At 40.4% G+C, this 144,179-nt stretch overlaps 1 protein-coding gene across 6 annotated transcripts; it reads left to right on the top strand.

Moving 5' to 3' along the window:
• The first annotated feature begins 26,041 nt into the window (after positions 1–26,041).
• On the top strand, positions 26,042–94,011 carry CD86 (CD86 molecule). 6 transcript variants are annotated; one of them, XM_055393548.2, is made up of 7 exons: positions 26,042–26,176; positions 64,149–64,198; positions 76,987–77,343; positions 79,272–79,577; positions 82,507–82,656; positions 89,957–90,002; positions 92,169–94,011. In XM_055393548.2, the coding sequence occupies exons 1-7, from the start codon at positions 26,163–26,165 to the stop codon at positions 92,263–92,265; spliced, it is 1,020 nt and encodes a 339-aa protein (XP_055249523.1). In that variant the 5' UTR covers positions 26,042–26,162; the 3' UTR covers positions 92,266–94,011. The 6 variants fall into 6 exon arrangements, with proteins under 6 accessions (XP_055249523.1, XP_088693629.1, XP_088693639.1 ...); XM_088837503.1 differs by having other exon boundaries at positions 77,008–77,343; XM_088837505.1 differs by lacking the exon at positions 26,042–26,176 and adding an exon at positions 47,202–47,388 and having other exon boundaries at positions 92,174–94,011.
• Positions 94,012–144,179: the final 50,168 nt, after the last annotated feature.

Here is a 144,179-nt window from a genome sequence, read left to right on the forward strand (position 1 = left end):
AGCAGAATACAATGTGAGTGAGGGATTCTCCCCACCACCTCCCAGGTACCCTGTACATGCTCCCAGGAACACTGTGTGTGTTTTGCTCTTTGTGACCCTGAAGGATTTGTGTGTCTCCTGGCTTAGAGAATTGTTCTAGGGAAATTTTCAATTCCACTCTAAAAACATATGAGCCCTCTTCTTCTTAAACCTACCTCGCTTAGCTCTTGCTTTGGTATTAAGGTCATTTTGATACTCATTGAAGTCAGCATTTCTCCATATTTATTCCATGGAACAGAAGTTCCATGGAATGTTAATAAATAGTATATGGGGGGAAAGGGCTCTTTGATCAACTATATTTAAGAAATGCTGGATTAAGCTAAATGAAACATTTTTTTCAGGACCCGTCAAACCCTTAGGGTTGCTACTACACATTTGAACATCCAAGGGAATATGTCACACAGTATTTCCCAGCATTGTTCAACCATAAAACCTTTTTTCTCATATATATCTTAGGACAGATGTCCCATGGACTGTGTTTTGGGAAAGCCTGATGGTCTAATCCAAACATAAGTGGGGGATACATAGGAATGTATGTATATCCATAGGAATAACAAAAAAAAAAAAACACCTTTAACAAAAGTTATGCCAAATGCAGTAGAATTAGAAAATTTCCTTGTTCTCTCTTGGGAATCACTTGGTCAACTGAACATCTATCTCCATTGCTTCCCTTGGAGTGAACACTTAAGTTAACTTTATATGATCCTTGGTCTACTATGGTGTATCTTTTTTTCTTCACCACTTGTTAAATATTATGTACCAAGTAATGTCCTAAGTGCTTTACATGGATTATCTCATTAAATTCTCACAATAACTGTATGAAATAGAAACTTATTATTAATCCCATTTTACAGATGTGGAAGCTGAGATACAAAGAAGTAACTTGCCCAAGGTGACAAAGCTGGTTAAGTGGTGGAATTTTGAGTTTCAGTGAGGCAGTCTGATTCCAGACCTTGTGATCTTAGCTATTATACCACCATACACTCTCTCTTACTTTTGTCTCAGTGTGTATAGTTGACTCTATGTGGAAAGAATAGTTTCTTTCCACTTAAATTATTTAGCTCCAAATAAAAATTCTATTCCACTGCCATGAGCTCTCCTGGGCCAATGATTTTGCCACCATGTGCCACTCATTCAATAAAGATTAGATAAGAGTATATGTTTGTCTCAGAACAATAAATAGTTCTTTCATGGCTAGATATAGAAATAACAAATCACTTGACCTGCTGATAGTGACTGAGACAAAAGTGTCCTCATCTGCAAAATAATAATAACTACTATTTATTAAACACTTACATTGTGCTAGGCAGTATTCTAAGCACTTTTCATTTTAACTTCAATAATTCTTTCAACTATACTATGTGGCAAAGACTATCATTGTCCCCACTTTATAGCTGAGAAACTTGAGGCACAAAGATACAATTATTTACCTAGGATATATCATCTCAGTAACAGAGCTGAGATGCAAACTTACACAACCTATCTTCAGAGCTGCTGCTGCTGCTAAGTCACCTCAGTCGTGTCCGACTCTGTGTGACCCCATAGACGGAAGCCCACCAGGCTCCCCCGTCCCTGGGATTCTCCAGGCAAGAACACACACACCCTTAATTACTACTCTAGCCATACTGTGCTTCTTTGTGTCCAGGCTCTAAAACAAAATACTGAGCTTATGATCCCACCATGTATAAATGTACTTTTGAGTTGAAACTGTATCCATGACTATTCTGAATACTGAGTCCATATGTGCATATGCCTCTGTGTTTGAAAATATTGTCGTATTTATATATCTATGTGCATATTTATTAAGAAAAGAGAAAAGAAAAGAACATGTAAACAAAAATTATGCTTCAGACAGTTAAAGCTAAAGGATGGCAAGAAAAGAAAGTTGCTAACTAATGTTGTACCATTTGGAGTGTGTCATTCATTTTATATGCCAAGCATATAGCATAGCACCTAACATATAGGTAGTGCTCAATAAATATTTGTTGAGCTGTTGATCCATAGTTTCTGGAGGATGTGACATGTAATCTGGGTTTGAAAACAAATAAAATTTTGCCAGAGTAATCCAAGCAGAGGAATTAGCATGTCAAGAATCATGGGACCAGGAAATAGCATAGCTTAATTATAAGCACTTGAGTTCTGCTAGACTATAAAACAAGGTGGGGGAGTGTAGGAAAGTATGTTAGAGAGCTAGCCAGGGTAAATAAAAGGCCTTGCATGACCAGCTGGAGAACTAAGACTTCATGTAATAGACACTGGGAAGACAGTGAAGGGTTTCAAGCTGGGAGAGTCATGATCAGACTTTCTAAAGTTTATCTTTAGGAAGAAACTTGGCAGCAGTAAAAAGAACGGTAGGTGAAAATTGAGCTGAAAGGCAGGGAGACCAGTTATGAAACTGTTACTATAGTCAATGAGGGCTTAAACCAGTCATTAGTGTTGGGAATGGAGAGGAGAGAATACTTTGGCAAATATTTAGAATATAGAATTGACAAAATTGCTAATAAATTAGATGTGGAAATTGAGAGAAGAATGTTTCTGACTGTTGAGCCTAGGTGGACAGTGATGCCTTTAAAGAACATAGATATATAGAAAATTTTGAGTCACTTCAGACACATTGCACCCTAGAGAATAGTCGACCATCCAAATGAAACTCCTGTGGATGGTTGGACATCTTTATTAAGTGTGATTGATTAGATGAAGTTACTAGAAGCTGCATACCTGTATAGGGAGGTCTGGGCTAGTAGAGACTGAGAAATCTTCTGGATTAGTGGGATATAACAAGGCAGTTTATCTTGGAGTAGGACTAAAAGCAGGATGTGGTACAATCTAGTGAAAGGAGTTTGAGAACAAATAACATTTATTATTACCACTCCTATTCAACATTTTACAGGATATTTAAACTAGTATGGAGCTTCCTTGGTGGCTCAGCGGTAGAGAATCTGCCAGCAATGCAGGAGACGCGAGGTAGATCCCTGAGTTGGGAAGATCCCCTGGAAGAGAGCACAGCAACCCACTCCAGTATTCTTGCCTAGAGAATCCCATGGACAGAGGAGCCCATAAGGTCACAAAGAGTCAGACACGACTGAAGCAACTGAGTATGCATGCATGCATAACTAGTATAGTGAGAAAATAAAAAGTAAAAGCCTGAAAATGAAGAATAACGATGTTGTTATTCACAGTTTTATGATTATCTGCACAGAACATTGAAGAGATTTGTAAATTATTTATAAGGACTAGCAAGAAATGTTGCTGGAAACAAGGTCAATATATTCATGTCACTTGTGCTTGTACAACCAGCAACATCCATTTGGAAAATATGACTTTAAGATATATATTTGAGGGCTTCCCTGGTGACTCAGTGATAAAGAATCTGCCTGCCAATGTAGGAGACATGGGTTCGATGCTGGTTTGGGAAGATCTCACATGCCTCGGAGCAACTAAACCCATACGCTGCAACTATTGAGCCCGGGAGCTGCAACTACTGAGCCCACATGCCACAACTACTGAAGCCTGAATGCCCTAGAGCCCGTGTTCTGCAACAAAACGAGCCACTGCAATGAGAAGACCTTGCAAATCCCATACACATTAGAGGAAATCTGACTTAGTATTCTTAGTATTCTGACTTAGTCCTTCATTGGAAGGACTGATGTTGAAGCTGAAACTCCAATAGTTTGGCCACCTGATGCGAAGAACTGACTCACTTGAAAAGACCCTGATGCTGGGAAAGATTGAAGGTGGGAGGAGAAGGGGACTACAGAGGATGAGATGGTTGAATGGCATCACTGACTCAATGGACATGAATTTAAGTAAACTCCGGGAGTTGGTGATGGACAGGGAGGCCTGGCGTGCTGCAGTCCATGGGGTCGCAAAGAGTCGGACACGACTGAGTGACTGAACTGAACTGACATAGTATTATACATATTAAAAGATGCTCAACTTAATAAGTAATCAAAAATTAGAAATTTAAAACAACAACAAATTGGTTAAAATGTAAGTCTAAACCTACCAAGTATTGGTAAAGATGTGAGAAGTGTAAATTGGTTTAACTATTTCGGAGAACAATTTGACAAAGCCTCATAAAGTTAAAGATACACATATCCTAGGATCTTGTGATTCCCCTCTAGGTCTCCACTCCATAGATATTCTAACTCTTGTGCACACATGTGCAAGGGTGTTCACTGCAAAGCAATTTGTGCAAAACTTGGAAACAACTTTCTACTGGATGGAAATAATAATATGGGGCTTATAAATGGAGTGAGATAATATGCCACTGTTAAAATTAATTAACTAGATCTATACAACAGATGATGGAGAAGGCAATGGCAAGCCACTCCAGTACTCTTGCCTAGAAAATCCCATGGATGGAAGAGCCTGGTAGGCTGCAGTCTGTGGGGTTGCTAAGGGTCGGACACGACTGAGCGACTTCACTTTCACTTTCCTCTTTCACACATTTGAGAAGGAAATGGCAACCCACTCCAATGTTCTTGCCTGGAGAATCCCAGGGACTGGGGAGCCGGGTGGGTTTCCATCTATGGGGTCACACAGAGTCAGACACGACTGAAGTGACTTAGCAGCAGCATACCACAGATGAACATTAAAAATATAATGCTATATAAATAAAGATGTTGCAAGATACTTCTCTGTCAAATATTAAGACACAAAACAATATCATGCAGTGTTATGGAAGATTCATTTATATGTAGAACAAAGTATAAAAACATTCAGGGGAATGGGATTCACCACTGTTAGGGTGTTGTTATTCCTGAGAGGGAGGGAGGAGAGAAATGGAAGGGACTTTAGCTGAATCTGTGATGTTTTATTTTCTTAAATATCTGAAACAAATATACTAAAAGTGTAAAATCAGTTACATTTAGGAGATATAAGTGGTACCAGTTATATTATTTTTTATAACTGGTATTGTAAGAGTTATTTACTTTTAAGACAAAAAAAGAGAGTGAACACTGGATGTAGAATCAGACCAAGTGTTGTGTAATGACATTTCCACTGGCATTCAGTGTTACTCTATGTAAGTCACTTTGGGCATAGAGGTTTTTATCTATTAAATGGGAAACTGCAGAAGATAACCTTCTTGGTCCTTCCCACCTCTGGCATTCTGCAGTTCCAAGGTGAGAAGAAGCCAGATTAGGAGATGTCAGGGTCCCTTGACTGGACAGAGAAATACAGAGCCAACACATCTCTAAGAATTACCTCCTTCAGAGAAGGGTCCTGCCAGGCTCTGCCAATTCTGAGCAGAGGGATAGACTCCATGTTCTGCCAAAGCATGAAACTCATTCTTTAATCACACTTGTCATTGAAAGGTCTAAGAATCTGGTTCTCTCAATATTTTCTTCTAAGGAGAGGAGAAGGGTTCTGCATTCCTGAGACTGGAGCCATAGAGAAGAGGTCCATGTTCTCAGGTCATAGCAACTGCGGCAGAAAGCCCACAGTTTTGCTACCATGAGAGGGATTTTTTTTTAATCTCTAATGTTTCTTTCTCTTTTGTCAAGGCCCGGTTTGCTGTGTAAACTCAGAGCTCCTCTGAGAAAATGAACTCAGTCCATGCACATCTCTGTAAAGCTCAAGAGTCAGAATATCCAGTTCTTTGCAGCACACTCCAGACTCTGATTCAATAGTCTATGGGGGAGACCCAGGAAACAGTTTTTTTTTTTTTTTTTTAAAGTTCCCAGGTGGTTCTAATGTGCAGCCAGAGTTAAGAAGTTAATTGAAGGGTGAGCTAGATCAGAGAATGCCCCATATATTTGCTACCAATCAGGGTATTCCCCAGGGCAGTCCCTAAATGAAACACTTTCCAACACATCTCCCATCTCAGCTTCTCTTTAGTAACTTGCTTTGCCACCGCCTCAAGTGACAGAATAGGAGTCTCTACTTCAAAAGCCATGGTCCTGAGATGTGTAACTTTCCCCCTTTTATGGCTTCTCCATCAGGGCAGCACCGTAGCTTCAAATGGCAGCGAATCTCAGGTCATTACCACTAAGTAATAGCTCTAAACAATTATAACAGTAGTAATACATGCTCTCTAAGCTTGTTTCTTTATTTGTAGCAAAAGCTAGTTAAACTAGATCAGTAGTTTTTAAACTGTGTTCTGAGAAACTATTCTGTGAAATATCTAAGGGGTTGCCTCTGCCTGATAGTAGGGTATGCAAAATCAGTGGATCAAATGACCCAAAAGTTCTCTTCCAGAATCAACATTCAGTTCAGTTCAGTCGCTCACTCGTGTCCGACTCTTTGCGACCCCATGAATCACAGCACGCCAGGCCTCCCTGTCCATCACCAACTCCCGTAGTTCACGCAAATTCATGTCCATTGAGTCGGTGATGCCATCCAGCCATCTCATTCTCTGTCGTCCCCTTCTCCTCCCGCCCCCAACCTTTCCCAGCATCAGAGTCTTTTCCAGTGAGTAACTCTTCGCATGAGGTGACCAAAGTATTGCAGTTTCAGCTTCAACATCAGTCCTTCCAATGAACACCCAGGACTGGTCTCCTTTAGGGTGGACTGGCTGGATCTCCTTGCAGTCCAAGGGACTCTCAAGAGTCTTCTCCAACACCACAGTTCAAAAGCATCAGTTCTTCAGCGATCAGCTTTCTTCACAGTCCAACTCTCACATCCATACATGACCATGGGAAAAACCATAGCCTTGACTAGACAGACATTTGTTGGCAAAGTGATGTCTCTGCTTTTTAATATGCTGTCTAGGTTGGTCATAACTTTCCTTCCAAGGAGTAAGCGTCTTTTAATTTCATGACTGCAATCAGCATCTGCAGTGATTTTGGAGCCCAAAAAAATGAAGTCTGACACTGTTTCCACTATTTCCCCATCTATTTCCCAAGAAGTGATGGGACCAGATGCCATGATCTTAGTTTTCTGAATGTTGAGTTTTTAAGTTAACTTTTTCACTCTCCTCTTTCACTTTCATCAAGAGGCTTTTTAGTTCCTCTTCACTTGCTGCCATAAGGGTGGTGTCATCTGCATATCTGAGGTTATTGATAATTCTCCAATCTTGATTCCAGCTTGTGCTTCTTCCAGCCCAGCAATTCTCATGATGTACTCTGCATATAAGTTAAATAAGCAGGGTGACAATAGACAGCCTTGACGTACTCCTTTTCCTCTTTGGAACCAGTCCGTTGTTCCATGTCCAGTTCTAACTGTTGCTTCCTGACCTGCATACAGGTTTCTCAAGAGGCAGGTCAGGTGGTCTGATATTCCCATCTCTTTCAGAATTTTCCACAGTTTATTGTGATCCACAAAGTCAAAGGCTTTGGCATAGTCCATAAAGCAGAAATAGATGTTTTTCTGGAACTCTCTTGCTTTCTCCATGATCCAGCGGATGTTGGCAATTTGACCTCTGGTTCCTCTGCCTTTTCTAAAACTAGTTTGAACATCTGGAAGTTCACAGTTCACATATCGCTGAAGCCTGATTTGGAGAATTTTGAGCATGACTTCACTAGCGTATGAGATGAGTGCAATTGTGCAGTAGTTTGAGCATTCTTTGGCATTGCCTTTCTTTGGGATTGGAATGAAAACTGACCTTTTCCAGTCCTGTGGCCACTGCTGACTTTTCCAAATTTGCTGGCATATTGAGTGCAGCACTTTCACAACATCATCTTTCAGGATTTGAAATAGCTCAATCAACATTCAACTATTCTAAATTCTACAAGAATAGATTTACGATACTATCAAAGGCCTGTGTAATCCATATATTTGAGGCCAACTGAATATCATATTTACCATCCCTGGTCTAAAGCAGATATTACAAACTAGCTACTTGCAAGCCAAATTTAGCACAAAGACTTGTATTGGTTTTGCCTGAAGAGTATTTTTATTTTTCCTTTCTTAGTAGCTTTTAGAATTTTTCAAATTTAGAGTATAAAACAATTCTGAAATATGCACAAATAAAAGGTGTATCACTCAATGAAATATCACACTATAAACACACCTTTGCAACCACTATTCTGGGTAAGTTATAGATCAGTTAATACCATCAAGAAGGTCCTCCTCATTACCCCTCTTAGTCATTCCCTCCTTGCTCTTCTCCAGAGGTAATCACCATCTTGACTTCTTCCACTGTATTCTGGTTTTGCCTCTTTTAATGTTTATATAAAGGAAATAATAGTACAGGTTTTTTTGAGTTTGTCTTTTTGGCTTAATATTAGTGAGCAAAAAGTTAGCAAGTAAAAGGATTAGTGAGATTCTTCTATGGTTTTGTATGTATCTATAATTTATTAATCTGTAATTTACTACTTTTCATTTCTGAATAGTTTCCCATTGTTAGAATATACCACAATTTATTTATCCATTATATTGTTGGTAGATATTTTGTTTATTTTTACAATTTGGCTATTATGAATAATGATGGTATGAAATACTTATAAATGTTTTGGAGTCCATCAGTTCAGTTCAGTTCAGTTGCTCAGTTGTGTCCGACTTTTTGCAATCCCATGAATCACAGCACGCCAGGCCTCCCTGTCTATCACCAACTCCCGGAGTTCACTCAGACTCATGTCCATCGAGTCGGTGATGCCATCCAGCCATCCCATTCTCTGTTGTCCCCTTCTCTACCTGTCCCCAATCCCTTCCAGCATCAGAGTCTTTTCCAGTGAGTCAACTCCTCGCACAAGGTGGCCAAAGTATTGGAGCTTCAGTTTTAGCATCAGTCCTTCCAATGAACACCCAGGACTGGTCTCCTTTAGAATGGACTGGTTGGATCTCCTTGCAGTCCAAGGGACTCTCAAGAGTCTTCTCCAACACCACAGTTCAAAAGCATCAATTCTTCGGCGATCAGCTTTCTTCACAGTCCAACTCTCACATCCATACATGACCACTGGAAAAACCATAGCTTTGACTAGATGGACCTTGGTTGGCAAAGTGATATCTCTGCTTTTTAATATGCTATCTAGGCTGGTCATAACTTTCCTTCCAAGGAGTAAGCGTCTTTTAATTTCATGGCTACAATCAGCATCCACAGTGATTTTGGAGCCCAAAAAAATAAAGTCTGACACTGTTTCCACTGTTTTCCCATCTATTTCCCATGAAGTGATGGGACCAAATGCCATGATCTTAGTTTTCTGAATGTTGAGCTTCAAGCCAACTTTTTCACTCTCCTCTTTCACTTTCATCAAGTTCCTCTTGTTTCATCAAGTTTCATTTAGTTCCTCTTCACTATCTGCCATAAGGATGGTGTCATCTACATATCTGAGGTTATTGATATTTCTCCCGCTGTCTTGATTCCTGCTTATGCTTCTTCCAGCCCAGCATTCCTCATGATGTACTCTGCATGTAAGTTAAATAAGCAGGGTGACAATAGACAGCCTTGACGTACTCCTTTTCCTATTTGGAACCAGTCCATTGTTCCATGTCCAGTTCTAACTGTTGCTTCCTGACCTGCATACAGGTTTCTCAAGAGGCAGGTCAGGTGGTCTGATATTCCCATCTCTTTCAGAATTTTCCACAGTTTATTGTGATCCACAAAGTCAAAGGCTTTGGCATAGTCAATGAAGCAGAAATAGATGTTTTTCTGGAACTCTCTTGCTTTCTCCATGATCCAGCGGATGTTGGCAATTTGACCTCTGGTTCCTCTGCCTTTTCTAAAACCAGATTGAACATCTGGAAGTTCACAGTTCACGTATTGCTGAAGCCTGGCTTGGAGAATTTTGAGCATGACTTTACTAGCTATACACCAACCCATATTTGCTTCTGTGTTTCAGGGTCAAAGGATCAGGTTATAGGGTATGTGTGGTGATTTTATTTTATAATTTGTTTTTTAAATTAGATGATAATTACTTTACAATATTGTGATGGTTTCTGCCTTATATCAACATGAATCAGCATTAGGCATATATATGTCCCCTCTCTCTTGTACCCCCTTTCTACCTCCCTCCCCATCCCACCCCTCTCAGTTGTCACAGAGCACTGGCTTTGGATCGCTGAGTCATACCCCAAAATCCCACTGGCTATTTTACATAAGGTAATGTATGTGTCAGTGCTACTCTCTCATATGACCCCACCCTTTCCTACCCACAACTGTGTCCAAAATGTCTGTGTATCCTTTGCTGCCATGCAAATAGAATCATCAGTACTTTCTTTCTAGATGCCACATATATGCATTAATATATGATATTTGTCTTTCTCTTTCTGACATACTTCATTCTGTATAATAGGCTCTTAGGTTCATCCGCCTCTTTAGAAACTACTCAAAATTCTTTTTTGAAAGAAATTCCTTTTTGTAGCAAAGTAATATTCCATTGTGTATATGTACAACTTCCTTTTTCATTCATCTGCCAATGGACATCAAGGTTGCTTCTGTGTACTAGCTATCATAAATAGTGCTACAGTGAACACTGGTGGTACGTGTGTCTTTTTCGGTTCTGGTTTCCTCAGGGTATATGCCCCATAGTGGGATTGCTGGATCATATGGTAGCTTTATTCCTAGTTTTTTAAGGAAACTCCATACTATTCTCCATAGTGGCTGTATCAATTTGTATTCCCATCAACAGTGTAATAGGTTCCCTTTTCTGTGTGATGATTTTAATATATGTCCATGAAGTCTTTGACCCTCCTGTATTCAAAAGGGGGAGCCTAAATTCATGACCCTCAAGTATAGACTGGACTCAGTAACTCACTTCTAATGAATAAAAGAACAGAAGTGACACTGTGTTACCTCTGAGACTAGGTCCTAAAAGGCGTTACGGTTTCTTCCTTGTCTCCTCGGGGGAAACCAGTTGCAATATTATGAAGATATTCAGGGAGTCCTATGGAGAGGCCCAAGCACTGAGGAAGCAAGGCTTCCTGCCAATGGATGTGTGAGTGAGCTATCCTGGGGAAGAAATTTTCTAGCAGCAGTCAAGTCTTCAGAAGAGCTGATATCTTAACTAAACTCTGAGAGACCCTAAGCCCAAAATTCTAAAGCTAAACTACTATCAAATTCCTGACCCACAGAAAGAATAAGAGAATATATATTATTTAAAGTTACTAAAAGAGTATTGTTATTATGCAACAATAGATTACGAGTAGAATAAGCATGTGTTCAATCTTCATAGAAAACGTCAAAGATTTTTTCCAAATTTACCCACATACCCAGATAGCGTATGAAAGTTTTCATTGTTCCACATCCATGGCAATATTTGGAACCGATGGTCTTTTCAAGTATAACTCTATAGGTGGATGTGTGATGGTATTGCCTGTGGTTTAATTTGCATTCCTTAATGAGTAATGAAACTGAACACTCTCTCATATGTTTATTGGCCTTTTGGATATCTTATTTTTGGCTTTAGTGGAATCTTATGCTTATTTTTCTATCACTTTCTTGATATTTAGGAGTTTCTTCTGTGTCTGGGGTATAGTCCTTTTTGTGGTTAAAAATGTCTTCTCCTAATTTTTGACTTGCCATTTTGCTCTCTTAATGATATTATTTGATGAACAAATATTTTTTAATGTTTTTATTTATTTATTATATAAAAATTTGTAAATCTTTTTCTTTAATGTGCTTAAGATTCTAGTATTTTATTTAAGAAATACTTGCCTTCCCTAGGTTCATGAAGATATTCTCCTCTGTTGCCTCCTAGAAGGATTATATTTTGGTTTTTACTTTTAAGTCTATCATACACATAGAATTAAGGTGTGAATTAGACAGGGGGTGGAAAGGTGAGATAAATTTTATCTTTTCTCGTGTGAATATCCAATTGACAAAGCCCAGTCACTGAAAATTAATTTCTTTCTCCACTGCTCAGCAGTGTCAACATTTAAAAAAATCAAGTATTGATACGTGTGTGTATCTGATTCTGGATTCTCTATTCTCTTCCACTGGTCTATTTGTCTATATTTGTGCCTGTACCGCATTCTTTAATCAGAACTTTATAAAAAGTCCTGATATCTGCTACAGCAAGTCTTTCTACATCATTTTTTCTCCAAGACTGACTAGACTATTCTTAGCTCTTTGCATTTCCACATATATTTTAGAATCAATGTGATAATTTCCAGAAAAAAAAACCTGCTAGGATATTAATTGGGATTGCCTTTCATCAATAGGTCAATTTGGGAAATTTAACGTTTTGTTTTTTGAGCCCTCTAATATCTCCATTTATTTTTATATTTTCAATTTCTCTTAATAATTCCTTTAGGGTTTTTTTTTTTTCTTGGTAGAAATGCCATACATCTTTGTGAGGTTTATTTCTATTGACATTGTTTGATGGCAAACTGTATCATTAAAAAAATTTATTTTCTATTATTTGTGGTTGGTATATAGAAGTTAAGTTGATTTTGTATACTAACCTTGTATTCAGCAAACTTGTATATCTGGTCATATTTGTTGAGCCCAGAAATTGTACGTGAAAAATTATAGAGATTAATTTTAGTTTCAACTCAGAAGATGTAGAAAGTTATAAGCAGACTTCTTCCCACCCTAACAATAAGAAAATGATGCATAAACTGCAAACTAATGAAGACTCTTGAATTCTTAGAATTGCCATGATAGGGCAAAAAGGGAACCCAAACTTTAGGGAGAGACAAACTCCTACACAGAAAAACAGAATCTGATTACCTGGGGTGTGCATGTGTGCTCAGTTGCTAAGTTGTGTCCAACTCTTTATGACCCCATGGACTACAGCACTCCGGGCTCCTCTGTCCTTGGGATTTCCCAAGCAAGAATACTGGAGTGGGTTGCCATTTCCTCCTCCAGGAATCTTCCAGACCCAGGGATTGAACCTGCATGTCCTGGGTCTCCTGCATTGGCAGGCAGATTTACTACCACTGAGCCATCCAGGAAGCTGATTACCTGGGGTCGAGGTCTTCAGATGCCTCATGTCAACAAGAATCAGCAGGAAAATTGTAATAAGTTGCTCAAGACTGAGTGCAGGTTGGTGTGATACAGTGAAGCCCCTGGGAGTTATCTTCTTGCAGGGTTTTTCTGTAAGAACATCACCAGCAGCTCACAAGGAAAACTGGAGAAAATCTTGAGGAAATTTTCCTCACAGGAATGAGTGAATGATGGGGATTAGAAATTGCTGCCAAAACTCTGCCCAAACCCATTTATCTTATCTCCCTTAGGGAACAAAACGCTTAATCTGCAGGGATAGTGGAAACAAAAACTGTGTCTGTGAGGCAGCACTGGTGGAAGCCCATTGCCACTGGGGAGAAGAAAACAGAAAAACCATGTTTACCCCTCGGAAAAATTCAAGAGTAGGTTCTAGCCCAGCTCTAGATTTGAAGGTGGGATGGGAACACTAGTGAAAGCCCATGAGGTTCACAATGTCTGACTAAAACTGAAACAATGAGAACATCAGAGAAATCTGCCTTCCTCATACCCCTCCTTTGTAACCACTCTGATAAGCACCAAGTAAAATAAGAATATAGCTAGGAAAATTGCCTTAAAGATTTACTGAGCATGGCCCCACCCATCAGAACAAAACCCAGTTTCCCCCTCAGTCAGTCTCTCCCATCAGGAAGCTTCTGTAAGCCTCTTATCCTTCTCCATCAGAGAGCATTCAGACTAAAAACCACCATCACAGAAAATTAACCAATCTAATCCCATGGTCCACAGCCTTGTCTAACTCAATGAAACAATGAGACATGCCGTATAGGGCAACCCAAGATGGATGGGTCATGGTGGGGAAGGGAATGGCAAACCACTTCAATATTCTTGCAAAATACTGACAAAATGTGGTCAACTGGACAATATACATGTGCAGAGTACATCATGAGGAATGCTGGGCTGGAGGAAGCACAAGCTGGAATCAAGATTGCTGGGAGAAATATCAATAACCTCAGATATGCAGATGACACCACCCTTATGGCAGAAAGGGAAGAGGAACTCAAAAGTGTCTTGATGAAAGTGAAAGAGGAGAGTGAAAAGGTTGGCTTGAAGCTCAACATTCAGAAAACAAAGATCATGGCATCTGGTCCCATCACTTCATGGGAAATAGATGGAAAAACATTGGAAACAGTGTCAGACTTTATTTTTTTGGGCTCCAAAATCACTGTGGATGCTGATTGCATCCATGAAATTAAAAGACGCTTACTCCTTGGAAGGAAAGTTATGACCAACCTTGATAGTATATTAAAAAGCAGAGACATTACTTCGCCAACCAAGGTCCGTCTAGTCAAGGCTATGGTTTTTCCCGTGGTCATGTATGGATGTGAGAGTTGGACTGTGAAGAAAGCTGATCGCCGAAGAATCAATGCTTTTGAACTGTGGTGTTGGAGAAGACTCTTGAGAGTCCCTTGTACTGCAAGGAGATCCAACCAGTCCATTCTAGAGGAGATCAATCCTGGGTGTTCATTGGAAGGACTGATGCTAAAGCTGAAACTCCAATACTTTGGCTACCTCATGCGACGAGTTGACTCACTGGAAAAGATTCTGATGCTGGGAAAGGTTGGGGGCAGGAGGAGAAGGGGACGACAGAGAATGAGATGGCTGGATGGCATCACCGACTCGATGGACATGAGTTTGAGTGAACTCCGGGAGTTGGTGATGGACAGGGAGGCCTGGCATGCTGTGATTCATGGGGTCGCGGAGAGTCGGACACGACTGAGTGACTGAACTGAACTGAACTGAAATGTGGTCAACTGGAGAAGGGACAAAATGTGGTCAACTGGAGAAGGTATTGGCAAACCACTTCATTTTCTTGCCTTGAGAACCCCATGAATAGTATGAAAAGGCAAAATGATATGACACTGAAAGATGAACTCCCCAGGTTGGTAGGTGCCCAATATGCTACTGGAGAGCAATGAAGAAATAACTCCAAAAAAAATGAAGAGATGGAGCCAAAGCAAAAACAACACCCAGTTGTGAATGTGACTGGTGATGGAAGCAAAGTCCGATGCTGTAAAGAGCAATATTACATAGGAACCTGGAATGTTAGGTCCATGAATCAAGGCAAATTGGAAGTGGTCAAACAGGAGATGGCAAGAGTGAATGTCAATGTTTAAGGAATCGGCTAACTAAAATGGACTGGAATGGGTGAATTTAACTCAGACGACCATTATATCTACTACTGCGGGCAAGAATCCCTTAGGAGAAATGGAGTGGCTATCATAGTAAACAAAAGAGTCTGAAAAGCAGTACTTGGATGCAATCTCAAAAACGACAGAATGATCTCTGTTCGTTTCCAAGGCAAAGTATTCAATATCATGGTAATCCAAGTCTATGCCCCAGCCAGTTATGCTGAAGAAGCTGAAGTTGAACAGTTCTCTGAAGACCTACAAGACCTGTTAGAACTAACACCCAAAAGAAATGTCCTTTTCATTATAGGGGACTGGAATGCAAAAGTAGGAAGTCAAGAAACACCTGGAGGTAACAGGCAAATTTGGCCTTAGAGTACAGAATAAAACAGGATAAAGACTAATAGTGTTTTGCCAAGAGAATTTTGCCAAGAGATTGTTTTGCACTGGTCATAGCAAACATCCTCTTCCAACAATACAAGAGAAGACTCTACACATGGACATCACCAGATGGTCAACACTGAAATCAGATTGATTATATTCTTTGCAGTCAAAGATGGAGACGCTCTATACAGTCAGCAAAAGCAAGACCGGGAGCTGACTGTGGCTCAGATCATGAACTCCTTATTGCCAAATTCAGACTTAAAGAAAGTAGAGAAAACCACTAGACCATTCAGGTATGACCTAAATCAAATCCCTTATGATTATACAGTGGAAGTGAGAAATAGATTTAAGGGACTAGATCTGACAGACAGAGTGCCTGAAGAACTATGGACAGAGGTTTGTGACATTGTACAGGAGACAGGGAGCAAGACCATCCCCAAGAAAAAGAAATGTGAAAAAGCAAAATGGCTGTCTGAGGAGGGCTTAAAAATAGCTGAGAAAAGAAGAAAAGCGAAAAGCAAAGGAGAAAAGGAAAGATATACCCATTTGAATGCAGAGTTCCAAAGAATAGCAAGGAGAGATAAGAAAGCCTTCCTCAGCGATCAGTGCAAAGAAATAGAGGAAAACAATAGAACGGGAAAGACTAGAGATCTCTTCAAAAAAAATTAGAGATACCAAGGGAACATGTCATGCAAAGATGGGCTCAATAAAGGACAGAAATGGTAAGGACTTAACAGAAGCAGAAGATATTAAGAAGAGGTGACAGGAATATACAGAAGAACTATACAAAAAAGATCTTCACAACCCAGATAATCATGATGTGATCACTCACCTAGAGCCAGACATCCTGGAATGTGAAGTCAAATGAGCCTTAGGAAGCTTCACTACAAACAAAGCTAGTGGAGGTGATAGAATTCCAGTTGAGCTATTTCAAATCCTGAAAGATGATGCTGTGAAAGTGCTGCACTCAATATGCCAGCAAATTTGGAAAACTCAGTAGGGGCCACAGGACTGGAAAAGGTCAGTTTTCATTCCAATCCCAAAGAAAGGCAATTCTAAAGAATGCTCATACTACCGCACAATTGCATTCATCTCACATGCTAGCAAAGTAATGCTCAAAATTCTTCAAGCCATCAGCAATATGTGAACCATGAACTTCCAGATGTTCAATCTGGCTTTAGGAAAAGCAAAAGAACCAGAGATCAAACTGTCAGCATCTGCTGGATCATCAAAAAGCAAAAGAGCTCTAGAGAAACATGTATTTTTGCTTTATGGACTATGCCAAGGACTTTGACTGTGTGGATCACAATAAACTGTGGAAAATTCTGAAAGAGATGGGAATATCGGACTACCTGACCTGCCTCTTGAGAAACCTATATGCAGATCAGGAAGCAACTGTTAGAACTGAACATGGAACAGCAGTCTATTTCCAAATAGGAAAAGGAGTACGTCAAGGCTGTATATTGTCTCCCTGCTTATTTAACTTATATGCAGAGTACATCTGAGAAATGCTGGGCTGGAGGAAGCACAGGGTGGAATCAAGATTGCCAGAAGAAATATCAAGAACCTCAGATATGCAGATGAAACACCCTTATGGAAGAAAGTGAAGAAGAATTAAAGAGCCTCTTGATGAAAGCGAAAGAGGAGAGTGAAAAAGTTGGCTTAAAGCTCAACATTCAGAAAACAAGGATCATGGCACCTGGTTCCATCACTTCACGGCAAATAGATGGAGAAACAGTGGAAACAGTGACAGACTTTATTTTTGGGGCTCCAAAATCACTGCAGATGCTGATTGCAGTCATGAAATTAAAAGACGCTTACTCCTTGGAAGAAAAGTTGTGACCAACCTAGATAGGATATTAAAAAGTGGAGACATTACTTTGCCAACAAAGGTCCATCTAGTCAAGACGATGGTGTTTCCAGTAGTCATGTATGGATGTGAGAATTGGACTATAAAGAAAACTGAGCACTGAAGAACTGATGCTTTTGAACTGTGGTGTTGGAGCAGACTCTTGAGAGTCCCTTGGACTGCAAGGAGATTCGGTCAGTCCATCCTAAAGGAAATCAGTCCTGAATATTCATTGGAAGTTGAAGCTAAAACTCCAATACTTTGGAGACCTGATGCGAAGAACTGACTCATTGGAAAAGACCCTGATGCTGGGAAAGATTGAAGGCGGGAGAAGGGGACAACAGAGGATAAGATGATTGGATGGCATCACCAACTCAATGGGCATGAGTTTGAGTAAACTCCGGGAGTTGGTGATGGACAAGGAGGCCTGGCATGCTGCAGTCCATGGGGTAGCGAAGAGTTGGACATGACTGAGTGACTGAACTGAACTGATAGCTAGGAGAACTGCAAAAGCCAGATTCTTCCTGGGGAGCAGTTCAAAGGGAAGACTCAAAACAGAATGAGTTAAAACCATGTGTTGAACAGACATGTGAAGAAACACCCTGGTGTTGGTTGTGTGGGCCCACACAAGGTGTCATTAGAGAAATCTGAAGCCTATGGTACCCTGAGGTGAGCCATATCAACAACAAACCTCAAACCCAACTCAACTCCAGACAAAATCAACACAAACTCCCACATGGCTAAGGACCTAGCAGAAGGAAGGCATGTTTATCTCTAAGCACAAAACATATTTACCTCAGCATCTATTATTTTGTATAAAACATCTGATTTTAAACAAAAAATTATGAGGCTATCCTAGTTGACTCAGGCTGTTATAACAAAATTCCTTAGACTGGGTAGCTTAAGCAGAAATTTATTTCTCACAGTTTTGGCATCTGGAAAGTCCAAGATCAACATGGTTGGTATTTGTATTTGCTAGGCTATCATAACAAAATGTCACAGACTGGGTGACTTAAGCAACAGAAATTAATTTCTCACAGTTCTGAAGGTTCCAAGTTGAAGATCAAGGTGTGGTAGGGTTGGCTTCCTCTGAGGCATCTCCTCGTGGCTGGCAGATGGCCAGCCTCTTGCCATCTGGTCACATGGTCATCACTTTGTCCATGGCTGTCACCCATGGTGTCTCTTTTTGTATCCAAATGTTCCTTTCCTATAAGGATATCAGTCAGATTGGATTAGGAACCCTCTTAACAGCCTCATTTAAAGACCATATCTTCAAATATAGTCACATTCCATGTACTTGGGGTTAGAATTTCAACATATAACTCTGGAGGGGAACAGTTCAGTCTATACCAATATTCAAAGTGCTGACAACCAAGAGCAGAGAGAAAATCTTAAGAATAGGGGGAAAAAATGTTCCTACAGAAGAACAGGGATAAGAATTATAGCAGACTTAGGACTCCTCTGGCAGTCCAGTGATTAAGACTCCATGCTCCCACTGCAGAGAGATTAGATGGAAAAACAGTGGAAACAGTGTCAGACTTTATTTTTGGGGGCTCAAAAATCACTGCAGATGCTGATTGCAGCCAGGAAATTAAAAGACACTTACTACTTGGAAGGAAAGTTATGACCAACCTTGATAGTATATTAAAAAGCAGAGACATTACTTTGCCAACAAAGGTCCATCTAGTCAAGGCTATGGTTTTTCCTGTGGTCATGTATGGATGTGAGAGTTGGATTGTGAAGAAAGCTGATCGCCGAAGAATTAATGCTTTTGAACTGTGGTGTTGGAGAAGACTCTTGAGAGTTCCTTGTACTGCAAGGAGATCCAACCAGTCCATTCTAAAGGAGATCAATCCTGGGTGTTCATTGGAAGGACTGATGCTGAAGCTGAAACTGCAATACTTTGGCCACCTCATGCAATGAGTTGACTCACTGGAAAAGACTCTGATGCTGGGAAAGACGGGAGGCAGGAGGAGAAGGGGACGACCGAGAATGAGATGGCTGGATGGCATCACTGACTCTGTGGACATGAGTTTGAGTGAACTCTGTGAGTTGGTGATGGACAGGTAGGCCTGGCGTGCTGTGATTCATGGGGTCGCGGAGAGTCGGACACGACTGAGCGACTGAACTGAACTGAACTGAAGGGAACTAAGATCCCACATACCACATGACACAGCCAGGAAAAAAAAAAGAATTACAGTAGATTTTTTTCTCCCTCTGAAACCTGAAACCAAGTAGGAACACAATGGAGTGACATGTTTATAGTGCTGAAAGACCATTTGCAGCAATATAGATGGACCCAATCTTGTCATATTGAGTGAAGTAAGTCAGATGGACAAAGACAAATATCACTTGATATCACTTAAACGTGGAAGTTAAAAAAAAAAGGCTACAAATAAACTTATCTACAAAACAGAATAAAGTTACAGATGTAGAAAATAAACTTACAGTTACACGGGGTAGGGTTGGGGGAAGGATAAATTGGAAGATTGGGATTGACATATACACACTACTATGTATAAAATAGATACTTAATAAGGACCTACTGAACAGCATGGGGAACTCTACTCAATACTCTATAATGGCCTTACGAAGGAAATGAATATTAGAAAGAGTGGATAAATGTATAACAGATTCACTTTGCTGCACACCTGAAAGTAACATAATATTGTAAATGAACTATCACCCCAATAAAAAAAAATTAATAAAAAATAAAGTGCTGAAAAGAAAAAAAAACACAATTGTCAATTCCAATTCTTTTTATTTTCTTGGGTAGGGGCACTCGATTTGTGGGATCATATTTCCCTGTCCAGGGATTGAACCCATGCCCTTGGCAGTGAGAGCACAGAGTCTTAACCACTGGATCACCAGGGAATTCCCTCCAGTTCTTCACTCAGCAAAAATAGTCTTCAGAAATGATGGAGAAATACCATTTCAGATAAATGTTGATAAAATTCATCCCCAAGAAATGTGAAAAAATCAGTCATTTAGGTGAAGGAATATGTATTGGTCAGAAATTAATAGGCTTACCTCAGAGATACTGCTGATTTGATTCCAAATCACTTCAACAAAGTGAGTCACACAATTTTTTTGGTTTCCGAGTGCATATAAAGGTTATGTTTACACTATATTGTAACTTATTAATTGTTCATTAGTATAATGCCTAAAAAATGAATATACCGTAATTAAAAAATATTTTTTGCTGAAAAATGGTAACCGTTATCTGACAACTCTGGGTTGCTGCAGACCTTCATTTTGTAAAATATGAAGCATCTGCAAAGTGTAATAAAGCAAAGTGCAATAAAAGGAGATATGAATGTATACTCAAAAAAGTTAATGAAATAATGAATAAATAAAAGAAAATAAAATCTTTTTCTTAGATTTAAATGTGCTAAAAAATAACTGATTGTACAAAGCAAAATAATAACAATGTACTGTGTTTGAAGAATGGGTAAAAGCAAAATAGATGACAAAAATAGCACAATTTTAAAATTTACTGCTAAGTTCTTAAAGATTTAAAGGAGAACTTCTTTTCTTTCTTAATATGGACATTAATTGCTGTCAACTACCTTCTAAGAACTACATTTTCTGCATATCATGAATTTTGGTAATTTGTGTTTTCATTTTTGTCTGTCTCGAGATTCTTTTGGATTCCTTTTTAAAATTCCTTCTTTGACCCTTTGGTTGCTTCTGATTTTAGTAATTTGGATCTTCTATGTTCTTAATCCAATTAGCTGAAGGCTTGTCAATTTTTTTATCATTTAAAAAGTACAACATTTATATTTCATTGATTTCTCTATTTTTTCCATTCTCTTTTCCATTTATTTCTGTCCTAATTGCTATTATTTCCTTCCTTCTGCTAACTTTTGGTTTAGTGTGTTCTTTTTCTAGTTACTTAAATTGCAAAGTTTCTGGTTCCTTATGTTGTCAATTTGAGATCCTTGTTTTTTGACATCAGTGTTTACAGTTATAAATATTCACCTTAGTCCTAGTTTTCACTGTATTCCATAAGTTTTGATGTGTTTTGTTTTCATTCATCTCTAAGGTTTTCTAATATCCCTTGGGATTTCCCCTTTGGTCTACTGATTGCTTAAAAATATGTTGCTTAATTTCTACAAATATGTGAACTTTTAGTTTTGATTCTGTTACTGATCTCTAACATTATTCCATTGTGGTCTGAGAACATATTTTATATTATATCTATCTCTTAAAGTTCATTGAAAGTGAATTTGAGGCCTAACTTATAGTCTATCCTAGAAAATATCTTGTGTTAATGAGAAGATCCATGCTGTTGTTGTTGGGTAAATGTTATATGTATGTTCTTCAGATCTAGTAGGCTTATATTACTGTTCTTTATTTCCTTGCTTGTCTTCTGTTTGGTTGTTCTACCCATCATGGAGAGTGGCTAATGAAGTCTTCAACTATCAGTAATTATTGATGAGACTTACTTTTGTCATTTTGCTTTTTGTCTTCTATGTGCCTTATAGATTTTTTTGTCCTTCTTTTCCTACCCTATTGTCTCCTTTTGTGTTTAGTTGTATTTTCTTTTTTGTAGTGTGAAATGCTCAAATTTCTTTCTTATATCTTTTCATATATATTATATAACTATATATAGCTATATATATATAACCACCAAACTTTGTGGTTACCTTGGGGACTGTATTTAACCATCCTAAAACTGTAGCATTCTATTTTGAATTATACTTGCTTAACTTTAATAAACAAAATTTTGCTCCTTTATAGCTCTGTCACCACCCCTTTCAGTTGTTGACATCGCAAAATTACATCTTTATTCATTGTGTGCCCCTAAATACAAACTAATAAGTCTTTTAAATGCATTAATATCTTGTTTTAGCATCTTTTTATGATTAGTAGTTGCATGGTATATATTTTTCGATTTTTTAATTTTCAACATTTCTGTGAGGTATTTTTTGATGTATATCTTTACGCTAATTTTTTAATATTCTACTTTTTAAATAAGAGTGCATTCTGTTTTATTCATTTTGAAAAAATGCATTAACCTCTCGAACTATATAACAACAAAACATTGAGTTACAAATCAAAGTTCTAATGATACTAGCTTTTAGAATTGCCAGTTTATTAAACTTTACTGAGATCTTTATTTCTTTGTACAACTTTGAGTTACTTCTAGTTTGTTTTTATTTTACCCTGCAGGACTCCCTTGAGCATTTCTTGTGGAGAAAATAAAGTAGTAAACAACCCTTTCAGTTTTTGTTTACTTGGGAATGACTTAATTTCTCACTTACATTTGAAGGACAGTTTTTCCATATATGGGGTTGTTGGTTGATAGGTTTTTCTTTTTTCTTTTAGTGCTTTGAATATATTGGCCCATGGCCTTCTGGCCTCCAAAGTTTCTAAAAAGTATTAATATTATGGTGATAATCTTATAAAGGACCCTAAAGGGGCTTCCCTGATGGCTCAGAAGGTAAAGAATCTGCCTGAAATGCAGGAGACCCAGGTTCGATCCCTTAGTCGGGAAGATCTCCTACAGAAGGGAATGGTTACCCACTCCAGTATTCTGGGCCTGGAGCATTCCATGGACAGAGGAATCTGGCGGGCTACAGCCCAAGGGGTCACAAAGTGTCAGGCATGACTGAGTCACTAATACTTTGTATATGACAAGTCTTTCTCACCTGATGCTTTGAAGGTTCTCTGGTGCTTCCCTGGTGGCTCAGTGGTAAAGAATTCACCTACCAATGCAGGAGACGTGAATTCAATCCCTGATCTGGGATCCCACATGCCTGGGAGCAACTAAGCCCATGAGCCACAAATATTGAGCCTGTGCTCTTGAGTCTGAAGACACTTAAATGCCTAGAGCCCATGCTCAGCAACAAGAAAAGCACTGCTATGAGAAGCCTACACATCACACCTGGAGAGCAGTCCTGCTCTCCACAACCAGAGAAAAGCCCTCTCTAGCAGGGCCAAAAATAAATAAATAAATTCTCCAGAAATTTGATTATATGTCTCAGGATAGGTTTCTTTGAGTTCATCTTACTTGGAGTTTGTTGAACTGCTTGAATATTTATATTTAAGTCTTTCATGAAATTTCTGAAGTGTTCTTCCCCTTTCTCCCTCTCTTCTCCTTCTAGACGCCCACAATGAATATGTTGATTAATGTCAGGGTGTTCCATGACTAACCTAGACTCTAATAATCTTTCTTCATCTTTCTTTTTTTCTGTTTCTCAATATCGATAATTTTTTTTGTCTCATCTTTAAGTTCATTGACTTTCTTCTGCCTACTCAAATTTTCTTTTGACTCCTAGTGAATTTTAAAATATCAGTTATTGTACTTTTCAGCTCTACAATTTTTTTGGTTTCTCTTTAGGTTTTGTAACTCTTTTACCAACACTTTCATTGTGTTCATACATCATTTTACTGATTTTCTCTACATCCTGTTTTAGTTCTTTGAGCATCTTTAAGACAGTGGTTTTAAAGTCTTTGTCTAGTAGATGTGCCATAAAGTCTTTAAGAGCAGTTTCTGTTGATTTGTTTGTTTTCTTTTAATACTTTATATTTCTTTATATACATTGGATATGATTTTTTTTTTTACTGAAAACTGGACATTTGAATCTAATAACGTACTAACCCTGGAGATCAGATTATCTCCCTTTCACATTGTTTACTTTTTGTCTCTGTGCTAAGGATCAGACTGAAGTATAAAGTTAAGGTTCTCACAGGTCTTTTGTGAATCTTTGCCTTTCACAATTTCCCCATATATGCAGTTGCTTTTGAATTTCCTAGTCATTAACGTCTGACTCCAAAAAGGGGAAAAAGAGAAAAATGAAGGAAGAGAAAGGGGACCAATCCTTTAAATCCTCTGTAGGCCATTTCAGCTGGAAGGGGAGGTGCAACAAAATGGTTTCTTATCTCTTTTCTGTGCTTGTGTATCAGAAGCAGCAATCAGGGATCAGAACATAAACCCCAGATATTTGGAGTATAGGGCCTTGTTTTCGTCCATTCTGACTCATGCAAGCTATGTGCAAGCAGCTCCAGGAACTGTGCACAGTTGCCTGCAGTGGAGCTGGGAATGGCAGATGAGTATCTGCTTCTGTGCCAACAGCTGAAATTTTATAGAAATTAACCACAGTTTACAGTCCAAACCTTCCCTTGAAAATTGAGAGACCTCAATAGACTGCAGAGTCCAGAATAGTTACATCAGACAAAGTCTGCCTTTGCAATTGTTGTCTCAGTAATGAGAGAGATTCCTGGTGCTTCTTACTCTGCCATCTTCCCAAAATCTTATCACCCATTACTTTCAAACTTCTGTAAAAATACAGGTAATCTATCTCTAATGATTTTTTCTTAACATTCTAATCTTCTAAACTAATTTACAACAGTTATTTTTAGTGTTATCTCTATATGTTTTACTGACTTTCAAGCTCACTTAAGCTTTCTTTCCTTAACCATAGCTTTTCCATTCTTAGACTTTCAATTTTAATTCATTTTTAACTATTCTTGAATACATATTTAAATTATTTATTTAGGAAGGTAATCTTAGTGGTAGTGTTTTTATTGCAGCAGTTTTTCCCTTTGGTAATATGTTCCTATAGACCTCACATTTAACCGCCGTCTTATCTGGGTAGAGAACAATACCTCAAAATTTATGTCTATTATTCTGTGGTTTTCTGACATTTAGTGTTGATTAAGAGGCCAAACTGGTTTAGCTGTCTCTGCATTCATCCCACTTGAATTTCTTTCATTTTTTTAGTTTTCCTTATTTTTGGAATTTAAAATGTTCATGGTGATTTCTTAAAATCATTTTCTTAAAAATATTTTTGACAGTCTGTTTTGCCATACATTGACATGAATACAATAATGTAAACTAAATATCCTCCAATTAAAATAAATAAATTTTAAAAAATATTTTTGGCAGTCTGAACCCCTTTGATTTCCTTAATTGTGTCTTGTGCATGCTAAGTTGCTTTAAGGTGTGTCCAGCTCTTTGCGATCCTATGGACTGTAGCCTGGCAGGCTCCACTGTCCATGGGATTCTCCTGGCAAGAATACTAGAGTGAATTGCCATGCCCTCCTCCAGAGAATCTTCCTGACCTAGGGACTGAACCCACTTCTCTTATGTTTCCTGCATTGGTAGGCAGGCTCTTTATCACCAGTATCAATTGGGAAGCCTGAATCAGCTGTATGAATATATATATCCCCTCCCTCCTTCCCCTCCCCCCAACCCACCCAACTAGTCATCACAGAGCACATCTTTTAATTTTAGGATACTGCTTTTTTTTCAGGTCTCTATTTCAGGATCCTTTCTTTGACCAATTTAATCTTTGGCTATAATAGGAGTGACATAATAAAAGTGGTGGGTTTTGTTTGCCTTCCTTGGTTGTGCAGATCTTACATGAGAACATCCCCTTGTCCCTGAAGTCCAGGGAAATCTTCTGTCATCTTGGTGGTAGAAATCACAAGGGGAGGCTACTCACTTCCAATATGCATCCATACTAAATCATACTTTTTATTGTCTTACCATAATCTATAGGACATTCTTTTATTCCATCTTATAAATGTAGAGGTTTTTTCCCCCCTCTTGTTAATTATGTTAATTTTTAGGTTTTTTGAGGGAGTTTCAAGAGGGGAGATTTTTTATTAATCTCATCTTAATGCCATGTTTGGAACTCCAACCACTGAATTATTATTTTTTAAATACATTTAGACCTAGGTGAAAACACTCAAATGCAAGAAAAGGGTTAAATTTCTTCCACAAGTGTTGGCAAAATCTGCAGAAAAAAGAGGAACAGCCTTTAATACAGAAAGTTACAGATTATGCAGTCATTGAGGAGGAAGGCTTTCATGGGTGTAGGAGGGGTTGCTCCTCCTGCCACTGTAAAGCGGACTAGCACAGACAGACAGACGGACAGGCAAGCGCAGTCCATTCCCAGAAGAAACCCCAACAGCAGAAATAGCGAAAATGCGTTTCAAATGGTGAGTGATCATTTTTGTTCTTTGAAAGGCAGTTATGAATTAGGTGGCCTCAGTGTCAGGCTGAGGTTGAGGATGGTGCTGTCTTCTGTCCTTCCTGCCCAAGAATGCTAATTATGTGTTAAGGGCATATTTATGTGGCAGGAAAACTTGGGAGAAATCTCCATCTATGCTATGGAAGGTTAGCTAAAGTCTTGAAGGCATTCGTCCCTTCTTGCTCTGCCACTCTAAGTTGATCCCATACCTCCAAGGCAGGGGAGATTTTAAAAAATTCCTACCGAAGACATTTGACTATTAATTAAAGATGTGAATTACTGGGCATATCAATGTTTATCGGTTGTTAGGGGTTTTTTACATGATCTAATTTTTTAGATTTGCTTTTTAAATATTTAAATATTGTAGTTATTGATTTCACGAATCAGGAAGCTTTTAAAGGTCTGTACAGGTATAATAAATGTCAGGGAGTAAATTCAGTGGACACCAAGTTCAGTTTGGCCTGGGGGTGGGGAATGAGATAGAGACGGTAGAAGAAAGGCCAAGAAAAAGGAAGAGGAATAAGAGGTAAAGAAGAAAATACAGAATCCAGATAGCGAGTCACAAACAGGCCATGGGAGATTCTGAGCAGGGCGAGGTAGCAGAAGGAGGTAGAATAATTCAATTTGCTACCGGGTATTAAATATGCATGATATACTCAAAGTTTACTGCCATTTCACTATATTTTAATCTTTGCTATGACTCTCAGACAGATGATATCATCATTGTGTTTTATAGATGAGAAAACTGTGGCTTAAAGAAGCTAAATTATTAACTAGAGATCACGATGGTCAGAAGGAGTAAAGCTGAGATCTTTCTTTCCGTTTTGCCCTGCACCACAAGGTTTCTCCAAGCCCTGGCAGGCCCCCACGGCAGTAACTTACTGGAAGAAGTCACACATACCCTTCTCTTGGATGGTGGCAGCTGGGGTCACTGGTTATTATTATTCTTTGAAAATCTACCTAACCCTCATCTACCCAGTGCTTACTGGTTTGGTAGATAGCTCTTCTGCTTTTATTTCAGAAGATTAGGATTTAAGTCCCAAGTAAAGACTTTTTTCCCTCCAGTGAAATTATTGCCCATATAAGAAGTAAGCAATTTCAGAATTTACAGTTTTTGTGGAACCATAGAAGTGATACCCCTTAATTATGCTGCAGATGTGTATAGAATCAAAGGCCACTGTGTACATTGTTGTTGTTAAGATCCTCTTTGTTTCACAGTGCTTGAAAATTGATCATGAGCAGGAAATTTTAAAATATAAATGGCCAATACCGTTTAGTCCCATCTGAAATAAAAGAAATGCAAATTAAGAGTGAAATGACATTTTTCTTTTAGCAAAGTGGCAAATATTTTGAAAAGCAAGTGAGAATCCTATGCGTTTCTAAGGAGGGAGGAACATTTATACCCTTGTTACTTGATGATAATACAATCTTTCTAGATGATAATCTAGTAATACATACCAAAAGCTCTGAAAATATATATGCCTATTAACCAAGTAGTTCAACTTTTAGGAATTTATTGTAAGGATTCAAGCATATTTTTCTTGCCATTGTTTCTCATAGGGAAAATCTTAGAAATAACTTAAATGTCTAAACATAAGTAGTTGGTTAATTATGGAATATCCATAATGAAATACCATGCAATCATTAAAAACTTCTAATATAGAACAATTCTTCATCTGTTTCACTTACAGAAAATTAAAAACAAAAAACCCAGAAAGTACACTGCTACTACTTTTAAACATGATACCTATATACACACACTGTTAGTCAGAAATACAGATGATTTCTATTTTCTACTTTGTGCTTTTGAATTTGGATCACATCTGCAGGCAGAAAAATAAAGCTAGACATTTAAGAAAACATAACCAATAGCTGGCTTCTTTCAGAAAAGCAGCCAGCTGTCCAGTACATGATCACTCATAATTTATGGAGTTTCCTTGTTAGGGCTTGGGTCATTTCTGATTAACTTTTTTGTTTCTTGACTGTCTCTTAACTCCTCAAAAACATACTCTCTCTACCAATAAATCACTAGATCCTGATAAGCCTGTTTTCATAAAATATTCTATATGGAAGAGATCAGAATGCTCATTTCCTTATTTTGCAAATGGATAGTATGGCTCTGGGGAGAGCTGCATGGTGAAAGGAAGAACAGTGCAGAGGTTAAGTGGCCACACTTAGGAACCAAAGTGCTGGGGCTTCTGTGCCTGACTCTTTCACTTTCTAGGTGTGTGACTTTGGACAAGTTGCTTAACAATAGAAATTCTTTAGGGTTTTACTGTGTAATGGGGATAATTGTGGTAAGTGTGAGATTTTAATGAGATAATCCATGTAAGGTCCTAAGTACCTCAGAACCTTGCTGTGAAAAGTACTCAGTGATTATTAATATTGTTTATTACTATTACAGTTAGGATTAAGAAATAGAAGGGATGTCATTTGTCCAAGATGATACAGCTACTTGATGTCAATGCTAGGATTAGAACTCAGGAAGACTTTTGTCCAGCCTGAGTGTCCAATCTGCTCTGAGCCTCTCAGGGCAACCCTAGGCTGGGCTCCCAGGGGAGCTGACATGAAACAGGCAGAGTCCAAGGACAAGTCCAGCCACTTCTAGAGAATGATTCTGATCACAGCAGGAAGTCCAAAGCTGGAAAGGAGGATGACGGTAAAGCAGCTGAGACCTGAGTTAGATGCAGAGATGAAGCCAGGAGCAAAGAGCTATTGCAGGAGAGCAAAGATGGCTCAGAGACCCTCCTGAGGCTTTTATAGGCCACAAGCTGTGGTCTTCATGGGGAGTCTACATAACTTAAACAAACCGGCCCCCCCAAGGTTGGGGTGATCAAACAGACAGATGGGGTGTGTGGAATTGCAGATATATTGCAAGAAGATGCCTGACAGAGAGTTCTCATAGAGGATGAGGTGGACCCTGGGAGGGAACAGAACAAAGACACCTCCCTGCCCCCACCCCGCAAGCCCAGGCATCCATTGTGATTATCCCAAAGTCACAGCCTACATTTGAAGAACCATAAACAAGCAAAAATACCATAAAATTTTTTTTTTAATTCCACGGGCAGCAGAATGCATAACTGATTCGAGGTAACAAGGAAATCATTTAGGAAACTATTAGACTAATAGGACTATAGGAAACTAATTCAAGGAGAGGTGTTGAGAACATGAGACCAGGGCAGTTATGGTGGGATCAGAGAGGAGAGGACCCATTTGGGAGATATTTACAAACTAGAATTGCAGAATTTGTTTTTTGACAGATACGGAGCTTGAAAGGAGAGATCTAAGTATATAGTGGCATCCTTCCCAAAATGAGGATGGGTTTGGGCCAGGGGGAAAGAGGACAGAAATTTAATTCATTTTTTAACATGCTGAATTTGAGATCTCTTGGAGCAGCTAATGGTGATGTCCAAGCAGACAAGCGGATATACAGGTGTAAAATTCAAGAAAGAGGTATGGGCTGCAGAAAACATTAAAGGTCTTCAGCATCAGTTAGTTCAGTTCAGTTCAGTCACTCAGTCATGTCTGACTCTTTGCGACCCAATGAATCACAGCACGCCAGGCCTCCCTGTCCATCACTGACTTCCGGAGTTCACTCAAACTCACCTCCATCAAGTTGGTGATGCCATCCAGCCATCTCATTCTCTGTCGTCCCCTTCTCCTCCCGCCCTCAATCCCTCCCAGCATCAGAGTCTTTTCCAGTGAGTCAACTTGTCGCATGAGGTGGCCAAAGTATTGGAGCTTCAGCTTCAGCATCAGTCCTTCCAATGAACACCCAGGATAGACCTCCTTTAGAATGGACTGGTTGGATCTCCTCAAGAGTCTTCTCCAGCACCACAGTTCAAAAGCATCAATTCTTCGGCAATCAGCTTTCTTCACAGTCCAACTCTCACATCCATACATGACCACTAGAAAAACCATAGCCTTGACTAGATGGACCTTGGTTGGCAAAGTAATGTCTCTGCTTTTTAATATGCTATCTAGGCTGGTCATAACTTTCCTTCCAAGGAGTAAGTGTCTTTTAATTTCATGGCTGCAATCAGCATCCACAGTGATCTTGGAGCCCAAAAAAATAAAGTCTGACACTGTTTCCACTGTTTCCCCATCTATTTCCCATGAAGTGATGGACCAGATGCCATGATCTTAGTTTTCTGAATGTTTAGCTTCAAGCCAACTTTTTCACTCTCCTCTTTCACCTTCATCAAGAGGCTTTTTAGTTCCTCTTCACTTTCTGCCATAAGGGTGGTATCATCTGCATATCTGAGGTTATTGATATTTCTCCCGGCAATCTTGATTCCAGCTTGTGCTTCTTCCAGCCCAGCGTTCCTCATGATGTACTCTATACTTCAGTTAAAAAAAAAAAGAGAGAGAGAGAAGGACATAGCCACAGAAAGACAAAGTATATTTACTGAATTTCTATACTGAGCACCTGAGATACAGAAAAAGTGATTCTAGGGACTAAGGGTTAAGGGTTGATTGTGTCCCCTCAAAATTTGTACACTCTTAAATTTCTTTCCAGAAAAATCATAGCCATTCACAATCTCACAATCAGTAGTATATGAAAGTACCATTCTTCTTAATGGGACCTCAGGATGTAACTGTATTTAGAGATAGAGCCTCTGCAGAGATAATCAAGCTAAAGTGAGGTCATTAGGGTGGGCCCTAATCCAAGATGACTCATATGCTTAACAATAAGAGGAAATTTAGACACAGAATCAGGCATAGAGGGAAGACAACGTAAAGAAACCCGGAGAAGATAGCCACGTACCAAGAAGAGAGGCCTTGTAACAGATCTTTCCCTTACAACCCTCAGAAGGAATCGGCACTGCTGATAACTTCATTTTGGATTTCCAGCTTCCAGAACTGAGACAATAAATTTCTGTTTAAGCCACTCAGTACTTTGTTACTACATCCCTAACAATCTAATCCATTTGGTGGGTGTAAATAATCCTTTGGTGAGAGTGCAGAGAGCCAGAGAAAGAAACCATGAAAAAGTATTTCAGAGAGGTGAGGGAGAAGGAAACGGTAACCCACTCCAGTATTCTTGCCTGGAGAATCCCATGGACGGAGAAGCCTGGTAGGCTACAGTCCACAGGATCGCATAGAGTCGGACACGACTGAGCGATGGAACAGAACGGAACGGAGGGAGGAACCAAAAAAAGGATTAGGTCACCTAAGCTAAAGGAGAAAAATATTCCACAATGAAGAGGGTAGTCACAGTGTTAATTCTGCAGAAAGGTGAAGTAGGAGAATGACTGAAAATATCAGTCCAGAGGTCTGCGGTGACCTTTGCGGAGCACTCAGCTAAGTAGAATGGTAGGTCTTAGGGAGCTGAGAAGAGAGACAGCAGATAGACCACTCCTACAAAACACTGAGTGATAAAAAGGGACCTCTTCACCAAACCAAACTCATCTGTGCTGCCCGTAAAGAGCCACATGGAGACACCTTGGAGTCAGTCAGACAGACCTGGTATCTCCTCTGCTTTTTCCAGCTGTCATTTTACATGTTGGATTTTTGGTACTAACACAGATTACATTCTCTTTCATTAAGTCCTAAGAAATGTGTTATTTAAAGCTTCCCAGAGATGAAATCTATGATGAATCTGATGTTGTAAAGGGGATGTTGTAAGCCCGTGGTGAATTTGATGATGTAAAGGAAAAGACAAGCCTGAGTGGAATTTGGGGTATCACTCATAATGTATGTCAATAAGCAGGAAAAAAAGCATAGTAGAATTGGAATGGGGAAGTACTGAAGCATTTTCTTAGAAAGCTTTAAAGTCAAAATGAGCCTAAAATTTGCTTTCTGTAGCCTCAGGATATTTTTTGCCAAGCAACCCAAATATCACACTTCTTTATTATTGAGGGTCAAATTCATCAGGTTTGACTTTACTAAAGATCTAATAAAAATGTGTTAGATGAGCATTTAATGAAATAAATAAATTAGTCAGTACCAGACAGGAAATAATCATGGGGTAAAACCTGAAATAATAAGAACACAAAAGGAAAACCTAGATCATCACCTCCATCTTACGACTATTTTCAACCAACTAAACAATAGATCTTGATCAAGAACCTGATAGTTTTAAGGTAGCATGGAGGGTATAGAACAAAAAGCTGACACATAATTTTTATAGTGTAACTGGGAATAGAAAACAAAATTATGAAGTGACAAAAGCAATCCAATGTAGTTAATAATTAAGTGATTTTAAAATATATAAATAACAAAAATGTTCATTTTTAGTAAAAATTGAAGAAGTGCCAATTCAAACATCAATGAGGTATTTTCATTTATCAGATTAAATAGTAAACAAATAATCCAATTAGAAAATGGGTAAAAGATATAAAGACATTTCCTCAAAGAAGATATACAGATGACAAATATGCACATGAAAAGACATTCAACGTCATTATCCATTATGGGAATGAAAATCAAAACCTCATTGAGATATTACTACACACCCGACTTGATGGACATGAGTTTGAGTGAACTCCGGGAGTTGGTGATGGACAGGGAGGCCTGGCGTGCTGTGATTCATGGGGTCGCAAAGAGTCGGACACGACTGAACAACTGAACTGAACTGAACTAAAATAAAAAATAATGGTAACACCAAATACTGGCAGGATGTAGAGAAACTAGATCACTCAGATATTGCTATTGGGACTGTAAAAATAGTCCAGCTCCTCTGAAAGCAGTTTGGCAATTTCTTACAAAACTAAGGATACATTTATCATATAACACAGCAATTGCATTGTTGGGCATTTATCCTGGAGAAATGAAAACCTATGTTCACACAAAAAACAGTACGTGAATATTCATACCAGCTTTATTCCTAATAGTCAAAAACTCGGGGGAAAATGTCCTTCCGTGGATGAAGGATTAAACAAACTGAATCATACATGTACCATGGAATACTACCCTGCAATAAAAGGAATGAACCACTGATACACACACAAACTTGAATAACTCTCCAGGGAATAAAACTAAGCGAAAATGGTGATCCCAAAATGTTACTGTGTGATTCCATTTATGTGACATTCTTGAAATAACAGAATCACAGACAGAACAGTTGGTGGTTGCCATGGCTCTGGGTGGTGGGGAAAGGAAGAGGCATGTGTGGCTGCAGAGAGGTAACACCAGGGAGTTTTATGGTGATGGACCAGTTCAGTATCCTGATAATGGCAATTGTTGCATGAATCTACGTGTGTGAGAAAATGGCAGAGAACTACTACATACACACACACAAGGATTACACGTGAAACCAAAAACCGGTGAAGGCTGAATAGGCTCTGTGGATTAAACAGATGTAAGTCTCCTGATTTTGCCATTGCACTAGTATTATGTAAACCAATACCACTGAAGGAAACTGGGGCAAAGATGCAGGGCCTCCCTATACTCTTTTTTCCAACTGCCTTTGAATCTTTGTTTCAAAATAAAAAGTTTAAAATGTAATTTTAAAAGACACAAAATATTCATCTTCACTAAGTATCAAGGAAAATGACAGTGAAACACCAATGAGATATTTTCATTTATCAGATTAACAATTTATGTTTTATTAGGGGGTCAGGGCGGAGAAGGCAATGGCAAGCCACTCCAGTACCTAGAAAATCCCATGGAGGAGGAACCTGGTAGGCTGCAGTCCGTGGGGTCGATAAGGGTTGGACACGACTGAGCGACTTCACTTTCACTTTTCACTTTCACACATTGGAGAAGGAAATGGCAACCCACTCCAGTGTTCTTGCCTAGAGAATCCCAGGGACGGAGGAGCCTGGTGGGCTTCTGTCTACGGGGTCACACAGAGTCGGACATTACTGAAGTGAATTAGCAGCAGCAGCAGCAGCAGCAGGGGGTCAGGGTAAAAATGCTCAGTGTATATATGAAAAACGGTACTGTCATATACCACTGATTGTGGGATTGTGAATGGCTATAAATTTTCTGGAATTTAAGACTATATCAAAAGCCTTAAAAAAGCATATACAGGCAAACTTGACCACTGCCTGTTTCTCTGTTCTTAGTAATTTTTTCTACTTCATTCAGTACCTTTATGCCAGGCAGAGTGCCACACATTAGAAGTATACCAAAGATGAGTATACATTATTTCTGCCCTCAAAGAGTTCAGCTTAGTGGTATAAATATCAAATATGATGACATTTTTATAAGAGTGACATGTGGGAGGAAACCCCAGAAGCACAAAAGTGGCTGTTTTCCCTTTGTCTGTAGTTCTGTGTCTTGGATAAATGCTTGGATTTTGAGTCAGTTGGGCTGGTGTCAAATAAGTTAATAAGTAATTTTGTACTTATTAGCAGTGTCACCTTGGGGAAGCCATCCAGTTTCCTGAACTTTAGCACCTTCATCTGAAAAATAAGGTAAAATTGGTACTTACCAATGGTATGAGGGTTATAAGCATTTATAAAGGATGTAAAGTCTTGTGAAAATGAAATATTTGAGGCTTCACATTCTTTTCTTTAAAATTTATTATTTTATTTGAAAATTAATAAATAAATAAATTAAAATTTATTATTTTATTTGAAATGAAGTCTTTAGTTTCTTTGGCTCTGCCTTTTCTGATTGAATTCTAGCAAATGAATTCTTACTTATAACTCAGAAGTTGCTATAATAGACCTCCTAATTACAGATGAGAGAAGGCCAGGCTCAATGCAAGTGAATAAAGTGAAAGCCAAAAAAAAAAAAAAAACCCACCTAAAATATATAAGTGTAAGTTAGGCTTAATAAATGTTCATAGTTGTAAGAAAATAAAGTTAAAAAAAGAAAAACAAGCTGAAACCCATTTAGCAGAATTTTCACACATTCATGTAAAATTATCCCTTTACATACTACTTAGGTATCGATCTGAGGGGCTCATTCAGTTGTGGGGGGCTTTAGGAAAAACAGTTGCTTAGATTAAAGGAACTTTGGGGCAGGTTACTTATTTCTCTAAGTCTCAGCTAATTCATTAGAAAGTTTAACAGTTTCCATTTTTCAGAGGAAAAGGATGAAGTGAGCTAGTGCAGGAATATGAAATGTGTGGCTCAGAACAGGGACAGTGATAGCTGTGATGGCTGGGACAGGGCTAGGAACGTATGTAAGGTGTTGTCCCTGGATCCTTACGATAACCATGTGAGCTGAGTATTATTTCCCCCATTGAAAACAAAATGAGGAAATTGAGGTTTAGAGAGGTTTAGTAAGTCACTCAACATTACAAAATTAGTAAGGGGCAGAGTAGAGAGAGACTTACTCAAAAAGTGCCAAACCACACCAAAAAAGTACGCTGACACCTGGCATTCTAACGATGGTCACATAGCATTATCAGCTAGAAATTACAAAAGATTCAATTCTATATCTCACCGACATCTTGAGGTCACCAGCTGTGTGACCTAACTAAGTTAGCAAGTGGCCTAACTTTTCTGAAATGGTTTCCTCTTTTGTAAACTTTGTATGTTTGCTGTGCAGATTAAATGAAGTGACAGACTTGAAGTACTTAGCAGAGTACCTATCTCATAAGCAATCAGCTAACAGATGTTAGCTTTAAGGACATTTATTGGACCTGTTCCTTTGCTAAGCAGTGGGAAAGCAAAGGGGAAAGGGCCTCATGGGTCTTGCTAAGTAAGAAGTGTGATAACTATCCATGAGGAACAGGGAGTAAGTCTTTAAAGCAAGGACATTTCATAATCAGATTGTTCTTGATGAAAGATAATGGTAGGGTAAAGCAGAGGACCCCAACCTCTGGGATCTAATAATGCCTGACGATCTGAGACAGAGCTAATGTAATAAAAAAGAAATAAAGCACACAATAAATGTAATGTGCTTGAATCATCCTGAAACCATCCCCCAACCCTGGTCCGTGGAAAAATTGTCTTCCATGAAATCAGTCCCTGGTGCCAAAAAGGTTGGGGAGCACTGGGGTAAAGCATAGTGAGAAGGAATCAGCTTGGAGTCTGTTGCAATAGTCCTGATGAGTGGTGACCAAGATCCTAACATGGGCCGCCAATGAATTGGAAGTGGGTGGTGAGGAAGGGGAAGTGAGGGGGTCACTTAAACTTACGTGTGAAATCCAAGTTATGAAAATGGCTTGGTCCTGTCTTACCACAGTCATCCCAAAGGACCAAAACAAAAACACAGAAAACCTCTTTTAAAAATAATCTCTTTTGTTTGTATGCAAATAGGCCATGCATAGTGAAAATGCAACTCAAGCATGATGACAAATACAATATTTTGTCTTCAATCCATGAGACATGAAGATGGAACTGGTTTACAAGTGCTATCCTTCTTAAAAATCCCAACTCCTCACATTAAAACTGTAGCTAACCAGTGCAAGTCTTATTTGAAATTGTTTTTAGTCTTAAACCAGATGTGTGGGAATCTATTTGGGGCACTTTTCAAAAAAAACTTTATTCACATTGCTGAAGAGTAGGAAGAGCAACATCGTGTTTTACTGGAAAATTTCTTTTAGGTACCAACACATCTGTGTGGTAGAGGACCTTTAGAATTTTCCAGATAAAGGTGTGTGAAGGGAACTGCAAAAATTACACTTCTTTGGTTCTGCACTACCAACTTGAAAACTGCAAATCCAAGTTGACAAATGCATATTTTAAAGGTTCACAGAAGTCTTCTGTGCTTTGCTTTTGGTTACAGAGATGACACAGGGAAGTGAGCCTTTGGGTAATGCAGTGCCCCCTCCCTCAACCCTGTTGTGAAATGGAAGCTTTAAAAAATCCAGTGGTTTGTTTTTTTTTATATAACAAGCTTAGTCATATTAGCTGTGCTCTGTATGCCCCAGTCTAGTTTATTTTACTTTGTAGTGCACATTTTATTTATACTCATATATAAATATTTTGCATAAAAAGGTGCTTTCACAGATCTTTGTGCTTCCCTAAAGTTGAAATCTTCTGCCGTTTGTTAAAATGTGTTAGTTTTGTTATGTTTATATTCTCTTCTCTGCACCCATAGGAAAAAATATATGGAAGTAACTCTTCTAGCAAATTTTACATTTTAGAATATTACCTCATTTTATTTCTTCTAACTGAGGTTATAAAGGAAAAGACAAATGTCAAATGATTTGTCATTTCACAAACTGTTGAGAAAGAAACAACAGTTTCTCAGAATGTGTAAGCACCTATTCTTCAGCAAGGGGCCACTTTAAATTCAGAGATCATAATCTTCTGAATTGAAGTTCAATATTCCAGGTAATGCTAAGATTGGAAGGATATCAGTTTGGAATCAGATATTCATTTTGTTAGATTCTGAAAAATGCCATCACCAATATTGGCAGTTTATTGTATCAATCTTTTAACTTGCCACTGTATAGATTTTATTCCTTTTGGAAAGATTTTATGTAGTTTTGTTATTTGTTAACTAATAGGCCATCTTTTATGTAAGCTATCAGAGGAAGCCCTGAGATTGTAAGATTGTATTGTAATAAACCTGAATAGCTAAAGTACAGAATTACTGAATTAGTTAAGGATCACTGAGTCTACCCCTCCTTCAAGTGAGCTCTCTCAACTGGGGCCATCCATGATTAATAGTGATGCAGACACTGTAACTACTTAAAATATGAAGTATCTCTCAGATAGCGTATCCTTAAGATGGAAGGCCTGGGGAAAATTTTCCTAATTGTGGCCTACATGATCTAGTTAGAAGCTATTTCATGTTCTTAAGATGTTATCTGATCATTAGGGCATCATATGTAACTGAAGTTGTTTATGTTGAAAATCACCTTCTGGCAAGTACCCTAACAATACTGGGGCTTCCCAGGTGGCGCTAGTGGTAAAGAAACTGCCTGCCAATGCAGGAGACGTAAGAGAGTTGGGTTCAATACCTGGGTTGGGAAGATCCCCTGGAGGAGGGCATTACAACCCACTCCAGTATTCCTGCCTGGAGAATCCTGTGGACAGAGGAACCTGGAGGGATACAGTCCATAGTGTCGCAAGGAGTTGGACATGACTGAAGCAACTTAGCACGCACGCGCCTTGACATCATTAGACTGTGCAGGTCTCCTGCAGGATATGGGAGGGCAGGGACCCTTGGCTTTTGCTCACCTTGGATCCCAGGGCTAGCCCAAGGCCTGCACTCAATCAAGACTGGTTAAGCATTTGTTGATGAATGAAGGCAAATTAAAAAGTAGGAATTCTAACTCCATCTGTGGATTTTAAAGAATTATTGGAAAATGGGAAATGTTAACTGAGATACAAAGATGGGTGGGAACACAGGTGAAACATAAAATGTGCATGTTTGGCTGCCACTGGAGTCTATAGTCACTGCCAGTCCCCATGGATGCTCTGGCAGCAGCCCTGATGCTCTGCCCAGTCCTTCCAGGAGGTGTGTGTACACACAGCAGGCAGGCAGGTAGGGAGGACTGTTCTGGGTTTTATCTTGCTGCTTCTAACCCTGGTCTCTGTCCACCAAGTGAGTTGTGAATTCCTCGGTTCTCTTAAACTGCAGTTATTCTGTGACTTCACCTTGTTTCCGACCTGCAGTCCAGTTCCCAGCTAGTCGCTAGGACCTGTCCCCCAGGGAAGGGCCTTGTTCCACAGAGACAAATATCGCCACTCCTCACACTGCAGACATCTCACTTCTCAGAAACTCCCGATTTCTGGGTGTGTTGAAGCCTATCCCCATCCCATCTGCCCTGTCTCCACCAGACCACAGATCGCTCTCAGATCCTGAGTATGGGATGGTTGGTTCCTCACATGCCAGGGTTGTTGTACCCAATTCCATAATCCTCCCCTTCCTCACTCACCCCAGACCAACAAAGAAAAGCTCATCTGAAGCTCACCCCCATCTCTGGTACAACAGACCTTCTTTCTCTAAAATGGATGTATCCTGACACCCTTTTGACTATTTTTTTTTTTTCCCTTAACCTGCTTTTCAGTATGTGCTAATGTAATCTTTAATACAAAGAAACATATTTTGCTGCTGAAGTTAGGGTATGTTTTGTTAAGCCACCACGTGATTTTGAGAGAAAGTGCCCACAAGAATCTTTCGCATTCACTTGATAGAATCTTGCAAATAACCACTGGTGCCCCTTGCCTTTCTGACTTCTTAGAGGACATCTAGGCAAAAGCGTATCATACATCCTAGTTTTGGTGTTCAGAAGTTGATCAAACACAAGAAACAATACACATGGCCTCTTTCTTAGCACCATGAGTGATAGGTGTGAATCTGCATCCTGAGAAAGTGAATAAAGGAGGGGCCTCTAGAGAAACCAAAGAAGCCTAAGAAGGGAGGGGAGCCGTGTTAGAGGCTGTAAGGGTGAGGGTCTCACCTACCTTGTCAACCCTCTTGCAGGACATAAAAATACTGAGGCTGCAGAATTTCGGTTTGGAGAAAAATGCTCAACAATACTTAACTATATAAAATTTATTTCAAGTATAAGTCAAGATTGCATCCCCCCAAAGAAAAAAGAAACTTATTTTATTTCTAAGATTGTTCCTCCAGAAACATGGAACTGAAAGCTATTTTTAATTGATCTGGCCCTTAGAAAACAATGGGGGCTTTTCCTTTAATTTACCCAAGGAACTGACATAAAAATCTACAGTTTCACACCAGAAAGATGAAAAAAAAAATGTCAAAATAGAAGGCAGAAATACAAAACTGGAGATTTTCCACTGCAGCATTTTATGTGTGGCAACTGATTACAAGTGTGCAACACGGAGAAGTGAACCTTTGGACTGTGAAATTGATGCTAATTTCTTACTCACTAGTCTAGAAGCCCTCTAAAATGTCACAACATTCATTTGGTTGCTTTACCAGGAATCAGTGTATGTGGTTAGTACGTCTGTGTGTTTAATTAATAGATTTTATTTTTAAAATAGTTTTAGATTTACAGAAAAATTAAGCAGATAATACAGAGAATTCCCATATGACCACTGTTTTGTAGACTGTTTCCCCTATTATTACCATCTTGCATTAGTGCGGTATATCTGTTACAATTAATGAACCAGTATTGATATATTATTATCTGAAGTCCATACCTTAAGTCTCCCCCTTTATGTTCTATGAATTTTGATGAATTTCTAATAGGGGTTTCCGTGGCGGCTCAGATGGTAAAGAATCTTTCTGCAATGCAGGAGACTTGGGTTCAATGCCAAGGTCAGGAAGATCCCTGGAGAAGGGAATGGTTACCCATTCCAGTATTCTTACCTGGGAAATCCCACGGACAGAGGAGCCTGGCAGACAACTTCATGTCTGCAAAGAGTTGAACATAACTGAGCAACTAATACTTTCTATCATCATTCTTTTCTATGCTTTGTCTCCCTCTTTGTGTTCTATGAATTTTGACAAATTTATAGTAACCTATATCTGCCACTATAGTATCACACGGAGCAGTTTCTCTGCCCTCAAAATCCCCTGTGCTCCACCTGTTCACCCTCCTCACGGACACTGGCAACCCCTGATCTTCATACTGTCTCTCACGGTTTTGTGTTTTCTAGGTCATCTAGCCAGAATCATACAGTATAGAGTCTCTTCAAACTGTCTTCTTTCATCAAAAAATATGCATTTAAAGTTCTTCCCTGTCTTTTTGTGGCTTGATAGTTCATGTTTTAATCACTGAATAATATCTCATTGTATGGATTTATCACAGTTTGCTTATCCATACACTTATTAAAGGGCATTTTAGTTGCTTCTGGTTTGAGGCAATAATGAGTAAAGCTGCTGTAAATATTTGTGTGTTGGTTTTTGGTGTAGCTGGCGTGCTGTGATTCATGGGGTCGCAAAGAGTCGGACACGACTGAGCGACTGAACTGAAGAACTGAAGTTTTCAGTTCATCAGGTAAATACCTAGGAGCATGACTGCTGGGTCATATGGTAGGTTTAACTGTTACGTTTTATAAGAAACTGTTTCAAAGCACCTTTCATTCCCACCAGCCATGAATGAGAGTTCCTGTTGCCCCATGTTCTCATCAGACTGGGCACTGTCATTTTGGTGAATTTTAACCATTCTAACACTTTCACACATTGGAGAAGGAAATGGCAACCCACTCCAGTGTTCTTGCCTGGAGAATCCCAGGGACGGGGGAGCCTGGTGGGCTTCCGTCTATGGGGTCACACAGAGTCAGACACGACTGAAGTGACTTAGCAGCAGCAGCAGCAGCAGCAACAGGTATGTAGTTAGTAGCTCATTGTTGTTTTAATCAACAATTCCCTAATGATATATGAAACTGAGCATCCTTTCATATGCTTATTTGCCGTCAGTATATCCTTGATGACTTTTGTATGATCTGATCTTTCGCCATTTTTAAATTGAGTTGATTTCTTATATTTGAGGTTTAAGAGTTCTTGGTATACTTTAGATACCAGCCCTTTATCAGATTTGTGTTTTACAAATGTTTTCTTCTAGTCTGTGTCTTGTCTTTTCTTTCTCTTGCGGTCAGGGTGTTTATGCCTTAAGTAGGGAGGATTCTAAAAAGACAATTTTACAACAGCAGTAAGACATAAATTTCATAGCAAGTGTTTTATGCTCTCTCTCTCAGGTGGTGTTAGGGAACCTGTCTGTGAACCCAGCAGAATTTCATTAAAAGTAGAGTCAAACGTTGGGATGGCTAACTCTCCTGCATCATTAGAGGTTGTGCAGCAAGGCTGGCAATAAGAATAGGACCCAACCCTGGGCTGCAGAGGTTCTAAATAAAGAACAATTCAGAAACTGTGTTTACAGTTCAATCCCGGGCCCCCATGCATGGATTACATTACACATAGGGTATGAAGATCTGTCCATGAGTCCAAGTGTGTAAGACATCATCACTTTTCTTATTTTTTAATCCCACCTGCGAGCCCCCACTCTGACAGTTAGACAAGTTAGTCAGTCAGTTCAGTCACTCAGTTGTGTCTGACTCTTTGCAACGCTATGGACTGTAGCACCAGGCTTCCCTGTCCATCACCAATTCCCAGAGCTTACTCAAACTCATGTCCATCGAGTCAGTGATGCCATCCAACCATCTCATCATCCCCTTCTCCCTCCTGCCTTCAATTTTCCAAGCATCAGGGTCTTTTCAAATGAGTCAGTTCTTCGTATTGGGCGGCCAAAGTATTGGAGTTTCAGCTTCAACATCAGTCCTTCCAATGAATATTCAGGACTAATTTCCTTCCAGATTGATCATACAGGGGTGTCCTCCCCTGCTTGTGGCCCAGGCAGAATTCAGAAGCTTACCTGGTGCCTAAAGAGTGGTGGAAGTCCTGCTCTGTACTGGTTGCTATCAGCTTCCCTCTTCTCCAGCCCACAGTGGTCTGTGAAGTCTGGCAGCTCTCTGCCCCCACTCCACAGTGGGGAATGAGGTCATTCACTGAGGGTGGGTCTCCTGCATGAACCATCTCCCCTGAGGTTGCTGTGCCTTTGGGGGCAGTGTGTGGGTTGCTTGCATCCCACTATGCACAGGCCCCACACACCTCTGCCCTTCTCTCCCTTCCTTTTGCATCTCAAAAGCACTCTCTGTCTTGTCTCTCACCTTCTAGGGCACCTACATTGTCTTTTCCAGGGGCTTTCACAAAAGTCCAAAAGTGCCTTTGACTTTAGGTCTCTTCTGCTTTCTCCTCTGTAAAAAATCTCTGTGTCAAGGAAGCCCAGAAAACAAACACTAATTAACATTTCAATAAATTATGCCTCTACAATTATTTGTGGAAACTATTTGGCTAGTATCAGAACCACCACCACCACCACCTGGAATGCTTTTAGAGTGCCTCCTGACCCCTGGCCACAGAAAGCCATATGTATAAAACAACGAATACAACTGGAACTGGAAAATTCAGCTAAGTGTTTGGATGTTTCCGAATGCCACAGGTTTCTAACTTTGCCTCCCAGAGTAGACCTTAACTACATGGTCCCAAAGGAACATCTCTTGAGCAAAGCTGGGCAAGGACATGGGGAAGGGGTCCATTTCCTCCACTTAGCCACTATCTATAAGCCACTCCCCTCCTGCTGCTTTCCCGGTAGCCATGGCCTCCTCAGACCTAAGGACATCTGGGAGGGAGGCAGTAGAGGAAGCAGCCCCACACAGAAGGCAGATTTCTGAGGTTACCAGCAACTTCCTCCTCATTAACACAAGGAACTGATCTTCATTTTGCTTGACCTCTACTCAGCATTTGAAACTGCTGACCACCATCACTGTTGAGCCCTCTGTATCCTTGGCTCTGATGAGCCTTGGTGAGGCCTCCTTATAAGATTTTCAAGTGGCACGGGCTTGGAAGGATGGCTAATTAACAATGGATGAAACATGTGGGATTCAAAGTAATTTTGATTGGCTGAACACTGGCCCCAAATACTGATACACAAACAAGATGGGACCAGAGTGTGGTGATCTGACTTGACATGTGAAAAAAAAGTCATGGTTGGCCAACCTCCCAGTGGAAATGTATACAGACTAATTTGATCTCTGACCCATTTACAAAAGTGATCTTGTCATTGCCTGTCTCATTCTGTGAGCAAAAAGATAGTTGACAAACTCAGGGAGATGGGTGCCAGAGTGACAGCCACTGAGTTGATCAGGGTGCAAGTGTGAGTGTATGCTAAGTCGCTTCAGCTCTGTCTGACTCTTTATGACCCTATGGACTGTAGCCCACCAGGCTCCTCTGTCCATGGGATTCTTTAGGCAAAAATACTGGAGTGGGTTGCCATGCCCTCCTCCTGGGGATCTTCCTGACCCAGGGATCCAACCTGCATCTCTCATATCTCCTGCATTGGCAGGCAGGTTCTTTACCACTAGCCCCACCTAGGAAGCCCCAGTTGATTATGGTTCTGGAGAACAAATCATACGAGGAACAGCTGATTATATTTAGTTGCAAGAAAAGACTATTAAGGAAATTTATAATATTTGCTTTAGAAGGCAATGGCAAGCCATTCCAGTACTCTTGCCTAGAAAATCCCATGGATGGAGGAGCCTGGTAGGCTGCAGTCCCTGGGGTCACTACAAGTCAGACATGACTGAGCGACTTCACTTTCACTTTTCACTTTCACACATTGGAGAAGGAAATGGCAACCCACTCCAGTGTTCTTGCCTGGAGAATCCCAGGGACGGGGGAGAGCCTGGTGGGCTTCCGTCTATGGGGTCACACAGAGTCGGACACGACTGAAGTGACTTAGCAGCAGCAGCATAGATACATATATTCTGGTAGTTTTAGAAAACATGACAGGGACAGGTAGATTGTATTTCTGGGAGTGAGGAGTGAAAGGTGGATAGTGGGATTATTATGAAGAAGGCTTTTCTCTTAGAACTGTCTCATCAGATAGTGAGTTTTCCAACATTAGTGAAAAAGCAAAGACTCGACCTCCATCTATCAGAGATGATATCAAGGGGATTCCTTGCTTGAGTAAGAGACTGGAATGACTTCTGAGGTCTTAATGCTTTTGAACTGTGGTATTGGAGAAGACTCTTGAGAGTCCCTTGGACTGCAAGGAGATCCAACCAGTCCATTCTAAAGGAGGTCAGTCTTGGGTGTTCATTGGAAGGACTGATGCTAAAGCTGAAGCTCCAATACTCTGGTCACTTCATGTGAAGAGTTGACTCACTGGAAAAGACTCTGATGCTGGGAGGGATTGGGGGCAGGAGGAGAAGGGGACGACAGAGAATGAGATGGCTGGATGCCATCACCGACTCGATGGACGTGAGTTTGAGTGAACTCTGTGAGTTGGTGATGGACAGGGAGGCCTGGCGTGCTGTGATTCATGGGGTCGCAGAGTCGGACACAACTGAGTGACTGAACTGAACTGACTGAAACAACTCTGCATCTCTAAGTCATGGAGTAGAAGAATTCCATGACACTGTATTGTCCTTTATTTCTGCTGCCTGCCTCATCTCCCTATACTTCTATGTTACAGCTTTGGAGGAGGCTGGTGTAAGCAAGAACTAAAGTAAGCAGATGAAAGAAAGGATATGGAAAACAGAAAATGAAAAGAAAAACAAAACTTTTTTTTTTAAAGGGAACTACTACATGCCACAATCTGTGCTAGGTACTATGTGTATAATTATGTCATCCTATCTGACCCTCACAGTGAGATTAGAAGATATTTTGCATTACTTCTGTGAGGAAACTAAGATTCACAGAAGTTAAGTCACTTCCCTCAGAACACACAGCTATTAACTATAGGAGGTGGCATTTGAACACACATATCTTTGATTCCAAAGTCTAGTGTGACTTGTTATTTTTACTTATCCTTTATTTATGGCAAATGATACTGCTTTAAAATTTTTTTAATATTGACATAAGGATTCCTTTTTAAACAAATTTACTTAAAGTAAGTTAAGAGAAAAAAATTATACAAAAAATAATACAGATTTTGCATGGATTTGAAGTGAGACTAGTAGCCAGAATGACTGAAGTTTGGGAAATATTATTCCAAATGTTTTGATAGTAGGACTTTCCAATTTAGTCAGTCTTATATTTTGATTGCTGAGTACAAGGAAGAGAAGAAAATTTGAAAACTCATATTCATGGAATATGAATTAATTTGCTGTGCTCTGATAGGTGGGGTAATTTCATGTGTTACAATAAGGAAACCAAATAGACCCTTTCAAATTAAAAACCAAATGATTGTAAAATCCAGAGGAAAACCCCAGGTGAGGCCTATTCGAATAAAGGATGAAGTTTCCAAGGTATGTACATAAAGTGGCTGAGGGGAAGTAACGTGAGTGAGGGCCCAGGACCCACACAGGTTTTGAGAGGCCACAGTGGAAGGTGAAGGGGTTTACAACCTGCTTGGGGGAAGAATGATCATCCTTCCAGTGACGGAAGGAAGATCTTAGTGGAAAGGTCAAAGTGAGGATTGGAAAGTCCAAAAAGAAGATGGGAAAGCAGTGAAGACTAAATAGCAGCAGAGTATGCTATGTGCCAGGTTATTTACATGCAAGACCTCGTTTGTTTTTCGCAACAACACAGCAAGGAAGCTATTACTAGTCACAATTCATAGATGAGAAGACTGAGCTGGGAGATATTCTATAATTTGCCCAGGGTCCAGTGGATCAAGCCAAGATTTGACCTTGGACTGACCATCAGTGATAAAACCGGTGCTACTTCCCCTGGACCTCCTCCACCCAGACAACATCAAGCAGTTTTCACTTTGTCACTTTCAACGTCTCTAGCCTCATGGCACCACCAGTCTCTAAGAGAAGGGGGAGCCCTGCTCAGAGGCAGGCTGTCTCTCCTCTGGACTCTAATGCTGCAGATGAAGAGGCACATAATTGCCCCCAAATTGAGCAGAGGGTGTTGTAAGGCCTGATAAGGTCAGAAAAAAGAAGCCATGTGCTGGGCAGGATTATATATGTGAAGCCTGTTTCTGCCTAAGCACTGAGTTTGGAAAGATCTACATGGAATTCACATACCTTTTATACTTCTTCTTGTGACTCTTCCCCAGACTCAATAGTACCATCCACTAGGACTTCCCTGGTTGTCCAGTGGTTAAGACTCTGGGTTCCCAATGCAGGGGGCATGGGTTCGATCCCTGGTTGGGAAGCTAAGATCCCACCTGCCACCTGGTGTGGCCAAAACAAAGAGTACCATCCACTTCCAGGAATAGTGAACCAAGGTAATAGAGATATTCTAGGCGAGGACAACCAGGATTAGATTAAGATAATCTGAAAATAGGGACTCTGTGTGTTCATTGACTGCTAGCAGGATTCATGGCATGGTATTCAGTGAGTGATTTGGGGCAAGGTGACAGGTGAAGCACCAGCTGTCTCTGAGCTCTCTGGTTGAGGGCTGTCTCCTGCAGCCCTGCTCAGCCAGACACAGCATCTGGCATGTGGCTGCCCAGTAAAACGTTTGCTGAACTGAGCTGATTCTTTTTACCTATGGACCTCTGTGATCTGTCAGGGAAGGTGTCTTTGCCATGTTTGTGGTTGGGCTGTCTTCGGGGGGTTTCCTCAGGGCTTTACAGTCACTAGCTCTCAGGAGTGTGTTTGTAGTCATTCTCATCAGTGGAAATGCCCACCTGCCAGCAGAAGTTATCTGGAACCAGAGAGAACACTGCCCCTGTCTGTGGTGTTATTTCTCTCTAGTCAGTTCCCCTTTCTGCATTTGAGATCTGGCCTCAGCCCTGAACATTGTTTCTCTCTCTACAAGGAGTGTTAGGAGGCATGGGGAGCTCACAAAGGCTCCTCTTCATTTATTCTTGATCCCTTGCTTCTGTGTTCCCTGGGAATGCCACTGGGCTTATGCCTCTGGTCTCTTGGAGCTGCAGTGGATGGGCACTTGTGACAGGTATGTTCTCATAAGGCTCGTGTGCCTGGGGGAGTGTGGTGTGGGGTCAGGCTGCATCTGGGGCAGATGTTCAAAGTTGGGGCTGACAACCAGCAAGGGAGTGGGTAAGAAGGGGTGAGGGGTATGTGATTAAATCCTTTGACCATCAGGCTCTGTTCCTGGACTGTCTACATTGGAGGTGGGACATGACAAAAATGTGTCTCTTCCAGTCGGATCCCTTTGTCTGCTTTGATGAGCTGAGAGACATAACAGGCAGGAAATAGAAGGCACCACTTACCAAACAACTGGCAGCCACTCCTGGCCTTGCAGTGCTAGGGCCTCCAAGCAGCTATGCTCCAGGAGAAGCTATCCAAGCATGCTGGCCCTTCCCGAGCCCCTTGTGCCAGTGGAAAGTCCAGAGGCCGGGGACCAAACTTACACACTCTGAAACAGCCTCCGCTCTCCTGTTTGGTCTTTCCCTCCTTCTGTCCAGAAACCTTTGCCTATTTCTTCTTCCCATCCAAGTGCCCCATCCCAATATCAGCCCCTCCTGGCACCAGAGCGATAGTTTATTTGGAAAGAAGTAGTCCTGGGTCAAAAAGAGCCCAGGCAGTGGTTTATCGTGTTCTGTATACCATGAACTTATTTGCATTTGCAAATAGCCTTAAAATAGTGCCTCCACTAATAGTTATTGAAGGTTCTGGAGAGACAGGTGAAAATAATTTCTGACCAAGGGAACTTCCCACTCCTCAAATTGTAAGAACTGAGGAGTCGACCTGTTCCTCCCAACCTCAGTCTTGGGACTCAGGCTCTGGATTAAAATATCTAATTATATGCACAAGTTCAGAGTGTGATATTTTCTGTTTGCTGTTACAGATATTACTATTTACATGAGCTATCCTGTGTATAATGAAAGCTTTTATAAAGCTCTGCTCATTCACGTGCCCTAAATATATCTTTTGAATCCTTACTATGTCTCAGGTCCTGGGTTTCTAACAAGGAGAATAAAAAGACATGGCCCCTGTTCTCTTGAAGCTTCTAGCCTAACAGGAAACCAGTACCAATTAAATAGTCACACTGAAAATGACTATGTAGCAATAATGCTCTGAAGAGACGAACTGGTTTTGTGATTGTGCTCACGGCTGAGAACTATGTTTTTAGCTTGATATTTTGGTTACTACAATATTCCAAGATAACAGATGTCCCCTCATAATGGAGGTGAGGACTGGATTTCATGGAATTGAGGCTAGAGTGGGGAGTGGAGAGAACTTGAAAGGTGAAAAGACAGGCTAAGCTAGATTCCTTAGAAGAAATTCAAGGTTCAAATACCATGTTTCAAAAATCAGATAGAGGTAGGAGTTGAGATTAGGGGTCTCTGGGCCAGGAGATGGAAGCTATAAGGACATAGAACAAGACAAGTATGTCTGAAACAAATGAGGAGGTGGTGGGGAAGTTTCTGGAGTCATTCAGGGTGCAAGTAAGTATGGATACTTCACCTTTCGTGGTCAGGCAAGGAAGGACAGGGCCCTAGACTGAACACCTAACCCTTTGTTAGACCCCTGTCGTCATCTCTAATCAATGCAGAGGCTTTCTGAGCTGCCCATCATAGTTTACTTTGGCTGGGTTTGGTAGAGAAATGCCATTTTGAATATACGTAGACAAAGAAAATTGTATCCAGCACTTGCCATCTCCCAGTCAAGATGGGAGAGGTCCCATTCCCTGTTCTGCTTCCTTTCATGAGTATGATTTCTTTCCAAGTTCCATTTCCTAGAGGAATTAAACTTAACTCTTAACAGCTAAAAACAAAAGACATTTCTTCTTTCCAGCTAGCATTTGCATTTTAATAGGGGCTTTCAAAAATGCCTTTACCCAAGGAATGAGTAATTTGGGAATTCCAAGCATCAGGGTAGGGCTAGCATGTGGAATGGGGGAGAAGGGGATGTCCCTCAGACTGTGCCCTTGAAACACTGGTTTTCTCTTTTTAACCATGATTCTGGTTCTGAGAGAGCAGGAAGGGGCTTCCTTAGGGGGCCAGAATTGGCATGACTGCCTTTTGGTAAGTTCTGTGGGTCTTATTCATGGCAGGCAGAGCCCTTGACTGGATGTGCACAGACTCAGAGAGAGGAACTTGAAAAAATTTTGCATGGTGCTTACCCATAAGAACTTTTTGGCAAAAGGGGGAAAATGGTTTCCAAAACCATTGATAAATAAAAAAAAACAGTATTTCTTGACTCAGAAAGGTCCGATTCTGCATATGACTAGAAAAACTGGGTATCTGTCTTGTACACAGACTTGCTGTTGGGGGATGGGAAAGGATAATTACTATTGCCATCTTATGTTCCTTCTTCTGGGCAAGTGAGGGGAATGGACTCTTAGTTTTAATGCTTTAGTTACGTACAATATTGGGAAATGAAGAAAAGCATCCCCCTGCTCCTCATGAACCTACTTAGACATTTCTTCTCTGTACCTATCCCTCTTTGTACCTGTATGGAAACACTGTGCTCCCAAATGGGTGAGGAAGATGACAGTTAATGAATGAAAGTAGTGTTAGGTAAGAAAATTCTCCACCAATGAGGACCCAAAGGGATTTGCTCTAAGAAGAGACTGGAAACCAAGTCAGACATATGATCCAGCCTCAGCGAGGAGATGTGGCTGGTGAGGGAGCTCGAGGAAAGCAAAGCTGAGGATGGGTGATGTGTATCAGTACCAGTCATCTCCCATGTCCATCAGACACCAGAAAATGTTCACATTTTCATCAAGGCATTACTCAGGCCCATCTCTTTCCTGTCATGCCTGCTTCCCCTAAGTTTGTTCAGCCTCTCCATCTCAAGTCTATAAGCTTTTAATATTGGCTTTCTTGATCACTCTCACATCAGCCCTCAATGCCACCTTCAGACCACTGACAGGCTTATTTTCTTTAAACTTTCATTATATAACTCTTTTGCTCCCACACTATTAATCCCAAACTCCCAATTTCTATCAAAACAAATATAAATTCCTTATCTGACTTTCTAGGCCATGTTCAGCTATCCTTTTCTTATACGTGTGTGTATCTCAAGAATATGGCTGAAATACGTATTCAGTTAAACTCAATCAAACATTTGAAAGGAGTTCATCAGGAGGCAGTCGTTCCCTGAGCCACATTAACTGAATGTTTAGGATAGTACTTCTGCAGGAATCTATTTGAAGGGCTGTCCAGGGAAGAATTTTTGGAAGCCTGCCAAGCCTTTCAAGGACAGAGGCAGATGACCACCACATCAAGTTCTGGACAATCAATAACTTGCTAATATGAAAGGAAGATGGATGTTCTCTGAGAAAGATTCTCTTACACAATGGCCTAGGCTGGCAGCTCTCTGGAGTGGGAGGATCAGACTGAGCGGGCTGGGAGCATGGAGTAGAAGCCTCATCTGCTCTAACTGAATTTGACTTTCTCAAGAAAGCACTAACATTCCTAGCTCACTCTGTTCCTATCACCAGGGTACAGTTCTGAGAGCAAAACTGACCTACTTTTAAGTCCCAGGTTAGATATCACCATCTTCACCCCACCCTTCTGGACCATAGGATTACTTGCTGTTCTCTATCTCTTTTGAAACCTTGAACCACTTGTCAACTCAGAAGGTCCTCCACAGACCTGGGATCCTTTAAACGTACCATACTCTGTGTGTGTGTGTGTGTGTGTGTGTGTGTTAAGTCGCTTCAGTCATGTCTGACTCTCTGCAATCCTATGGACTATGGTCTGCCAGGCTCCTCTGTCCATGAGATTCTCCAGGCAAGAATACTGGAGTGGGTTGCCATGCCCAGGAGATCTTCCCAACCAAAGGATCGCACTTGAGTCTGTTATGTCTCCTGTGTTGGCAAGTGGATTCTTTACCACAAGTGCCACCTGGGAAGACCACCATACTCTGTGTGCTGTGCTGAATCACTTCAGTTGTGTCTGACTCTTTGTGACTATATACTATGCTAAAACTTGGAGGAATGAAATTGGGTGGGGGTAGGGAAAAGTGATGTGTCCAGATTTTCTCCCTGGAAAGGTGGGTGTGTCCAGGTTTTCTCCCTTATTTTCCCTCCTTTCTGGGAATGTAATGAGCAGCTTCAGTTCAGTTCAGTCACTCAGTCGTGTCCGACTCTCCGCGACCCCATGAATCACAGCACACCAGGCCACCCTGTCCATCACCAACTCCCGGAGTACACTCAAACTCATGTCCACAGAGTCGGTGATGCCATCCAGCCATCTCATTCTCCGTCGTCCCCTTCTCCTCCCGCCCCCAACCTTTCCCAGCATCAGAGTCTTTTCCAGTGAGTCAACTCGTCGCATGAGGTGGCCAAAGTATTGCAGTTTCAGCCTTAGCATCAGTCCCTCCAATGAACATCCAGGATTGATCTCCTTTAGAATAGACTGGTTGGATCTCCTTGCAGTATAAGGGACTCTCAAGAGTCTTCTCCAACACCACAGTTCAAAAGCATTGATTCTTCGACGATCAGCTTTCTTCACAGTCCAACTCTCACATCCATACATGAGCAGCTTCAAGGAAAACTTAAAAGTTATGCAGTTCAACCACCCACTCAATTCAAGAATCTCTGTTAAAATGTCTCCTTTGCATTATTACTCTACTTTTGCCTGAGCAGTTCTGGTGATGAGGAGCTCATTATCTCACAACAAAGTCCAGTCCTTGGTTGTAGCACTCTATTCAAAGTTCTTCATCACCTGAAGCTGAGATCTGGCTCCCTGTATCTTTCAGTATTGGAACTACTGTCCCTTTAACAACAGTGCAAGTGTCTTCCTGTGGGAGGGCCCTTAAATATTTGCAGACCGCTTTGGGCACTTGCAGGTTTCTCTGCTTCAAGTTAGTTACCCCCAGGCCTTTCGATTGTTCCTCATTTGACATACTTTCATTATTCCCTGGTGAATCCCTTGATAAATTCTAACTTGCCATGGTCATTCAAGTATAACAGACCTCACTGAATGTCATACCACAAATGATGTGGTCTGATTAGCACAGAGCATGGTGACCACATTCCACACTAACAGCGGATTAACTTTTGGTTAGCCTTGCCACGCTACCGTCTGTATGATTTTTATATTTACTGCAGATAAGCTCTTCTCTATTATCTACTTATTCTACTTCACTTAAGTGTAGATCTTTATGTGTACCCTGAGATGTAGCATGCTAGTATCAGACTCTCTTTTCAGCTGACCAACTGACCAATAGCTATCTGGCTTATTCTTGTGCACATTTTTATGTACATCTGCACATTTGAAAGCAGAAGTATGACTTCTGTGCTTTCATTCATAGTTTTACTAAACATGTAAAAATGAGAAAGTAAAAAACAGAGAGCCCCACAGTACCCACCTAGTATCAGCCTATTAAACAAGAATGATTCCTGATACTCAGTTGTTGAGTGAATGAATCAATCAATACCTTGTTCTCATCCCCTATATTTAATCCACCACCATATCCTGTTGGTTATAATCCTAAATTCTGCTTGGACCTATCCATTTCTATCTATTTTTGCCACCACAACCTACAACAAAAAGCCATCTTCTTTCACTTAAATGACTACAGTAGCCAACTGATTGGTCTGGTGCCTTCTGCCCTGGCTTCTCTACTATCCATCTGCTACACAGTAGGCAGTCATCTTCAAAATGCAAACCTGATTATGTCACTCCTCTGCTATTCATGTTGCCCTCAGAATAAAGAGCAAGATCTTTAACTGACCCATAAGATAAGCGTGGTCTGGCCCTTGCTGACCTCTTCAATCTTGTCCTCTGCCCCTCTATCCACATCAACCTTCTCTCATGTGCCCTCAGTGCCTTTGCACATGCTAGTCCCATTGCCTAGCATTTTCCAAGTCACTCCACCAACCTTCACTTACTTAGCACCTATTCAATCTGTTCTGCTTCCCTGTTGATGCATCAGAAACTGCCCCAAAACTTAGCAGCTTAGAACAATGAATATTTTACTCTTTCTCATAATACATGAGTCAGAAGTTTTGGCAGCCTTCTGAGTGATTTTTCTGGTCCTCATGGCATCAACTTGGTCACTTAGCTGATGAATGGGCTAGTCTAGATGTATACTATCTAATTCAGTAGCCCCTAGCCACATGCACCTATTGATTACTTAAAATGTAGTACCTATTGATTACTTGAAATGTAGCTCATCTTAAATGAGATGTGTTGTAAGTATAAAATACCCACGTGATTCTGAAGATTTAGTACAGGAAAAATAATGTAAAATAGTCATTAATAATTTTTATATTGATCACATATTGAAATAATATTTTAGATATTAGATTAGATAAAATATCTTATTGAAATTAATTTCACCTGTTTCTTTTTAAATGTTTTAATGTGGCTACCAGACATTTTAAAATTACATATTTGGCTTTCATTATATTTCTATTGGATAGTGCTGATCTAGAACAAGGGTCAGTAATTTTTTTTTTCTATAAAAGGCCAGATAGAAAATATTTTCAGCTTTGCAAGCCATATGATCTCTGTCACAGCTTCTCAACTCTATCACTGCAGTACAAAAAATAGTCAAGGACAATAATTAAAGTAGTGATTATAGCTGCATTTCAACAAAACTTTATTCGTAAAAATAGGTGGTGTCTGATTTGGTCTTCAGGCTGCAGTTTGCTGACTTCTGATTTAAAGGATTCAGGATTTTATTCACATGTTTGGTGGCTTGGCAGAAATGGCTGGAAGGCTGGTTTCAGCTGGGACTGTTGACCCAAACACCTACACATTGCATTTCCATGATGGTGGTCTCAGTAGTGGGACATCTTGGATAGTGGCTCTGAGCCCCACATTCCAAGAAAGACAGATGCTGCAAGGCTTCTTTTGACCTACCCTCAGAAGTCCTAAACATCCCTTCTAGTGCACTCTATTGGTCAAACAAATCTCTAAGGCCAGCCCAGACTCAAGGAGAGGAAATTAGAGGTAACAAAGGGGTAGGAGGGAGGAGTAGCAAAGAATATGTGTCCATCTTTAATTTATCACATCATTCTTCAAATCTCAGTTTAGACTAGACCTATTATGGGCCCTCCAAGCACCATGAAGCTCTCCTCTGTAGCACTTGTCATCATTGTAATTTTATATTTATTTGTATGATCATCATCCTGCTCATCTACTAACCTATAAGCAACTATAGGAAGAGGAGTCCTTTCTGGTTTTGCTCATCACTCTATTCCCAGCACCTCGCACAAGGCCTGGCTCCAAAAATATTTGTTAAATGAATGAACAACCTTGGGGCACAGCCAAGTATCTGTATGAATGTGTATTCCCACATTTCTCCACTGCTCTCAAGCATATCATGAGACAACCTGTCAGAAGTTAAAATTCAGATACTGTCAATTCCCAGCAAACTTCTTATTTTGCAGTTCAGAAACTTTGTGAAACAGGAAATAAGCCTACCCTATTCCTCCAAGGACCTCCAGGTAATCATAGCTGTTCTAAGGGCAGAGCTTCAGGTTCTGTTGCCCTGAGAATTGATTGAAACAGTGTGTCACCCTGAGGCCAGTCAAGGCTCTGGGTGGCTGATCCTGCTCCTGGCCTTCACTGTCTTGTCACTCAGCTGGCAGTGCCCATCCAGCATGTTTGCTTGGCCAGTCACAGTACAAGCTGGCAGAAAACAAAGGACTGGCGTCTGAACTTGGGCTGAGGCCAACCTAGTCCTCCCTCCATGGAAATTATGGCATCTTTTGCTTTGTTTGGAGCAAGGACTCTCATCTGTGCTGGGAGGAAATGAATGAGTCCACCTTCCATGCTGGCCTGGAGCTTGAATGGTAGCTATTTGTGGACACTCTGTTTTTCTTTTTAGCTCTGGGTTAAGGATCAAGGCCTGCACATCTTTACACTCTCTCACAACCTCTAGAACAAGCCTGATACTGAGTAAATTCACTACAGGTTTGCATGAGACTGTCTCCATGAACAACCTTCGTTAGACACCAGAAAACCTATCAGCATTTTTCCTGGTGCCCTGATCACCACTAATATTCTAGACAAAGCAGTGAAATAGGGAACTTTTTTTGTTGCCTCCCAACTTCTGCCTTGGAATCTTTCTCTCACTTCCTGAACCATCATATGTGTACTCCCCTGTCCCACCCCGTGACTGGCCAACACCACCTCACCATATCTGTGTACTGCCTTTCGCCTAAACTAGATCCCACATCCTCCTGCAGACTTGAGACAAAAAAGAGCTCTTCTTAATCCCCTTTGTTCTGTCCCAATGCACGTAGTTCCCAGAACTCTTCTAGGTGAGGCTTAGCTGAAACACAGTAACATGTGTCTGGAGGTCAGTCCAGGCCAGCAAACTCATTACCTGTCCAGGGCTGGGGCTGAGAGAAGCATTCTCTGCCTGGCACATAATAGGTGCCCAAGCAATATGTGTGGACTGAATGCAGCTCAGGACAGAAACTTCCCTGATATACAGGGACACTGTGGTCCATCCTACATCTAGCCCAGCCTGTCTCCCTGACTGTCACACTCTGATTCTAGGAGCTGCCATCACACCTAGCCCCAGGGATGTGCTGTTCACTTGTTACCCTGAGAATGGGTAGAATTGAAATCTTTTTTCCTTGCTCCTAAAGCACACTTGGGGCTTCCCTGGTGGCTCAGTGGTAAAGAATCTGCCTGCCAGTACAAGAGATTCAGGTTCGATCCCCAGTTCAAGAAGATGGAGAAAGGAATGACAGCCCACTCCAGTATTCTTGCCTGGAGAATCCCATAGACAGAGGAGCCTGGCAGGCTACCGTCCATGGAGTCACAAAAGAGTTGGACACGACTGAGTGACTAAGCAATAACAACAGCACATCTGAAACCAACTGGAACTTTTAAAGGAACTATACAAAAGTTGAAAAGAACACAATGAGTGATGGATGGAAACTAAATTTCTAGTGGCGAGCAAACTGTGGTGTATATGGAAATGGAAATATAATGTCGTATGAAGTGGAAATATAATGTAAACATGAAAAAAATGTTATAAACCAATGTTATCTCAGTAAAATTGAAGAAGAATGCAGGGAAGAAACTCCATTTCTTTACCTGCAACATGGGGAAAGATAATCTCACCTTGCTGAGAGGAATAATACTTGGTCATTGAGTTGAGTCTCACTCACATTCTATGATGGCCAGGTATGTAAAGTGAGAGAAAGTAGTGTCTGATGCGTGCTTTTCTTTAGTTTTGAAGGTGAACCTCCAGCTAAATAGAACATTGAAACTCGTTCTAGGTTTTTGACCAGTTCACCCACCTACAGACTTTATTCTGCTCACAACTGACAGAAATATCCTCACAGAGAATCTCCCCTGTAAATTCTTAGGTTCTTTCCTCTCCCAATCCCCTTTCTGCTCTCTCCCTCCAAAAGCTAGAGTTTCTACTTCTCAGGCCCTCTGGAGAATGTCATGACTCGTAGTTGTGGTTAAGAGTTCACTGCACAGGGAGCAGTGACATTTCTACTCTACCTCATAGCCAGTGACATTGAAGAAAACTGGCCCCTCACACACACTCCATGGCTAGAGATGAGAGAAATTTTTCACATGTATAAAAGAGTATATTTTTATACATTTATACTGTATAAAAGAGTATCATCACACTCAAGTGTTTTAGCCCTATATTTTTTTTCTTTTTTATTTTTTTTATTTTACATTATTGTATTGGTTTTGCCATACATTGACATGAATCTGCCCTGGAGGGCCTCTGGTAAACCATGTGTCTAAAGTGTTGTTCAGGATGCTGTGCAGTCTCTAAGTTAATGTTAGGGAAGTTTGCTAGGAATATCACTGCTGGGGCAGGATTTCAGGACAAACATGATCTCTCTCCCCCCAAATCCTTAAAAGGCTTTGATAGAAGTGTGTTAGGCTTAGGCTTATTCTCTATTCTGTTAGGCTTATTCTGCATAGTTTGAAAGAATGATACCAGTATCAATGAGAGGAAGTTAAGGAGAGGCAGCTTCTCACCCAGGAGAAGACAGATATTCCAAATAGAGAAGCAAAAAATAATTTTGATGTCCTTCTCAGACCCAGTGCTCCTCCCCACTGAATGAACTACAGGGACCATCTGTCCAGGATTTCCCAGGACCATACAGATTTCATGTGATTATTTGAATTAAAGGTGATTCATTAAATTTATACCAAAGTATAATTTTGATGGTGTGTCCTGTCTAACACATCACCCAGGGAGAAAAAAAAAAAACTTTGATTACATCAAGCATACTGATACTTGGTTTGCAAACAGTGTGAGAGTTTTATACTAGGTAGGAGTTCAGACTCACAGGGTTCACAGTCCTCAGAATCTATGATAAATAGGATATTGGTAGTGATTGAGGATGATGAAGTGCACAAGAATCAAATAGAGAACTCCTTTACCTTATGATCCACCAATCCCACTCCTGGGTATATATCCAAAGAAAACTCTAATTCAGAAAGATACATGTACCCAGTGTTCATAGCAGCACTACTTCCATAGCCAAGACATGGAAGCAATGTTCAACAGAGGAGTGGATAAAGAACATGTAGTATATATATACAGTGGAATATTACTCAGCCATAAAAAAAAGAATGAAATCATTCCATCTGTAGCAGCATGGATAGACCTAGAGATTATCATACTAAATGAAGTAACTCAGACATGGAAAAGACAAATATCATATGCTATTACTTACATATGGAATCTTAATGATACAAATGAACTTATTTATAAAATGGAAACAGACAGATATAAAAAACAAATTTATGGTTACCAAAGGAAAAAGAGGGGAAGGGATAAATTAGGAGTCTAGGATTAACAGATACAAAACTTATATATATAAAATCAACAGCAAGGTCCTACTGTAAATCACAGGGAACTATATTCAGTATCTTGTATTAAACTATAATGGAAAATAATCTGAAAAAGAATATATATATAACTAAATCATTTTGATGTATACCAGAAATTAACACATTATGTATCAACTATACTTCAATTTTTAAAAAAGAGAACTCTTTTTCCAGATTGTACCACTGACTGGTGTCAGCTTTGGCCCAACAGATAGTGCCCGAGTTCTGAAACGTATTAAAATCACTGGGAGGAAGGCAGAACAATTGGGAGAGAGCGTGAGGTGCACAGATTGGACACGTACTATGTGCTTTGGCAACTGAATATATTTGTAACTCACTATCACAAAACACAAATTTTCTAATTGTTCACTGCTGCTGCTGCTAAGTTGCTTGTAGTGTCCAACTCTGTGCAACCCCATAGATGGCAGCCTACCAGGCTCCCCGTTCCTGGGATTCTCCAGGCAAGAACACTGGAGCAGGTTGCCATTTTCTTCTCTAATGCATGAAAGTGAAAGTGAAGTCCCTCAGTTGTGTCTGATTCCTAGCAACCCCATGGACTGCAGCCTATCAGGCTCCTCCATCCATGGGATTTTTCAGGCAAGAGTACTGGAGTGGGGTGCCATTGCCTTCTCCAAACTGTTCACTAATTAGCACTAATTTTTTAAATATAAAAGAGCTCCACAAATCAATAAGAAAAAAAAAGGCCAGTGATCCAAATTAATAATAGGCAAAAGAAATGTATAGATATAGAATAGGAAATATTATCTCTTATACATTTGAAATGATACTCATACACAAAATAAAAGAAATTCATTTTAAAATTATAGTGAGAAATACATCACACCCTTTAGGATGGGTACTAAAGAAAAGAACTACAGAAAATGACAAGTGTTGTCAAGAATGTGGAGAATTGGAATTCTTGTGCACAGTTAATGAGAATGTAAATGGTATAGCCATGGAGAAACAATACGGCAGTTCCCTCAAAAATTAAAAATAGAATTACCATATGATCCAGTAATTCCACTTTAGAGTATATACCCAAAAGAAATGATAGCAATGTCATGAAGAGATACTTGTACACTCATGATCATAGCATAATTCATAGCAGCCAAAAAGAGGAAGCAACTCAGATGTCCATCAACAGTTGAATGGGTAAACAAAATGTTGCATTTACATACAAAAGGATATTATTTTTCACTTTCACACATTGGAGAAGGAAATGGCAACCCACTCCAGTGTTCTTGCCTGGAGAATCCCAGGGATGGGGGAGCCTGGTGGGCTTCCGTCTATGGGGTCACACAGAGTCGGACACGACTGAAGTGACTTAGCAGCAGCAGTAGCAGTAGCAGTAGCAGCAGGATATTATTCAGCCTTAAAGAGGAAGGAAATTCTGACACATGCTACAAAATGCTTGAATACATTATGCTAAGTGAAATAAGCCAGACACAAAAAGACAAACATTGCATGAGTCTACTTATACGAGGTGCCTAAAGTAGTCAAAGTAATGTCTCTGCTTTTTAATATACTATCAAGGTTGGTCATAACTTTCCTTCCAAGGAGTAAGCGTCTTTTAATTTCATGGCTGCAATCAGCATCTGCAGTGATTTTGGAGCCCAAAAAAATAAAGTCTAACACTGTTTCCACTGTTACCCCATCTATTTCCCATGAAGTGACGGGACCAGATGCCATGATCTTCGTTTCTGAATGTTGAGCTTCAAGCCAAACTTTTCACTCTCCTCTTGATGCTGGGAAAGGTTGGGGGCGGGAGGAGAAGGAGACGACAGAGAATGAGATGGCTGGATGGCATCACCGACTCTGTGGACATGAGTTTGAGTGAACTCCGGGAGTTGATGATGGACAGGGAGGCCTGGCGTGCTGTGGTTCATGGGGTTGTGGAGAGTCGGACACGACTGAGCGATTGAACTGAACTGAACTGACTTAAAGTAGTCAAATCCATGGAGATAGAAGGTAGAATGATGCTTTTCAGGGACAGAAGGAGTGGAGGAGTGTGTGGAATTAGTGTATAATGGGTACAGAATTTCAGTTTTGCAAGATGAAAGGAGTTCTGGATATGGGTGGTAGTGATGGTAACAAATGTAAATATGTTTAATATTACTGTACACTTTAGAAATGAGTAAGATGGTAAATTTTAAGTTATGTATATTTCATGACAACAAAAAAGGAATTTTTAAAAAATTACAATGAGATGTCATTTTAACCTTCCCTATTGGTAAAAATCAAAGTTAAAAAGCAGAGACATTACTTTGCTGATAAAGGTCCATCTAGTCAAGGCTATGGTTTTTCCAGTGGTCATGTATGGATGTGAGAGTTGGACTATAAAGAAAACTGACCACCAAAGAATTGATGCTTTTGAACTGTGGTGTTGGAGAAGACTCTAGAGAGCTCCTTGGACTGCAAGGAGATCCAACCAGTCAATCCTAAAGGAAATCAGTCCTGAATATTCATTGGAAGGAATGATGCTGAAGCTGAAACTCCAAAACTTTGGCCACCTGATGTGAAGAACTGACTCATTGGAAAAGACCCTGATACTGAGAAAGATTGAAGGCAGGAGAAGGGGACGACAGAGGATGAGATGGTTGGATGGCATCACCGACCCAATGGACATGAGTTTGAGCAAGCTCTGGGAGTGGGTGATGAACAGGAAAGCCTGGTGTGCTGCAGTCCATGGGGTCACAAAGAATCAGACACGACTGAGCAACTGAACTGAACTGATTGGTAAAGATTACGAATTAGAAATCTTTGTTGGCAAAATCTATATGAAAATAAGGACACTCATGCTGTGATTTTTTTGGTGGAAGCATAAGCATCTAGTTTTAGGGGAGAAGAATTTTTCAATATGTGTGAAGATTAAAATTGAAGTTGCGCCATATGATCCAGCAATTGCACTCCTGGGCATACACACTAAGGAAACCAGAATTGAAAGAGACACATGTACTCAAATGTTCATTGCAGCACTGTTTATAATAGCCAGGACATGGAAGCAACCTAGATGTCCATCACCATATGAATGGATAAGAAAGCTTTGGTACATATACACAATGGAGTATTACTCAGCCATTAAAAAGAATGCATTTGAATCAGTTCTAACGAGGTGGATGAAACTGGAGCCTATTATACAGAGTGAAGTAAGCCAGAAAGAAAAACACCAATACAGTATACTAACACATATATATGGAATTTAGAAAGATGCAAATGATAACCCTGTATATGAGATAGCAAAAGAGACACAGATGTATAGAACAGTCTTTGGGACTCTGTGAGAGAGGGTGAGGGTGGGATGATTTGGGAGAATGGCAGTGAAACATGTATATTATCATATGTGAAACGAATCACCAGTTCAGGGTCGATGCATGTTACAGGATGCTCGGGCCTGGTGTGCAGGGATGACTCAGCGGTAGGATAAGGGGAGGAGGGAGGTGGGAGGGGGGTTCAGGAAGGGGAACTCATGTACACCTGGGGCGGATTCATGTCAATGTATGGCAAAACCAACCAATATAATATTGTAAAATAATTAGCCTCCAATAAAAATTTTTTTAAAAAGTGGGGGAAAAAAATTGAAGTTGCTTTTTAACTTTTTGGTCAAACCATTCTGCTCCTAGGAAGATAACTTACTCTCACATATATGAATTGGCATATGATCAAGGCTCTTCATTGCAGCAGAAGATTGGAAAAACCCAAATGTCTAGTGATAGGGGCTGGTAAAGTAAATTATTGCCATCTGATAGAAAGTACCAGAATAATATGCAACTGTTAGAATGAGGATACCCAGTATGTGTGGACACAGAAAAATCTCCAAGGCAGTGGTTAGTGTGCAAAACTGCATTATAGTGTGCTAATATTTGTGTTTTATAATAAAATGAAAAAAATGGGTCTCAGTTCTCATTTCACTTTGCCTCAAATAACTGCAAGTAGAGGCAAGAGACTGCTAACATGTAAGAGTGGTCACTCCACTTATTGCTATGGGGAGAAATCAAACTGCTAGGGGGCAAGGTTGGCAGGGAGTTGCTTTCCACTCTTTATTGCCCTTATATTTCAAATGTAGTACTATGAGCAGGTATGATCTATTAAAATTTTTTATTTTATTAAAAAAGAAGTTACAGTCCAGAAGGAAAGAAACATAACAAATACTTTCAGCCTAAAGTCATGCACTGAGTGCTAGGGGAAAGGGAAGGAAGGGTGTGTAGCATAACCCACAGGCATCAAGGATGGCTTCTAGACAAATCACCCTCAGGGAAGAAATGTCTGCTATTGGATCAGGAATAGTTGCATACTTTCACCTGAGCATTGGTTTATTTTTATTTCATGGACAGATCTGGATATTGATTCACCAATTAGATTTTCCTTTTCACTTTAAAAAGTTAACAGGCCAAACTTGTGACCCATACCATACAAAGTGGGCAGATTTCTATGGTAAGCATTTAGCTTTGGAATTGTACTTGACTCCGTTTTGTATTCCTGCATTTGGTTTGCTTTTCCCGTTTGTAATGTTGGTCATATTCCCTATTCTATGCTTCCCTGTAAGCCACTCTACAGCCTTTTTGGTCTAAGTTGGGGTAAATGGGTGAATGAAGAAAGATGGGGGGCAGGAAAAGAAGAGAGAGCATGAAGGTTATAGAGTAATGCCTATCGTTTTCCTTGGCTCCATCACATAGATTAAGCAAACACTCTAGTACTGGAAAATCCCATGGATAGAGGAGCCTGGTGGGCTACAGACTGTGGGGTTGCAAAGAGTCCGACACGACTGAGCGACTTCCCTTTCACTTTCCTTAAGGAGCCCACTGCATCACTATCATCTGTGAGTTTGTGAGTCATGGATTTCACTCAATCTACTAAATCTAATCTCTGTGGAAAAGGCCCAGGAATCGGCTTTAACATACCCTCCAGATAATTTTTATGCACATTAATGTTTGAAAAACCACAGGGAAGCCAAAGAAAAATTGATTTCTAAACATGAAAGTGAAAGTTGCTCAGTCATATATGACTCTTTGAGACCCCATGGACTTATACAGTACATGGAATTCTCCAGGTCAAAATACTGGAATGGGTAAACTTTCCCTCTCCAGGGGATCTTCCTAACCCAGGGATAAAACCCAGGTCTCCTGCATTGCAGGCGATTCTTTACCAGCTGAGCCACCAGGGAAGCCCAAGAACACTGGAGTCGGTAGCCTATCCCTTCTCCAGAGGATCTTCCTGACCCAGGAATTGAACCAAGGTCTCCTGTATTGAGGCAGATTCTTTACCAACTGAGCTACCAGGGAAGCCATAAATACTTTCTATTTGCCCCACCATACCCATTTATTGGTCAAGATAATAACGCTGCCGTTGTAGTTTTAGTTGCTCAGTTGTATCTGACTCTTTGCAACCCCTGGACTGTTGCTCACTAGGCTCCTCTTTCACCATGGGATTTCCCAGGCAAGAATACTGGAATGGGTTGCCATTTCTTTCTCAGCTACTGCAGTAAACAACTCCCAAAATTTCATTAACTTAACACACCAAAATTTTATGTTTTGCTCACATCACAGTCCAATATAGATCACTGTGGGGTGTTAAGAGCTGTTTTATTAATTTGCTCAGCCAATCAGCTTCTTTCATGGTGAGGCTTTACCATCTTCTGGTCGTTTGGACTCCTCTGGATCCTCTGCATCAAAGAAGGCAGGGGATGGAAGCAAGAGAGAGGCTTTAGCACTGTGGAACCTGGAAGTAGCGCCTGTCTTTTCTGCTCACAATTCCACTGGTCAAAACCCAGTCACATGGCCTACTTGTGTGGGGGTGGGGGCTGGGTATGTTTGTAGGGTTAGGAGAAAAAGAAAATGGCTTTGATGAACACACTGTATCATCTTTGCCCCACCCATGGGCCGAAGTGAATTTCAAACTCCACTTTGTCACATTTTGGTTTTCGGTTTCGTTTTCTAATCGAGTTTTATCTTCTCTGTTTTAACTCTAGCACCATGGGACTGCAAAACACTCTCATTGTGATGGCCCTCCTGCTCTCTGGTAAGCACACTTTTGGTTTTATAAAGTCCTAGAATCCTCTTACTGTCTCCCCATGAACCTGAACTGCAAGCTGGGGCTTGAGACTTGATGGGTTTTATTCACTTTCTATTCCACATACACAAGACCACAAGCCAAAAAGACTTTCATGGAGAAGAAGGAAGCATCACAATTGAGAACAGGTATCTCAGCTGATGGCGGGTCCAACCTGAGATGGAGCCCACGCCTTCTGCCATCTCACACCTGTGGTTCTAGATGCACAGAGGAGAGCAGACTGGACTGTCCAGCAGTGCCCAGGGAGCTAGGGGAAGGTCCCTATTCTGACGTGCCTGAAGCTTAATTCTTTTGCTCCTCTGTTCCCCTTGCTGGCATTCTGACACTTTTAGGAAATGACAAACTGGCTTCTAAGAGTCACCAGCTACCAGCCATCACTGGTTTTCTTCTTCTCAACCTTCCCTCTCCCACCACCTCCTTCCCCCTGTCCTTCCCCCTTCCCCCTGTCCTTCCCCCAGGCTTGCACCCATAGAACATAGTTGGCACTGATTACTGGGAGGATCAAGGTACACAGCCCTGATTAAATGCCCTTCAGCTAATCATATCAGCTGATTTACCATCAAGCTAAGGGGCTAAGCTTCAGGGCTTCTCACCTGCACAACTCTTTCCAAGCCACTCCAAGACCTCAGGAGGAGCCCTAACAGTGTGGTCATGGGTCTTAGGTCTTAGTAAAGTTTTCATTAGTAAGATAATTTAACCACAATAAGTTTAGACCACTGTCTGTTTCCACTGTGACTTTTTGACTTGTCTCTCTGTCACATTCTCCCCCTGTTGAGCAGTGTTGCAGTGGCCATGGGCATTTTGTTTTGTGTTCTGTATTCTTTTTCTTAAAGAGCTCTTCTCCACTGAAAATAAATTTTAGAAGTGTCAGGCCTCAGAAAACTCAGACCTTCCCTGTTTGCTGCTTTCTCTGAGTTTAGTTTCATCAGTAAACTGGGGCTGGCTAAGGTTCCTGCCACCCATCTTGGGACTGGGTGCCCTTGGTTTCTCCTGACCCTTCCCCTTCCTGCTGTTTGTCTTCCCCACACCCTCCGCACTGAGAAGGAAGCGTCCTGGTCCTGGTGTGGGGCAGGCAGGGAGGGATAACCCACCTGCTGTTTGGCTGCAGCAGAGCACAGGCTGCCCCTAAGTAACTAGACTGGCCATGAGCTCACCTCCTCCCAGTGGTCACACATAAGGCCCTTGGCCACTGACCTCATCCCTGCTGTGGTTGACAAAGAGTCAGGCTACGAGGGAAAGATTCTCCCTCAGATCGGTGCTGGCTGGGACAGGCTTTGGGGGATGTGCTTTCTGCTTAGCACCCTGGAGCTAGCTGTGTCTGTGCTATAGACATGTTACCTGATCTACAGATGGGCTAACTGATCGCTGACTTAGGTCATCATACTAGCTTTCACCTCCCAGGACCAATACGATTTGCTATTTTAACTCTTGGGAAGGTAGAAGTTATGTGTGAGCAGGCACAGAGAGAAAGGGGTTGAAGCAAAGCTTTGGAGAACATTATCCAGCAAGAACCTCTTCCTATCCCACTTCTAATTTTTTTTTATTTGACAAGCACACAGATGTATTGTTTACACAAACTTTGTGCCAGGTACTGTTCTAGGCATTTTATAGATATTAACTCATTTAAACATCATCATAACTCTGCTTTAGGCCTTGTTATGATTCCCTATTTTACAAATGTACAAACTAACGCCCAGAGAGATTAAGTAATTTGCTTGAGACAACACTGCTAATAAGTGGCAGAGCTTGAATTCATACCCAGCAGTATAGATGCAGCATCTGTTCACTTTGCCTTGACATGATGCTACTTCTCCTAACTCTTGCTAGGGAACTCTCCGTAGTAGTAGGATTTGTCCCTTGGGCACCCAAACAGGTTTGATAGATCATGTGGCTTGTGCCTCAGTCAAGTTCACAATTTTCCCATCAAATACATCCTCCAAGTCCCCTGCAGTCAATACCTTAGCTGTCCCTACAGCTTGGGCCCTGGTCTTTCTCATACAATGACCAGCCCAGGTCTTATGACTTGGGAGAGAAAAAAGAAAAATGGCCTGAAAACAAATTTTCAGAAAAGTCTGAATTGAGATATCATTCACCCCTTCTTCCTCTAAACTTTCTGACTCTGCTCATGGAAAGTGAAAATAAAACTGAGAAACCTTACCAAAACTGAGTCCAGGTGTCACTTTTGCCCTTGCTTTGAGTTTGAAACTGCTTGGACACTTCCTAACTTCTGAAAAGAGTTATCAATACTGAAATTTTAAAAATAACCCCCCCAAATGGAAGTCGTTTAAGCTTTATGGTGATGAGAGAATAGTGGTTATATTTTTGGCAGTACAAATTTAAAGTGGGATAGAAGACAGTGACACTTGATTAGAAGATAACATGGCCAGTACTTCGCACAGGATTAAAAATAGCAACAACAACAAAACAGATTTCATTCTTATGTAAAGAATGAAAAGGAATCCATCTGAATCTCATCTTTCTTCTCAGGGCACATCTCTGCTTACTGGGCTGGCGAGCAGTGACCTGCTCATAGGCAGGCATCCAAAGGGAGAAAGGGGATGCAATTGACCCAACAAAAACACAGGGCTGAATAACTCATTTGACAGCAGATATAAAACAATGCAGTGAAATAATTCTGTTTCTCCTTTTCTCCCTAATATGTTTTGTGTCTTCCCCCTAGTCATGGAAATCAGACAATGTATTTGCTGACTCTGCCCATGAGGCAAAAATTGAATGAACGTTTGAAACCTGAAAGGGCAAGAAGGCAGCCTTCTTGCAGAATTAGATTATAATTTGTGTTTATTAGATTATAATTTGTGTTTATAAAGCTAAAGGAATGTTGAGTTGCCACTAGCAAAGTTACCTCTACCTGTCCAGCTCTGTTTGCTGCTATCCCAGCACCTCCTGCTGCTGCTAAGTCTCTTCAGTCGTGTCCAACTCTGTGCGACCCCATAGCTGGCAGCCCACCAGGCTCCGCCATCCCTGGGATTCTGTAGGCAAGAACACTGGAGTGGGTTGACATTTCCTTAATACTTAAATCTGGAGTCAGAGTGGTATTTGGGAAATCAATAGTTCACACATCAGGAGGAAGTTTCTCCTTAGTTTGACTTCTGAAGAATGCTCTCTTATTGTCTGGAGGTTCTCTGGGTCCTTGGGCTTCTCATTTCTCTTGAACAATACTTCTGGTTAAACAATTAATATACCAGGAGTAGTTGGGGGTTCTTCCTTCACTTTTAAGATTTACATAAAACTGGCTCAAGCCTTCGTTTTGTATCTAGTGTAAAGGTTTATTGTTTCCCCCGGATTTTTCCAGGTTCCTTTATGGGTGGTTGCATGTTTATATGGTTACTGGTTACTTTGACTCCCACTTCCTGTTGCTGTTGATAGTGGTCACTATAATCACAGAAGTGGATAGATAGTTCAGACCTAATTCCCAAATTCCCAAAGAAGTGTCATGGAGCCTCATGGTTCTCCTTTAGGAGTCACTCATTTAAAATTAAGGTACTGTTTCAGGGGTCTTTGAATACTTCCCAGTAGGGAGTATCTTACTTCTGAAGTAGTGGATCATTTTAATGTTTAGTAGGTTCCAGAGAGAATGGGCTGTCTGACAAGTTAATTTAGTGGAAGATGGTCACTGAATAGGGTAAGTATAGGGTTGATTGGGAGCAGGGGTGATATTTGTAGGGAACAGAGAGGCTCCAATGGCAAACAAACTACTTTGGGAAGAGGCAAGAGTTTGAGAGACTGTAGCTTGTTTTTCCTTTGTGAGAGATCTTTATACCATCTCCAAAATATGCAACTCGGGACTTCAGTCCCCTCAGTACGTTGAGATTTACGGAAAAAAAAACACTTGTAGACCTTCCTTTATAGCCATTGCCAGTCATAGGGCCATATTCCAGGACTTCAAAATTACAAAACACTCTTTCAATATCCTCTAACAATATTTACCCATTCTTGGTTTCATTTTCACTTTCTTTCATTCCTTCTCCCTGTAGATGTCTCTATTAAGAAGTATTCAGCTCCCTGTACTATTTAAAAATCACTTCTCTGGTCCTTACAATAAAGTAACAGGCAAGAGAGTAAAAATAGTAACGTATAGTTGTGACCACAATATACATGCAAATCCCTGAAAATGTTTTATTCAGTATTGCTTCATACACAGTTTCTCAAGTTTCTAAGTTCTTTTCATTTTTATAATCTTTGAAACTGTATTACATCCAGTGAGTCGAAATGCTATAATTTGCTTTATTTGTATGTGTGTGTTTTATTCATTCAGAAGTAATTGCCCCCATTGTCTTCTTTGATTTATGGTTGCTGAGGAGTTTTCATTCTAATTGTCATTGTTTTATAGGTGTTCTTTCTTCATTTTTTTTTTTTTTAGAGAATGAAAGATTCACTTCTTCTTTGTAAATTTGAAAAAGTATTAGACGTTTTTTGTTTAGCAGCTTCACCACGATGTATCTATGTGCAGATTTATTGTCATTTATCTTTATTTATTGTCATGGTTCTGAGAAGGCATTTCTGATCTAAGGACTTTTATCTTTCTCAGTTTTGAATAATCACAATCTTTATCTCTTTAAATATTGTTTCTCTACCATTCCTCCCATTCTCTTTTAGGTACTAGTAGTACTTCTCACGGAGAAGGCAATGGCAAGCCACTCCAGTGCTCTTGCCTGGAAAATCCCACGGACGGAGGAGCCTGGTGGGCTGCAGTCCGTGGGGTCGCTAAGGGTCGGACACGGCTGAGCGATTTCACTTTCACTTTTCACTTTCAAAAGGTTGGAGAAGGAAATGGCAACCCACTCCAGTGTTCTTGCCTGGAGAATCCCAGGGACGGGGGAGCCTGGTGGGCTTCCGTCTATGGGGTCACACAGAGTCGGACACGACTGAAGTGACTTAGCAGCAGCAGCAGTACTTCTCAGACTAACTCCTCTAGACTCTTAACCTGTTTTTCCACATTTTCATTTCTTTCTCTGTGCTGTAGAGCAGTCAAGGATCAAGTGGATCAGCACAGACATGGGGGTCTTCAGACTGTTGAGGGAGCTCTGATCAAAAGGCTCCAGCAGTTTTATGGATCCTCGGGAGAGGTGGAAAGGAAGGATGAGAGGGAAGGGCTCAGAGGAAATACTGAGTCTGCTGGGGAAAAGTAAGCCCGCAAGGCGAAAATGTCGGCAGCCTCAGCAGAGGCATCTTAAGAAGACCTCTGCCCAAGGGCCCAAATAAAGAAACTGCAAAACAAAGCTGCCTGGGCTACAGATACAAATATGTGAAAGAGCATGACTGGCCGGTGAAGGGGGCAAATCCTTGACTGCAACTCCCTTCCAAGACTGCAATGTCTTCTTGGTTGTGCAAAAAGACTGAAGTGGTGAGGCCTTGAGATAGAGTGTGCCTGGCCTTTTGGAGGAATGACAAGGAAACCAGTGTGGCTGGGGCAGAGTGAGTGAAGGGAAGACATCTAAAAGGTACCAGGGATCAGCTTACATAAGATTTCATAGGTCACGGGAAGAATTGGGGTATAGTTCTCAGTGTGATGGGAAAGGATTTGGATATAATTTTCAGAATGATGAGAAGTCATCAGAGACTTTTGAACAGGAGTGTTATACTATCTGAGATGCATTTTTAAGGATCAGTTGGGCTTAAGGAATTAGATTTGGGAGCAAGGGTAGAAGTAGGGAGATAAGTTAGGAGGCAATTGCAATTATCCAATCAAAAGGTAGTGGAGGTTTGACCTAGGGTACTATCTGCAGATACAGTGAGAAATATTCCAATTCATAACATATCCCAATGAGGTAGGAGAATTTATGGAGTGGTGGTAGGAGAAAGAATAAAATGAAAAGGTAAGAGGTGGTGGCCACGAGGTGAGATGCTTGCTATTGAGAGTTTTTAGGAGGTGAGGTGATAACAATAAGATCTGAATTCTGGTCGAGGGAGGAGATGGCTGGGGTAGAGAGGACAAGATACTGGGGGAAAAGAGGACAAGAAAGAGAGAGGTTGGGCATTGTGTGCAAGGGGCTGAAATTGCCCAGACAAAGACAGTGATGGGGAAGCTAGGTGCTCAGATCTTCAGTGAATAAGGGGGTGCCTAAGACAAGATGGATAACAACAGCCACGAAGGCAGCAGTGGGTGGTATAATCTGAGGGCTTGGACTTGCCAGGAGCTGAGTTTTTTGACATGTAATGATATGTTTTACATTTTATCTTATAAGATACTTCATATATTTTAATAGATCATATTTCATATAATATATAGTATAGTTATATATTTTATAAAATATACAGATATTATATACCTATAATATATATACGTAACTATGTATGTATTTATATCTATAGTGGGATCCACGGTGAGCATGAGATCAAAGTAAAGCTAGTCTTAACAGAAATATCCTCTCAGCCATGAAAACTCCCGGAGAACCATCCCTGCCCTAGTCACTATTTAAGGGGTGATGAGAAGAAATTGACCAGGATGTCAGAGTTTGGGAAAGAATGGAGTTTCAAGAAGGAGAGACAGCCAACAGTGCCGTGTTCAACAGCGTGGTCAGATAAGATAAGGTCTAAAAAGTGTTCTGCATTTAACAATGGGGGGAAGCCACTGACAACACTTGCCAGGGAAGTTTCATCAGTGAGGTGGAGACAGAGGCAGGGGTGGAGACAGCAATCACTGCTTAGTCTTTCAGAAAGTTATCTCTAAGAGAAAGAGAAACTAAAAGCAGTAGCAGAGGGTACTGCTGAAGTAACTGCTGGGAGGAAGGGAGAGGGTTTACCAAGTAGAGTGAGCAGCCCAGAGGCCAATTTAAGTGAACTAGAGACAAGTGATTTGTAATGTCACCAGTCTAATCAATTGAATAATTTTCTCCAGGAGTGTTCAAACATTCAGTCGTGAGAACAGATATGTAGATCAAAAGTAGATTGTTCTTGTAATGAAATCTGCACATAAGGGTAAGTTTATGGAAGTTGCTTGCAAAGGAATGATTGAAAAAATATACTATTGCTGCACTATCCGATATGATAGCCATTAGCCACATGTGGCTATTTAAATTTCATTTAGCTAAGAGTTGACTCACTGGAAAAGAGTCTGATGCTTGGAAGAATTGGGGGTGGGAGAAGATGGGGATGACAGAGAATGAGATGGCTGGATGGCATCACCGACTCGATGGACATGAGTTTGAGTGAACTCCAGGAGTTGGTGATGGACAGGGAGGCCTGGTGTGCTGTGATTCATGGGGTCGCGGAGAGTCGGACACGACTGAGCGACTGAACTGAACTGAAAATTAAGTATCTTAGTCATACGAGCTACCTATTAAGAGACTGCTTTTGGAAAGCACTGCATTATAGGGTATAGACTGGATAGAGTGGGGGTCATGAGGAAGTTGAGGAACAGATGAAGGTAATCAAGAGCAAATCTTGGAAGATGATATCTTGCAGAGATTGGCACATTGAGGTTTAAGATTCTAGGGACAGAGATGTTCTTAGCAATAAGATTTAGGATTATGTCATGGGAAAGGAGTTGCTGAAATAGCCTGTGGATGAAGATCTTTCAAGTGGCAAAGATCAAAGAACATTGAGGCATGGTTGCTGGTAAACTTATCCATGCCAAAGCCACCTTTGATATTTGATAGGAACAATTGATTAGAAAGAAAGGCCTTGCATCTAATGCCAAAAATCTTCAGTGAGTAAGGAAGTAGTGACAAATGATTAGTAGCTAACAGCAGTGAAAGAAGAGAACACTTCAAAGGGGGAAGAGTGTTACTAAAGGTCCCTGTAAAGTGTCATAAAACAAGCAGTGGCAGGAGGCAAAAGCACAACCTTATGGGAAACATTTGATGAAGAGGTTGAAGGCATAAAGTAGTTTATTATAGTGGAATGACACTGGTAGAGCTTTGGAGGAAGTTTGGTAAAAGAAGGGAAATTCATGAGTACAGATAAGCATGGTAATATGAGGAAGAGATGACCTAGAATACATAAGATATGCATTTGGGTAGTAGCTGGGGAAAACTGAAGTTCTGGGTGGGGTCAGAGACCTCACAAGTTTAGAGGACTATAGTTTCTATGTGACAGCCAAACAGTATCTTGGTAATAAAGTCTTCAACTGATAAAGTGGACTTTATCAGCAATGTCTTCCTGATAAAGACATTTTTGAAAGAAATATCTCCAGCTGATTTGGGAGGTGTCTAGATGGATTCTTGAGTGACCATCTCCTAACATGTGCTAAGTGCTAAGTCACTTGAGTCGTTTCCGACTCTTTGCGACTCTATGGACTGTAGCCCACCAGGCTCCTCTGTCTAGGGGATTTTTCAGGCAAGAAAACTGGAGAGGATTGCCAATTCCTCCTCCAGGGGATCTTCCTGATCCAGGGATCCCTTATGTCTCCTGCACTGGCAGATGGGTTCTTTACCACTAGCACCACCCGGGAAGCCTGTTATAATTAGACCCAGATCGTTTCTATGACTCAAGTGCCAGGGAAGAGAGATAATCTCAATGTTTAATCTCCAGGGGAGCCCAGTGAGTACAGTGGCCTTAAGTGTAGGGTCATAACAGAGCAAGTCTGAAGCCACTTAGAGCAGACTTTGAGCTAAATCTTCCCTATATCGTCAGAGAAGTGATTAGCATGCACATCTCTGAGTTAAGTCATGGAAGCCAGTGGTTGGTGGGGAACTATGGAGTCTAAGTTGTGAAATGCTTTCAGTTCCACTCGAAAGGGACTTCAGAGTGATTTCCACTCCAGGGTGAAGAGAGAAGTTTTGGGGAGGGATGGGTGGAAACAGATTTTTCCTATTTCATCATCACTCTTTTCCACTGGAGACAGAGATAGAAATACTCTACTGTAGCTTTTCAAACTGGAGGTCTATTAAAAATGCAGATTCTGACTCAGAAGGTCTGAAGTAGGGCTAGAGATACTGCATTTCTGACAGCCCCTGAGTGATGCTGATGCCTTTAGAACACAGACCACACTTTCGGTTGTTAGATGAGAGGGGAGTGGTTGGATGGGTGGAAGAAAAATTCCTTCTTATCTTTGAGAGAGGGAGCCTGGGTCATGGACCTGTCTGTCAGTGGAGAGCAGGCAGGCAGGAGAAGAGGTACTGTGTGAGGCTATGTAGAGATGCAACCCTAAATCAGGAAGACAAGAAGCAAAAGGCAAAGTAATTTCCAGCCTAGAGGCACAACTGACTGCTGAGTAATAATATACCGTCAGTTAACTGACAGCATTTTCAACTATGTATTTGGTTTCTCTATTAGGTCATCTGCTTTATATCATATGGCAAATTTGCGATAAAACCAGCATGAGTTTTCCCAGAGATAGTTGCTACAAGATTTTACAGCAGGTGGCACCCTTAGATTATCACTCAGTTCAGTTCAGTTCAGTCGCTCCGTAGTGTCCGACTCCTTGCGACCCCATGAACCGCAACATGCCAGGTCTCCCTGTCCATCACCAACTCCCGGAGTCCACCCAAACCCATGTCCATCGAGTCAATGATGCCATCCAACCATCTCATCCTCTGTCATCCCCTTCTCCTCCTGCCCTCAATCACTCCCAGCAGCAGGGTCTTTTCAAAAGAGTCAGCCCTTCACATCAGGTGGCCAAAGCATTGGAGTTTCAGCTTCAACATCAGACCTTCCAATTATCATTCAGAGTTTAGCAAAGGAACAGCATTATCCCAGGAGTGCCTGGTAAGGTTACTGAAGACAGAAAGTCTTCTTTAAGTCCCCTTTTCACTGTTCCAAGTACCCAGGTAGATTTTCCCACCTCTCTCCAATATGGGAATGCATGCTGTACAGAGACTGTACTTTATACTTTCAAGGGCTTCACAGTGTTCTAGTGAGTATGATGCAACAAGCAGTGATTCAAACAGGTTCTGACTCTCACTGATGCCTGGAGTCCCTTCCCATAGAGTTCAAGACCACCCCAGCCCCCTCCTTGCTTATCAATTCTCACTGGGCTACTCTGTACACACTTCAGTTTTGCCAAGTGCATATCACTAATAATTCTCTTTTAGAAAGAAAAACCCATTTCTCTTAAGAAGAGAAACCCATTGATCATATCAATTTAAGTTCTCCTACCACCACCCAAGAACGCCTCAAGTAACATCTCTCATCTCCCTCACCAATCTACCTCTCCTTTCCTCCTTAATGTCAACATCCCTTTACTGAAGTCTGGAATGATGAAGCTTAATTCAGTTCAGTTCAGTTCAGTCGCTCAGTCGTGTCTATTTGGGACCCCATGAATCACAGCACGCCAGGCCTCCCTGTCCATCACCAACTCCCGGAGTTCACTCAAACTCATGTCCACAGAGTTGGTGATGCCATCCAGCCATCTCATTCTCTGTTGTCCCCGTCTCCTCCCACCCCCAATCCCTCCCAGCATCAGAGTCTTTTCCAGTGAGTCAACTTGTTGCATGAGGTGGCCAAAGTATTGCAGTTTCAGCTTTAGCATCAGTCCTTCCAATGAACACCCAGGATTGATCTCCTCTAGAATGGACTGGTTGGATCTCCTTGCAGTACAAGGGACTCTCAAGAGTCTTCTCCATCACCACAGTTCAAAAGCATCAATTCTTCGGCGATCAGCTTTCTTCACAGTCCAACTCTCACATCCATACATGACCACGGGAAAAACCATAGCCTTGACTAGACGGACCTTGGTTGGCAAAGTAATGTCTCTGCTTTTTAATATGCTATCTAGGTTGGTCATAACTTTCCTTCCAAGGAGTAAGCGTCTTTTAATTTCATGGCTGCAGTCAGCATCTGCAGTGATTTTGGAGCCCAAAAAAATAAAGTCTGACACTGTTTCCACTGTTTTTCCATCTATTTCCCATGAAGTGATGGGACCAGATGCCATGATCTTAGTTTTCTGAATGTTGAGCTTCAAGCCAACCTTTCACTCTCCTCTTTCACTTTCATCAAGAGGCTTTTGAGTTCCTCTTCATTTTCTGCCATAAGGGTAGTGTCATCTGCATATCTGAGGTTATTTATATTTCTTAGAACCATCCTAATTCCCTTCCCAAAGTGGCATCTAACTTCATGTTAACTAAGAAACAGCATTTCACCACCTAACTCTGTACTTCTCACTCACCACAACTTAATTTGTTGGCAAGTTTCAAGTAATTCTGTGATCCAGAATAAATTCTACAAAAATCCTATAATCCATTGCATTTAAGGAGTTATGAGGCCCAAATATAAACCCCAATATGCCCTCAGGAATGAAAGCCTTTCTCTGAACTCTCCCAGCACATTCTCTAGGGTTTGAAAAAGTTTCCAAAAGCAAATGCATGCATGCTGAGGAGAGCAAGTCTGTGGTACCTGGGGATTCCCCAATACTCCAAAAGTACATCCTCACCTTCCCACTTATGATTCATTTCCAGCATTTCATTCATGTACCTAAAATGGTCTTTGACCACCACAATCCCAAAACAACCATCATATTTGCCCAGTTCTCTTTCTGATCTCTGAAAGAGCTTAGAGAGTTTATAGAATAGAGGCCTTGATTGACAATTTGTGTCATTTCCAAACTGTTTTTTCTCCTTGAAAGAGCTGGCTGTGGGAGAAGCAGTTGTGAGGGAAGCTCTATAAAGGGAACAATTTGAATTTTAAAGATGTTATTCACTGTGATCCCCAGCTACAAGGCATAATGAAAGGAAGGATATCACATTTGTTACCATGGTCAGAAATCTTTTCTCCATAGCAGGCCAAGGAATTAGGGAATAGGGAAGGGAGGGGAAAACTTTCAGTCATGGCAAAACCAATACAATATTATAAGTAATTAGCCTCCAATTAAAATAAATAAATTTTTTAAAAAATAAAATAAAACTTTAAATATAAAATAATGTTCAGTTCAGTTCAGTTCATTTCAGTCGCTCAGTCGTGTCCGACTCTCTGCGACCCCATGAATCACAGCACGCCAGGCCTCCCTGTCCATCACCAAATCCCAGAGTACACTCAAACTCATGTCCACAGAGTCGGTGATGCCATCCAGCCATCTCATTCTCCGTCGTCCCCTTCTCCTCCCGCCCCCAACCTTTCCCAGCATCAGAGTCTTTTCCATTGAGTCAACTCGTCGCATGAGGTGGCCAAAGTATTGCAGTTTCAGCTTTAGCATCAGTCCCTCCAATGAACATCCAGGGTTGATCTCCTTTAGAATGGACTGGTTGGATCTCCTTGCAGTATAAGGGACTCTCAAGAGTCTTCTCCAACACCACAGTTCAAAAGCATCGATTCTTCGGCGATCAGCTTTCTTCACAGTCCAACTCTCACATCCATACATGACCACGGGAAAAACCATTGCCTTGACTAGACGGACCTTGGTTGGCAAAGTAATGTCTCTGCTTTTTAATATACTATAAAAAAATGTACTGGAGCCTATAACAGCTATAGTGGAAAGAATTAATATTCAGATTATAGGAAGGTAACCAATGGGTGAATGAGTTATATAACTCTGTTGGCTTTTCCTGTTCTGGCATTTAAATTCACAGAACCACAGTACTGGAAGAAACCTTAGAATGTTTAGTCCACCCATTAGAAAACCAAGCCCCATAAGAGCTGCAGTTTGCACAAAGCCAGCCAGTTAGCAGTAGAGGGAGGACAAAAACTCCTCCCTCTCTCCACATACCAGAGTGTATGCTCTGTTCCAGAGTTTAATGCCTACTTCTTCAGATCATTACTGAGAAGATAGCAACTGGGTATTGTATAAAGAGAAATGGAGTTTCTGGGGTTTTTATTTTTCCCTCTTGTTTCTCCTTCCCCAGTTTCCACCGTTCCATTTTCAGGTGCTGCTTCCTTGAAAAGTCATGCCTTCTTCAACGAGACTGGAGAACTGCCATGCCACTTTCCAAACACCCAAAACCTCAGCCTGGATGAACTGGTGATATTTTGGCAGGATCAGAATAAGTTGGTTCTCTATGAGCTATTCAAAGGCCAAGAGAAGCCCAATAATGTTCATCCCAAGTATATAGGCCGCACAAGCTTTGACCAGGACAGTTGGACCTTGCGACTCCACAACGTTCAAATCAAAGACACAGGCTCATATCAATGTTTCATCCATCATAGAAGGTCCCAAGGACTGGTTTCCATCCACCAGATGAGTTCTGACCTGATAGTGCTGGGTACGTAGTCAATGGTGTTTTCAGATCCCAGGCCTTCTCAGATGAGACTGCAATAGGTGGGAAGGGGGTACCTCGAGAGAGAGGCAGAGGACAGCCAATTCTGGGAAGCCCACCTGAGGGGAATGCAGGGCTTGGGAGTAGGGAACTAAAAATCCTTTGTACTTTTCATGGTTTACTTCTGAAGGATCTGTAAGAATCTGCTTTAGAGACCAGAAGATCCCCTGGAGAAGGAAATGGCAACCCACTCCAGTACTCTTGCTAGAAAATTCCATGAATGGAGGAGCCTGGTGGGCTACAGTCAATGGGGTCACAAAGAGTCAGACACGACTGACTGACTTCACTTTAGAGCTAACTAAGCCAAGGTAATGCAGCTAAATGAAAACCATGGGTGATTTGGACATTATTAAGTTTATATGAACCATATAGGTCTCTAATCTTTTTTACATTCATTTTTTCTTTTAGTCCAAGATTTCTCACCCACTACATCTTTGCCTGGAGCTCTTTGCAAGGGTGACAGCTAGCTAATTGGGGATTTCCCTTCAGTCTCCTGGAGGTTGCTTACAACTTGTTTGTTGCCCAGTCATAAGCCCAGAAATCAGGAGGGAAATAACCCAAGGCACACAATCCAAAAGCTGACAAACCATCTCCTCTATTTTTCCAGGCCTTGAAAAAACCTAAATGTCACTACAGAATTTTTAAAATTAAAATACAGTAAAATTAATCATTTTTATCTTGGTGTACAGTTCTATTAATTTGAACTTAGGTACAGATGCATGTAACCAGCAATACAAAGAAAGTGAAAGTGTTAGTCATTCAGTTGTGTTCGACTCTTTGTGACCCCTTGGACTGTAGCCCACCAGACTTTTCTGTCCATGGGATTCTCTGGACAAGAATACTGGAGTGGGTTGCCATTTCCTTCTCCTGGGGATCTTCCTGACCCAGGGATCTAATCTGGGTCTCCTCCATTGCAGGCAGATTCTTTATCATCTGAGCCACCAGAGGTCAGTAACCAGAAATATAAACAGGATATAAATCATTTTCAGCACCCTAAAAAAAATTTTCCCCATGGTATGCCCTTCTAATCATACCCTCTCTATACCCATAACCCCTGTTTTGCATCATATAGACTTATCTTTTGTGACTCTCACATAAATGAAGTCAGACAGTATATAATCTTTTAAGACCAGCTTCTTTTATTTAACATAATGCCTTTGAGAGTCATCCAAGTTGTCACATGCATCAAAAATCTGTTCCTTGTTACTATGAATAGTAACATTTTTGTTTATCCATTCAACCCATGGAAAGACATTGGGTTGTTTTCAGTTTGGGGCTATTATGAATATAACAGCTATAAACATTCATGTACAAGTTTTTGTGTAAATCTCTATCTGGATAGATACTCAGGTGCAGAATTACTAGATCCAGAATAACTATTCTTAATGAGGTTTAAAGTAGCAACACCTTGGCAATCTACCTTCTATTGCCACATCACATACAAGCAGAATGCTTAAGTAGTGTGTTGATAGAGCAAAACTTGTCAAGTTAGCATAGAAATCACTGAAATTATAGAAACAATACACTCAACTATGAGTTAGTATGTAGAACCTGCACAGTACCTAGTTATTAGAGAAGGAGAGTAAGGAATTTGCCTGGCAGAAGGGGCTAGCCCTCCTGTGGCTCAGAGAGCACCTCCTTGATTGGGGTAAACAGGAAGTATGGTAGCCCCGAACTCCATTCCTGAAAATAAATGTGGAATCATTACGTGGCTCTCACCATGGGCCAAGGCCCACAATTTACACACCCTAAGGCTGCCAAGCATACTCCCAATGAGTTGCCAGGGTACCTAGTTATCTGCTATTCCATTCCAGATACATCAAATTTAAACTGATTTCTTTCTTTCTTTTTTTGTATCTCTATTCTGCTTTCAGCTAACTTCAGTCAACCAGAAATAAGTCTAATTGCTAACCAAACAGAAAAGTCTAACATCATCAATTTGACCTGCTCATCTACACAAGGTTACCCAGAACCTCAGAGTATGTATGTGAAGCTAAACACTAAAAATTCAACTAGCAACTATGATGCTGTCATGAAGAAATCTCAAAATAATATCACAGAACTATACAACGTTTCTATCAGCATGTCTTTTCCCATCCCTCCTGAAACAAACGTGACCATCTTCTGTGTCCTGCAACTTGAGCCAACGAAGATACTTTCATCCCCACCTTACAATATAGGTAAGCCTGCTTCCCCATGTTCTTTTTATGAGGTATAATACACAGATGGGTAAGGCAGATCATCCAATGTCCCCTGCTTGCCAGGAAGCCTCCAACTGGGCCATTTTAGGATACTGTAAGGAAGGACCTAGACACACAGCTCCTGTTTCATCTGACTGTTCCAAGGTCCAGGAGGCTATGAACCTATGGTGCACTTGAGGATGCATATTCTTAGCCCTGACACTGGCCTGGAGTTTTGGGCTGCCTATTGATAGAAGATTTTGAAGTTTAGGTCAGAAAATGCAGCATTTCTCCAGGCTAGAATTCTCTCATTCACTAAAACACACACATGTGCATACATACATGCTATGAATACAGGACCATTCTAGACATTGTTGGTGGCAGTGGAGAAAACCAAAAAGTATAAGACATACTCTCTGCTCTCAGGGACCTCCTCATAGAACCAGAACCCCATGATGTACACACATGGTAAACTGGATTTAAAAAGACTGAATTGAAATCTAAATTATATACTATGGAAATATACAACTAAATTTAAAAACAAGAGTGAATGACAATAAGATTTACAGGCATTCAGAGATAGGCAAGTTCCTTGAGGGTCAGTGAAGGCTTCCTAAAGGAAATGGGATCTTATATTACTATAACAGAAATAACTGGGCTGAATAAGTGTAGTAAAGTGTGGTACTTGTGGTGGCTTCTGAAAATTCTGAAACAGCATCCAGAATTGGGAGGGACACCATCAGTTAGTAGTACCTGCCGTGGGCACAGGTAATGGTGGCCATCAGTACATGTGTCAAGGAAACACTCAGAAGCAGAAATGCTTGTGGCATGTCAATGGTGTAGTACGGGACCACTCCCACTGGAGGAAAGAGATGAAACTAAGCAGTGCCCACTAATAGGAGACTGCTATCTTAAATTCCTGGCTTTGTCCTGGAATATAGCCCCATTTGAGGCTCCACCTCTGAGGAGCGGTAACTGAAAAATTCTTCTAAAATAAAGGCAGTCTGCACCCACACTGCCTTCAACACTGCTTGTTCCCATCCCAACCCCTCCCCACACCCATCTGCCTTCTGCTTGCCTTGGCCCCCTCCTCCAGCTCTGGCCCCTTGGTTTGTCCCCTCCTAAGCATCCCTCCAGTTCCTTGCTCCATCCTCTGGCTTTGATGGCTCCCCTCTCCTGATGTCTCATTGTTTAAGTATAACTTGGCCTCGAGATGCATTCTATTTATATATATATATATATTTTTTTTTTTTTTTAATTTTGGGTGGCACTTGGTCTTTGTCGATGCACATGGGGGCTACTCTTCCTTGCACTGCAGGGGCTCTAGGCACATGGGCTTCAGTTGTGGCATACGGCCCCTAGAATGGGGACTCAGTAATTATGGCGTATGGGCTTAGTTGCTCCAAGGCATGTGGAATCTTCCTGGACCAGGAGTCAAACCCATGTTCCTTGCATTGGCAGGCGGATTCTTAACCACTGTACCCCCTGGGGCCCACCCCCACCAGCCAGCTTAGCTGTACCAGTAGGCCAGTCCTCTCTCCTGATGCTGATTTCCTTCTGATCACCTCTGACTCTTAACAGTTAAGTAAATGGCATGGTTACCCTGCCTATCCTGGTTTCTTCTACTATAGCCTCTCTTGGGCTGATAGAAGCCTCTCCCACACTGTCCTGAGATTTAGCAACTTCTTGGAGCTGCCACCATCACCACAGATAAAACATACTGCGACTCTCTGCCATGACTCCCACAGGTACAGGGCCCTTCTACCACTACAGCCTCATCATGGCTCACCTTTCTGCTGCTTTTCAACTGCTACCAAAATGTTCCTCACTGCCACCATCTTCAGAAATATTTCAGCTCCAACTGCCTCAGGAAGATGGGGCTTGCCCCTCTGGGTCCCTATTCTCTGGCTAGATCAGAGATAGGTTAGGCCCCACATCAAGGAACATTTTTGGGGTATCCAAAGGTGGCAGCCTCCATGACAAGTATTACCCTTCTTTACTGGGATGCTAGACAGGCTCAAGTGAGTTTAAACTGGGACAGACTCAAAAAGTATTGAATGTGACCTGCAGTGCCAACAACTCCTTTTCTTAAGGTCCCAGGAACACGGTATAGGGCCAAAAAATGCCCCTAAGCTAATGGGAGGTCAATTGGTCCTAGTCTCCTGTTATTTGAGATAAACTACCAGACCTGTTCTCATAAATGCCTATAAAACGGGCCATTCAGCTCTATTTCTTTCTCCCAAAGCCTATTTTACTAACTTCTTGGAAATTTAGGCATCCATGAGCAAAGAAGTAAGTCCTGATTTCTCAGGATCTAATTCTGACTCTGATTCCTCAGGGCATTGAGAAATATCAAAGGTTTACCAGTAGGTGGGACATGTTGAAAGCCATGTTGAAAAAGTCCACTGTGACATCAGGGGGAAAAACAAATAAACGTGGAGACTGGAGGCCTGTGAGGAGGCTGTTATGTTTGCATGGGTGAGAAGTGTCTGGAGCCTGATACTCAGATGATATTGGACAGAGGACTTATTCTAGGGGAATTTTCAGGACCATGGAGGAGGTTGAGGAAGCAGGAGGCTGCCCAACTGACTGTACCTTCAGAGCCTCAGTGCACATACATTGCCCAGATTCCACAACCAGTGGCCAAGTTGACCCTCTTCTAGATCAGGGTCATTGTCATCCCAGCCTCTGGGAAGGGAAGGCAAGGCAGCTAGTCCAGGCAATGGATCAGAGTCACGGGCTTGGTTGTCAGTCAGCTGCTGAGGCCCTGAGACTAGGATTCTCCATAGCCCAGGTCATATGAGTTTCAGGCTTCTCTGGCAGTAGAGCCCTGAGGAGATGCTGGCATGTAAAGAAAGAGAAGAGCAGTAATTATAAAACTTTTATAATCAACCTTCCTGGCTGATTGCAAACTTGGGTTCATTTTTAGATGCAAAGTCACCTGTGCCAAGCCCCCCTGTCCCAGACCACATCCTCTGGATTGCAGCTCTACTTGTCACAGTGGTCATTGTGTGTGGGATGGTGTTTCTAACACTAAAGAAAAGGAAGACGAAGCAGCCTGGCCCCTCTAATGAATGTGGTGAGTCAGTGCTTGTCCTCTCTGCAGATTGCCACTTTGCAGCTGTTTCCCGATCAGCTGCCTTCTGGAGCTCCCTGGCTGAGCCCAGGCTGGCAAAGGGTCAGCAAGTTTTTGGAGGAAAAGGTTCTCCCAGGGTATGGAGCCCATATAGACAGGAATAAGAGCCGATAAACTGGCTCTGGGTTTCCAGGAAAACCAACGTTTCTAACCTAAGGTTTACAAATGTACTCCTCATTTCCAAAGCTAATTATTCCTTGGTTTACCTACTTCATAAGGTCACTGTGAGAATTCAACGAAGTAAAAGGGTGAAAACACTCCTAAACATTCATGATCATGGACCTGATGGTGTTAAAGCAAGGATGTTTGGTGGGAGGAGGGAAGGATTAGGTGACCATAAGATTTTCCTTCTCATATTAAAAGTCTTGGTTTCCTAACAAGGAAGTTAGATGAATTATGCCCCACTGATTTTAAAATATAATATTAATTCTTAATGATTACCAGGTATGACATATCCATTACCACATACACTGAACATAAAAATTGCCTAAAGTTCCACTAGTAAGAAAAAAAATGATTATGCAGACAACATTTTAGTGTGTATCTTCTAGATTTTTTTATATATTAATCTGTTATTTTTCCACAAATGGGATAATATTATGAGGACTGCTTTTCACAGTTTGGATAATGTAACATACTGTTTTCAAACTGTTTTATACTAAATGTAGGAAGAAAATTTTTAGTGCCACTAAGTATTATTCTGTAGCATCATTTAAAGTCGCTCCAACATACTCCATTATGTGGATACACCTTAATTGATTTAACTAAGTCCTTTCTGTTGGACATTTGGGTTGCTCCTATAGGTTTTCTATTGTAAACAGCACTGCATTGAGTAGCCTCCTCATTGACTTCTGTAGTAAAAATGTCCTGTTTAATGTGGGCAAAGAGGTCCCTGCCTTTATAAGAATTCTATGCCTGTTTGTGATTAGGGCTGGTTTGAATGATGTTGTAAGATAAAGTTGGACTTTATCTCACTAATTGCCTCCAGTAAAAGTTTGGTTCGTGCTAATAATTAAGGTAAAATCTCCTCACTCATTTATGGTAAAAAGCACAAGATAAGTAATGCTTCTGGTCAGCATCTTAAGATTTCAGGTACAGATTTTAAGAAAATAAATAGATGACATTAGTATCATTTCATCCTGTTGTATTCCAAAAACAGTACATTCGTAAGTGATAACCCAATTTCAATACATTGACACAAAGCATATAGAGCCATTCAAACTGCCAAAGAACAGGATGTACTGAGAGATTTCTGTGATATAAAAGTGAAAAATTCACAGCGCAGGGTCAGATTACAGATGTATCACATTTGTCCAGGCTTTGACTTTTCAAAGTGAGAGTTTTTAACTTCTATTTCTCTCTCAATTTCATTGCTGTTTATATTTAGGTAAATGTGCAGATGCATCCTTCTGCTTGGAAATAAGCTGTTTCCTAAATTTGCTTTTGCAATGGAATGATTAGCTTATGCAGGTTTCCCAGGTGGCTCAGTTGTAAAAATCCACCTGCCAGTGCAGAAGACGCAGGAGATACAAGTTCGATCCCTGGGTCGGGAAGGTTCCCTGCAAGAGGAAGTGTCTGAGAAAAATCCCACAGACAGAGGAGCCTGGCCAGCTACAGTCCATAGGATCACAAAGAGTTGGTCATGAATTAGTGGCTGAGAACCCACACACAATTAGCTTACAAATGAAACAAAGCAAAGGGATGGAGGAAAGGCAAGTAAAAATGTTTCTTCCCTTAATAAGCAGTCAGAAAGATTCAGGAGACTAGATAAGGAAGTTAAAGGGGACGTGTCTGTACACATGAGAGTGATGGAAGGATGTTCAAGAAGCTATCTGTTGCATTTGAGATGGTCAGATTGAGATATGAGTGTTAAAAGGCAGAAAACCACAAGAGAGAGCACAGTACATACACAAGCCTCTCAAGAACATGACAGAGAATACTGGTAGGAAGCATCGTTTGGTCAGATAGTCACCTGTGCCAGCAAATTTGGTCAAAGAGAATAGCCTTGATATCCCTGGAGAAGGAAGAGGTACTAAGGAACTGGGCCACATAGATGTGAGATGTCTGTAAAAGTGGATTCTATAACTTTAGCAATGTCTGCACTCGCTTGTGGATACCCTCGGCATTGGCTGTATGATAGGCAGAATAATGCCACCAACAAGATATCCATCTCATATTCCCCAGAATCTATAATAAGTTATCTTACATGGAAAAAGGGATTTTTCATATATGATTAGTATTCTGTTCTGTTCTGTTCAGTCACTCAGTTGTGTCCGACTCTTTGCGACCCCGGGGATTGTAGCCTACCAGGCTTCTCCATCCATGGGATTCTCCAGGCAAGAATACTGGAGTGGGTTACCATTTCCTTCTCCAGGGGATCTTCCCGACCCAGGGATCGAACCCGGGTCTCCCGCATCGGAGGCAGACGCATTAACCTCTGAGCCACCAGGGAAGCCATATGATTAGTATACTGACTTCAAAATGATGGGATTATCCTGGATTATCCAGGTAGACCCAATCTAATCATGTGAATCAGAGAAACTTTCCCATCTGGATTAGAAAGATAAAATAGAAGGAGAGAGCCAAAGCTTGAGACAAGTTCAACCCACCATTGCTGCTCTTAAAAACAGAGGAAGGGGCCCTGAGCCAAGAAATGTGGATGACCTCTAGAAACTGGAAACAGTCCTCAGCTGGCCATGAAAGCAAGCAAGGAAATGGGAATCTCAGTCCACAAGGGACAAAATTCTGTCAATAAATATGGAAACAGTCATGACCTATCCACAGAGAAACAAGCTTACTGATAAGTAGAAATTTCTCCAACAATGCAGCTTCCTCCTAATCCAATATTCCTTTTCTCAGAATACACAGCTCTCCAACTAACTAATTTGCTGTCAAAAGTCCTTTCCAGTGTTTGTTTGGTAATTCCAGTTTTTCTTTTCCTTGGCCATACATATTTACCCTTTTTAGGTTGTTAAATGAATAATAGGGAAAGGCCATGGTTGTTCTAGCTGGTTTCTTATCCCTCTTCTCTATTTTGGTTTTGTCAAATAGGGCAGCGAAGGCATGAGAAATTGCAACCTTCAATTACTGTCTTTTCCCAATCAGAAGTTACCCTGTCAGCTTACCTATTGAGGAGAAAGACTAAAATAGCTCCTCCTAAAGTTTTGCTTCCTCATTTGTGTCTTGTGTGACTAAAGTTTGTATTATAATAGTGCTTAGCAACCTCCAGTTTTTATAACTTGACCCCCTCCACCAAATCTGGGACAGTCCAGCTCTTTCAAGAATGATTTCTTAAAGGACAGATGTATTTTCCAAAATAAATCATTTTAACCACCATTTAAACAGAAACTTTCACAGGGCTGAAAAAATGAAACCAGGAGACCTCATCATATCTGTCCTCCAAAATGCTAAATTTGTAATCAAATCCAAAAGTTTAGAATCCATCTTCTTATTGCTGCTTTCATTTTAAAACAAGCCTTTTTAAAAATGGTGGTGATTTTGTCATGAGCATGAAAGGATAATATAATTATTTGTGTTAGTGTACAGATATCCTGAAGTACTATATTCAGCTATAAGCACTGTTATTTTTAAGAGAAACTTTGACAAAAATAGAACCTAACTAGATTGATAAAGTTATCTGGAAGATCAGTCAAATGAGAAATAACTGAAATAAACTGAGAATGCTCAGCCAGGACAAAAAGCCTGGAGGAGTACACAAGTGCTGCCTTTAAATATAGAAATCTGCCATAGGGTGTAAGATCATACTTAACTGAGGCTCTAAAGGACATCTTAATGATAAAGGTTATAAGAAGATAGAAGGAAATAAAAGGCTTTTTTTTTTAACAATTAAAGCTCTTTTAAAATTATATAGAAGACACAGACTTCTCTTTCCTCCCATGAAGGATTAACTGCTACAGAAATTGCCCTCCTGCAGTAAACAACTAGAATCAGACAAAATATATGTGACAACTGTTTTCAGACATTGGACAACAGGCTACAGAAAACTGTAGTCCCTAAGAGAAGGGAAAAGAGGACGTGAGCCCTGTGATTGTCCACAACTTACTGGCTGGAGTCAGTTTCTAGGCTGCTCTGAAGGCAGGGGGAGCCCTAATACCAAGCAAAACTAGAAAAAGACATTACAAGACAAGAAAACCACACATGGCCCTTGTGAACATAGATGCCAAAATGCTAAACAAAATTAGCAACTGAAATTTAGCAATGTATTAAATATTAGACAACATGATTTAGTGGGATTTATTCTAATAATATAAGGTAAGTTCAACATCCAAATAACAAGCAATAAAATTCAAAATATTGAAAAACTAAAAAGAGAAATCATGGGGATACCTACCAAATATATGTCAATAGATACAGAAAAAGCATTTGGGAAAATTAATACACATTCATAATTTTTAAAAAGAAAGATAAACTCCCATATAAGTGGGACTACTCTTGAATTGAATTTAAAGGACATCTACCAAAATCTTTTGTTAGCATTATATTTAATGATAAAAGACTACTTTCACCTAAGATTAGGAATAAGGCAGTAGTGTCACTCTCCCTGCTTTTGTTCAATGTTGTGCTGAAGTCCTAGCCAGTGCTACAACTCTAGAAAAAGAAATAAAAAGCATACACATTGCAAAGAAAAAGGTAAAACTGTCTTTTTTTGGCAGGTAAGATGTGTATGTTTATAGAGAAACCTAAGGAATCCATTAAAAGGTATTAGAACTGATTGAGTATAGCTAAGTTGCAGGATACAAGGTCAATACACAAAAATCAATTGTTTTTCTATATACTAACAACAAACAATTGTACATTGAAATTTTTAATACCAATTAAGGTAGTATCAAATAATATTAAAGGCTTTGGAATAAATTTAAAAAAATAAATACAAGATAGCTATGTGTATATATATAGTGAAAACTAAAAAACATTACTGCTAACAGAAATCAAAGTAGATCTAAATAAATGGAGAATTATGCAATGCTCATGTCAAGAGCATCTTTAGAAGACTAGCTATTAAGATACCAATTCTCTCAAATTGATATTTGGTTTCAATGCAATATCAAAATCCTGGCAGGCTCTTGAGAGGAAATTAAAAAGTTTATTCTAAAAGTTATATGGAAATGCAAAGGATCTACAATTGCCAAAATAATTATGAAGCATGAGAACAAAGCTGGAAGACTTATACTACCTAATTTCAAGATTTATTTTACAACTATAGGAGTCAAGATGGTGTAACATTGGTGAAAGGACAGGCAAATCAACCAATGGAACAAAATAGAAGGTCAAAAAAATAAACTCACATGATTTTGTCAATTGATTTTGACAAAAGTGCCAAATTAATTCCATGCTGAAAGGATAGTTTTTTAAACAATGGTATTGGGTCAGTTAGGTATCCACATGGTAAACTGTGAACCTGGACACACAAAAAATGTCTCGAAGTGGATCATAAACCTAAAATAAGAGCTACAATTAAAAGACATTTGAAAGAAAACATAGAAGAAGAATTTTGTGAGCTTAGGTTAGGCAAATCCTAGGACACAGTAAGCACAAATTGTATTATAAAAAGATAAGATTGGTAAACTGAACTTCATCAAAATTAAAAATTTTGCCATTTGACTTTATGAAGAAAATGAAAAATCAAGTCACAGACTATGACAAAATGCTTGAAAATCGTATAATAAAGAACTTATAGGCAGAATATATAATTATGTGATACTATTCAATAAGAAGATAATTCACATAACAGAAGTCACAAAGCAAAAGATTTGAATAAATATTTCACATAAAAAGATACACAAGTGGCCAATAAGCAACAGTCACACAGTCATAATGTCATTAGTCATTGGGAAACACAAATTCAAACCGTAATGAGCTACCACCATATGCCCACTAACATGGCTAAAATTAAAAAGACTGATAAATATCAGGTGTTGGAGAGGATATGAAGCAAATGAAATTCTCATGTTCTTCTATACAACCCAGCAATCCTAGGTAGTTATCTATGAGAAATAAAGACATATGTCTACACAGAGAGACGCACACACACACAAGTATCCATGGCAGCTTTTTTCATAATACTGAACACCTGGCATCCTGAATTTTTACAGTTGGTGAATGGATAAACAATGGTGGCATATACATACAAGGAAATATCTCTGAGCTATAGAAAGGAATGGACTACTGGTAACATGAAACAGCATGAATAAATTTCAAAAGTATTATGCTATGTGAAAGATACTTGGCATGAAAAGACTACACATTATATGATCGTACTTATATGAAATCCTAGAATAAAGCAAAACTGTTGTGGCATCAAGCAGATCAGTGGTTAGAGGGGATGGTGGGAGAAAGAAATTGATTGCAAAGGGCTAGAGGGCACTCTTTGGGCTTATACAAATGTTCTATATCCTGGTTATAGTGGTAGTTACGGGACTGCATACATTTGTTAGACTCAGCAAAATATGTATGGAAAATGATTGGATTTTACTGTGTATTTTATCTCAATAAAGCTGATTATTTTCAAACACACACACATAAACAGAACCTCTAAAGATAGGAAGTGTTCAAAACCATCAGGATTGTTGAAAGGACTGCTGTGGTCTCTAAATTCCTCCATGGACCCCTGGGTTAACAACCTCTGCTGTAAGGCTCTCAGTGGGATAAAAGCACCATCACAACTGTCAACCCAGAGAAATTTTCCTCCTTAGTTGCATCAGTAGTAAGTCCATGCCAGTAGTAACTCAGGCTTTGGGAGGTCTAGCTCACTAGAGATTTCCCACTTGATCCTGTCCATGCAATATTGTGTATTATTTAGTAGCACCAGTTGGATAACGCAGTAAGGTGTCAACATAGTCAATATTTCCTTTTCCTCCTCCTTCCAAACCTTACTTTCAGAAAAGGACTGGAAACTTTTTTTCCCCATCAGTAAATGTCTGCTAAAACAATATGTGTTACACCTCTCAGTAGCATTTTTATTTTAGTAAAGAAAAGAGCTATAAGTAAAACCTATTCCCAATGTTAGAACTTAAGGCACAATGAGCAAAAGAAGGCATTCACTTTTGGGATGAAAGAAGCTCCTTCTCGGTCCCCATGAAATTTCATCAAAGAACCATCTATTCCACATTTGTGGCAACAACAATTTCTCTCTGGGTCCTAGGATTTAGGAGCCCCTTCAAACTTTCCCTCTTTCAGTATCTATGGGAAATACGTTTTCTGAAGTTGTTTTTGTCTCTTTCAGAAATCATCAAAGTGGAGGGGAAAGAGAGTAAACAGACTGAGAAAAGGTGAGTTCTGACCCTACAACAATGTTGTAGGGGATTGTTGGGGATTGTTGGAAGAGGTACAATCCCCAGAGAGTCTATAATTTAACTAGGCTTGGTGAGGCATGCTGGGACCTCAGCATGTATGGAGCGGAAAAGGAAAGTGAGAATAATTTGGACTTGGAGAAAAACATCCTGGCTATAAATGGATGGCAGTGTGCCCTGTGCACAATGCCCAAGGGTCTTGGCAAGCTCAGTCATGCTCAAGGAAAAAAATAATACCAAAAGGGTCTGATGTGATGAACATAGAATGCATCTTATTCACCATGGCAACCCCACCCAGTACCTAGCATAATGCCTGGGCCAGTGGGTGTCCTACATTTGTGGAATGAATAAATACATAAGTGAGAAGTGATAATAGGTACCCTTTAGCCTCAGTGTCTTTGCATCTACTGTGCCCTCTGCTTGGAATGTTCTTTGCCACTTCCTCACCTCATTCTTCAGATCTTGGCTTAAGCTGCACTATCTTAAAAACCCTTCCCAAACTAGATTATGTCATCCTGTTATAGTATCTTATCGATCCCTGTGCTTTTTCTTTATAACGCCAGGTTATACTTACATGTTGGTATAATTATAAGACTACACTCTATAAACTTAACCAAATTAAACTCTACAGAGGGCAGGGAATATATCAGTGAAGATCATCACTGTGCTGCCAGAACCTAGCACAGTGTCTGGCATATAGTATAGTAGGTACTCAATAATTTTTTTTAACTGTGAAATGGAAACAGCAAATATGCTTGAATCTAGAGAAAGTAGCTTTTTAATAATACTAACAGTTTTCAGTAGTTGTAATTTTCATGGTGAATATTCATTGAAAGATGATGGGACTTATTTACAGAATTTACAATTTAATGGTTTGATGAGTATATAATATGTTGAAAGGAGTTTCATGGAAAAATAAGCATCGTTCATTAGAGTTTTAGTCTCTCTTATGTTTTCTTTCAGCTGAGCAACAATTTTAAGTTTGTTTGATTTGTATTTATTTTTCACTTATTTAGTTTTCTTTCTAGATACTTTACCTAATCAAATCCAAATAAGAACAGCACTTAAGTAACCCTAAATATGGCATAGGGAGAAATGTGTGTATCTTTTCCTTTACATTATCTTTTGTTCACATATGAGGGTATGGAATGCAGAATTTGGTGAGGTGCTGTTTTTCTTTTTTAAGGGGTTCAAGTTTTCGGGGTTTTTTTAATGTAATTTATTTAAACTAAAAAAAATTTATTTTGTTTTAGTTTAAATAAACCATTTCTCCCACCTCCCTACCCCAACCCCACCTCTAGCAACCATCAGTCTATTCTTTGTATCTGATAGTTTGATTTTTTAATTATTTTTTTATTTTTAAATTCCAACATGTAAGTGAAATAATACAGTATTTGTCTTTCTCTGTCTGATTTATTTCACTTAGCATGATACCCTCAAGGGCCATCCATGTTTGTCACAAATAGCAAGATTTCATTCCTTTTTTTGTGGCTGAGTAATAGTCTACTGTGTGTGTGTGTGTGACAATTTCTTTATCCATCATCAGTGAACACTTAGGTTGTTTCCATATCTTGGTTATTAAAAAAATATTTGTTGAAAGAATGGATGGATGCATGAAGGAATACACAAAGATTCCTGGCAATCCACCTTTTCACAAAATGAGGCAGTCAGATTGTACCTCCAACCACCATGAGAAACTGGGCTCTCAAGAATATTGAGGCACTAGTCACACAGTCATGAGGTTAAAGCAACCCTGAGTCAAAAAAAAGACACAGTCATGACCCCAGGGTACATTGCTTCCGGTGTGCCCTGCACTCACCTGGATATACCAGCTACTGTGAGTCTCAGAATCCTGGATGGAGCCCAGGTGCTGTGCTATCTTGTCAAAGCCAGTTCAGAAAAGGTCTGGAAGAGCCTACAGAGGGAAGGCACCAGGGAATCAGGGTAGGGCAGTGGCAGGCCCAGATAAAAATCAGAGAGAGTAAATAGGAAGCATGGATGGCACGTCTCTTCAATAGTTTATTTCTTCTCATTGCTATTGCAATGCCATTGCTCATTCCTATGATCTGTTCCATTGCTGAAAGCTAGAAAAAGAAAGTGGCTCTACTGTGAAATCTCACCGAATTCTTTTCTCTATTTTTCCAGAGTAGAACTCCAAGAACCTGAAAGTTCTGATAAAGTCCAGTGTGATGTTAACATTTCAACGACAGCCTCAGACAACAAAAGTGCTACAGATTTTTAATTAAAGAGTAAACGCCATATAACTATCTGTTTATATATGCTTTCCTTTTCAAGTTTTGACTGACCTTTTCTTGTCTCTCTAAACCTTCTCAGAAGGCAAGAAAATATTACTATTAATACTAGCAGGGGCTTCAGAATTCCCTCCAAGTAAAATAGCCTCCTACCATGCCAGCTCTGCTCTCAATGACAGGAGCAGATTTTAACTGTTTCTTTTCATTTCAGAACACACTTAAGGGTCAAGTCTATCTAACTGATTCCTGGCTCAGGAATCATGTGTGAGATTAACAACTCTTGTTTCAGATTTGGTTTCTTTTCTTAATTTTATAAATTATGTTTTATGTAGAACTCCCAATTCCTGGAATTGTGGCTTTTATTAACTCTGAATCTCAGATAGCACCTCATTCCAGCTTGTATACCTGTGACTGAACAACTACCTTTTCAGTCTGGGTGGGAGTTATGTATTTTATGGCCTTATAATGTTTTGAAGTATAGAGAAATATGTACTATAATAATGTAATTACTGAGAAAAGTCCACACTCTCCTAAGGAGTTCTGGTCCCTCTGTGAGGGTCAGTAAGGAAAGTGATGGTCCAGTGTGCTGACAACAATGAGAAGACCAACTCAAAATCTGGGAAATTAGAGGGACAGAGAAGGAACTAGTTCTGTAGCCATTACCATCAGGGCTGATGCTAATATTAAGGAGGATCCACCTGCCCAAGAAGCTACTGCTGAGCCTTTGCAAAGACTGTTGGATAAAGCAGAAGAATGCTGAGGATAATAAACTCTGCTTCTCTTCTTGGGGGAAAAAAAATGAGACAGTGGGCTGGAACAACTGTGAGAGAGCCAATAGAGAGATCACAATACTCAAAGCAGGAAAAAAATGAAAGTTCTTGACCAAAAGAAATGCACATGAATGTTCAGTGTGTGCAATCCTTGAAAAAGCCCCGGGAAGAGCAACAGATGGACAGTCTGTCCAAATGGACTTAAGGCTGACAACAGTTTCCTTGGAGGTTGGGAGGGGTTTTGATGATAGCCAGGTTGTTGTAATGTTTCACCTGACTGGAAGCAGAGTTGGGGAGGGAGATCTATCGTCTTAATAATGGGGTCATGGAAGGAGGCCTAGGTCTCTTTCAATGAATGACTGAGTGTGAAGGAGCTGGAACCGAATTAAGAGGACCAAGATGCACATTGCTCAGAGGCTGACTAAGTCATAGATGTCCTGAGGAGATACCGGCTGTCCCAGAGCAGGGCTCTGGGGACTGTCTATGTGTCAGCTCTCAACAACAGGAACACTGGGCGCAGGAGAGGAATATACTAGCCCAGTAGAAATTAGTTAGGAGACCCTGGCTCTAAGACAGCATCACTAACGGATGGAGAAGCCTCAGTCCAAACCTGAAGAGAACTTTGGGAGGCCCACGCTACAGAAAAGTAGTTCTTATTCTACATTTTGTTGTCGTTTAGTTGCTCAGATGTGGAGTGTTTATTCTACATAAAGGACCCTGAAGGGTTGTAGACAGCTACGCTAGCCATGCTTGAACCTGTAATAGTTTCAGTTCTGTGCTCTGACCTGCCCTTGCCTTCATTAGGCTCCAAGCATCTTCATTAGACTCTAACATGTGGGTTTTTTTTAACTTTTTAGTTTATATTGGAAGATAGCTGATTATGTTGTGGTGTTTTGGCATGTACAGTAAAGTAGTTCAGTTACACATACACATGTATCTATTCTCAATAAATTTCTATTAAAATGATGTGTGTTAAGTCGCTTCAGTCGTGTCTGACTCTTTGCAACCCTATGGACTGTAGCCCTCCAGACTCCTCTGTCCATGGGATTCTCCAGGCAAGAATACTGGAGTGGGTTGTCATGCCCTCCTCCAGAGGATCTTCCTGACCCAGGGATCGAACCCCTGTCTCAGATATCTCCTGCAATGGCAGGTGGGTTCTTTACCCCCAGCACCACCTGGGAAGCCCATTAAAATGATGTAAAAGTCTAAATTTTCTACTTCAGCAATACTTACAGTCTGATATCACCCCCTCTATCTTCCTAAGGTTTGTCTTTCCTCTTGATAGTGCTAAGATAGCCCCAGTCTCCAGTCACCTAGCTATAAGTCCCAACTCACTCCAAACACTTTCCTCTTCCCTTTCCTTTAACCATTGGATAAGTAAGGGTGTCTTACATGATTCTGTGTTTATCTAGGTACTGAGACATAAGGGATGTTTTTTCTCAGGGTAACTGGGAAATCTGAAGTTAAACAAGGGATACTTGCCTTCAGTTTGTGATGATTTTATACCATGTAATTTCAGATTCAGTTTGTAATGTTTTATACCATGTAATGTGTGATTGTATGTACATTAAACAAAAGCTTAGTGTAAAAATGTATTTCTTGAAAATACTTTGATTATAAAATAAATGCATATAACTGTATTGTATATTTGAAAGTTGCTGATAGTACATCTCAAAAGTTCTCATCACAAGAAGAACATTTTGTAACTATGTGTGGTGATGAATGTTAAGTTATTGAGGTTATCTCTTAATAAATACTATGTCAAATTGTCATGTTGTACACCTAAAACTAATACAGTGTTATATGGCAATTATATTCCAATTAAAACTAAATACATGGCATATGAGAAGAGCCAGGGAAATTGTTGAAAAAAGAAAATTATCCAGGCTGTATGAGGGCACGGATGTGTCTAATTTGTTCACCAGTGAATCTCAGGCACCTAAGATAGTACCTCAAAATTATTTGTATAAGGACTGAACAGAACATTAGCATACCCTCTCGTGAAAACATCTCCTCTTGTGTATTAAATTCTCTAGGCCTTCCGTGTTCCAAGTCTGGGAAGAAGAACCCCAAGTAAGGTGAAAAGTGATCATGAGGTATGATAACAGTACTAGCTAACATTACTGGTGTTTATTCTGTACCAGGCACTCCTATAAACCTTTAAACTCACTATCCCATTTAATCCTCACAGCAACCCTATGATGAAGGTACTGGGCTCTTTTGCCCATTTTGCTGATGAGGAAACATAAGCATGGAGAGGTCAAAATGATTTACCCAAGGTCATTAACTTAATAAGTGACAGAGCTGGGGAAAATTTTGTGAATCGTGGGCCCTTTGACCCTTTTATTTCCCAGCCTTGTGTTTTCTGGCCAGGGGACAGGCAGCATTTTGATTGATTGCCAGTTGAGTGTCCACACTCCACTTACACTATACTACCTCAACCGTCCAAAGGTGGTGCCTCCAGAAGACCCATCACTGAATTTTCCAGGAGCCATTCCATCATCTCCTAAGTCCAGAATCTGTGGGTGATAAGGCAGATGACATGACAAATGCGTGGTCAGAGAAAACACGAGCTACTGTTGCTGACTCTAATTCCTTTCCCACCATCCCAGTCACTTATTATTCTTTTGCAATCCACCATCCTCTGCAATTCTGAAGCCAGTTTTGTCTACTCAGTGTCCTCACGTTTGTGAACCCAGACTAGAAAGCAAGGAGTCATCTCTGACCACTGCCCTCTGACCTTTCTCTTGGCACCCACTACCCACTCCCACCCACCTGCCACATCTGGCCATCACCAGGCCAGGCAAAGATTCCTCCAGCTTTAGCATCCACCCCCTCTTTTCTCATTCAGGCTCTTATTTCCTCATCCTGAGAACATGACGATCAGCAACAAAATAATCCCAGTCTACTGTCTCTTACCCTACATTTTGTCCAAACATAAAAAGGAACAAGGGAATGAGTAGGAAGGTCTCCCTCACATTCCTTTTCCTTAGCCACATGAAGACAGCGCTGATCTCCAGCTTCTTATGCATCTCCCCATCGATACACTATGTTTATATGTAAGTGTATGTGTCAGTGTTCAGTATGAGCATACATATACACACACATATGCAATATGTATATACATACATACTTATACATACAAATAAATACTAAATGAATGACCTTGAGTAAATCATTTTGACATCCCTGTGCCTATGTTTCCTCATCAGCAAAATGGGCATAATGGTAGGAGGGCGTCATTGGGAAACCATCTTTAAGTCTTTCCTGTTGGGCTGGTGGTTTTCCAATATCTTGCCTGAAAGGTGGAAGTCTCTCTGTCAGAATTTTGGGAGAAAGGCGAAAGAAGAGGGGCATATGTGCACATGTGACTGTGTATGTGCTAGTGGTGGGATATCTACAGTCTTTAATCACTATGTAAGTTTACTTTGTCCTCATGTTTTCAGTATGGTAACGCCATTCTCAAATGTGTGAGATGTCTCTTTTTCAAACACCTTCTGCTTTTCCATCTCCAGCTAACAAGACTTCAGATTTCTGCCTGGGCGGGAGAGGAAAGTTGCCAGTAGTGCAGAGTGGGAACAGAGAGCTCAGCTTCTCACCTTTCACCCAGTCTTCCTTGTTTGAGGATGAGGCCCTCACCCTCATCCTCAGTTGGTTCCTAGTCTTTCTATTTCCTGAGGCTTTTGATAACACTAGGGTATAAATTGGGCTGTTTCTTGGTTTCCACACTGACAGGAAAGATTTGGCTATCCTTCCCTGCTAAGTTAGTTACCAGGCATCCATCTATTTTTCAGATTCCAAACTGTTGTCTCCTTTCATATTCTTGTACTTGAAATTAAAAAACAGGGACTTCCCTGGTGGTCCAAAGGTTAAGAATCCACCTGCTAATGCAAGGGACATGGTTTGATCCCTGGCCTGGGAAGATCCCACATGCCACAGGGCAAATAAACCTGTGTGCCACAACTATTGAACCTGTGCTCTAGCACCCAGGAGCCCCAACTACTGAGCCTACACTCTAGAGCCTGTGCCCTGCAACAAGAGAAGCCACCACAATGAGAAGTCTGCTCACCACAACTACAGTAGCCCCTGCTCACTACAACTAGAGAAAGCCCATGCATAGCAACAAAGATGCAGTACAGTCAAAATAAATAAATATAAATTTTTAAAAAGAAATTTAAATTTTTTCTTTAGTTTTAGTGGGATTTTAGGAGGTGATAGAATTAGATGTGTGTATTTAATCTACCCTCTTACTTGGAACTCCACTATTCAAAATTTTCAAGGACTTTACCATTGACTGCCTTCAGCCTAAAATCCAAAGTCACCAACAATGTGACTCTAATTCAATTCCCTACCAATTTTATTTTTCCCCTCTTCTCTTATTGGAATATCCATGATGCTGCCATATTTAGCTACTAATAGTTTCCAAAATATAGCTTGTATTATATTGGTTGTTTTCACCTGTGCTATTCTGTGTCTCTGGAATATTTCTGCACATCTCCCTCTGCTTATTAGACTCTTGTTCATCATTAGAGCTCGGCTGAAATACCAATACTTCTGTTGGGCCACATACCTTACCACTACCCAGGCTGCACAATTAACACAATATCTTGTGATCCATGAATACCAATTCCAGCAATAATTTATTCCTGTCCCAACACTTCCTTTCCCCACCAAGCATGACTCTGGCCAGTATATTGAGCAGCTCCAGATTTCCCAAGGGGAACTTAAAGCGTCTAAATAAGCAAGTGTTCTTTTGCATAGCCCTACTCCTAAACTTCTTGGTCTGGGCAGATTCAAGCTCTATCTGCCAAATTCTTCTCAAACATCTTAGCTTTCAGTCACCTAATCACCTCCTGTTCTTGCCATACAACTTAGATCTGACGATCAGCTCCACCTCCCAAGTTAGAACTTCAGTTTCCACTCTAAGAATGACTTGGATTCACTCCCTTAAAAAAGCTGCCTCTGGCTGCCCAGGATAATCATCCCCCCACCATCTCAGCCTTCAGAACCCATTATTTCAGAGCATTCACACTGAACCAGCTCCTCCCAGCCACCAGGAAGCAGGATTACAGTGTATATACTGGACTCTACACAGGAGGTAGTGGTATCTACTCTGTATCTACCCCTCAATTTTAGTAGAGATCCTTATTAACTAAAGTAAAACCTCTCATTTCATGAAACCATATAATTTAAGAGCTTAAACGAAATCAAATAGTCCTTGGCCCTCATGAGAGATGGAGGCTGTGTACCACAAGAATTGGGAAGCAGGGTCTGGAGAAATGGAAAAGATGGGAGCTGTGGTGGCAAGGTTAAATTAGGCTAGAAAAGGAAAAATATCCATTTATAACAACATTTCTAAAGTTTGCTACACTTTAAGTTTGACAGCATGTAATATCATGAGGAACACTGGGCTGGAAGAGGCACAGGCTGGAATCAAGATTTCTGGGAGAAATATCAATAACCTCAGATATGCAGATGACACCACCCTTATGGCAGAAAGTGAAGAGGAACTAAAGAGCCTCTTGATGAAAGTGAAAGAGGAGAGTGAAAAAGTTGGCTTGATGCTCAACATTCAGAAAACTAAGATCATGGCATCTTGTCCCATCACTTCATGGGAAATAGATGGGGAAACAGTGGAAACAGTGTCAGACTTTATTTTTGGGAGCTCCAAAATCACTGCAGATGCTGATTGCAGCCAGGAAATTAAAAGACGCTTACTCCTTGGAAGGAAAGTTATGACCAACCTAGATAGCATATCAAAAAGCAGAGACATTACTTTGCCAACCAAGGTCCGTCTAGTCAAGGCTATGGTTTTTCCAGTGGTCATGTATGGATGTGAGAGTTGGACTGTGAAGAAAGCTGAGCACCGAAGAATTGATGCTTTTGAACTGTGGTGCTGGAGAAGACTCTTGAGAGTCCCTTGGACTGCAAGGAGATCCAACCAGTCCGTTCTAAAGATCAGTCCTGGGTGTTCATTGGAAGGACTGATGCTGGAGCTGAAACTCCAATACTTTGGCCATCTCATGCGAAGAGTTGACTCACTGGAAAAGACTCTGATGCTGGGAGGGATTGGGGGCAGGAGGAGGAGGGGATGACAGAGAATGAGATGGCTGGATGGCATCACCGACTCAATGGACGTGAGTTTGAGTGAACTCCGGGAGTTGGTGATGGACAGGGATGCCTGGCGTGCTGTGATTCACGGGGTCACAAAGATTCGGACACGACTGAGCAACTGAACTGAACTGAACTGAATGAAATGTTTCTAATTATGTAGGCAATTATCTATCTGTTCCTTATAACTTTCTGAAGAAAATATTTTTCTGCTATCAGTGCATTAACAAGCAAGAAGGATAAAAGGCATGGTAACGAAGGAAACAAAGGAGATCAGAATCAGTAGTTTTCACATCTAATGAAGAAGCATATAAGATTTTGTACTTTTCACATTATTTCTTATTAATCTACACTTTAGATTATAGTGATAAGTAAATTTTCCTTAGTGGAAAAGGACAACACATCTCATTATGTATAGTGTCCCAAAGTAGAGTCTCAATCAGAATCACAGAGTTGGGGAAACCATAGGTGCTATGTCTTGGATCAAGGCTCTCTACTAATGATGCTTTCGGAGAAAACTAGTTCCCAGTCTCCTCATCCGGCATCAATTATGTTCTTTCCCCATTCATGTACATTAATACACAAGATCAACGTAGTATTTTTTATAAAAAAGTGTAACTGGACAAAGATTAGGGTGCTCAGTACCTTATAAGTGTTTTTAGCATGAAAAGATGCCTTTTAAAAATATACATGAACTCATTTCAGAAAGTAGCTCTCCACCCTGGCAGTGCTGCCAGCTTGATACTACATGTGGCAAAGTGGCTTCTCTTCCCATGATCTGATTGTGAGTCATTGTTTTTGAGAATAAATGCTGTGAACCTATGGATTCCCTAAATATATAAAGAGTCACTAAATAGTCCAAACAGTTTATTAGAAATGGAAGAAACGTAGAAAGCATCAAGTAGAGCCCTTCCATTTTACATGGCAAGTGAGGGCAGAAGAGAAGGATTCCTCTTTAAGTTTAAAAAGAGCTATGACCAGAAGTCAGGTTCCCCAGCTTCAGTCAAGGGTACTTTCCACCTTACTGTGCCTTTCTGCACTTCCTGTTAGCTAGACCATCTGGGAAGTGGACATTGACAGCGTATAATGCACTAAGAGCATGGACTTTGGGTCAAGTAGACCTGACACTGCTATTAGTTGGCATGTGACCTTAGGCAAATTACTTAATCCTTCTGATTCTAGATTTTCTTATGTGTCAGTTCAGTTCAGTTCAGTCGCTCAGTCGTGTCTGACTCTTTGCGACCCCATGAATCACAGCACACCAGGCCTCCCTGTCCATCACCAACTCCCGGAGTTCACTCCAACTCATGTCCATAGAGTCGGCGATGCCATTCAGCCATCTCATTCTCTGTCGTCCCCTTCTCCTCCCGCCCCCATGTGTAATATAGGGTTAATAACACCTTCCTACCTACCTCATAGAATCAAGGGCAATCCAAAAGATACAAGGATTATACAGTTAAAGAAGGGAAAGGAGAGGAAGGGGAGAGAAGGAAAGGGAAGGGAAGGAGCCTCGGCAAACAAGCAAATGGGTGTCTTTTACTGCAAGGTGGAGCTGGTGAGGGAGCATTAGTAGTGGGAGAAACGGGAACAGGAAGCCATCATGAAGTAATAGGGGTGGGTGCGGGTTCTTTCATATAACACTCAGCCCAGAAGTCCCTTCGTACCCTGATAAAAGCCAGAAATGCTCCTACAACACCTCCCACATCAGCCTCACTTGAAGAAGTCCCTCTCTCAGCATCTCAACACAGGACTGAGATGATTCATGCAATAATGTTATTCACAAGGGACTCTCAATCCTTACTGTCTGAGGCCAAGCACATCTTTCTAACACACCCTTTATATTTCCTTTAGTCAATATTATTTCCAGACATGCAACAATATCTACTTCTCTATCATGGGGGCAGAGGTCTGTCCTTACTAAATATAACATAAGATTCTAAGCAGTTGGGCTGAGAGGGAAAGAGGGATCTCTCAAGGGTCAGGGGCTCCCTGTTAAGATTTTGGAGGACTTAGTCTTAAAGGGTAGTTATACAGAGGATGGTTTGTAGGGAGAGAGGTGTGCAGAAAACAAAAAACAAAAAACTGGAAACTGACACAATTAGCTAAGGAGATGAACTAGGAGAAGCCTCCTAACATTTCCAGACTAGATTTTGGTGCTCATGCTCATCAGACCAAAGGCAGGATCAAGTAGACTTGATTACAGAGCAGATGCAAATGCAGGAAAATTAAAACTTAAGTGAGCTGCTTTAGGAGAGACGGACAACAGGAGTTCTCTGCACTAAATCATAATGGGAGGAAAGAAATTCTAACATCGGACATTAGGAAAGTTACATGATTCAGGCATAGCCAGTAGATTGAAAACAGATTAATCGATCACAGTCTTTGATTTAGTTACCAAGGTGAAAAAAATCTTTTTTCTGTATCATTGACCCAGTATGGGGTTAGGGCAGAGGTTAACCTCACACACGAGAGACCAGAGACACAGAGCAGGAAGCCAGCCAGGGCTCTGCGCTCCCGGAACACAGGTTACCAAAAAATTAAAACTCTTTCTAAAATTCATATTTGCAAACCAGAGCTTATACCTGAAGTTTATTATTAAAACAGGTCAGGGTATGGTTGCTGTGCTGACTGGTAACAGAAACTAGCTACATGCTGTTTCTACCAGTCCTCCTGCCACTTTTTAACTGCACACATCACGTATTTACCCTCAGGCTTCACAGCCTCTGCAAGAACAGTTGAGCTGTGTCCACTTGATGGGAAAACATCAAGCCCATTCCATTAAAAAAAATAAAAGGCCAAATCAAACAATTAAATCAGTCCTTTCATACTTTCTTCCCTCTAGATTTTAATTTATTTGTTGAACCGTCTTGGAGTCACAGTCTCAGAGTATTACTTGAGACCCTCATTATCAATTTAAAAAGAAAGGAAAAAGAAGTAATGCTTTTTTAACATTAAAAATAAATCCTGTTCCTGTGTCCAAACCAGCCATGCATATTAACATGTGTGAATGTCCTAGAGGTTTAAAGTTTCAACTGGAGAAAAAAAAATACTGTAGCAAGACTGAAAGAAACAAGATGACAGATCGATGAGAATTTTAAGAATTTTGATTCTCCCTGAGTAATTGCTTACATTAAGAATTTAATAGAAATGGTTTGTTTGTAGCAGGAAATATAGGTATGATATGAAGAAAATCTTCTATCCAGGTGTTTAGCATTGGAAACAATCGTCAAATCTTCTCAATCCTATGTAAGGGATCCATGCTGCCTCATTACCATTGTCAGCATCATCCTCATAGATATTTATTCTTTTAATTTTCTCTTAATTGACATAGCTGAACTATTAATACAGTGTTGTTAACAACTGCTGTACAGCAAAGCAACTCAGTTATACATGCTGCTGCTGCTGCTGCTGCTAAGTCGAATCAGTCATGTCCGACTCTGTGCGACCCCACAGATGGCAGCCCACCAGGCTCCTCTGTCCCTGGGATTCTCCAGGCAAGAAGACTGGAGTGGGTTGCCATTTCCTTCTCCAGTTATACATATATACATCCTTTTTCATATTCTTTTCCATTATGGCTCATCACAGGACATTGACTATATAGTTCCCTGTGCTATACAGTAAGAATTTGCTGTTCATCATAGCTATTTATTGAGCACACTGTATGCCAGGCACTGTGTTAAAAAAAAACTTACATTGGGAAGAAGAAGAAAAGCTGCATCATCTTGTAGGAGTTAAAGAACTCATTTTAAGAAGAGAAAGGAGAACCAAGAGGAACGTGTGGTGATATGTGATAGTATGAGAATTTAGAGAAGAAAAAAAAATATGAGAGCTGCAGAACAGTCAGCACATGTGTTTCTGTAGTGGGGTGACTTGGAGAGGGGCCGTCCAAACCCAAATTGTCCTACGCTAAGACTTGCATATAGTGATCAAGAGGAAAGACTTGGAGGGGAAAGAACTGGTGATACTAGGGAATATTTCATGCTTAAGAAAGAGAGAATCCAGACACAGATGTTTGATTCAAGAATCATGGAACTATTGCCAAGAGAGGTAAGTAGATTTTGGGGAAACCAGAGCATCTGTCCCTGAGCTTATTGTCTGATTCATGTTTAACCTGATAATGGAGCCAGTCCTAAGGAACAGATCTAGGAGATAGAGACTGGCGATACATGCAGGTCCTGTTCCCGCCACACCTGAGACAAATCTACTCTTGAACCCCTCCAGTTATGTTTCTCTGTCTCTCTCCCTCTTCTCTTCTCCTACCCTTTCTTTATTCCTCAGGTTGGTTTTATTCCTTAGGCCAGACTTTACGTTCTATAAAATAAAAAATATTCCAAATTGAAACATCATAAAACAGAAGAACCTTGACCACTCTCTGTCTCCCTAGCTTCATTTTTGGCCCAGATTTCTCAGTATGTTGGTTTCCTCTCCTGTCATGGGCAGATTCCTTCAGTGCAGCTGAGAAGTACGGCCACAAACAACTCTAACCTATGCTCTCCGGAGCATCTTTTCTGTTAGCTCCAGCAGAAATATTCTTGAGAGGAAGTTGATTGGGCTTGTTTGGGTCCCACATTCATCCCTAAAATAGTAACCATGGCCAGGGATTTTTGACCTTATGAAACAGGTCCAGGTATTATTCTCCTCTCCTCCCTCCCCAAAATGCTAGGGGATGGGGTCAACCCAAACTTAAATACATGGAATTGGGGAAAGGCAGTGTACTGGATGTTGTTGGTGCTTTGCCCAGTCCCCCTTTATCTGTGCTGATCCCCCAGATGCTGTGAATGTCTGACAACAAGCCACAGATGCCCTTCCTAAGACTTGCCCTTGGCCAAGTAGGAACCTCCTCCCCTAATTCTCTTTATTTAAAGTCAGGCTTTGTTCATTGTGAGTCTGGGGAGTTAATTTTGATTTGTTTAAAATATTACACTGGGGGGAGTTGGAGGGAGGTTCAAGGGGCAGAGGATACATGTAAATACGAAGCTGATTCACTTTGTTGTGCACCAAAAACTAACACAATATTGTAAAGCAATTATATGCCAATAAAAAGATAAAATATTGCATTAAAATGTAATTAATCTTGATTACTGAGATCTTCCGGAGAAGGCAATGGCAAGCCACTCCAGTACTCTTGCCTAGAAAATCCCATGGATGGAGGAGCCTGGTAGGCTGCAGTCTGTGGGGTCGCTATGGGTCGGACACGACTGAGCGACTTCACTTTCACTTTTCACTTTCACACACTGGAGAAGGAAATGGCAACCCACTCCAGTGTTCTTGCCTGGAGAATCCCAGGGACGGGGGAGCCTGGTGGGCTGCCGTCTATGGGGTCACACAGAGTTGGACACGACTGAAGTGACTTAGCAGCAGCAGCAGCAACTGAGATCTTGGTACCCCTTTAACCTTACTTTGCTCACCTCATCCTAGTCCTGCCCTGGCTAAGAAGCCACACTCTAGCCCTCTGTCATCCCCTCTGGAAGCAGATCTAGCCAATTATTAACTCATGTAGGGGTACAAAAGGTCAGCCCCCTTGCCTAAAGATAGAGCTAACTCTGCAGTAGAACTTTGCTCTAGAGCTCCCCATGGAGTCAGATTCTATAGCTAGTCTCCAGCTAGGACCACATTCCTGCTGTTTCATTCCTGCCCTGTTCCTGCCTTCCTCACACTCTCTTTTACTGAGAGCATTCATGGAAAGTTACTTCACAAGAGTCCTTGTCTTCAGGGAATTCTCCTAAAGATAGTTGACACCAGGAAGGTCCTAGGATGTAGTGTGCTTGCGATCCAAGTCACTAAGTCGTGTCCGACTCTCGGCAACCCCATGAACTGTAGCCTGCCAGACTCCTCTGTCCACTGGATACTCCAGGCAAGAATACTGGAGTAGGTAGGCAGGCCCTCCTCCAAAGGATTTCCACAACCCAGGGATCAAACCTGTGTCACTTATGTCTCCTGCACAGGCAGGAATCTTTACCACTAGCACCATCTGGTAAGCCACTAAAGGTAAGATTTTTGTAGTTGGACTACTCACCAGCTGGATAACAATAAGGACTAGATTTTGAGACTGCCTGGATGCTGGTGGTAGCAGATCACTAAGACTTACCCGTAGTGAGCTATAAAGGGATACAGGTGCAAGGGTATGTAGTAACTGGTGCAATGTCCTAGCATTAAAGTCACCTGGCAATCTCTTAAAAATTCCTAACGAAGATCACACCTAAGACTGACAATATCGCGATTTCTTGGGGTAGGACACAGACACCAGTATTTTTAGAAGCTCCCAGATAATTCTAACATGCTGACAAATTCAGGTACTACTGTGTCAGGCTATTGAGGGGTAGGGGAGCAACCAAACTACAAGGAAAGGGCAGTGGAATCAGATGGTTGTTGGTAATCACTATTGAGTCTTTGCAGAGAGAAAATCACAGGCTCAGCTGTATTAAGCAACAACTTCAAGCAGTGAAGGGGTCAGAGTATGTCCTTGACAGCATTTAAAAAGGCCTTCATATCCTGCAGCTGGAGGGGAGGCACAGCTGAAGATCAGCCTGAGGATTTAATGAGAGCTTTGAATTGCCTGAAACCTTGGGGCCTAAGAAGTGACCAACTCTCCCTTGTTGGAAGAGGGAACTTCCGTCTCTGAAAGGATATAAAGAAACCTCAAATGAGGCAAGAGTTGCCAGATAATGTGCAAGATGTGCAGTTAAATTTGAATTTCAGATAAACAATGAGTAATTTTTTTAGTATCCTAATCTCCTGTATCCTGTTGTATGTGGGTTTTTTTTTTTCTTTTTTTTGCAAAATCTGGCAACCATACCTTCAAAGCAATCCTTATCCTCTCTAGGAATGGTTTCTACCTCCATCTGGCCACCAGACATAGTTCAGACCAAGACTCTGCAAAACCTGACTGAGGGAATACTAGGCTTGCTAGATAATAGAAAATATTCCAAAAGAGCTATCAAATCTGGCTAGCATATATTGGCAGGAACTGGGAGTGGATCCTGGGGGTGCTGGATCAAGGAAGGCAGAATAAAAATCTAAATCAGGGATTTAACATCTGGCTATTACAGGTCCTGAGTGACAGTTTTAATACACCAGTGGGATGGCACCTGAAGATTAGAAAAAAACATGACATGTACTTAGCAAATGAAGTAGAGATGCAAACTGTGGAGGAAAGTCTCAAAGGGCTTTGGGAAGTTGGAATGCTCAAATGAGCCAGCTTAGAAACCTGACAACCTATCACTGTCTGTGTTTCTCAGCAGGGCTTGGAAGACAACTTCATTAACCAAGGTGATAAGAAGCATGCTGGTGAGGGAGGGACACACATCAAAAGTCTAATCATATCTATTTTCCACTGGCCAGCACTGACAGTAGAAGACACTGTTACAGAAGTGGGCTTCACAGTATCAGTGGGGAGGACACAGTTCTGGAATATCAGAGACCAGGGGCAGCACTTAAACATCAGAAGTAAAATGAAGTGAAAGTCATTCAGTCGTGTCTGATTATTTGAGACCCCATAGACTATAGAGTCCATGGAATTCTCCAGGCCAAAATATGGAGTGGGTAGCCATTCCCTTCTCCAGGAGATCTTCCCAACCCAGGGATCGAACCCAAGTCTCCTGCGTTGCAGGTGGATTCTTTACCAGCTAAGCCATCAGGGAAGCCCAAGAATACTGGAATGGGTAGCCTAAACCTTCTCCTGGAGAAGGCAATGGCAACCCACTCCAGTACTCTTGCCTGGAAAATCCCCTGGACAGAGGAGTCTGGTAGGCTGCAGTCCATGGGGTCGCTAAGAGTCGGACACAACTGAGCGACTTCACTTTCACTTTTCACTTTTCATGCACTGGAGAAGGAAATGGCAACCCACTCCAATGTTCTTGCCTGGAGAATCCCAGGGACGGGGGAGCCTGGTGGGCTGCCGTCTATGGGGTCGCACAGAATCGGACACGACCGGGGAAACTTAGCAGAAGCAGCAGCAGCAAACCTTCTCCAGCAGATCTTCCCGACCCAGGAATTGAACCAGGGTCTCCTGCATTGCAGGCCAATTCTTTACCAGCTGAGCTACCAAGAAATCCTCCCTAAATGTCAGAGCTAACAGTCATAGTTAACGTAATGGGAAGCAAGTTTGGAACAGCAGCCAGGGATTGTCTCAGAGATCCCTAGAGATGGCTCAAGAACACAGTATTCCTGGGGACAAGGAGAGAGGCTGCCATCAGGGGCCCTGTGTAACTGCCCTGGTTGTATGCCCCATGAACCCTGTATAAAAATTCATACAATGGAACAACATGCAGCACTAAAAGGAAGATGCTATAGGCATACACACACACTATAAATCTCAGAAATACAATATTGTGTGAAAGAAATTCAGTTCAGTTCAGTTCAGTCGCTCAGTCGTGTCCGACTCTTTGCGACCCCATGAATCACAGCACACCAGGCCTCCCTGTCCATCACCAACTCCCGGAGTTCACTCAAACTCACGTCCATCGAGTCGGTGATGCCATCCAGCCACCTCATTCTCTGTCGTCCCCGTCTTCTCCTGCCCCCAATCCTTCCTAGCATCAGAGTTTTTTCCAGTGAGTCAACTTGTTGCATGAGGTGGCCAAAGTATTGGAGTTTCAGCTTTAGCATCAGTCCTTCCAATGAACACCCAGGACTGATCTCCTTTAGAATGGACTGGTTGGATCTCCTTGCAGTCCAAGGGACTCTCAAGAGTCTTCTCCAGCACCACAGTTCAAAAGCATCAATTCTTCGGCGATCAGCTTTCTTCACAGTCCAACTCTCACATCCATACATGACCACGGGAAAAACCATAGCCTTGACTAGACAGACCTTTGTTGGCAAAGTAATGTCTCTGCTTTTTAATATGCTGTCTACGTTGGTCATAACTTTCCTTCCAAGGAGTAAGCGTCTTTTAATTTCCTGGCTGCAATCAGCATCTGCAGTGAAAGAAATTAGTCACATATAGAAAAACCATACAATCTAATTCTATTTATAAAAAATCTAGAGTCCTGGGCAAATTAAAGTATATTGGTTAGGGTGCAAGCATAGACTGTAACACCACAAATCTAAAAAGAAAAGGTTTATCACAAAGGTAGGATAAAATTACCTTTGAGGGGGAATGGTGGACTTTTGATCCCAGTTTTCATCCCATTCATTTTTGATCCCTTTTGATACCAGACAATTATTGATCTGCTTTTTTTATTATAGATTAGTTTATAGGTAGCAGATTGATTTTCAAGACTTTTACATAAATAAAATCATACACTGTGTATTCCTTGGTTATTGGATTCTTTCACTCAGCATGATTTTGAGAATCCACTTATTCTTTTTAAAAATATTTTAAATGTTTTATTTATTTTTATTGACATATATTTGATTTACAATATTGTGTTCATTTTAGGTGTACATCAAAGTGATTCAGTTGTATGTATTTTTCAGATTGTTTTCCATTATAGGTTACTACAAGATACTGAATATAGTGCCCTGTGCTATACAGTAAACCCTTGTTGCTTATCTATTTTTGTTTCCCGTGTCTGTAAATCTGTTTATATTTTAAATATAGATTCACTTTTATTAAGTTTTAGGTTCCATGTATGTGATATCATCTATTTGTTTTCTCTGACTTACTTCACTTAGTATGATATTACCTAGGTCCATCCATGTCTCAGCAAATGGCAATATTTCATTCTTTTCTATGGCTAATATTCCATTATATGTATATTCCATTGTATATATATATTGGAATATATATATGTATCATATTTTCCTAAACCAGTTTTCTGTTGAGGGGCACTTAGGCTATTTCCGTGCCTTGGCTATTGTAAATAGTGCTGCTATGAGCACTGGGGTGTGTGTGTCTTTCTGAATTAGAGTTTTCATCTTTTTTGGGCATATGCCCAGGAGTGGGCTTCCTGGATCATATAGTAGCTCTGGTTTTAGTTTTTAAGGAACCTTCACAGTTTCCCTTAGTGGTGGCACCAGTTTGCATTCCCACCAACAGTGTCGGAGGGCTCCCTTTTCTCTATACCCTCTGTGACATTTATTGTTTGTAGACTTTTTGATTGTAGCTATTCTGTCAGGTGTGAGGCAATACCTCACATTTTAAAAAAATGAAAATGGTGATTTTCATCTGCACTTCTCTAATAATTAGCAATGTTGAGCATCTTTTCATGTGCCTATTGGCCATTTGTATGTCTTCTTGGATAGATGCATATTTAGATCTTCTGCCCATTTTTTTGATTGGATGAAGTTTTTTTATATTGAATTACATGAGCTGTTTGTGTACTTTGGATATTAACCCTTTGTCAGTCACATTGTTTGCAACTATTTCTCCCATTCTGTATATTATCTCTTCATTTTTCTTTTCTGATCTACTTAAGGCTATAAATCTCCCTTTAAAATCTGTCTTCATTGTATTCCCTAAGTATGCTATGAAGCATTTTCATTATTATTCAGTTCAAAATATTTTCTAAATTCCATTGTTATTCTTATATGACACATGGGTTATTTATAAATGTGTTTCTTACCTAAACATTTAGGGAATTTTTAGTTTTTTTTTTCTTTTTGCTTTTACCAATTTTAGCTTCATTACATTGTGGTCAGAGAACATGATCTGCATAATTTCCATCCTTGGGTTTTATTGTGACTCCTTTATGGCTTAGTATGTGGTCAAACTTTTTCATGTGTTCTGTTTGGGCTTGAAAAGGAAGTACTTTATTCACTTGTAGGGTACAGTGTACTATACAAGTTCATTATGTAAAAATCTCTTAATCCTGGTGGTTAAATCATTTAAATCCTTCTTGAATTTGGGGGGAAATTATTGTTCTATCAATTACTAAAAGAAACTTAAAATCTCCCACTATAATTGTGCATTTTTCTATTTCTCCTTGTAATCTGTCAGTTTTTTCTTTGTATATTTAGAGGCTGTATAGTTAGGAATATTATAAATTTTAAATTGTAGTATCTTTCTATGAACTAAACCCTTTATTATTATTATGGACTGATACTCATTACATGCAATAATTCTTTTTGCCTTTAAATCTTCTTTATGTGATGTTAACTAACATACCAGCTTTTCTGGATTGGTATCTGCATACTGTATCTTTTTCTGTCCTTTAACCTCTCGGTGTCTTTATATTTTAGATGTGTCTAAACATTTATTTTTAGTTTATAAATTCAGTTTATCAATTATTATTGTCTTTATTGTAATTATTGATACATTTCAGCTTATATCGCTATATCATTTTATTTGGGGATTTTTATTTTTCCCACCTTTTCTGCCAGGAAAATCTCATCCTTTATTTTTTCTTATATTGAAGACTTTCCCTGTCAGATCATTTTCTGACTCTCTGAAGTACATGCTTCAGAATTTTTTTCTTTCTAAAAACCATTTTATTGAGATATAATTGACACAAACTTGCATGCATGTATGCGTGCTAAGTCACTTCAGTTGTGTCCAACCCTGTGCCACCCTATGGACTGTAACCTGCAGGCTCCTCTGTCCATGGGATTCTCCAGACAAGAATCCTGGAGTGGGTTGCCATGCCCTCCTTCAGGGGATCTTCCCCACTCAGGGATCAAACCCATATCTCTTACATCTACTTTCATTGGCGGGCGGGTTCTTTACCACTAGCACCACCAGGGAAGCCCAGCTGACACACAAGGTACTATACATATTTAATGTATACAGCTTAATGAGTTTAGAGATAAGTACACTCCAGTCAAGGGATTTCCCTGGTGGTACAGTGGTTAAGAGTCCACACTTCCTGAAGAGGGCATGGGTTTGCTCCCTGGTGGGAAAACTAAGATCCTGTATGCCTTGCAGAGCAGTCAAAAAATAAAATAATTAATTAACTTAAAAATAAGTCTAAAAAAGTACACTCCAGTCAAACCATCACTACAAACATTAGAATTTCTTTAATGATGTCTGCTGTTGAAAAACTCTCCGTTATTGTTTGTTTACCCTTATTCTTGACAGATATAAAATTATATTTTGGCAATTATTTTCTTTTTCACCGAAGATACTACTTCACTGTCTTGTAGCTTTCCTTGTTAAATTGAGAAGTCAACTGACAAGCTGCCACTTTCTTGAAAGCAGATTGAATTAATATTTTTCCCCCTCTGGCTTCTTTTAAGAGCTTCTCAGTCTTTGTTTTTCTGATGTTTCATTTTTAATGTGCTTAGGTGTAGATTTCTTTTTATTTATATTGCTTAGCTTCTTAAGTTGGTATGTTGCTGTCTCTTTTTTTATTTCCAGTGAGCTATCCATTATCTTTTCATATGTTATTTCCCCAAATTTCTCCTTCTTCTCCTACTACAACTCTGATTAATTAATTTAGATCTTCCCACACTATCCTCCTTGTCTCTTTTCATCTGTGTTCCCCCAGTTTTTTTTGCCTCTAGACATTGTTTTCTGTCCTATCTTGTAATTCACTAACTGTATCTTTACCTGTATCTAATCTTCTGTTAAACATTTCAACATTACATCTACTATGAGATATAATCCCAGGTCCTTCTCAGGATGGGATGGCTGCCAGGCATTCATTCATGTATTCAATTAATATTGAGTACTTTCCTTGTGTCTGGCACAGTGGTAGGCCTTGGATATACAGTGGTAAATAAAGCACACAAGACCCCTGCTTTCATGGAGCTCACAGTCTAGTGGAAAAAACATACATAAAACAAGTAAGTAAATAGGCACACTCATTTCATATTGTAACAAATATGATGCAAGAGAAAAACAAGGTGCTGTGAGAGAGAATGAGTGTTGGAGCTTCCACTGCACCTGGCTTACCTCCACAACAGCTGTCATCATGACTGTCTGATCCCTGTAGCTGTTAACTTTGCCTGACACCATTCCTCCTGAACAGAGATAGACTCTAGTTTGACTCTGCTTCCCTCTCTCTTGGCTGCCCCTGCTGACTTAGCATGGCCTGGGTCACTCTTTCTCTGAGAAATAAAGTTCTGAGAAAACTGAGCCAACAAACAGGTGACAGAAAAATAAAAACTCCTAGCGTAAGGGATTTGGAGCAGGTAGGGGTGGAAAAATCACTCTGGAGTTGTCAGATGAACCCGATCCAGATAAATGCTTAGATGAACACACAGATAGTGAGGTAAATAAAAGTACATTTTGAGTACTGTGTGAAGCAGTGGCATGTGAATGCCTCCTATACTTTGAGAAAGGCCTTCACAAAAATAAGAGAGATCTTGTCACGAAACCAAACCTAAATATATGTGGACTGTGAAAAAATAAAAAAACAGAACATGCAGTCAATGAACCACATTTTCTCTGTCACCATCATCTGGGAAACAAGCCATTATATCCTCAGGGTTTTAGGATCTTGTTGTTCAGTGGCTAAGTCATGTCTTTGTGACCCCATGGACCGCAGCACACCAGATCTCCCTGTACTCTACCATCTCCTGGAGTCCACCTAAGTTCAGGATCTTAGAAGTCCTAAAATGACAGGAAAGTGCCTTCCAGTGTCTTCCCTGAGCTCAGGGCCTGGCATTTCTGATCAAATCTCTGCTCCACCAGCCGCATTGTCTTGGGCAGGTTGTTTAACCTTTTACTCCTCAGCTTCCTCGTGCATAAAATGTGAATAATGGGCCTCCTATGGTATTGCCCCCCCCCACCAGTTTTATTAAGAATTGTAGGGTTTTAAAATATTTAATACATGGTAAGCATTAAAGCTCAACATTCAGGAAAATAAGATCATGGCATCTGGTCCCATCACTTCATGGGAAATAGACAGAGAAACAGTGGAAACAGTGTCAGACTTTATTTTGGGGGGCTCCAAAATCACTGCAGATGCTGATTGCAGCCATGAAATTAAAAGACGCTTACTCCTTGGAAGGAAAGTTATGACCAACCTAGATAGCATATTAAAAAGCAGAGACATTACTTTGCCAACAAAGGTCTGTCTAATTAAGGCTATGGTTTTTCCCGTGGTTATGTATGGATGTGAGAGTTGGACTGTGAAGAAAGCTGATCGCCGAAGAATTGATGCTTTTGAACTGTGGTGCTGGAGAAGACTCTTGAGAGTCCCTTGGACTGCAAGGAGATCCAACCAGTCCATTCTAAAGGAGATCAGTGCTTGGTGTTCATTGGAAGGACTGATGCTGAAGCTCCAATACTTTGGCCATCTCATGCGAAGAGTTGACTCACTGGAAAAGACTCTGATGCTGGGAGGGATTGGGGGCAGGAGGAGAAGGGGGTGACAGAGGATGAGGTGGCTGGATGGCATCACTGACTCGATGGATGTGAGTTTGAGTGAACTCTGGGAGTTGGTGATAGACAGGGAGGCCTGGTGTGCTGTGATTCATGGGGTCGCAAAGAGTCGGACACGACTGTGTGACTGAACTGAACTGAACTGAAGCATTATCAGTTCAGTCGCTCAGTCATGTCCAACTCTTTGCAACCCCATGGACTGCAGCATGCCAGGCTTCCCTATCCTTCACCAACTCCCAGAGCTTACTCAAACTCACATCCATCGCATCGGTGATACCATCCAACCATCTCATCCTCTGTCATCCTCTTCTTCTCCTGCCTTCCCTCTTTCCCAGCACTAGGGTCTTTTCTAATGCGTCAGTTCTTTGCATCAGGTGACCAAAGTATTGGAATTTCAGCTTCAGCATCAGTCCTTCCAATGAATATTCAGGACTGATTTCTTTTAGGATTGACTGGTTGGATCTCCTTGTAGTTCAAGGGACTCTCAAGAGTCTTCTTCAACACCACAGCTCAAAAGCATCAATTCTTTGGTGTTTAGCCTTCTTTATGGTCCAACTCTCACATCCATTCATGACTACTAGAAAAACCATAGTAAGTGTTATACTTTTAGAATATTTAATTTTTTTCAGCACACAGCTCAGTGCTGAGCACACATTAGGTACCTAATATATGTTTTATTTTTTGATTAGCTGTGCTTTTATTACCGAAAGTGAAAGAAAGTGAAGTCGCTCGGTCATGTCCAACTCTTTGCAACACCATGGACTGTAGCCTACCAGACTCCTCCGTCCACAGGATTCTCCAGGCAAGAGTACTGGCGTGGGCTGTCATTTTCTTCTGCAGGAGATCTTCCCAACCCAGGGATCAAACCTGTGTCTCCAGCCTTGCATGCAGATGCTTTACCACCTGGGCCACCAGGGAAGAGGCCTCTCTCAAATAGTAAGGCTCCATCTCTGAGATAAATGGTTATATGATCCTTGTGACTCCACAGAGGCTTTCAGAGACCTGGTGATAAGTCTACCAAGAGTGACCCAGGAGCATTCAAAGAAAGTCAAGTCCAGCTAAGGCCCCCAGCAATGGAAAAGAACAGATTTGCTGGACCTACTTATCTTCCACCTTTCTAAACAGACCTAGTCACAGAAGCAGAAAGCAATATGGATATTCTTTGTTTAAATGAATAAATTAAAAGCACTGGGTAATGTTTATGCACACTCTTAATCAATCATGGAATTCTCCAGGCAAGAACACTGGAGTGGGTTGCCATTTCCTTCTCCAATGTGTGAAAGTGAAAGGTGAAAGTGAAGTCGCTCAGTCATGTCCGACCCTTAGCGACCCCACGGACTGCAGCCTACCAGGCTCCTCCATCCATGGGATTTTCTAGGCAAGAGTACTGGAGTGGCTTGCCATTGCCTTCTCCAGCTTCATCATGACCACATGCCAAATTCAAACTGTCAGAGGATGGAGTGGGGACCTGCCTGCAAAGCCACCACCTCTGACTGCTTCCCTGAGTGTTTAATGGAAGCTTCAGCTCTGCAGGGAACTCTGCTGCGGGGGGAGCCCAGGAGGCTTCCTCTGAACTGTACTTGGTCCCAAACCAGTTTGTAACATGGAGTAAGAAAGGATTCTCAAGGAAGAGAGAAAGTCTGCACAACTCCCTACATGAAAGGGTAAGAATCATCCTAGATATTCTTTTTGTTTTAATGAGACATGATTATTGACTTATTTTATAATTTCATTTATTTTTGGTTGTATCAGGTCTTCATTGCTGAGTGGGCTTTTCTTTAGTTGTGGTGAGTGGGGGCTACTCTCTAGCAGCGGTGTGAAGTGTTCTCTTTGCAGTGGCTTCTTTTGTTGCAGAGCACCAGCTTTAGGGCACACGGGCTTCAGTAGTTGCAGTTCCAGGGCTCTAGAGCACAGCCTCAGTAGTTGTGGCACACAAGCTTAGTTACTCTGTGATATGTGGGATCTTCTCAGATCAGGGATTGAACCCATGTCTCCTGCATTGGCTGATTCTTTACCACTGAGCCACCATCCTAGATATTCTGATTGAAATTTTGATGGACCCAATCAACAGATCATCTGAAATTCAAGAAGATTTTCTTTTACCACAAAGAAAAATAAGGCCATAATTTTTCTTCTCAAAGTAGCCTGAACTGCTACTTAGAATGGAAGCTTGATATTTATTATCATGGTTTTCTTAGTAATCAGCTGACAATAATTTTTAAAATCGAGAATTGAGATAGAATTAAACACTCAGATATGAGCTTGGTACATCACACTTAAGGTCAATACTGAAAAAGGAAAATGATTAATTTTGGATTCACAGCTGTGGGGTAATACAGGGAAAAAAGTTTATTTCCTGAAAGCTGAGGACTAGGCTCTCTCTCTAATCCTGGACCGCATTATCCTGATAAATAAGGAAGTTGTGCTTATTAGCAGGAGTTTAATAAGATTGCAGACCCTTTAAATATCCTGAAGACACCGGCTGCTTACCTCTCCAGCAGCAAATTGTGGTGAGCCACTCAAGGTCATTTCCTGCCCTGTCCTTGACTACTGGCAGCCTGTGGACATGACTGACCAGGGCATGGAGTCACATGAGTCATCTTTCTTCCAGTGCCTGGATATGAGGACAGCACCATTTCACAGGAAAGCACAATTTTGTTTTATTTTGCCTAATGTGGTTCTGAGACAGCCCAAGCTGTCCCTATTCTAAGGCTAGAGAATTTGATTTCCTCTCTTGCCTGTGGAAATAGGTTCATCATATAAACCTATTTAATGATGACTATTAACACTAACTAACTAAGAGGCCGACCCTGGGCCACCAGAGACAGCAGCAAGAAGCCTTGTCGCTGAACCTAGCCCCAGTCTCAGAACACAGAGCTCTTGGCAGACCATCAACCACAGGAGGCATGTATGATTAAAACCACCATCAGTTCAGTTCAGTCGCACAGTAGTATCCGACTCTTTGCAACCCCATGAATCACAGCACACCAGGCCTCCCTGTCCATCACCAACTCCCGGAGTTCACTCAAACTTATGTCCATCGAATCGGTGATGCCATCCAGCCATCTCATTCTCTGTCGTCCCCTTCTCCTCCCACCCCCAATCCTTCCCATCATCAGAGTTTTTAAAAGTGAGTGAACTCATTGCATGAGGTGGCCAAAGTATTGGAGTTTCAGCTTTAGCATCAGTCCCTCCATGAACACCCAGGATTGATCTCCTTTAGAATGGACTGGTTGGATCTCCTTGCAGTCCAAGGGACTCTCAAGAGTCTTCTCCAGTGCCACAGTTCAAAAGCATCAACTTTTCGGCGATCAGCTTTCTTCACCGTCCAACTCTCACATCCATACATGACCAGTGGAAAACCATAGCCTTGACTAGACAGACCTTGGTTGCAAACTAATGTCTCTGCTTTTTAATATGCTATCTAGGTTGATCATAACTTTCCTTCCAAGGAGTAAGCGTCTTTTAATTCCATGGCTGCAATCAGCATCCGCAGTGATTTTGGAGCCCCCCAAAATAAAGTCTGACACTGTTTCCACTGTTTCCCCATCTATTTGCCATGAAGTGATGGGACCAGATGCCATGATCTTTGTTTTCTGAATGTTGAGCATCAAGCCAAACTTTTCACTCTCCTCTTTCACTTTCACCAAGAGGCTTTTGAGTTCCTCTTCACTTTCTGCCATAAGGGTGGTATCATCTGCATATCTGAGGTTATTGATATTTCTCCCAGCAATCTTGATTCCAGCTTGTGCTTCTTCCAGCCCAGCATTCCTCATGATGTACTCTGCATATAAGTTAAATAAGCAGGGTGACAACGTACAACCTTGACGTACTCCTTTTCCTATTTGGAACCAGTCTGTTGTTTCATGTCCAGTTCTAACAGTTGCTTCCTGACCTGCATACAGGTTTCTCAAGAGGCAGGTCAGGTGGTCTGGTATGCCCATCTCTTTCAGAGTTTTCCACAGTTTATTGTGATCCACACAGTCAAAGGCTTTGGCATAGTCAATGAAGCAGAAATGGATGTTTTTCTGGAACTCTCTTGCTTTCTCCATGATCCAGCGGATGTTGGCCATTTGACCTCTGGTTCCTCTGCCTTTTCCAAAACCAGCTTGAAGATCTGGGAGTTCACAGTTCACGTATTGCTGAAGCCTGGCTTGGAAAATTTTGAACATGACTTTACTAGCGCATGAGATGAGTGCAATTGTGCGGTAGTTTGAGCATTCTTTGGCATTGCCTTTCTTTGGGATTGGAATGAAAACTGACCTTTTCCAGTCCTGTGGCCACTGCTGGGTTTTCCAAATTTGCTGGCATATTGAGTGAAGCACTTTCACAGCATCATCTTTCAGGCTTTGAAATAGCTCAACTGGAATTCCATCATCTCCACTAGCTTTGTTCGTAGTGATGCTTTCTAAGGCCCACTTGACTTCACATTCCAAGATGTCTGGCTCTAGGTCAGTGATCAGGTTATCACGATTATCTTGGTTGTGAAGATCTTTTTTGTACAGTTGTTCTATGTATTCTTGCCACCTCTTCTTAATATCTTCTTTTTCTGTTAGGTCCATACCATTTCTGTCCTTTATCGAGCCCATCTTTGCATGAAATGTTCCCTTGGTATCTCTAATCTTCTTGAAGAGATCTCTTGTTTTTGCCATTCTGTTGTTTTCCTCTATTTCTTTGCATTGATCACTGAGGAAGGCTTTCTTATCTCTCCTTGCTATTCTTTGGAACTCTGCATTCAGATGCTTATATCTTTCCTTTTCTCCTTTGCTTTTCGCTTCTCTTCCTTTCACAGCTATTTGTAAGGCCTCCTCAGACAGCCATTTTGCTTTTTTGCATTTCTTTTCCATGGGGATGGTCTTGGTCCCTGTCTCCTGTACAGTGTCACAAACCTCTGTCCATAGTTCATCAAGCACTCTATCAGATCTAATCCCTTAAATCTATTTCTCACTTCTACTGTATAATCATAAGGGATTTGATTTACATTTCCTCAATTCAAAGATGCATATTTTTTTCAATAAGAGAAGAAAACACATTACTATTTTAATAGTTGGCACTGAGCTTTCCTTCTGGCTCAGCTGGTAAAGAATTCGCCTTCAATCCACAGAAGACCTGGGCTCAATCCCTGGGTTGGGAAGATCCCCTGAAGAAGGGAAAGGGTACTCACTCCAGTATTCGGGTCTGGAGAAACCCATGGACTGTATAGTCCATGAGATCACAAAGGGTCGGACATGACTGAGTGAATTTCACTTTCATTTTCCATAATTCCACTGAGGGAAAAGCATGACCCATTTCTTGCAATGGTATTATACATTCAGGTTGATGATCTTTCCAGTGCTGTTTTCATAATCACAGAAAACTAGTCGATCTGATCACATGGACCACAGCCTTGTCTAACTCAATGAAACTAAGCCATGCCGTGTGGGGCCATCCAAGATGGGCGGTTCATGGTGGAGAGGTCTGACAAAATGTGTCCACTGGAGAGGGAATGGCAAACCACTTCAGTATACTTGCCTTGAGAACCCCATGAACAGTATGAAAAGGCAAAAAGATAGGATACTGAATGAGGAACTCCCCAGCTCGGTAGGTGCCCAATATACTATTGGAGATCAATGGAGAAATAAATCCAGAAAGAATGAAGGGATGGAGCCAAAGCAAAAACAATACCCAATTGTGGAGGTGACTGGTGATAGAAGCAAGGTCCAATGCTGTAAAGAGCAATATTACATAGGAACCTGGAGTATTAGGTCCATGAATCAAGGCAAATTGGAAGTGGTCAAACAGGAGATGCAAGAGTGAACGTAGACATTCTAGGAATCAGTGAACTAAAATGGACTGGAATGGGTGAATTTAACTCAGATGAACATTATATCTACTACTGTGGACAGGAATCCTTTAGAAGAAATGGACTAGCCTTCATGGTCAACAAAAGAGTCCAAAATTCAGTATTTGGATGCAATCTCAAAAATGATAGAATGATTTCTGTTCATTTCCAAGGCAAATCATTCAATATTACAGTAAGCCAAGTCTATGCCCCAACCAGTAACGCTGAAGAAGCCGAAGTTGAACTGTTCTATGAAGACCTACAAGACCTTTTAGAACTAAAACCAAAAAAAGATGTCCTTTTCATTATAGGGGACTGGAATGCAAAAGTAGGAAGTCAAGAAACACCTGGAGTAACAGGCTAATTTGGCCTTGGAGCATGGAATGAAGCAGGGCAAAGGTGAACAGAGTTTTGCCAAGAGAACGCACTGATCATAGCAAACACCCTCTTTCAACAACACAAGAGAAGACTCTGTACATGGACATCATCAGATGGTCAACACTGAAATCAGATTGATTATATTCTTTGTAGCCAAAGATGGAGAAGCTCTATACAGTTAGCAAAAACTAGACCAGGAGCTGACTGTGGCTCAGATCATGAACTCCTTATTGCCAAATTCAGACTTAATTGAAGAAAGTAGGGAAAACCACTAGACCATTCAGATATGACCTAAATCAAATCCCTTATGATTATACAGTGGAAGTGAGAAATAGATTTAAGGGACTAGATCTGATAGATAGAGTGCTTGATGAACTATGGACAGAGGTTCGTGACATTGTACAGGAGACAGGGATCAAGACAATCCCCATGGAAAAGAAATGCAAAAAAGCAAAATGGCTGTCTGAGGAGGCCTTACAAATAGCTGTGAAAAGAAGAGAAGTGAAAAGCAAAGGAGAAAAGGAAAGATATAAGCATCTGAATGCAGAGTTCCAAAGAATAGCAAGGAGAGATAAGAAAGCCTTCCTCAGCGATCAATGCAAAGAAATAGAGGAAAACAACAGAATAGGAAAGACAAGAAAACTAGAGATACCAAGGGAACATTTCATGCAAAGATGGGCTCAATAAAAGATAGGAATGATATGGACCTAACAGAAAAAGAAGATATTAAGAAGAGGTGGCAAGAATACACAGAACAACTGTACAAAAAAGATCTTCACGACCAAGATAATCACGATGATGTGATCACTCATCTAGAGCCAGACATCTTGGAATGTGAAGTCAAGTGGGCCTTAGAAAGCATCACTACGAACAAAACTAGTGGAGGTGATGGAATTCCAGTTGAGCTATTCCAAATCCTGAAAGATGATGCTGTGAAAGTGCTTCACTCAATATGCCAGCAAATTTGGAAAACCCAGCAGTGGCCACAGGACTGGAAAAGGTCAGTTTTCATTCCAATCCCAAAGAAAGGCAATGCCAAAGAATGCTCTAACTACCGTACGATTACACTCATCTCACACGCTAGTAAAGTCAGGCTCAAAATTCTCCAGCCAGGCTTCAGCAATACGTGAACCTTGAAATTCCAGATGTTCAAGCTGGTTTTAGAAAAGGCAGAGGAACCAGAGATCAAATGGCCAACATCTGCTGGATCATGGAAAAAGCAAGAGAATTCCAGAAAAACATCTATTTCTGCTTTATTTTCTATACCAAAGCCTTTGACTGTGTGGATCACAATAAACTGTGGAAAACTCTGAAAGAGATGGGCATACCAGACCATCTGACCTGCCTCTTGAGAAACCTGTATGCAGGTCAGGAAGCAACAGTTAGAGCTGGACATGGAACAACAGACTGGTTCCAAATAGGAAAAGGAGTATGTCAAGGCTGTATATTGTCACCCTGCTTATTTAACTTATATGCAGAGTACATCATGGGGAATGCTGGGCTGGAAGAAGCACAAGCTGGAATCAAGATTGCCAGGAGAAATATCAGTAACCTCAGATATGCAGATGACACCACCCTTATGACAGAAAGTGAAGAGGAACTCAAAAGCCTCTTGATGAAAGTGAAAGAGGAGAGTGAAAAGTTTGGCTTGAAGCTCAACATTCAGAAAACAAAGATCATGGCATCTGGTCCCATCACTTCATTGGAAATGATGGAGAAACAGGGGAAACAGTGTCAGACTTTACTTTGGGGGGCTCCAAAATCACTGCAAATGCTGATTGCAGCCATGAAATTAAAAGATGCTTACTCCCTGGAAGGAAAGTTATGACCAACCTAGATAGCATATTAAAAAGCAGAGACATTACTTTGCCAACCAAGGTCCGTCTCGTCAAGGCTATGGTTTTTCCAGTGGTCATGTATGGATGTGAGAGTCGGACTGTGAAAGCTGATCGCTGAAGAACTGATGCTTTTGAACTGTGGTATTGGAGAAGACTCTTGAGAGTCCCTTGGACTGCAAGAAGATCCAACCAGTCCATTCTAAAGGAGATCAATCTTGGGTGTTCATTGGAAGGACTGATACTGAAGCTGAAACTCCAATACTTTGGCCACCTCATGCAAAGAGTTGACTCACTGAAAAAGACTCTGATGCTGGGAGGGATTGGGGGCAGGAGGCGAAGGGGACGACAGAGAATGAGATGGCTGGATGGCATCACCGACTCTATGGACATGAGTTTGAGTGAACTCCGGGAGTTGATGATGGACAGGGAGGCCTGGTGTGCTGTGATTCATGGGGTCGCAAAGAGTCGGACACGACTGAGCGACTGAACTGAACTGAACTGCTCCCTAACTCCTCAGTCAGAGCCTATTATAGACAACCACCTTGTATTCCGAAGCCTTGGGGAATACAGAAAGAATGGTGGTGCCTGTGTAGAATGAAGCAGGAGGAGTTAGGACCATAGCAACAGATGCTGAAAGACAGGGTGTGTGAGTGCTCAGTTGCTTTCAACTGTTTGCAACACCCTGGACTGTAGCTCGCCAAGCTCCTCTGTCCATGGGATTTTCCAGGCAAGAGTACTGGAACAGTTGCCACTTCCTCTCAGGGTATCTTCTCAACCTAGAGATCCAAGCTGTGTGTCCTGGGTCTCCTGTATTTGCAGGTGGATTCTTCATCACTGAGCCACCTGAAAGACAGGTAAAAACCAGGAAACTGTAGAGAGGCTGGCTGCAGTGTGGACTAACTCAGAGAGAGGCAGACACAAAGGAAACTCTGCAGTTGAGCAGCCTGGGAAGGGAAAACATGTAGATCAGGCTAGAAGGCCTGAGGCTGTTATATGGAAAGGGGCTTTCCAAGCAACAGGCAGAAACACTATTGGGATGAGAATTCATGAAAATTTTGTACCTTGAATTTTCTGTAACATACAATCTCAGAAGCACTTTCTGTTAATCATAAATTATCTTCATGAATATAATTTTCAGTGGTGTCATAATATTCTATTGTGCAAATTTTCATGGATTACTTAACATTTTCCTGTTTTAGACTTTTAAATAAATTCAAATTTTAGCTATTAAGGATGATGATACTATGAATATCTTTAAGTAAAAAACGTTTTCATAGTTACAATAATTTTCTCATGACAAATTGCCTATGATAGAATTTACCAGTTCAGATGATTTGAAATTTTTTAACTTTTGCTAATATTGGTAAAGTCATTTCTATTTCTATCAGTACTGTTCAGTTCAGTTCAGTCGCTCAGTCGTGTCCGACTCTTTGCGACCCCATGAATCACAGCACGCCAGGCCTTCCTGTCCATCACCAACTCCCGGAGTTCACTCAAACTCATGTCCATCAAGTCGGTGATGCCATCCAGCCATCTCATTCTCTGTCGTCCCCTTCTTCTCCTGCCCCCAATCCTTCCCAGCATCAGACTCTTATTGAGGGGAATCCTAATTTCTCTACACAAAAGAAGCTCTCTATTAACTTCCACTTATTCTCTGGAGAGAGATGTTTTTAAGACTGGCATTCTCAGCAGCACAACTGTTAAGTCAAAAGATATGCATATTTGAACTTTCAGTAGATAATGCCAAATTTACCTTCCAAATAGGCTATACTACTCAAACTCCCTTAACTGTTAAGAAAAGTACTCATTCCTCCACATTTCTGAAGACATGGGTATTACAAAATTTACAGCTATTTTGGCCAATCAGATGGTCAAAGATATCTTATTATTTTTTTAACTTACATTTCCACAACTGCTAGAAAGGCTGTCTTTTCATATTACTAGCCATTTGTATTTTTCACCTGTGAATTGCCTGTTTACATGCCTTGCCCATTTTATTAGATTGTTCATAGTTTACCTATTGGTTGTAGAAATCCTCTGAATATTACAAAAATATATTGCCTATTAAATGTATTATAATTATTTCCTTCCCTTTCTAAATGGTTTTTATTATACAGAAATTTTTAATTTGTATATAGTCAGTTCCCTCTGTATTTCTAATCTACCCATCCAAGATTACAAAAATCTTCTCAGAAGTTTTATTCTAATATTTTTTCTATTTAGCTAATTTATATGAAATTGAGTTTTGTATACTTGTAAAGTGTGATTTCATTTTATTTTTCAAAGAAACATTAGCAGTTGTCTATTTATCACAAAATAAATTCATAGACTTCTTGGATTTACTTTTTTGGTTTTTTTGTGGGGAGGAGGGGAGCAGTTGGCTGTGCAGCTTTCAGGACTTTATTTCCCTGACCAGGGACTGAACCTGGGTCTCTGGGCCCTGGCAGTGAAAGTGCCGAGTCCTAACTAATGGACCACCAGGAAATTCCTTTGAATCTATTTTTATACTCTCAGATTATTACATTATTGTTTCCACTTTTGGCTATTATGGTAATACTGCTATGAATATTTGTGTACAAGTTTTGGTGGAGGTATGTTTTCAATTCTCTTGGGTACAGTTATAGGCATATATACTTATATGTGTATATATTTGGAATTACTGGGTGATCTGATGAATCTATTTATAATACTTTGAGGAACTGTCAAACTGTTTTCCAAAATGATTACACCATTTTACATTCCCACCAGCCATTTATGGGAATCCTAATTTCTTCAACTCTTCATCAGTATTTATTATTGCTCATTTTTTAATATAGCCATCTTAATGAGAATGAAGTTGTATTTCATTGTGGTTTTGATTTTCATTTCCCAAATGACTGATGATAGTAAGCATCTTTTCATGTCTTCATTTACTTCTCTGTTTTCTTTTAAGAACTCTATGGTTTTAGCTCTTATATGTAGGTCTATGATCTATTTTCAAGAGTTGGTGATGGACAGGGAGGCCTGGCATGCTGCAATTCATGGGGTCGCAAAGAGTCACACACGAATGAGTGACTGAACTGAACTGATGATCTATTTTAAGTTAATCTTTGTATATGATCTTTGAAGTAAGGATCTACCTTCATTCTTTTGCATGTGGTCATCCTGTTTTCTCAGCATCATTTGTTGACAAGACTATTATTTCTCCCAAGGAATGGTTTCGCACCCTTTTTGAAAATTCAGTTCAGTTCAGTTCAGTCCCTCAGTCGTGTCCGACTCTTTGTGACCCCATGAATTGCAGCACGACAGCCCTCCCTGTCTATCACCAACTCCCGGAGTCTACCCAAACTCATGTCCATCAAGTCGGTGATGCCATCCAGCCATCTCATTCTCTGTCGTCCCCTTCTCCTCCCACCCTCAATCCCTCCCAGCATCAGGGTCTTTTCCAATAAGTCAACTCTTTGCATGAGGTGGCCAAAGTATTGGAGTTTCAGCTTCAGCATCAGTCCTTCCAATGAACACCCAGGACTGATCTCCTTTAGGATGGACTGGTTGGATATGGACTCTCAAGAGTCTTCTCCAGTGCCACAGTTCAAAAGCATCAATTCTTTGACGATCAGCTTTCTTCACAGTCCAACTCTCACATCCATACATGACCACGGGAAAAACCATAGCCTTGACTAGACGGACCTTGGTTGGCAAAGTAATGTCTCTGCTTTTTAATATGCTATCTAGGTTGGTCATAACTTTCCTTCCAAGGAGTAAGCATCTTTTAATTCCATGGCTGCAATCAGCATCCGCAGTGATTTTGAAGCCCCCCAAAATAAAGTCTGACACTGTTTCCCCATCTATTTCCCATGAGGTGATGGGACCAGATGTCATGATCTTCGTTTTCTGAATGTTGAACTTTAAGCCAACTTTTTCACTCTCCTCTTTCACTTTCCTCAAGAGGCTTTTGAGTTCCTCTTCACTTTCTGCCCTAAGGGTGGTGTCATCTGCATATCTGCGGTTATTGATATTTCTCCCGGCAATCTTGATTCCAGCTTGTGCTTCATCCAACCCAGCATTTCTCATGATGTACTCTGCATATAAGTTAAATAAGCAGGGTGACAATATACAGCCTTGACGTACTCCTTTTGCTATTTGGAACCAGTCTGTTTTTCCATGTCCAGTTCTAACTGTTGTTTCCTGACCTGCATATATATATATATGTTTCTCAAGAGGCAGGTTGGGTGGTCTGGTATTCCCATCTCTTTCAGAATTTTCCACAGTTTATTGTGATCTACACAGTCAAAGACTTTGGCATAGTCAATAATAGTTGACCATAAATTCATAGGTTTATTTCTGGACCCTCCATCTTATTCCATTGATCTAAATGTCTGTCTTACATCAATACCGCATAATCTTGATTATTGTAGCTTTATAGCTGCTTTGAAATCAAGAAATGTGAGTGCATTGTTCTTCTTTTGCAAGATTGTTTTGACAATTCTCAGTGCCTTGCAATTCCATATGAATTTTAGAATCAAGATACCAATTTCTACCAAAAAGCCATGTGAGCTTCTAATAGAAATCACACTAAATCCGCAGACCAATATAGGGGTTGTTATCTTAATAATATAGCTCCTCTGATTCATGAACATGATATGTCTATTTATTTAGGTTTTCTTAAATTTCTCACCACCGTTATGGCAGAAAGCAAATAGGAACTAAAGAGCCTCTTGATGAAAGTGAAAGAGGAGAGTGAAAAAGCTGGCTTAAAACTCAAAACGTTCAAAAAGCGAAGATCATGGCATCCAGTCCCATCACTTCATAGCAAAAAATGGGGAAACAATGGAAACAGTGACAAACTATTTTCTTGGGGTCCAAAAATCACTGCAGATGTGAAATTAAAAGGTGCTTGCTCATTGGAAGAGAAGTTAAGACAAACCTAGTTCAGTTCAGTTCAGTCGCACAGTCGTGTCCGACTCTCCACGACCCCATGAATCACAGCACGCCAGGCCTCCCTGTCCATCACCAATTCCCGGAGTTCACTCAAACTCATGTCCACAGAGTCGGTGATGCCATCCAGCCATCTCATTCTCGGTCATCCCCTTCTCCTCCTGCCCCCAATCCCTCCCAGCATCAGAGTCTTTTCCAGTGAGTCAACTCGTCGCATGAGGTGGCCAAAGAATTGGAGTTTCAGCTTTAGCATCAGTCCCTCCAATGAACACCCAGGATCGATCTCCCTTAGAATGGACTGGTTGGATCTCCTTGCAGCCCAAGGGACTCTCAAGAGTCTTCTCCAACACCACAGTTCAAAAGCATCAATTCTTCGGCGATCAGCTTTCTTCACAGTCCAACTCTCACATCCATACATGACCACGGGAAAAACCATTGCCTTGACTAGACGGACCTTGGTTGGCAAAGTAATGTCTCTGCTTTTTAATATATTATCAAGGTTGGTCATAACTATCCTTCCAAGGAGTAAGCGTCTTTTAATTTCATGGCTGCAATCAGCATCTGCAGTGATTTTGGAGCCCAAAAAAATAAAGTCGGACACTGTTTCCACTGTTTTTCCATCTATTTCCCATGAAGTGATGGGACCAGATGCCATGATCTTTGTTTTCTGAATGTTGAGCTTCAAGCCAACCTTTTCACTCTCCTCTTTCACTTTCATCAAGAGGCTTTTGAGTTCCTCTTCACTTTCTGCCATAAGGGTAGTGTCATCAGCATATCTGAGATTATTGATATTTCTCCCAGCAATCTTGATTCCAGCTTGTGCTTCTTCCAGCCCAGCGTTCCTCATGATGTACTCTGCATATAAGTTAAATAAGCAGGGTGACAATATACAGCCTTGACGTACTTCTTTTCCTATTTGGAACCAGTCTGTTGTTCCATGTACAGTTCTGATTGTTGCTTCCTGACCTGCATACAGGTTTCTCAAGAGGCAGGTCAGGTGGTCTGGTATTCCCATCTCTTTCAGAATTTTCCACAGTTTATTGTGATCCACACAGTCAAAGGCTTTGCATAGTCAATGAAGCAGAAATAGATGCTCTTCTGGAACTCTCTTGCTTTCTCCATGATCCAGCGGATGTTGGCAATTTGATCTCTGGTGCCTCTGCCTTTTCTAAAACCTGCTTGAACATCTAGGAGTTCACGGTTCACATATTGCTGAAGCCTGGTTTGGAGAATTTTGAGCATGACTTTACCTTAACAACATTTTAAAAAGCAGAGACATTACTTTGCTGACAAAGGTTCATGTAGTCAAAGGCATTGTTTTCCTGTAGTCATTCATGTATGGATGTGAGAGTTGGACCATAAAGAAAGCTGAGCACTGAAGAATTGATGCTTGTGAGCTGTGGTGTTTGAGAAGACTCTTGAGAGTCCCTTGAACTGCAATGAGATCAAAGCAATCAATCCTAAAGGAAATCAGTCCTGAATATTCATTGGAAGGATTGTTGCTGAGGCTGAAGCTCCAATACTTTGGTCACCTGACGCAAACAGCCAACTTGTTGAAAAAGACCCTGATGCTGGGAAAGATTAAAGGCAGGAAGAGAAGGGGATGACAGAGGACAAGATGGTTGGATAGCATCACCAACTCAATGGACATGAGTTTGAGCAAGCTCTGGGAGATTGTGAATGACAAGGAAACCTGGTATGCTGCAGTCCATGGGGTCACAAAGAGTTGGACATGACTTAGCAACTGAATACATGTTGTCACAAATGCAGAATTTCCTTCTTTATAAAGGTTGAATAATGTTTCTTTATATATATCATTTAAATTAGATAGAAGAAAAACATTCCAAATAAAAATGCGTTTATAGCCTCTCATATTTATCTGTTGATATGTAATTATCTTTACTGGTATTCTTTCATTTCTTTATATGGATTTGAGTTGTGGCCTAGTGCTCTTTCATTTGAACCTAAAGTACAACACTTAATATTTCTTGTTTCTCACTTTTTATCTGGGAATGTCTTTTTTCTCCTTTGGTCTTGAAGTATAATTTTGTTGATTATAGAATTCTTGTTTGACATTTTTTTTTCTTTTGGTGCTTGAACACACCATCCCTCTGCCTTATATCATGTGGGGCCTGAAGGCCTCTATAGTTTCTGAAAATTCTATCAGCAGGTGACCTTAATGAGGACCTCTTGTATTTGATGAGTTGGCTTTCTCTAATTATTTTCTCTTTGTCTTTGCCTTTCGACAGTATGATTGTTGTCAAGGCAGTCAGCATGGGTGGGAAAAAGAATTTTGAGACACTGTATATCTTAGAAGAGAAAGAATTTATTGAGAACAAAGGGTTAGATAGTGAGGGCTGCTGCAAAGACAGTGGGCCAGCTTCCTGACAGACCAGGAGGAGCCAACTGGATGCTGTTAGAACAGCGGGCTGCTCAAGGGAAAGCCAACAGTTTGGCTTATTGCCAATATTTATAGTCTCAAGACAAAAAAAAATTCCTAAGGGGAAGGGTGGCGTTAAGTCATTGGTCAGTGGTTTTGGTGCCCACTTTGCCTAATATGGAAATGGGAGCTGGCTGGTTACTGACAGGATGGCTCATAACAAACAGGGTGGCTCACAATAAATAGGGTGGCTCGTGTCAATGGTTGTCATGGAACGTGGCTAATTCTGGAGTTATTGCCCTATGACCTCAGTATAGGGCTCCGCAAATATTATGGCTAGATAATGGTTTATCTGAGTTTTTCTACTTTGATTCATTGAGCTGGTTGAATGCAGATGAATGTGTTTTTAAACCAAATTTGAGATTTTTTTCCACTATTACTTCTTCAAACATCCTTTATATCCTTTCTGTCTCTGCTCTCCTTCTGACACTCCCCTTATGTGTATATTGATATTCCTGATATTATTCCACAGGTCTATGAGGCTCTGTTTATTTCTTCTTTAGTCTTTTTCTCTCTGAAAATAAATAATTTCAATTAATCTGTCTCTGAGTCTGCCAATTCTTTCTTCTGCCAGTTTAAATATGCTGTTGAGTCTATCCACTAACAATTTTATTTCAATTATTTTACTTTTAAGTGACAGAATTTCTATTTGTTTCTTTTCACAATTTATTTCTTTATTTATATTTTCTATTTGAGAAGACACAACTCAAATTTTATTCAGACATGGGTTCCTTTAGTTCTCTTAACATATATAAAATAGCTAATTTTTTAAAAAAATCTTTGCCTAAGAAGTCCAATGTCTTGGCTTCCTCAGGGACAATTTCCATTGACTGCTTTTTTTTGTTTGTTTGTATGGACCTTACTTTCCTGTTTCTTTGTATATCTTATATATTTTTTGTTTTTATTGAGAATTGAACATTTAAAAAGACATAGTGTGTAAATTATGGAAATCAAATCCTACTCCTTGCAAAGTTTGTTGTTGCTGATAAGTATTGTTTGTTTGCTAACATTCCTGGACTGTAAAGTCTGTATTCTTTGTGGTGTGCAGCCACTGAAATCTCTGCTCAGTTAGTTTAGTGTCAGTTTATGGCTGGACAGGGATTTTCTTAAATGGCTCTCAGCCTTTGCTGAAGGACTTTGAGTGTTGGGGCATGCTTTCAGTGCTCCCACAGGCAGTTTACAACTCTGTTTTAGCCTTTGCTTCCTGTTTGTACAGAGTCTCAAGCCCAGAAATGAGAATTTAAAGCCTTCACAGATCTTTCCTGAGCATATGCATAGCTCTGCACATAGATGCAACCCTCTAGATTCCAAATAATATGTCGCAACTTTTTAAAGTTCCCTATGACATCTTATTCCTCATCTTTTTAAAAGTTTTTCAACTTCTTCTTAGCCTTGATTAGTAATACCACATCAGGCAGCTGTAATGTTAATTACTGCTGATTGTTTTCAACAAATGTGCAGAAGCCAGAGCTAGGGATGAGCTCAGAGTGAAGTTAAAAAAATAAAATAAAAAAGAAATCCCTGAGAATGGAGCTTTTAAACAAGTTACTAGGCATGTAAAATGGTGATTATTCTCTAGAAATAGGGCTTTGGGGAGTTCCAAACTCTTCTTGTTCACTCGGTAGCTTCTAGGTTGCTGATTTTCACAGCTACCGTAATTGCATGACTCTTCGTTTGCAAGGCTGCGTTAAGGCACAGGTGAGAAGAGGGAGACAAGGCAAGGTAAGGTAAAATGCCACAAGATTTGCCGTTCCAATTAAGGTTCAGAAAGTTTTCTTAAATAAACACTCCTCTGATTGTTATTTGACAGCAGAGAATTTCCAGAATTCTGAAAAACCTGGCCTTCTCCATTTTTGCCAGTGTTCCAATTGCTTTTATGGAAGAGATTTTCAGAAGCTCTTACTCTGTCATTCTAGAAGTCAAGAGCTTGATTGTGATCATTATGTTTTCCTACTAATTTTTCCATTTTATCTATATTGTCAAATATGTTGATATAATGATTTTCCTTTAAACCACTGTAGTTATGTGTTCTTTTTTGTTTCTAACAAGTTTGTGATTTTTTTTTTGTCTTTTTTTGATTGACCCCATTTATCTATTTTATTGGTTTTCTCCAGAAAAAATAGTATCTGATTTAATTGAAGCATTGAATTTCTTTTTGTACGTTTGTATTTTGTTCATTTCCATTTTTAACATCTATTAATTCCTGTCTTCTACATTTTTAGAGAATTTACTGTCCTTTTATAGACTTAAATGTTTAGCTACTTTATGTTTAGCTTTTATTTTCTTCCCAAGAAGAAAATTTAAGATTATACACTTTTGTCTGAACAATGCTTTGGCTAAATTCAACAGGTTTTTATATGTTCTACTTATTGCTAAATAATCTATAATGGCAGTTTTTGCTTCTTCTTTAAACAGTTTTATTTAGAAACATTTTTGTTAATGTCCAACTGTAGACACTACTTTATGAGACACTGTGTTGTGCTATGCTTAGTCCCTCAGTCATGTCCGACTCTTTGCAATCCCACAACTGTAGCCTACCAGGCTCCTCTGTCCATAGAGATTCTCCAGGCAAGAATACTGAAGTGGGTTGCCATGCCCTCCTCCAGATATGAGACACTACTATAAGTAAAATAGAAAACCAAAAAAGACCTACTATATAGCACAGAGAACTATACCCAATTTTTTAATAACCTATAAGGGAAAAGAATCTGAAAAAATATACATGTATTATACATGTATAACTGAATCACTTTGCTGTAACCCTGAAACTAACACAACCCTGTAAATCAACTATACTTCAAATAAAAAGATTTAAAAATATCCAACTATAGAGAGTTTAAATGTCTGTGCATTTCATTATTTTATTATACTTAAGAAATGTGGCTTTTATGAGATCTACTTTGGAGAATGTTGAGATTTTCTTTGTGATTTAATACATGGTTAACAGATTTGGAAAACTCAGCGCTGGCCACAGGACTGGAAGAGGTCAGTCTTCATTCCAATCCCAAAGAAAGGCAATGCCAAAGAATGCTCAAACTACCGCACAATTGCACTCATCTCACACGCTAGTAAAGTCATGCTCAAAATTCTCCAAGCCAGGCTTCAGCAGTATGTAAACCGTGAACTCCCAGATGTTCAAGCAGGTTTTAGAAAAGGCAGAGGCACCAGAGATCAAATTGCCAACATCCGCTGGATCATGGAGAAAGCAAGAGAGTTTCAGAAAAACAACTATTTCTGCTTCATTGACTATGCCAAAGCCTTTGACTGTGTGGATCACAATAAACTGTGGAACATTCTGAAAGAGATGGGAATCCCAGACCACCTGACCTGCCTCTTGAGAAACCTGTATGCAGGTCAGGAAGCAACAGTTAAAACTGGACATGGAACAACAGACTGGTTCCAAATAGGAAAAGAAGTACGTCAAGGCTATATATTGTCACCTTGCTTATTTAACTTATATGCAGAGTACATCATGAGGAACGCTGGGCTGGAAGAAGCACAAGCTGGAATCAAGATTGCTGGGAGAAATATCAATAACCTCAGATATGCAGATGACACTACCCTTATGGCAGAAAGTGAAGAGGAACTCAAAAGCCTCTTGATGAAAGTGAAAGAGGAGAGTGAAAAGGTTGGCTTGAAGCTCAACATTCAGAAAACAAAGATCATGGCATCTGGTCCCATCACTTCATGGGAAATAGATGGAAAAACAGTGGAAACTGTGTCAGACTTTATTTTTTTGGGCTCCAAAATCACTGCAGATGCTGATTGCAGCCAGGAAATTAAAAGACGCTTGCTCCTTGGAAGGATAGTTATGACCAACCTTGATAATATATTAAAAAGCAGAGACATTACTTTGCCAACCAAGGTCCGTCTAGTCAAGGCAATGGTTTTTCCCGTGGTCATGTATGGATGTGAGAGTTGGACTGTGAAGAAAGCTGATCGCCGAAGAATTGATGCTTTTGAACTGTGGGGTTGGAGAAGACTCTTGAGAGTCCCTTGGGCTGCAAGGAGATCCAACCAGTCCATTCTAAAGGAGATCAATCCTGGATGTTCATTGGAGGGACTGATGCTAAAGCTGAAACTGCAATACTTTGGCCACCTCATGCGACGAGTTGACTCACTGGAAAAGACTCTGATGCTGGGAAAGGTTGGGGGCGGGAGGAGAAGGGGACGATGGAGAATGAGATGGCTGGATGGCATCACCGACTCTGTGGACATGAGTTTGGGTGTACTCCGGGAGTTGGTGATGGACAGGGAGGCCTGGCGTGCTGTGATTCATGGGGTCGCGGAGAGTCGGACACGACTGAGCGACTGAACTGAACTGAACTGAACTAACTTAAAAAATACGTTCTAGAAATGACTAAAAGGAATTAATATTCTCTATTGACTACAAAGTTTTATGCATACAGAGAATTGAGAAGAGTTCCTTGTGCTATATACAGTAGGTCCTTATTATTAGCTATCTATTTTATATATAGTTCAAACTAGACTTTGAATCATTCATTTCTTTGAGTGAGGAAGGCTGCTACAGAAAAACAGAAGCAAAGAAAGTCCAATATCAGTCAAAAACTTTTGAGTTGCACATGCTTGGGTTTCAAAGGTCTAAATCATGATGAATTAGCGACCCAATGTCATAAAATAAATTGGCAAGAATTCCTGATGTTACAATAGCTAGCTTTTACTACCTCAGACTAGATTAGTATTCCTCAGGCTAGGATCAGGAGACTGGAAAGGCATTAAGAAAGTTGGAGACTGATGCGTCTTCTTGAGAAACTGACCAGCTTCCTTAGCCCTCCCCACTCTGGGCTAACTTCCTTTGTTTAGAGGACACACTAAAAACTCCAGACAGAGCTGAAGAATCTAAGATCAGAAAGGATCTGCATGTTGCTTCCTGGGTGAACCTTGAAGAAGTGGCAAAAACTCAAAGTTCTCTAGCATAAAATATGGAGTGGAAGCTGTAGAGTAGAGATGGTTGCATTCACTAACTAGGCAAATATTTCGTACAATAGGAGCTTCCAAAATTTTTCCAACAGGGACATGGAAGTAACCAAGAGAGAGTCAGATCTGAAAAGGCCTTGAAATGAGGATAAAAATACTGCCTCTCTGATCTGCATGGACTAATGATCAGAGAACAATCAGGCATAAGCATCTCAGCAGATGCTAGAATAGACGGAAAATGATGCCCCGCTACCCCAGCATTAAGTATGTCCCCTGAAACACAAATTTAACTCCAAGAATTTGTAAGGTAGTGTAAATGGAATATGGAAAATCTGAACTAAACAACATTAGCCTGAACTGAATAAGACTGCATTTCTGCTATCTAGAAGAATGAACACTTGAAACAAAAATTAACTTCACTTACAAAAAAGTTTTGTTTTGATTTTAATTTTTATATCTAAGGTTGTAAAAAACACCCACAAGATCTATTTCAAAATTAACTTGCTAGGCGCATAAAGAATTGAAAATTGCCCTGTCTTCTTGATGGATTATACTTTCTACAAAAGGTAAAAATTTTTCCATTTGATGCTTTTAGCTTTTAATTCAGCCTTTTCTGTTACTAATATTCTTTTTGTAAGCATTTATCAGATGTATAGTTCAGTTCAGTTCAGTCGCTCAGTCGTGTCCGAATCCTAGCGACCCCATGAACCACAGCACGCCAGGCCTCCCTGTCCATCACCAACTCCCTGAGTTCACTCAAACTCATGTCCATCGAGTTGGTGATACCATCCAACCACGTCATTCTCTGTCGTCCCCGTCTCCTCCTACCCCTAATCGCTCCCATCATCAAAGTCTTTTCCAGTGAGTCAACTCGTCGCATGAGGTGGCCAAAGTATTGCAGTTTCAGCTTTAGCATAAGTCCTTCCAATGAACACCCAGGATTGATCTCCTCTAGAATGGACTGGTTGGATCTCTTGGCAGTACAAGGGACTCTCAAGAGTCTTCTCCAACACCACAGTTCAAAAGCATCAATTCTTCGGCTCTCAGCTTTCTTCACAGTCCAACTCTCACATCCATACATGACCACGGGAAAAACCATAGCCTTGACTAGGCGGACCTTGGTTGGCAAAGTAATGTCTCTGCTTTTTAATATGCTATCTAGGCTGGTCATAACTTTCCTTCCAAGGAGTAAGCGTCTTTTAATTTCATGGCTGCAAACAGCATCCGCAGTGATTTTGGAGCCCAAAAAAATAAAGTCGGACACTGTTTCCACTGTTTTTCCATCTATTTCCCATGAAGTGATGGGACCAGATGCCATGATCTTCGTTTTCTGAATGTTGAGCTTCAAGCCAACCTTTTCACTCTCCTCTTTCACTTTCATCAAGAGGCTTTTGAGTTCCTCTTCACTTTCTGCCATAAGGGTGGTATCATCTGCATATCTGAGGTTTTTGATATTTCTCCCAGCAATCTTGATTCCAGCTTGTGCTTCTTCCAGCCCAGCATTCCTCATGATGTACTCTGCATATAAGTTAAATAAGCAGGGTGACAATATACAACCTTGACGTACACCTTTTCCTATTTGGAACCAGTCTGTTGTTCCATGTCCAGTTCTAACTGTTGCTTCCTGACCTGCATACAGGTTTCTCAAGAGGCAGGTCAGGTGGTCTGGGATTCCCATCTCTTTCAGAATGTTCCACAGTTTATTGTGATCCACACAGTCAAAGGCCTTGGCATAGTCAATGAAGCAGAAATAGATGTTTTTCTGGAACTCTCTTGCTTTCTCCATGGTCCAGCGGATGTTGGCAATTTGATCTCTGGTGCCTCTGCCTTTTCTAAAACCTGCTTGAACATCTGGAAGTTCACTCTTCACATATTGCTGAAGCCTGGCTTGGAGAATTTTGAGCATGACTTTACTAGCATGTGAGATGAGTGCAATTGTGCGGTAGTTTGAGCATTCTTTGGCATTCCCTTTCTTTGGGATTGGAATGAAAACTGACCTTTTCCATTCCTGTGGCCATTGCTGAGTTTTCCAAATTTGCTGGCATATTGAGTGCAGCACTTTCACAGCATCATCTTTCAGGATTTGAAATAGCTCAATTGGAATTCCATGACCTCCACTAGCTTTGTTCATCATGATGCTCTCTAAGGCCCAGTTGACTTCACATTCCAAGATGTCTGGTTCCAGGTGAGTGATCACGCCATCGTGATTATCTTCGTCGTGAAGATCTTTTTTCTACAGTTCTTCTGTGTATTCTTGCCACCTCTTCTTAATATCTTCTGCTTCTGTTAGGTCCATACCATTTCTGTCCTTTATTGTGCCCATCTTTGCATGAAATATTCCCTTGATATCTCTAATTTTCAATGCAAAGAAATAGAGGAAAACAACAGAATAGGAAAGACAATAGATCTTTTCAAGAAAATTAGAGATATCAGATGTATATATATATATATTAATATTTAGTGCTTTCCTTCTTTTTTTTTAACTTTTTACTTTGTATTAGGGCAGGAGGGATTGGGGGCAGGAGGAGAAGGGGACAACAGAGGATGAGATGGCTGGATGGCATCACCGACTTGATGGATATGAGGTAAATTAACTCTGGGAGTTGGTGATGGACAGGGAGGCCTGGCGTGCTGTGATTCATGGGGTCACAAAGAGTCGGACACGACTGAGTGACTGAACTGAACTGATAGCCAATTAACAATGTTACAAAAGTTTAGGTGAACAGGGAAGGGACTCAGGCATATATATATACATGTATCCCCTCTCCCCCAAGCTCCCCTCCCATCCAGGATGACACATAACATTGAGCAGAGTTCCGTGTGCTATACAGTAGGTCCTTGTTGGTTATCCACTTTAAATATAGCAATGTGTATATGACCATCATAAACCCCATAACTGGCCCTTCCCCACCACCACCATGGCAACCATAAGTTCATTTTCTAAGTCTATGAGCCTCTTTATAAGATATATTTTTAATTTGATAATTTTAAATCTTCTTGTGTTATTTTATTTTTGGTGTGTCTTTTGAAACAACATATATAGCTGGATTCTTTTAAAACTATACTTGCAGTTTTCTGCCTTTTAATAATTTATTATGATTAGTGATGTGTTGAATCTATTCCAGTCATGTTCTTTTATGTTCTCCATTTACTATGATTCTTCTTGGGTCTTGTTCTTCTATTTCCTGCTTTTTGTTTCTTGATCTAGTTTTCTTTGTTCACTTTTATTTCCTCTAATGGTTTTTTAAAAGTTATCTGCTATCTCTCCTTTGATGCCACCATAAAGTTGGATGAAGAAAACTTGCAAATTGCTTCTTTGGCTCAGTTCCACTTCTCTCCAGTACCTGGGAGCTCCTCCAATTCCTCCCCCTTCTCCTTCAAGCTGGAAAAGGAGGAAACTTGAGAGAAAAGACAAACACAAAGGTGGAATTAGAGGGAGGAAAGAGAAGTAGAGATCAGGAAAATGTGTATATTCTCTTCAGCACATCTACCACTGACCCAACTGATCCCTGTATATATTACAGGTGACATCAAGACTAGTAGTACCTGGAGTTAGGAAGGTGAAGGAATGTTCTTACGGGTATAGAAGCTAGAGAAGAGTGATGGTCAACAGCTTGGGTCCAGACAGAGCTGTCTGAAATTGCAGATTACACTTCTTTGAAGAGAAGAGTCTGTCTGTCCTAGGACTTTTGCCAGTTCCACTAAACAAAAGACTTCATTGTATGGGTTTTTTTTCCTAATTCTCTGATACTTGCATGAGTGTGGTCTCTTTTCCCCAATGAGATTAAAACTCTTTATGAAAAAGGAATTGAATAGCTAGTTCAAAAATAATTTATAACAAGGCTGTCAGTGCTGAGTCATGAGAAACTGTGGCAAAAAGTTGGGTTAGGACAATAGAACCTGGTAAATTTGAAAAGTTTAGCAATTCTAATATTTCTAAAGGATTGTGGTTCAAGAAAGATGCTCTGTTGGGACTGGAGCAAAGAGAGGAAAACTAAATTTCCTCCAAGAGAATGCCTAAGTAGTTGTTTACTGGTGCAGAAAAGCCAAAACTATTCTAGACCTGTTTGCTTCTATCTTCTCAATTAAGCAAAATGGACATCCAATAGAAAAGGGAAGAATTAACATTGGAAAGAAAGGTCTGAGGTAGATAGATAATAAAGATACCAAACCCCTATGAACAGGTTGATTCATCAAATTCCAGAAAACCTCATTCTCATGAAGTAGAAAAATTACAGGTATAATCCAAAAGTCCCTGTATGCAACACTGAGAAACCATAAAGAACAGATAAAGAAGGCAAATAATCTCCTTATTTTCAAATAATGGGCAACAAATGGATTCTGGACACAAAGACAAGGTAGGGTGCTGAATTCAAGCAAACATTTTTTAAAATTTAAACCTTTTCTTTTTAGTATTTAGAATGAAGAGTCATGGAATTCACCAATACAAGTTGAACTAAATGAATGTTATTTCTGTTTTTATAGAATAACTAGGATTATAACAAGAAGGATGGTATTAGATTCCTTGTTGGCAAGTTTCTCATGATAGTAATGTCACTGGTATGGTTAAATAAGAGCTAGATAACAATAGGGTCAGAAATTCTGCAGCTGATTGAGCAAGTATATACTAGATATCTACAGAGGGTTGGTAAAGAGATTGTATTTACCCAAAGCTGTAAATAAGTAAAGAGCTGCAGGACCTGGTCTTTAACACTGTCTAGGTTTGTCGATTTTAAGTTACTAAAATAATATAAAGCAGGACCTGTTTATCAAATTTTCTAGATACATAAGAGTTTAGTAATATGATTGATGATAGGATCAAGACTCAAAATGATCTCAATGAACTGGAATGCTAGACTAAAGTTTAATGGGAGCAGATGCAGGTTTTGTGGGGCCTGAAGCCTATAGAATTTTGAGGGGCCTCTTTAATTTAAAAAACTGTGAATGCAGAAAAATAAAGAAATAAAATAAAAAGTGAATATTTATTAGCATGATAAAGAAATCACCCCAGCCTTGAGGCTAAATCTTTTTATCCAACTCCCAACAGCTCCCTACATTCACAGGGGTCATACAAATAGAAGATCCTAAAGCTTAAACTGTTTTATCTTCAGGGTATAAGCACTTCTGGCAATAGTTCTTCATATATATTAAAATAATTGAGTTTTATTTCAAAAATACAGGCTGGGGGATACTGTTTGACCACAATCTTACTATGCATCAATATTGTGACAGCAAATAAAAATGATCCAGCTCAGGCAAATAATAGTCTAAATTTACCATGTATATAGATGAGATCAATTCAGGGAGCCCAGACTAAAAACGAATATCTGCAAACCAGAGCGTGCACTAAGAGGAGAGAGAGAATATAATGAGAGAGTCTTTAAAAGCTGTGTTATTTGAAACTGCTGAAAGAACTGAAGCGCTTGGCTTTGGGAAGGGAATGGTGCTGGGTATAGATGATGATGCATCATAAACAAGAGAAAGGAAACTTATTCTGTATTGTTCTGGAAGAAGGAAGTATGAGTTCCAAGAAGATTTCAGCTCACTATAAGTTGATTCAAATCAATAAACACATATGAAGTCTATTATGTGTCAGAACTGTTAAGGTACTGGGCATAAAGAAGTGATCAAAATGGACAAAATTATCTATCCTCACATAATTTATATTTTTAGAGAGATAATGACATAAATACACAGCATATCAGGTGATGAGGTGATGTATCCTGAGAAGTTAAATATAACAAGGTATCAGCAACAAACAATTAAGAATACAGTTTTTAAAGGATGCAAAAAAATAAATAAATAAAGGATGCAAAATACAATTGCAACAAAAAGTATCAATACCTAGGAATAATCTAGCATAATATGTGCATAACTTATACACAAAATACTGTAATTATTTATGAGAGAAATTAAAGAAAACTTAAAGTGGAAGAAAACGTGTTTGTGGATCAGAAATCTAAATATTATGTCAGTTTTTTCAAAACTTGTCCTAGAGATTTAATGGAATCCCAGTGAAAATTTAGTGTGGGGGTGTGTGTGTGTGTGTTGACAAGCTGATTCTAAAAATGCATATGGAAATACAAAGGTCCAAGAGTAGCCAAGATGATCTTAAAGAAGAATAAAGTTAGAGACCTTACTCTATCAGATTTCACTTATTTGACTTACTATAAAGCCATGCTAAACAAGACAGTGTGGTGTTTTGGCAAAAGAATAGATAAATAGACCAGTCGGACACAATCTAGAGTGAAAAGGCAAACCACAGAATTGTAAAAGGTATTTTTAATATCAATAATTGACAAAAAGCCTAGAATATCAGAAAAAAAACAAATATTCATAAGGGAAAAGACATAACCCAATTTTTAAAAGGGGGGAGATATAGACACTTCACTAAAGAGAGTATCTAAATAGTCAATAAACATATGAAATGTACAACTTCTGTGGTCATCAGGGAAATGAAAATTAAAACTACAAAGAGACATCACTTTATATACAAAAGAGTAATTTTTTTCAAAAAGATTATACCAAGTGTTGGTAAGGAGATAAGTAAGAATTCTCATTTACTACTGGTGGAAATATAAATTGGTGTGACCACTCTGGAAAATTCTTTGGCAATATTTTCTAGTACTAAACATATGCAAATCTTTTAACCAAGTAATTCTATTCCTATGAATTTCCCAACAGAAGAGATATAAACAAGAATTTCATATGTATATTTACAGCTGATTTATGTTGTTTTATAGCAGAAACCAACACATTATAAAGCAATTGTTACTGTTCAGTTGCTAAGTCATGTCTGACTCTTTGTGACCCCATGGACTGCAGCACACTAGGCTTCCCTGTACTTTACTATCTCCTAGAGTTTGCTCAAACTCGTGTCCATTGAGTTGTTGATGCTATCTGACCATCTCATTCTCTGTTGGCCCCTTCTCCTCCTGCCCTCAATCTTTCCCAACATCAGAGTCTTTGCCAATGAGTCGACTTTTTGATTCAAGTGGCCAAAGTATAGGAGCTTCGGCTTCAGCATCAATGCTTCCAATGTATATTCAGGGTTGATTTCCTTTAGAGTTGACTGGCTTGATCTCATTGCAGTTCAAGGGACTCTCAAGAGTCTTCTCCAACACCACAGTTCAAAAGCATCAATTCTTTGGCTCTCAAACTTCTTTATGGTCCAACACTCACATGTGACTACTGGAAAAAACCATAGCTTTGACTATACAGACCTTTGTCAGCAAAATGATGTCTCTGCTTTTTAATACACTATCTAGGTTTGTCATAGCTTTGGAAAACAATTATCCTCCAATTAAAAATAAAAAGCAATGCGCCCAATACTATCCAAGGTAACTTAAGAGGAAAATTAACTTGTACATCAAAAATAGCACTCCTTTGGATTATTTATATCAATTCAGTTACATAAATATTTCCAAACGTAGCAATGGCAATGGTTTAGAGATATCAAATGAAAGAGAAATTATCACTGGCTGGAAATCTTTTTCTTGTAAAACTCTTCTTGTACATTTAACATTTCTATTGATATTTTTAAAAAATAATTTCATGGAAGCATTATTAATAATAGCTCAAAACTGAGAGCAATCCAAATGCCCGTCAATAGTAAAATGAATCAATAAATTGTGACATGTTCACACAATGGAATAGTACACAGCAATAAAAAAGCACAGTATGGTTGAAGCTCACAAACTGTTGCGTGAAAGAAGCTAGACATAAATGAGTATTTACAGGATGATTCCATTAGTAAAAATATAAATAATATGGTGTTAAAGGTCAGGCTAGTGTTTACTCTCTGGGGGGGTTAGAGAATGGAAAAGGGTATGAGCACTGGTCAAATTGTACATATTTCTAAACATGTTACACTTTAATGAAATTAGTTAATTAAAACAGAAATGAACAAAAGAGATAGGACCCACTCAAGGTTTTAGAGCATCCTGAGAGGGATTAGAATACTAAGAGAACTTGGGCTACCAATGAGACTGTGAGAAAACCCAACAGTAATGAAACAGGAGACTGGGAACTGAGGAGGAAAGACAGCCAATAAGAAATTCACAGTAGCTGAATTCCTTAAGTGTTTTTAAAGAATAGAGTATTTAATATTCATTTTAAAGTTGTTTTTTGTGCTATGATTTGCTCTAACCTCTCTATGACCCCAAATTTACTGCTCTCAAATCATGAGTAAAGTTTATAACATCTTTTAAAAATAGTAAAACAGGATAAAAAAAATAGTGTTGAAGAGGGATGAAAGAGAGGCTCTGCTATTAAAGGATAAGAATCCCAGCGGCTCCGGCGGCGCAGACGCGAGAGACGCCCGGCTCCAGCGCAACCGACCACGTGCAGAATCGTGGCTGAGAGGAGCTGCCCCGCGCCCAGGGTTAGGGCGGTGGCCGAGAGGAGCTGTACCACGTCCAGGAGGCAGTGGCTGCTTGGGCACCGGAGGGCCAAGAGGAGCTGATCCACATTCAAAGCAGGAGGGGCGGCCTTGAGGAGATACCCCTCGTCCAAGGTAAGGTACAGCGGCTGCACCTTGCTGGAGCAGCTGGGAAGAGATACTCCATGACCAAGTGGAATATAAGAATCCAGTGTTCTGGGGAGGAAGGAACAAGATGGCGGAGGGATAAGACGGCGAGACCACTCTCTCCCCCACTAATTCATCAAAAGAACATTTGAACGCGGAGTAAAGTCCACAAAACAACTTCTGAATACTGGCAGAGGACATCAGGCTCCCAGAAAAGCAGCCCATTGTCTTCTAAAGGAGAGAGAAGAAATCCAGCTCCACACACCAGAACACCGACACATGCTTCCCTAACCAGGGAACCCGGACAAGACACCCGTCCAACCCCACACACAGCGAAGAAACTACATAATAAAGAGAACTCCACAAACTGCAAGAAGAGGGAAAGGCCACCCCAAGCAAAGCAATATAAGCAAGATGAAGAGGCAGAGAAATACCCAGCAAGTAAAGGAACAAGATAATTGCCCACCAACACAAACAAAAGAAGAAGATATAGGGAATTTACCTGATAAAGAATTTCAAATTTTGATGGTGAAAATGATTCAAAATCTTGAAAGCAAAATGGAGTTACAGATAAATAACCTGGAGAAAAGGATTGAGAAGATGGAAGAAAGATTTAATAAGGACTTAGAAGAAATAAAGAAGAGTCGATATACAATGAATAATGCAATAGATGAGATCAGAAACACTCTGGAGGGAACAAACAGTAGAATAACAGAGGCAGAAGACAGGATAAGCGAACTAGAAGATAGAATTGTAGAAATAAATGAAACAGAGAGGAAAAAAGAAAAACGAATTAAAAGAAATGAGGACAATATTAGAGACCTCTGAGACAATGTTAAATGCTCCAACATTCGAATCATAGGAGTCCCAGAAGAAGAAGACAAAAAGAAAGACCATGAGAGAATACTTGAGGAGATAATAGTTGAAAACTTCCCTAAAATAGGGAAAGAAATAATCACCCAAGTCCAAGAAACCCAGAGAGTCCCCAACAGGATAAACCCAAGGCGAAATACTCCAAGACACATATTAATCAAATTAACAAAGATCAAACACAAAGAACAAATATTAAAAGCAGCAAGGGAAAAACAGCAAATAACACATAAGGGGATTCCCATAAGGATAACAGCTGATCTTTCAACAGAAACTCTTCAGGCCAGAAGGGAGTGGCAAGACATACTTAAAGTGATGAAAGAAAATACCCTACAGCCCAGATTACTATACCCAGCAAGGATCTCATTCAAATATGAAGGAGAAATCAAAAGCTTTACAGACAAGCAAAAGCTGAGGGAATTCAGCATCACCAAACCAGCTCTCCAACAAATGCTAAAGGATCTTCTATAGACAGGAAACACAGAAAGAGTGTATAAACTTGAACCCAAAGCAATAAAGAAAATGGCTACGGGATCGTACTTATCAATAATTACCTTAAACGTAAATGGGTTGAAATTTTCAAAAAGGCTAGGAAACAATTCTCATAGCCATCAATAGTTCAGTGTTGAGTTCATGAATAGTTTTTAAAGTTTGGGACAAACTGTAGTATTTGCTATTTGAAGTACTATTGTAATTGGCATATTACGATGTAACATTGGTCTTCATTTCCAACTTAAAACGCCTAAAAATGCCTAACAGGTTTTTAGATTTGTGAATTTTAGTTGAAATGTATTTTACGATGTTACTAAACCTGCAGAAATATTGAAATATTTCAGAGAACTTATTCACTGTACATTTAATTTATTTTATTTATAAAAGTTATGAACTGTAAAAAAAAAAGAAAAGAAACCCATGACGCACGGGGCTTTCTCCCAAGGCCCAGAGTGACTCGGTTTCAGGTGTCAAATGTATTTTCCAATGCTGCCTATTAATTTTAATAAGTTAGACAAATGATGATGGACAGAGGAGTAATTTTCTAATCTATGAATTTGATTACCAGTGTAATAATCTAGACTATAATGTAGGTG

The sequence above is a fragment of the Moschus berezovskii genome, chromosome 1, assembly GCF_049115385.1.
Source record: "Moschus berezovskii isolate FMDL1 chromosome 1, NW_MosBer_1.0, whole genome shotgun sequence".
In the NCBI taxonomy this organism is placed as follows: domain Eukaryota; kingdom Metazoa; phylum Chordata; class Mammalia; order Artiodactyla; family Moschidae; genus Moschus; species Moschus berezovskii.

What these genes read in the sequence shown, in the direction of transcription:
- CD86 (XM_088837495.1), top strand. An exon ending in TTCTGACCTGATAGTGCTGG is followed by an intron (nt 77,344 to 79,271) that starts GTACGTAGTCAA and finishes TTCTGCTTTCAG; the next exon opens with CTAACTTCAGTCAACCAGAA. An exon ending in TGGCCCCTCTAATGAATGTG is followed by an intron (nt 82,657 to 89,956) that starts GTGAGTCAGTGC and finishes TGTCTCTTTCAG; the next exon opens with AAATCATCAAAGTGGAGGGG.